Here is a 121882-nt window from a genome sequence, read left to right as displayed (position 1 = left end):
GCAGACGACACGTGGTCTTCCAGTGTCGTCTGCTCAGTGAGGATGCACAGAACAGCACTTTATTTTGATGATGACGAGCGGGGTGTTTGATCGTCATAGGGGATACAATACCCTGGCGATGAATTTGGCCTTTATACTGACGCGCGCAAACTACTACCTACACCAGAGAAAACAAAGCATTATCGTCATCACCTAGCAGACGATCTTTTGGCCACGACGTGTCGTCTGCAATGGATAGCTGGTTCACGGGGGCGTGTTATTTTCGAGCGGTGTGCTTGCCAGAAAGGGTAGCTGGTACACAGGTAAAGAACAACTCACTATCATCATCATCATTAGCATCATTAGCAGCATTGAACGGGCGAATATTCGTCTGCCTATTGGCCTTCGCTCGGAACACACACACACTCGAAAGAGAAAAAAAGAAAAAAGAAGGAAAAGCAAGCATTTCCAATATACTAGATGTATCAGTTCAAGAAGTACTTATAGCGTTCCACAGATACATAAACATCAAGTGCGGTTGCTGGAGGCGGCGAACAACGACAACAACCTCCGTGAACAATGTTCGGAATGTCACGGAGGAGAAATCGACGTGCGATAGATATTGCGTATATATACACGCGAGGCGCGCTTCGCAAACATGAGCAGGCTGTTCTCAATCCTGAAGTGCCGTGCGGGACGTCGTTGACCGCGGGCTTAACCTGCTGGAAACCTTCCAGACAATTTTCCGCCGAGAAAATCCCGCAAGACGAGCACCTTTCAGTGCTGGATACGACTTTCGACTCTGCACTCATTAGCGTATTGAAGTGCAAGGCTAGAAAAGGGCAATGTAGCATGTTATTCAATGTTATTCATATGTTATTCAACTACATGAACATCAACCAACTTGGCCGTCTTTCCGCACATAGGCTTGCTTTGCTGTTGAGTGTTTTCCATCGGTCTTCCTCTGACTCTCCTCGCAAATGTTGAAAGAGGAAATAGTAATACGTTTTTTTTTGTGTGTGTGTTAGCGCCGCGAAGCAACCGTGGCTATGAGAGGCGTAGAGATGGAGAGAGGATACAGACAGGAAGGAGTGGGGGAGTTAGTACGCGTCTCGGGCCGACTTCATGGGGAAGTGTGCCGACCTTCGTCATGAGAGTCTCCGGGAAAACCCAGGAAAAAGCCTCAGACAGAAGTCACAGAACAGGCGGTGCCGCGGGATTCAAACCCACGTCACCTGTCAGTGGCGGCGCGGAAAGTGATGAACTTAGTATCCAGGGTGGCGGAGTTCCCACTACGGGGTTGGAATGATTCCGGAATCATTCCAGATTTATCGGAGCCCGGAATGGAATTGGAATGGAATGGCGGAAACTGTCCTAGGAATGGAATGGAATTAGGCATTTTTTTCGCAGGCGGAATGGAATTGGAATGGAATGGCAGAATCTGTCCTTGGAATAGAATGGAATTAGGCATTTTTTTCGCAGGCGGAATGGCAGAATCTGTCCTAGGAATGGAATGGAATTAGGCATTTTTTTTCGCAGGCGGAATGGAATTGGAATGGAATGGCAGAATCTGTCCTAGGAATAGAATGGAATTAGGCATTTTTTCGCAGGCGGAATGGAATTGGAATGGAATGGCAGAATCTGTCCTAGGAATAGAATGGAATTAGGCATTTTTTCGCAGGCGGAATGGAATTGGAATGGAATGGCAGAATCTGTCCTAGGAATAGAATGGAATTAGGCATTTTTTCGCAGGCGGAATGGAATTGGAATGGAATGGCAGAAACTGTCCTAGGAATGGAATGGAATTAGGCATTTTTTTTTCGCAGGCGGAATGGAATTGGAATGGAATGGCAGAATCTGTTCTAGGAATAGAATGGAATTAGGCTTTTTTTTTTCGCAGGCAGAATGGAATTGGAATGGAATGGCAGAATCTGTTCTAGGAATGGAATGGAATTAGGCATTTTTTTTCGCAGGCGGAATGGAATTGGAATGGAATGGCAGAATCTGTTCTAGGAATGGAATGGAATTAGGCATTTTTTTTTCGCAGGCGGAATGAAATTGGAATGGAATGGCAGAATCTGTTCTAGGAATGGAATGGAATTAGGCATTTTTTTTTCGCAGGCGGAATGGAATTGGAATGGAATGGCAGAATCTGTCCTAGGAATAGAATGGAATTAGGCATTTTTTCGCAGGCGGAATGGAATTGGAATGGAATGGCAGAATCTGTCCTAGGAATAGAATGGAATTAGGCATTTTTTCGCAGGCGGAATGGAATTGGAATGGAATGGCAGAATCTGTCCTAGGAATAGAATGGAATTAGGCATTTTTTCGCAGGCGGAATGGAATTGGAATGGAATGGCAGAAACTGTCCTAGGAATGGAATGGAATTAGGCATTTTTTTTTCGCAGGCGGAATGGAATTGGAATGGAATGGCAGAATCTGTTCTAGGAATAGAATGGAATTAGGCTTTTTTTTTCGCAGGCGGAATGGAATTGGAATGGAATGGCAGAATCTGTTCTAGGAATGGAATGGAATTAGGCATTTTTTTTTCGCAGGCGGAATGGAATTGGAATGGAATGGCAGAATCTGTTCTAGGAATGGAATGGAATTAGGCATTTTTTTTTCGCAGGCGGAATGAAATTGGAATGGAATGGCGGAAACTGTCCTAGGAATAGAATGGAATTAGGCATTTTTTTTTTCGCAGGCGGAATGGAATTGGAATGGAATGGCAGAATCTGTCCTAGGAATGGAATGGAATTAGGCATTTTTTTTTCGCAGGCGGAATGGAATTGGAATGGACTGGTCTGGGTGCCACACGTCAATCTCCTCTATGTAGCTTTGCTGGGCTACCCAGCACGGTTACCGGTCCCTTTTCTTTTATTGATGGAATTAAAGGAATGGAATGGGGTTGCCAAGCCATTCCAGGAGTGGGAATTGGCCATATACCTTTTCATTCCGAGGAATTGAAAGGAATGGAGTTATCGCAAATCTCTATTCTTCGGAATGGAATTGGAATGGAATGGGAGATCCCATTTCGCAACCCTGTACTTAACCACTATGCCACGGTTAGAAGGCGAGATAGTACTACACTGTTCCCTAAGAATGTAGCACAAGGTCTGAGGGAAGCGACGGTGACCAGATACTCCGACCCTGCTGAGATTCCCGTCCTGGAACTTTATCGCATAAAGATAATCCCCGCCGCATATGGTAATACATCTTATTTGGAAGGATTAAAATTGTTATTTTTTCATTTTTTTTTTGCAGAGTGACGAAACCCTCGCGGCACAAGGCATCATTCCCATCCAACCTATCTTGAACCTCTCGACAGCATTACGTTGCATTTCTCGCTGTGTTTACCCACCGGAGTCACGAGCCCACGATGACGACGTAAACACGCTTCCGGTGTATCAATCGCTGTGAAGTACTTTCGCTCGGAACACCATCTGAGAACAATGTCGCCAACTGATAACGTGTTGCAGATACGTCGTCGGACACGGTGGAAATCCCCGCACCTTGTCAGTGGGAGAATTCCAGAGGGTCAAACGCGATCCGATTTCTGCTCCGACTTTTGATTGTGATTCCACGGAACGGGTGTTAGCTGCCGCTCGGAGCACGAAGGTGCGCATGAATTTCAGAGACAGCTTGGGAGAAAAATTCAGGGAACACTGAGATGTCGCATTTCTCCACTGGAGCGACACACTAGCAGCAAACAGGAGCAGATATGCATACTGAGAGATTGATAAAATATCATGTCACCCGTTTCTTCTTTGATTTCTTCCTGATATCTATAGCAGGGGCCCGCTCCCATGAAGAAATGCGCCAGCGTCGTGTTTCGTAAACTTTTGTCCCACGCCGTACGTGTCAGGGACCCTGCCAGGGGTAAGCAAACCCGGAAGAGCCCTGTTCGGTACTGCTGAGCGATATTTTTGAGAGCTGACGTCAAATGCTAGGAATTACGTAGTACTGCCTTCCATAATTTAGGCTTGTGCTGTCGTAGTCTCCTGCTAGCGTATTCTTCTTCGGACACTGCCTGGTCATGAAACCACGCTGTCGCTTACGAGTAACGGCTGGTACAAGCCATGGATACAAGCTGTACAAGACAAGGATACAAGCCATGCCCATTTGGCAATGCAGTTTTTATTTTTTAATTTTTACTTGATTGGCGTTGACGTGTGGCTGGCATGAACAGGCGTGTTATATCCAGAAAGGTTTTGGCTTTCGTAGATGACCGTTTTCTTGGTATGAGTTCGCTGCGAGATCGACCTAAAGGGGGCGACACCGTCAACTTTCTAGTGTGGATAACACGCCGGCCGATGTTCGGAGTTGATTATTCATGCGTATATTCACCGGAAGATCACCTGTGCCGCGATGGCACGATACTGTTTGGTTCCCCGATGCTCCACCTACAGCACTGAACGCGGAATAAACGTGTAAAAGCAGACGACGCGAGGAAGCTATCCACACTACGGTAGTTCAACGTTTCTCCGCAGCGCGCCGACATCGTTCGATCTCGGAGCGAATATGCACCACGCACGGCGTGAAGAGGGAGGTGCTTGTAGACCTGCGGTGGGGAAGCAGACGCCATCTAGTAGAGGGCTTACGTACTGTGAAACGTTCGACTAGATAAGGATCCCGCAAAGGACAGTGCAAAGCCGCTCTGATTCCTCCCAGTCCCAGATTTAGCGGGGTAGGGACCTGGCGCAGCGTACATGGTTGGGGCCCTTCTGCATGGTCAGTAATTTTCATGCTGGTTCATAAGGATAAATCATGAGTTATGACCAAGTCCATAAAGATACCTGACCTCGGTGCGACTATTCCGTGCGATATATACATGAAAAAGTTCAGTGTACAGTAGTTGGTTCGTCTGTTACCACCCAGTTTCCAAAAAGAGTGCGCCACCTTAGCTTTTTCAGTTTTTCTTCTAAGATCTTGCGTCAATTATCTTGCAAGCTGTTCGAGACTACATTACGCTGCTAGCGTAAATTGAAACCATCCCCGATTTTCTTACTAAAGAACCAGTAATGAGCTCTGCAAAATCAAGCTGTCTAAGAATGTCCCTTTCCACGCGTAAAAGTGAGATCATCTCCCGTGCGTCATGGTTGCACGATGACAGTACTCTGTGAGCTTTAATTTCAGAAATGAGATATATACGAGAGCAGAGCTATATCTGAGAGTTGTGGTAACCTTTACATTAAGGGAAGCTTTCTTCACTCCCTTTTTTATAATTAGCGTCTCGAGGGACTGTTCTCGTCTGCCGACCTCGTCTTGCAAAAATGCCTTGCCAAAGTGGCTGTCATGTGCTATCTCGTCAGGACATCCCAATTCAAATCCAAATCCAAATCTTTTGTAGACTTCTGCCAGGCATCCTGTCTTCTTCCTGATCTATTCGATGTCGAGGGGGCCGGTTTCTCCAGAGAGATCAAACCTGGACGACAGTTCTTCATGCGCGGCCAACCGTTGATCAAGAGAAACTAGAAACTGATCTTCAGCCGGGATAAAATTCTCTATAAATACTCCTAAATTCCCTCGTTCCAGTTGCACCTTCCCAAGCCATGCGGTAATGATCGAATCTTCGCGCTTTGCGGCGATCTCAATGAGGGAACTGCGCTGTTCCGGGCAATTTTTGGTCTTGGTCTTGTCTTGTCCGTTCTGTCTAAAACGTCGTCCCTAAACGCGACATAAGTTCCCGTTTCAAGTCTAGACACTGTGTCAATGAGACCGCCGGCTTTAAAGCGCACTTAAGCGATTTCATCTCGATCGTTAGCATGGACTTCCAGCGCTTTTAAGAAAAACAGTAGCCCCTGACTAAGGCTCCAACAGCATCCGCTCTACAAATGACTCTTTATGGTAAGCTTGGATCTTATAAAGAACGCGTAACCTGCATGAGGAAATCAAAAGGGCAACAACAACGGGGCCGCACCTGGCAGCTGAATTTGCAACCAGATTCAGTGCGCGCTGAACAAGGAACCCACGTGGCCAGAGGATTTTTCTGTCGTACAAGTGGTTGAAGACCTTTGTACTTTCAACTCATGGACGCAGCATCTTCGTATGACTGCCTGTGAAAGTCCTTGATGTTTACTCCATGTGCGTCGAGGAAACTCATTTTACAGCTTCGAACATGTCCTCAACCGTATGTCCCTGGACAGGCATGATCAGCATGAATACGTGTAGTATTTCTGAGGTACACGAGAGGCGAGAACCTAAAGCCGTATCGTTTACAGAAGAAACTGACACTTGTAGTAGTGGGGGGCCCCCTTGTGGTGAGGGCATCGGGGCATACGCCCCGTCCGCCCCTCCCTTAAATCCGGCACTGGTTCCCCCGGGTTATCTGGCCGAATTCTTTCAACTTTCTGAAGCATTCATAAGGTGCAGTTGCACTCCTGCCACTTTCGGGATTGAACATTGAACAGGTCGGTGTGAAATAGCGCCGATAATACAAATAGAAAAATACAAGAAGAAAGAAACACTGAAAAAGGGAAGACGTCCTACCAATTATAACTTTATCAATCGAAATATCCGAAATCGTCAACCTATACGGTCTCAACCATTCTTGCTGCACCACAGGCTTGTATATATAGATGTGTGCTCAACACGTACAATACATCTCCATGACCCTGTCACGCACACAAGTCCTGTCATACTTATCTATGCGGCTTACACCAATCAGATTCATCCCTTCCGTCCTGTTTGTTTGTATCGTTGCTTCAAACGTGGCGTCCTTGGGATTCGTTCTCACAGCAATAGTAAAATACTTATGACCTTCATCTTCACCTTCAAACCGCCTCTCCTCAACATTCAATATATCAGCCAATAAGAGCGGGTCACACGCTACTGGATGTGACTCCTTCAGCCAATCGTTGATCGTCTGCAACAAGAACTCCACCATTAAATGTGCATCGCGTTTTGTTGGCGAAGCACCACCTGGTGGATGACAGGCGCACCAATGCTGTGACACAAACGCGTCTTTGCATGTTCTGCTTTCTGGTATTTCATGCAGAAGGCTCAAACCGAACGTCGTCTGAAATGTCGTCCGCTTGGACTGCTGTTTACCCTGTCGTCTGCTACCGTCCGCATCTTGAAGACCTGACGTAAGGTCAGCCAGTTCCATCAGCGTCGCGTGAACATCAAACGGTGTAGTCAAGCGATGCTGGTTTCTTTCGAGGTTCTCCATAGCGTCAGCGTGGCTTGCTCTGAAAGCTGGCGGGAAAATCAGGAAACAAAATGGCAGACGATCTTCGTACCCTCCGGAACGGGTCCGTCTGATTGGTCCATACCTCATGCCATGGTCGCTGAGAAAGATGACGATCGTCTTGTGCAGCACTCCAGACTTTTGAAGTTCCTGAAAGAACTTCTTCAACATGGCGTCGATTTTGCTCGGGGCGTTGACGTCATGTTTCGTCACGGATGAGAGCCACGTGTAACCGAAGAGAGGATGTCCGTCCGGAAACTTGAGGAGTGACAAAGTGTAATTCAGCGAAAAGTCCGTTTCACTTTGGTTCGTCCCGTAGCACTTGTGCGAGTTCTTGGAAGGGAGTAACATCTCCATTGCGAGAAGAATGGATCTCGGATGGTAATCGGTAGGAGGTTCAGAAAATCCTTTCGCTCGATAGTGGAACAAGCCATAGACGGGGCTTTCTTCGAGAAAAAGAGTGCGGTACCCGAGTGCAGCGTACTTCTTCCAGACGAAGTCCAAGCTATCGAAAAAGGACCCTCCGGGAACGTCCTGTTCCCTCAGACCCGTCAAGATCGGGACTTGGTTCGAGAAGCCACCGTCACCGACTTTGTTGTAACCCAGGAGCTCGATAGACTTCAAGTCTTCCATGAGGTACCGCCTGGTCTTTACTAGATGCCTGTGGGAGTTGATGCGCGACACGGAACTCAGGCCGAGCACCAGGACATTGTGCCGCACCGCACTGGGCGGCAGCTGTTTCTCAGCTTCCGAGCAACGACTTTCGACATCGCGTTTCAATACTGGCATCATGAAGAATTCCTTGTGGAAGGTAGCACTATCTTTCTGACACGACAGGAGGAAGTAGTCATCCTGCAAAGGTATACCGAAATAAAGAGGGCTCTTAGCCTTGAGGAGCACGGACTTGTCCGGGGCGTCGTCTTTTTCGTGACGGGATATTTTGGAGTAGTAGCATATAATTTCTTCTGGCGTTAGATTGTAGACTCGAAACAGGATATCTTTGTCGACTTCGAGGACGTCGTCCCGGCGTTTGATGAAAGACGGTTTCCCGGTACAGACAGTGGCGGGTAAACGGCGGTATGACCTGTAAGTGGCTGAGGTGAAGATCGGGAAGTCTGGTATTCTGCATCCAGTGGTGCTGATGAGGGATGCGTTTGCGGAGGACTGTGTTTCGCTTTGTCCCGTGGTTCTGGCGTAGAGTGTTGTTGCTATGGCGGTCAGGGCTAGAAGCAAAGTGACGCCCAGCACGCTCTTGCAGCAGTTCTTGCGCATGGTGCGACAGCGGTACTGTCTATGGTGTGGGCAAAGAAGATCATCATGAGTATGGATCAGTAATTTGCGATTTGGAAAACATGTAGTGCATGTAGTGTGCGTGACAATATTAATATTTCGAGATACTTTAGCGATCATGAGATCGACATGAAACACGCGTTCCTCCGCGTTCCACAAGTGTGAGGTGAATATTGTGGTTTTAAAAAGTTATTGACAGATTGATTGATTGGGGTTATGAAGTCCTGGTCGGCGTCGGCAGATTCCGCTGAGCAACCCTGCTGGTTCCAGCTATGAGCACCGGTAGAAGCCCAAAAGAACTATTAAAATAAAGTTTCAATATTTTATCACATTCCACGATAACTTTAGCGTTCATCAGCGTCTAAATTTTCACTCCTTCCCCTAATACCGTTTTCGATTTTCTTTTCTTGAAGAACACAATCCCACACACAAGACTACGTTCCTTTTGTGTTTGCCCTCCAATGAGTAAGTTGTACAGGTCCCAAGAATAGCTTAAAGCGCACGCAACAGCTGCCGCACTCTAAAATGGACGAAACAGTCACTGAAACGGGTGTTACCTGCGCATGCAGCAAAATGTAATGAAGGCGACAGAAAGTCTCTTAGAAATGTTGGAAACCATTCCGCAACATGTTCCTGGACGTCGTCTTCTTCTTCTTCTTCTTCACCTTCTACCAATCGGTCAGCGAACGGTATACCACGTAGAGCGTCCTCTTCGTCGTTCACAATTCGTGGCTGACTGGACAACAGCACATGATCTCGGTAGCGATAACAACATCATCAACAGTATACCATGTCACGTCGAGACTGGGCGGTACCGGGGTTCGAATCCTGGTGCCGTCTGTGCTGTCTCGGGTTTTTCATGGGTTTCCCTCAGACGCTTTCAGACCTATGTGTCGGCACAGTTCCCTTAGAAGTTGGCCCAGGACGCATATTCCCCAGGGCGTCAGTCGTGACGTTGCCCACCTCTGTGAAGCCGACAACGGCGAGCCATTTCACCACCATCACCACCACCACCACCACCCTTGGCCTAGTGGCTACGATGATGGCATTCCACGCCCAGATTGGGAGGTGACCCGGGTTCGAAATCGGACGCCGGCTGTGCTGTCTGGGTGTTTTCCCTGGGTTTTTCCTCAGCCGATTTAAGACAAATGTCGACGCAGTTGCCTGTGAAGTCGGCCCAGGACGCACGATACCCCCCCCCCCCCCTTCCCCATGATAGTCGTGACGTTGCCCGCCTGAACGTGGCCGGTTACGGCGAGCAGTCCCACCACCACATCAACAGTAATAGATAGTCAGGGGCGCGGACAGTGTGACATGCACATGGCTACACTGCATGAGTAACACGCCATGTTTTTCTGTCTGCCAATATTAGGTTTAGACCCGAAAAGGAGGAAAAAGAAAGGAGGAGCGCCTTCGTTTTGAACACCGGTGGTGGTGAAGCACTTCTGACGTTTCCCAGCAGGCTGGGCTCTTGGTGGCATCTCGACGCAAGGTATCAGCCCTAACTCGGACTATCACTCACTATCATCATAATCAGGAGTTACTTTTAAAATTATCTTTATTTTACTTGAAGATCAGCATTTATAATTTGTGTTGTCTCTTGTTCAGAATGTACGAAGGTGGGGCACCTACTCATCTGCAAAGTAAAGTGCACTACGTACTTCTGTGAGATTTGGTTCCTCATTTTGGTGACGATGTCTTTTACCTGTTTTTGCTTCATTGAGTCGGCGCTGTAATTCTACGTTATAATGTTGTCTATTTAGAGACCAAAACTAAGAAATTTCAACTGATGCACTCCTGATTGAGGGGGAAGGGTTTTCGCTGCAGGACGTGACGAACGTGGGCTTCACTGATGACGTGACACCGTGACAGAAACTCTCTTTACTCCAATAGATTACCCGGTTCTGCTACGAGCGAAACTTCGTAAGATCGAGGTCATCAAATCTCAAACTTCAAGTCCTTCCACAGTTCCATCACGTCACTTCCAGCCGTCTTGATCGCAATCCTCTCTTTCAGCCTCCTGACCTGTTCAGACGAGAAGTGGCGCTTCCAGTCGCCAACCTCACCTTTCCTCACAAAGTCACCCGTCATCGGTTTCTTCAGATCGTCGTCGACTGCGCTGATGCCAGACACCAAAGACGGTGGCAACTGGTCCACTGGTCCACAATATATATTCATCCTGCCCTCGTTCACCACCTTCTTCATACTTTTGAGGCTAGAATTCTCCAGAACGTTCTCCAAGATGCCGGGATCACTGCGGAGTTTATCACCGTAACTGGGTCCGAGGAAGTCGGCCACCTTCTGTATCCAGGACCGGGGATCTTTCTTGAGGTCTTCGTACGTAAGGAAGAAGACGTTGGGGTCGTTCCTGTGAGGGTACCAGGACATCAAGTGGTCGAAGTAGTCTCCGAAGTCGACTTCCCCCTTCATAAACATTTCGAAGAATTCGTCAAAGGTTCCCGTCTCGAACAAGTAGGCCGGTATGTTCTTGGTATGGTAGTAGAAGGACACGCAGCAGTCGAATGGGTTTCTCGTGATGTAGATGTATTTCGCCTGGAAGGGAAGGAGTTTGTAGTCGTCTATATAGAGCCAGCCACAGTATAGCCAATTAGAACTACGCGGGAGTTGTTCATGTCGTAAAAAAAAACATACAAACAAGATTGAGTCGCAGAATATGTACAATAATTCGTTGTACGATATACAGCGTGGTAGTAACGAAAATCTTCTTGCCGGGGTTCGAATTTCGTGATTCGTCGGATTGCTTTTCAGTCACGTGACGGAGACCGCTGACGTGTACGCTAGGTAACGCTTCAACAGATCGATTTAGGTTTCCAGGTGTGAACTGTATATGCCGCGACTCTACAAACATTCTTTGAGACCGGCTCCGAAACGTCGGGTATTCCCTTCCTGTACCTTGGTTGGAGATTTTCGTTACTATCATTGTTTTTACTCATCCAGAAACAGTTGTGTCGAAGATGCTCACGTTCAAGATATACAGGGTGATTAATTTTATCGTTTACAGATTTTTTTAAATAAAAAAAGCTATGAGAACAGCATATATGTCGTTTCTGCAGTTGAGTTATACGGCCAGGCGGGCATCCACTCGAAGAAAGTATGCAACTACAAGATTACGTAAATTACCTAAAACTCATTAATTAACTCTTTAATTTGGATATTTAAAGCGAGATAGCAGAATGAGAGACTATCCTCGTTGAGAGCCATTATCACGTTTTAACATACTGAATCACGTGCGTTAAAAAATTCATAACCGAACTTCGATATGCAAGTGAGCCGAAACCGACACCCCTGCAACCGAAAATCAACGTTGTATGCGTTACCTAAATATGGTATCGCGATACTGATATTGATACTTCTTTTTTAAAGTAACGGAGTACCGTTACTAAAAAACGTAACGCGATACTTTGCCCGATACGTTTGTTGGAAATACGAAGATGATCCAACATAGAAATCACGCTTGCGTGAACAACAACAACTACCTTACAAAACAAACAAACAAACAAACAAACAAACAAACAAACAAACAAACAAACAAACAAACAAAACAAACAAAACAAACAAAACAAACAAAACAAACAAAACAAACAAAACAAAACAAAACAAAACAAAACAAAACAAAACAAAACAAAACAAAACAAAACAAAACAAACAAACAAACAAACAAACAAACAAACAAACAAACAAACAAACAAACAAACAAACAAACAACTGCATGAATGGCAATGGGATGAGGTGTTGCACTGCAATTGCGGTGCCATATCTCAGTGCATGTGGGATAATATATGAGCGGGATGACGATCAAAAAGATCAGGCAGACACGCACACACACATGACACACGGAAATGAGATATCACACACGCGGGTGCATCTAACTGATGGGGATAGTATTTCATCTGGTCTGCCACCGGAGATGTAGTGCTGTGAAGATCACATCTCCGCTTTCGTGCCAAAAGCGCTGAGGTCAGAGGAGTTGAAGCAAGCTGGCAGACGCCAAGAACAAATAGAATGAGTGCAGGAAATGACGAAATATCCTAATTAAGGAGTTAATTAATGGATTTTATGTAATTAATCATTTTGTTGTTGCACACTTTCTTCGAGAGGATGTCCGCCTGGCAGTAGAACTCAACTGCAAAAACGACATCTATGCTGTTGTCATAGCCTTTTTAATAAAAAAATCTGTAAAGGATAAAAATGAAAACCCTGTAGTGTGCATAGCCAACAGGTACTAATTCACGCAAAAGTCAGTGAGTGCCAGCGCCAGGGGGTGAAACTTGTCCCTCCTCATTACCTTTACACTCATTGGCTCTTTCGTGAATTCCTTGATGACTTTCTCCCTCAGGCTCTTGGAGGCTTGGTATGTTGTGTTTGTGCCTATAGATGGAGCTCGCCCTGGCTCGTTTGCCTATCAGTGCGCCAGTGGCGTAGCCACGGGGGGGGGGGGCTAGGGGGGCTCGAGCCCCCCCTACCTTTCCACGGACCGACCCACACAAATCGTGCAAATTCGAGAACATAATATATGGGGGGGGGGGGGACCAGTGTGACTATCGCGAAAGTTCTTGCAGTTCATGGCGTCTATCTAAGAAGCACTCTTGAATGGTTTTCAAAGTATGAGCTTTTCAAAATACTTCCAATCTCGTGACACCACTTCATTGGTCATGACAGCCTATACATGTAATCGTACTGTGAACGTCTAAATCAACTATTTTCGTTCCCTTTTTTAATCCTCAGTTTGCAGTGTGCACAAGTATGTGTGTGTTGTCGACACAGGATCAGCGGGCAACAGGAGCGGGGGGGGGGGGGCGAGGTTTCGTATCGAGCCCCCCCTACCTTTCAGGTCTGGCTACGCCACTGCAGTGCGCATTAGTATGCTGGAAGTGTTCTGGGGTTGATGTAGCCTGCGGCCATCCATGTTGATGCAGCCTACATGTCCAAGGTTTATTTATACATATATATATATATATTAAATTCAATTAAGTAGACAGCGTCAGTAGAGAGCGACAAGTATATACCATTTATGTTAGATGTGCTTTCTGGCTTCCCAGGTTTTTCTGTTCTGCTGTGGTTCAGCAGTACATTTGACGACAACTGTAAACAAATTACAATTTGGACTCGATAGCTCTTCCTGTAACGAAATTACTTTCATATTCGGGAACTATAACTCAACTACCTCTACCGAGTAGTTCATACATCTGTACTCGCTACTATCGTTTACGAACTGATCTCCTCAATTGAAAAGCATTCAGTGAACGGTTACTTGAGGACGCGAAAGCTCACCTGATCCGAATAAGGCTGCCTGTGGAACGGCTGGTGTGTCTTGATCGCTGCTGGTCTTGGCAGTTGAACCGCTGAATCTATCCCGTGCATTTCTAAAAACGGCGTCTTCGCCGCAAGCTCCAACCTGTCCTTTGCGGGAACTCCTCCGCTGTAGATGAGGTAGACGATGTGCTGCATCCACGTGGTGCCGCACTTGGGGTAGCTCACGATAAAGACGTCGTCCGGACGTGGTTGATAGGCCAACGCCGGACGGACGATGTCATCTTGGAAGCATCGACTGATGAAGAGGCCGTCCAGGTCACGATACACTTGCACAGACATGGATTGGCTTCTTTTCGGGTCTGGTGGCAGTTCGTGGTCTGGTCCGTGGTCTTTAGGTCCGCGGTCTGGTGGCAAGACGCTATCGTGGTACCTTCCACTGTACTTCCGGTATATCTAAAATCGAAAAGACGAATGGATGCAAGCACAGAGTAGGGTATGAGCTCGGGTATGCAACGGCTGAAGGCTAGTCTATACGAAAGAGAAGACGAGAAAGATATCGTGCCTCTGCGTGGACGCAGCTCGAAATGGAAGGGAAGAGATGGGACGAGAGCGTGGGATTGCATGGGTTCCATGCGGCTTCGTACGTTGGCGGAGCTTACGGAATACAGATTAAGTCATGACGTCACGAAGCTGCTAGCCTCCCAGGAATCTGTCACGGACGGGAGGCCGGATCAGATCAGACTTTGCAGCCTGTTAGTCTGTTTGACTGATGGCGAATTCGGGTGGTCATTTCATGGCAACAAGGCATAGCGCTCGGACGTTACCCGCGCTGGATCATGTGACCGTTGCCACCCGAACATGAGTGCCTAGCGTCTGTCTAGCGGTTTTAGCCGCTTGGATCACACTAGGGGCATCGCGGTCGCTCGTCTTCGGGTTTCGTCGTCTGCTAACCCACGTGAACTTTGATGTGGGGGTGGGGGGGGGGGCAGTGTGGGCCCTCACCACCCTTGCAGTGCGAATGTGGCGACACCGGATATAGTGGGGCAACACGCCGCCCGATCGTATCGTGGTTCAGGGGAAAAAAAAGTGCTAGCGGGCAAATTCCGGGAGCTCGGAAAGCGCCACGCGAACATATGCGAGAATTCTTTCACCATGCGAACATGACTGCTCGGAATTTGACAAAAAAAAAAAAAAAAAAGTCAAGATTCCTCTCAGTCATTCCTTATCTCTTGGAGACGTTTTGAAGCATTTGCGTGCATAACTCTGGGAGCTACTCTCTATGAGCTCGATCAACTTTGATGACATAGCAGCAGCGTAACGAGAAATAATTTTTCGGAGGGTACCAAAGGTACGATTTTTTTTTTTTGGGGGGGGGGGAGGGAGAAAGAGGGGTTGAACCCCAGAAGCAACCGCACGGGCTACGCCAATCCTACGTGTTCTTTCTTTCTTTGTCATTTCTTCTCCTGGGGTGGCCCACTTACACAGCTTCTCATTTGGTTCCGCACACATACAACTCAGAGGGACACAAAAAGTAATTCGTTAAGGGAACGGAATCTTTCTCTGTTGCATGGAACAAGCGCCTTAAATTTGCCATTCAAAATGGTGCGCAAAATATAGAGATGAGACGAATCCAGAAATATCCCAATCCGAATCCAAGGAAGGTTGTGCGAATCCACGAATCTCGAATCTTTCGAACCTTTTCTTAAAAAGAAAGAAAAAAGAAGGAAGAGTTGAAAAAACCAGGCGAAAAACACTTATAGTGAAAAATGTTTCGAAGCAGAGTTTGATACCTTTGTTTAATGAAAAGCAAATTACGTAATAGTTCACTTTAAGGAGGAAACATACCCGTATACTTCTTCCTAAATGTAATTTATTTAACTTGTCGTTCATCTACTACAGGAAGTACATAAACTCTCGAGTTCCAACTCTTCCCGTAAAACCAGGAAACAATCAAAAGCAAAACCCGGTTGTGGTAGGAAAATTTAATGCGGCGTGGAACGGTCAGTATACATGGTCAGCGCCTCGCGAACAATATTTACAATCTATGAGCTATGAGGCTACGAGGTGAGTGGGGAGAGGTTGCTTTTAAAGGTATGTTACTCTTAAACTTGTAATAAGAGCTCCTGCTTGAACTCTTTCAGTCCAGCACAATGTAAACAAACAAGAAAACTCCCGCCGGCCAATCAGGCTTTCGGTGGACTCCGGAGGCGCCAATTTTAAAAAGAAACAAACAAACGAGGTTTGTGGATTCGAAAGATTCGATTCCCGAATCTCGAATCCCTGCCTAGGATTGGCCGATTCGGTTGGCCCATCCCCAGTAAAGTACAAGGCTGTCGTTGAAAGCTGTGGACTCCCACTCAGACACTTCCTATATTCTATCCAATGTACCCTGGCCAGACAGCGCTGCGACTGTAATTGCGATGGTGCAGCAGTTTTGCCGCCACTCTTCTAGTTGAGAAGCTGCAGTAACTTTCCGCAACTACAGTGTGAAAAGTCCACTGTAAAATATGTGGCAGACAACATTACATCGATATTATACTGTGCCGCTACATCAATTCAGACATCGAACAAATCATGTAGTATACGAGCCTCCGAATTGTACAGCTGGCTAGATTGGATTTTAGGAGAAAAGGAAAGCCGGGAAAAAATTTGGGAACATTTTAAGTACACCGAATATTATGCCGATGACTCTACGGAGACACAATAAAATTGCTACGTCTTCAGGAACCGTTCTACAGAGTGTACGGTACATTGTTGACTGCACTACTGCGAGGGGGACCTACACTAACTATCGCAATTATCTGAGAACCCTGCATACTTTTCACTTGCCTCCATTCTTATAATAATCGCAGAAAAATATCATCGCAAACCACCCACCTTTGATGTAGCTGTTATAGAGCTCACATGTGCGGACGGTTTTCAGATCATCAGACACAGCTGGAACAGTTCCAAGGAAACCGGTAATAACGCTTGATCGGTGGCGGGGCGCCTCATTGTGGGGAATGATGTAAACTGGCTGGGAAGGGAAAGCTAACACGGAAGAAAAAGAAAGAAAGGAAAGGAGGCAGAGTAAATTGTGAGTGACAGCTGGAAGCGAAGCCCGTAGCATACGATATCCTGTGGTTGCACTAGTCAAATCGGAATGTCGCAGACGGAATGGTGCAGTTTCATTTGTCTTTTGTATGAGAAGAGGAGTATAATTTGGTGCAAACGTGTTGGCGAGTTATCCACTCAGATTATCGAGACAGAGATTATACGCGCAATTTATCTACGACTTTCCTGGAACGAAAAAGTAGATGGAATGGCATCTCGCCACGGGTTAGCAATTCTGTTTCATGGGATAATCCCGGCGGTTATCGACCGGGCGACGCGGCGCAGGTGCGCCCGTTTCCAGTCCTGGACGGATCATCGCCGGACAGCTTGAACACGGCCTTTGAAGGGGAAATATTCACATCCTCGTGGGACTTCCCTGGGACATCTGCCCAGGATGCGGACATGGATGATCGATTTGGGAATATTATGGGACACAGTGTTCTGTCTGGGCAGGGAGCATCCCAATGAGGACTACTGAGGGATGCTCGCATGTTTTCTGTAGTGGGTAGTCCTCCCTTGGACTACCCACAATCCCACAACAAGAGGGTTAGCACACCGCTCCCTCTCCTGTACCACCATCATCTCTCCTATCCCTCTTTCACCCTTCCCTATTGTCCCTCCCCTGGGTGCACCGAGCCGCCACTTATGAGCAGGCTGGCCGCACTTTCCCCCTACATCACTCCCCCCCCCCCAATTCTGTTTCACGAACGTGAAAGGGGAAGACAACTGCAAAGTACACTTTGAGAGACGCAGACGAAAAGTGTGTGAACGGAAAAATAAAATGCAGCAAGATAGAAAAGGTCAGCTGTAAAAAGAACTGTTTCGACCATCAGACATATTCATGGTTGCGAAGCTTCTACGCTGTCGGAGCAACAACAACAACAACAATATATGTTGACGATGAGATGGGGGTCGGAGCAACCCGAGCTGCACCAGGGATTAGGTCCGCATACTTTAAAAGATTTCCAATATAGGGGGGTCGGCCTGGTGAAGAGGCTGCAACATACAGAAGCTCATAACTTTTGCTTTTGTGTACCGGCCCCGGTAGCTCAGTCGGTAACGTGTTGGCTCGCCGAGCTCAAAATGGCGGGTTCGCGGTCACGGCCGAGGACGGTAGCAATGTAGGGGAGGTAAACATTGCTTTGAACACAGCGTGTCGGCTATTTCCGCCGCATGTCAAAAGAACCACGGATGGTCGAAATTATCCGGACTCCTACCCTGCGGCATGTGGGCGTACTCACTTTACGTATAAATCTACTCCCAATCATTAATTTTGCTTCTTCATCATCACGTGCTCGTAATAATAATAATAATAATAATAATAATAATAATAATAATAATAATAATAATAATAATAATAATAATAATAATAATAATAATAATAATAATAATAATAATAATAATAATAATAATAATAATAATAATAATAATAATAATAATAATAATAATAATAATAATAATAATAATAATAATAATTCGGAGTAGAATGACACGTAAGGCGAGTCCGCCCACACTTGCGTGTCTACATGCTGTACGTGCCGCACATGCACTCTAAGAAAAGAAGGAGTAAAATGGGGAGCCAAATGGCAGCTTCTAGCCCCCTAGACAGCAATTACTCCCTATATTTTAGTCCCCTAATCCCGGCATTTACTCCCCAGCACTGCAAATTGTCACTGAACTTGGAAAATGGCCTTCCGAATGCAACAAACTACGTAAATAAAAATATGAGCTCTCGGTCAATTCGATGGCATAACGCTGCATAACTCAGCCAACTTAGCAATTCTTCACCCACACAGAGAAAGAAACAGTGCTTCTTTCTTCGCAAATTGTGCCCTATGTATGTCGCAAGATTTTTTATCACTCGATATATCACGGTTGACGGTCTGATTCAAAGTATTTTCCTGCATGCACACGAATTATGTACCTGAGACTCTTAGAACAGAGCGTGAAATGTAGATTCCACTCTGTGACATTCATTTACTCCCGAAAGGGACTATGTTTTGTGGCATTGCATTTACTCCCCAAAGGGAGTAAAATTACTCCTTTTTTTCCCTTAGAGTGCAGGGTAGGAGTGCGAATAATTTCGACACGAGCTCTTCCTTTTTCGGCTGCAAGTACAGAATACCAGAGCCCCCTTCTGTTTCTCTATGTATTCACTGTTTTTGTTTTTTTCACGCCCTTTGCCAGTACTTCTTCCTACACCCAGAACCATTCAAGAACTTTGTACCGCACCTTAATACGTAGATAATTACGCGAAATGAGCGTATGAGGCGCAATTTCGCACGAGCCACATATATTTGCTCGGCTGCCAGAAAGCTCTCAATCACGCAATGCCTATGTAAACAGCCTTACGCGAAAACACCCGTACGAAGTCTGCACCTATGATGCGTACGTCATAGATATCCCCTCTTAACTCACGCGACCACATAATAGTCCCTCCTCCTTTCCTCATCTCATCGACTCCCGACACAAACAACACATTACGCAGGCCAGAACACGACAACCTGTCTTATCACCCACTCGGCAATATACAAACTCCCAACCCTCAATCCCAATTCCTTCATTCTGTCCACGATGCCAGCTCCTCCGGGCTTCCGCAGAGTCAACGGACTTCCTCTGGGGAAGCACTTTACGGACGAGACCATTTACTACGTCTTCGGTTACAGACCCACGGCAGACGACGTCTTCATCGTAACCTACCCAAAATGCGGCACGACCTGGATGCAGCACATCGTTTATTACATCTACAGCGACGGCGAACCTCGTCGGAGTCGCGAAGACTTCTCGGCGAGGACTCCCTTCTTCGAGGTGCTCGGAGCCGAAGCCATAGCCAACTTAATCCGACCGGCAGCCATCAAGACTCATCTGCCGTTCGAATACCAGCCGTACTCGGAGCAAGCTAAGTACATCTACGTGGCCAGAAACCCTTTCGACTGTTGCGTGTCGTTCTACAACCATTACAAAGTATTTCCAGAGTATGACTTTGCGGATGGAACGTTCGATAAATTCTTCGAGATGTTTCTGGAAGGGAACGTCGATTTTGGGGACTACTTTCACCACTTGCTCTCTTGGTACCCGCATAAGAATGATTCAAACGTCCTGTTCTTAACCTACGAGGACCTAAAGAAGGATGTTAGGGCCGGGGTACTGAAGGTCGCCGAGTTCTTGGGACCGAAGTACGGCAACAAGGTACGTCGTAGTAATGGCATTATCCTTGACAAGATCGTGCAGCTGACTGACTTTGAGTCAATGAAGAAGGTTGTTAACCACGAAATCAAAGAAGTGCGTTCGCTGCACAGTGAGAAGCCGATCGAGGATCTTCCGCGTTTCGCGCAGCTGATGAGACAGGCGTGCGGTGATGTGGTGAAGAAGCCGGTGACGAGAGATTTTGTTCGGAAGGGGCAGGTCGGTGATTGGAGGAATTACTTTACTGACGAACAAATCAGTAGGCTTCGGGAGAAGATTAAATTGGAGACGGCAGGAAGTGACGTCATGAACCTTTGGAAGGATCTGGACTTCATAGGACCTGTTTCGTGATGCGATGGCATGGAATATTCGCAACATCTCGATCGATTTTTTTTTTCGCTTTGAGATTATTGATTTCTCGTTGCGTGAATGATGTTTGAAGTGCGCAGTCTGTCACTAGGTTGGATTGGAGTTTGAGTTTGATTATAGAAAAAAAAAAGAAAAACGTGGGTTGGATTGGACTATCAATGTCTGCCGTTTCAACGTGAGAGTATGCTGCAGTCGGTCATATCTGCCTCACAACCTAAAACCACAAATTGTTTAATAATTCGGGGTTTTATGTCGCGAAACAACTGTAATCAAGAAATTCATCATCATCATCATTATCATGAATATAGTAATAATAATAATAAATCATCAAAAAATCATTACTATTATCGATCGCTGTAATATAATCGTAATAACATCTCCAATACGTCACAAGGCAATGAGACAGGGGTCATTCTCGATAACGGACAACAGTTCTACATCATTATTCTTTGTGTTTTCTTGTGTGTATTTTTCGGATGTACCAATTGCCTTGTATTGCAAATCGAATATATCGAATACACACAAATATCGAACACAATGTTTTCCCAGGTCGATGTCAAGAATCTGTGACTCCTACCCAGGCCTAGCTAAACTTTACATTCCAATGTGAAGCGGGTGTATTGTCAAGAAATTTACATGACACAGTTTCGGCTGGGGATCGGGGAATGTCGAAACTGATTCAAGTACAGTCAACACAAGTGATAAAAATGCGGTCCACTGCATGAAGGCTTGTATCATAATAAACACAGTAGTTGCAATATCTTATCTTTTTGTCATAGACTTTTTATCGTAGTCAGCATACGAAACGGCTAACCAGTGACGCGCGAATGCAATACAACGTTTTAAGGCGGGCTTCGCCGCAGAACACTACCGTCATGTGGAAAAGACACCTTGCAGTCTATGTGTCTCAAGTTCTTTATCAAGTCCGAGCTTACCCGTCACTGAGCTCACTTGAGACGGCGGGTCATGCGACACACCATTGATTGATTTTAAAAGAAAAAAAATGGAGATGGTAGTCTCGAGCCACTCGGGACTGGCTACTCCAGGACGCGTTATTAATAAACGAAAGGGAAACTACACTAACCTCGACGCTTTGAAAGTCATTCTTTTTGCTCTTAATAATGAGTTCTTGCGGACATGCAGTCATGGTAACTTTTCTCACTCGTCGCGACTGATGTTCACGTTTATGTCTTTTATGGTACGGATAAGTGATGGCCAGTAGTTAACTACAGGTAGTTAAACTACTATTTTGAGTGGTTAACTACAGTAGTTAGGTTACTGCAGGCGCCAACTACTTCCCATTTTGCCGCAAGCTTTACGGCACGATCGTGCTTCCGACTTTTACCTTGAGCTACTTGTTTGATGAGAACGGAGGTGCAGAGCCATTGTGCCGTGCACGTGTACTAAATCTTCACTTTTATTATTGCTTGTGATCCATATTTAGGTGTCCAAGAACACTATAGAATGGGATTGGTGGACAACGTTAAGTAGTTATTGATGTAGTTAAAATACATTGCAGTAGTTAAAGAAGTAGTTTGGAACTACCTCCCCTGAAAAGTAGTTGAACTACTAGCTAAGCTACTCCATCGCGAAGTAGTTAGTAGTTATAGTTATATAGCAGTTATAGTTAGTTATTAGATAGTTATAGTTAGTAGTTATAATATATATATAGTTATAACTACTGTGGAAGTAGTCAGTGGCCATCACTGGTACGGAGCACGGCTGATCCATATGCACCCGGACATTCCTTCAAGACATCCTTCACTGTTAAAGAAAAGATGCTGTACTATCACTTTTTAACAAACTAGCTTAAAACACTTCCATCTCCAATGAGTTATAAACAACTATTTGTATCCTGGCTGTCAGCCTGGCAGGCTGCGCCACCTTGGAAGAAACGCACGTACTTGCTGTCTATGTCGGTTGGCACACAGCCTTGGAAGGCAAGGCGCCCGTTGCCCTATCTAAACCAGTTTATAACAGGTTGGCGGCTGCCGATAACGCTCAAATGGGATGTATAGTGTTTCTCTTCAAGCCTCCACTCGCGCGTTTGCGCATGGGCTAGCCTGAACAATGCACACGTGATCGAGAAGGGTTCACCGAGGACAATTTCCTTCACTCAGCGGTACATGATGTGGAAGCCCCGTTGCAACTCGATCGACGGCATGCTCTTTTCCGCACACTTCTCCGAAGAAATAGTGCGGTCTGCTCTGTCTTACGAACCCCGTCCGGGCGACATTTTTCTGGTGAGTTACCCCAAATGTGGGACGACATGGATGCAGCACATTCTTTACGGCATCTTTAACGATGGCAAAGCCCCCTCTAGTTACTCGGAAGTGTCAGCCAAAATGCCCTTCCTGGAGAGTCAAGGAGCGGAGGTTGTGGCTAACCTCTCCGCTCCTCGAGTCATCAAGACGCACCTACCGTTTGGGAAGCAACCTTACTCTGCGAAGGCAAAGTATGTGTACATAACGCGGAATCCGTACGACTGTTGCGTGTCTTATTATTATCACATAAAGCACATGCCCGTTTATGCTTTCGGCGACGGAGCGTTCGACGTGTTCTTCGACGTGTTTGTGCAGGGACGCATCGGCTTCGGCGATTACTTCGATCACCTGCTGCCCTGGTACGCACATAGGGACGACCCTAATGTTTTCTTTCTAACGTACGAAGATTTGAAAGAAAATACGGCGTTATGGATACGGAAAGTGGCAGACTTTCTGGGGTCCGGCTACGGCGACATCCTCCGGGAGAATCCTGCTGTCGTCGAGAGTATCGTCGAAGCGACGACTGTTGCCAACATGAAGAAGCTGGTGAACCCATACATGAAAAACATCGGAGAAATATTTAGGTCGACGCCATTCGACGAGTTACCGCGATGGGCCAGGCTCAAGTTGGAGTGCGGGGGTGAGAGGATGAAGGAACCCATGACGGGCGATTTCATTCGAAAAGGCGAAGTGGGAGACTGGAAGAATCACTTCTCGGCGGAGCAAGTTAAAAGGATGAAAGAGAGGATTGCGTTCAAAACTGGAGGTAGTGACGTCATGACACTTTGGAGCAAACTTGACCTGTGACATGCGGTTGTTGTATCTTTCAGCAGGGCGCTACGCGATGACCTCAAAGAAGCTTTCACTGTCGAACGATAATTACACTGTCGATACCACGTTCACGACCGGTGCTCATTGAGACGCGCAATGAGACCCCTTTCGTAGTGTTGCAACACCCTAGCGGCCCGTGAGCGAACTGTTTTTGTCGCCCATCAAAACCTACCCAAACATAAAGTATCCAACCACGAAGCTGCGCAGGACTGGTTGCACTGAACCTCCCTGGCCTCCGTCGTGCTGGGATATATGTATTTTGCGTTAATTGACTGCGGAAAGGCGCCACCTATTGATTACGCACAAAATGTTCTTCGGCGCCTCTAAGGTCGAAGGTGCTGTTCACGTGGGCATCAGCAATTCAGAAAAAGGTTCACTGGGGATAAAGTTGAGTAAGCGAGAGTGCAAAGCTTAGGAAAGAAAGGTGCATGAATATTATTAGGAAATGCCGTTATATTTGTGTAATTTCAACACACATCGGCGCTCGGATAGGTCCAAAGAAGCGGCATGTATAGCAATGAGGACCAATCGAAATGCGTGTAAACTCTCAGTACCGTCATTTATGTGTAAGTCAGCTGTCTAAAAACGATTCAGACAATAATCGTTTATGCATGTTCACTTGGTCCGCGTTAGCTGTGCTGTATAGGAATAAATAAATAACACAGGGCTACAAGCTGTATTACAGTTACAGCTCCTACACCAGATTTAGGCGCCAGGCTGTCGCCATGAAACTGTTTAGTGCAGTGTGCCTACGTGCTTATGCATGCATGTTTGCGTCATATATGCGTATGTGAAATCTCACTCATTCCCGCCAAAAGATGGTCGACAGCATTGGCTAAATAACTGTAGCGAACTAGGACTATAGGTCAGGCGGTAGAAGAAGAAAAGGAGGAGGAGGTCTGGTGCAGGTTACTGGGGCTCTCGAAACCCGTGTTGACGTTACAATAAATAGCATAAATAATGTTAGAAACAATAAAGAAGCAGAGGTGCTCAGTTGTACGGTTGCAACAGAATTCGCTTTTGTGTGCACATTTTCTGGAACTTTTCGTATTCTTCTGCGCGAGCACCGTGAAGTAATAGACCTCTACCCGATAAACGTCATCATGACGTTGGTAGACAGACCGAAACCGAAACAAATCGGAAGGGGAGAGGAATGGGCACTTGTTCGCTGTCTCCTATTCAACCAAAAGTAGGACCGAAGGTCGCGTCCCTTCCAGGGACCATCGTAATCCTCTCAATACCGTGGCTTTCGGGCGCGAACTTGTTCGCCCCTGGCTTCGAGCGTAGTTCAACTCTACCAAATTGGTGGCGCTGTCGAACACTATGACGTCATTGGGTTACAAACGGGGAGAGGTTTGCTGTGGTAGTGATCGGCGCACATGCGCACACGGATGAAAAGAGGACACAAGGAATGTAATGGGAGGCACTGGGTTAGCAACCTTTCTGGGCAGGCCCTTGGGGAATCTGTGGCGGTATCAGTCTAGGATGTACCTCGGAACACTCAAGAAATACAACCGGTACTGGGACTCGTTCCCGCCACCTCTCAGTCCCAACGAGTGAATGCTCTATTCACTGACGTTGAAGTCTAAGTATAGATAAAGTGCATGTCATTCATAGACTCTACCAAACTAGGAGTGAAGCACGACGCCCTGTATGGTACGACTAGCATTTTATACTTTGTTGTGACCGGTAAAGCGCTCATCAACGAACACTTCACTCCATCCACTTGAGATTCTTCCAGAGCCCCATGACGTCGGTTCCTGCTGTCCTCTTTGCGATATACTCCTTCATCCTTTTCACCTGATCCTGCGTCAATTCAGTCTTGTAGTCTCCTACCTCGCCTTTACGTACGAATGTTCCCACCGACTGCTTCTGTAATAAATCTCCACAGCCACGCAGGAACCTTTGGGCCCAGCGCGGCCATTGGTCCCGTGGAAGTCCCTGAAACTTCTGGTCGAGGCGCGTCATTACCGGATTCACCGTCTTCTTCATGTACTCAACGGAAGTATACTGGAGAATCTTCTCCATCACTTCCGGTTCGTTGCGAAGTCTTTCGCCGTACTCCTTGCCTAGAAAGTCTGCAACCTTCTGGATCCAAGTTCTGGTGTCATTTTTGAGGTCTTCGAAAGTGAGGAACAGGACGTTAGGGTCGTGCCTGTGTGGGTACCAGGACAGCAGGTGGTCGAAGTAGTCTCCAAAGTCGACCTCGCCCCTGAGGAATTCTTCGAAGAACTCGTCAAATGTTCCGTCTTCGTAGTCGTACATTGGAAAGAACCGGACGTGATGGAAGAAAGAGATGCAGCAGTCAAACGGGTTCCTCGCCACATAGATGTACTTGGCGTCTTTCGAATACGGTTGTTTGTTGAAGGCTAGATGCGTCTTGATCGCAGCTGGGCGAGGTAGATTGTCAACGGCTTCTTGTCCCATGTACTCGAAGAAGGGCGTTTTGGAATCGAACTCGTCAGAATCTTTGGGCGGAGTCCCGTTGCTGAAGATGTAATAGACGATGTGCTGCATCCACGTCGTTCCACATTTCGGATACGTCACGACGAAGACGTCGTCTGGTCGTGGCTCGTAAGCTAGGACTTCTCGAACGCTTTCTTCAGAGAAGTGTTTGCCCAGGAAGATCCCGTCGACAATGTGGAATCTCTCACGAGGCATGGTGCCTGCATGTATACGGTACTCGGTTAGGGCGAAGTACGATTAAGAGGTCCTGCCTGCGTGCATTTAGGAGTGGCATGAACTGCCATAACAACGTAAGGCTCGAATCATCGCCAGTTAGTTTCGGTCACTGTAAGTAAGACACTCGTGTCTGGAGCGCAAGTAGCGTTACACATTTTTAGTGCACATCTTTTCGGAATCTATGGTGACGTCACCAGAGCCGTTCCAGCTATTGGCGCCGAGAAGTTTGGGAGTCGCCCCCTGGTGTTCACTGAACGAACCTTGTCCTGGGGATGTCCCCGGGCAGTATTCTCACATTGCATTGCGTATAAAGGCATTGCACGTGTTAGGGGCTGTCCAGCATTGATATTTCCTGGGGATTCATGAAGAAAACGACATATGCGTTCCAAGTAAATCGCATTTTTATTCCAATATGACAGTTTTTACTGTAAGTAACAGAAACGAAACCGAAACGGGGATCACCACCAAGAGACGGCGCAGTGGCGCCCCTAGTGAGGGTCTCGCCGCCAATAGAGACTACTCTCTCTTTACAAACATGTGACGTCACGAGAAGTCTGGTTCGAGGTTATATTTTGCTGTGGTGGGCAAGAAGCGAAAAAAAAAAAAAAAACGTTTCGGCTGATAGGCCGAAAAAACTGATAAGGTTGCTAGGTGCCAACCAGCATGCTTTGCGCGGCGGCGGAACGTAATCGATGACGTAGGGGAGCAGGTCGTCTATTCTCAATTTCTTTTTCGGAAGATAAACTTGATTCCTCTATTAATTTGGAGTGTTGAGATATTTGTTTCTGCATGCGAAAGGGACGGAACCGTCGAACTGTTGAAGGATATAAAGAAAGTAATGTTGGTAAGAAAGTAAAGTAGGAAATAAAAAAAATTGTTGGTAAAAAGATTTTCGATTACATTTCGATTGAATCTTTCGATTAGATCGAAACAGAACAGATTCGATTAGAAACAGAAAGAAAAAAAAAGCCTCGTAATCTGCACCGATTGCTTCACAATACACATAGCAGAGAGACACGTACAAATCACTGAAGTGTTTTTCTACGATGTTTGACGGAGACGTCCTATGCGATGTATTTCCTTTTAAAATCATGGAAACGCTCGACATACAACCACAAACGTTGCTTATCCATTCGAAATATGGGTGTTCAAGAACTTACTTGCAAAATAGACACAGACGTCTCCGTCCACTTATATGCTGCTAATGAGTCCATGCCCTCTTTCACGTGTATCCGTATCTTATCTCCTAGAGGGAGGTACACGTATGCTTAAGTGCCTGTCATTTTTTACCTTTGTCATTCTTATCTTGCGTCACATAAATGTTTTCCTTTCATTGCGGACGGACCAAGAGGCTGTTTGTGTGAAATTAACCTCCGAAACAAGGACATTATTCTTTGTTAACTAATGTGTCTTCGTTACAGGGAGGCCTATAAGGTACTCAGTGACGAGGTACAACAGACGAACAAGAGACAGGAGAGAACTGATGTTCTGAGGCTGGAACAACATAGAAGGGACAAATACATACAAAGCCTCAATTTGCCTAAGTGGTGAACTTAGGTGAAGGTGAACTTTTGTACCTCGTCGCTGAGATCGTCATAGTCATGTACCGACTTATTAGCCTATAATGAGCCAGTGTACCGTGGACGTAGTACCTCCATATACATTATTTGATAGTATTGCATTGGTACATTTCTTCACATCCCCAATTCCCGTCAGTAGTGTAAAAGAAGAGCAGCAACAACAACCACCACCACCACAGACGATGACGATGAGATGGGGTGTTTCACCGTCGTGGTGCGGTACCCTACCCCATTGCACTGGAACATTATGTGAAGATGATGAAGGAAGGATGAAAATACGTGAAAAAGAGCTTCGCCGCATAACACGCAAAACTACTACCAGAACAACCACGGCGTTAAATGGTGCGCGGTGATATCTTCGCCTGTCTTCAGACACCGCGTACAAAAAACAACAACAACTTTATCTTTAAGATGATGAATGGAGAGTTTCAGCGTCAGGGGCGACACTCTACCGCATTGACGGTGGTGATCCGCATACAATAATATACTACACGTATTTGAGATTCGCGATGAGTTGTTTTTATGCTCTGATGTACACAAGAACGCGCAAGTGACATCAGTAACGGCAGAACACCAGTACAGTCGAACTCCTTTACAACGAAACTCGGGGGACAACAACAACAAAAAAAAAAAAAAATTCAGTAAAGGTATTTTTGTTAAAAAGGATGTCCATTATTGGACCTATAGGGCTCCAGCGGGACCGCAAAAAAAATTGCTGTAGTGGTATTTTCGTTAAAAAGGTGTTCGCTATAAAAGAGTTTGACTGTATAAGTAAAATCAGACACTTGTGGAAACTCATATCCCCATTTTTTCTTTATGAAATCACCGTCAATGGCAACGTGCCCTTCCTATATTTTATTTTCCAACCTAATCACCTAGTCAATCCAATCGCCGGCAGCTAGTAAAATATAGTCTACGAGGTAGTTGAGCTGCCCCTGACTATTGTCAAGGGCTTATATATGCCTTATACTCAGGAGTGCAACATTTCTGCTTCCACTGTCATGTCACTCGTCGTTCATCCAAAAACCATGAACGTCCTTCCAGAGATCCATGACGTCACTTCCTGCAGTCCTCTTCTCGATCCAGTCATTCATTCGCTTCACCTGATCGGCATTAAAATGATTCTTCCAATCACCAATAATACCCTTGCGCACGAAGTCTCCATAAACAGGCTTTAAAATCACATCTCCGCACGTTTCTAGCGAACGCTGCGCCCATCCTGGCAAGGATTCCATCGGTATACTTGTGTACTTGTCGGCTAAGCCTCTCATCAAGGGGTTCATTATTCTTTGCATGTTTTCGAAGGACGTTACCTCAACTATTCGCTCCATCAGTCCTGGATCTTTTCGCAGTTGTGCACCGTAATCCTCACCAAGAAAATCTGCTACTTTCTGAATGGCTGCTCTGGTGTCCTTCTTCAGCCCTTCATAAGTCAAGAACAAGACGTTCGGGTCGTTCCGGTGTGGGTACCAGGACAACAAGTGGTCGAAGTAGTCTCCAAAATCGACCTTGCCATCGAGGAAATATTGGAAGAGTTCTTCGAATGTGCCATGTTCAAAATCGTACATTGGAAACAGTTTAACGTGGTGATAGTAAGCCACGCAGCAGTCGAAAGGATTCCGGGCTGTGTAGATGTATTTGGCGTGCTTCGAGTAAGGCATCTTGTGGAACGGCAAATGGTTCTTCACTGCAGCAGGACGAGGTAGGTTCTCGAAGGCTGCGTTCCCCATGAACTCGAGGAACGGAGTCTTAGCTATGAGCTCATCCTCGGATTCCGGTGGTACCCCGTTGCTGAAGATGTGGTAGACGATGTGCTGCGTCCATGTGGTGCCGCATTTCGGATAGGTCGTGATGAATACGTCATCTGGGCACGGCTTGTAGTTGAAGGCTTCGCGGACGCTTTGTTCGTGGAAGTGCTTTCCAAGAAACAGGCCATCCACGTTATGGTAGCGATGGCGTGACATAGTTTCCTGCAGAGCCCCACGACGGTCTCAGCCACTCTTTCCTGTCTGGTATGAAGACGCTTAGCACCTGTTGAAAGAAGAGCGGATGTTTCGTTATGCGTGGTTTATGTAGGGCAAGCATACTGAAAGCGCAGCGCCGTCTAGGCGGGGGAGCACGTTGAAAAACAACAACAAGTTTATTATGAACTGTTGAAAACAGTTTAACGCTCAAGCCAGATAGCAGCAGAGCACACGTGCCCTGTGTTCACTCCCCATGCAGCACAATGTACTGAAAGTCGGGTGCAATAGGGGTGGACGGCATGTATCTTATCAATGTTCTTTCAATTCACCAGTCTGTTCAACGCCTTCCACCCACCCGTCCACCCCTATTACACTCGACTTTCAGTACATTTTGCTGCTCGTGTCCATCAGATCGATTTCCTCCTTTCAGGCTTGTGCTAGCTGCAGAAGCGCTGAGTGTGAGGCTGGCTGGGGGGGAAAACGGTGTGGAATAGTCATGCTAAAAACACGTTGGCATGCAATCTGTACGAAGCAGCATTCTGCAACTTGTGCATATCAGTTATCAGGGAACCAAGTGATACAAACGATAAGTTAATGAAAAGAAGAAAAAAAAAAGAGAAACAAAAAATGAAAAATAAGGACGGCAACCCCTACTCCTCCCTTGTCTTGTGTTTCCCTTTTGTGTCTCCCTTGTCGTGTGTCCTTGTGGATCTATACCACCAGGGCCTCGCCTCCTATCATAACTATTCTTTCGAAATAATTCAGATTCAACTAGCCGGCTAGTGACACTGAATGTGAGACGTGCTTCGCTAGAATACGCAGACGACTGTCTGTTTGCAAACGGTCTACGTCACAACGCCAGATGTCACGACCCGCCGCTGGCAAAAGAATGCCACGTGCGCTGTCAGGCGCTGATCACATGAGCTGTTTTCACGGTTGTTTCCGATGATGGATGCCATTGCGCGAAGCAAACAAGAAGGAAACCTTCATGTGTGAGGCAGATACTACCCTGACCTCACCTCAAAAAATGCGAAAACCACAAAGTTTCACGACGGCAACACGAACGTGCACTAATTTTGCCAACGATGAACTCTTTCCCAATCTCATGATATCTGTATGTGACGTGCCGCGGCGGAGTGATCTATAAGGTTACATTTTAGAAGTCGCATCGCACAGGCGTATGGTGACTAACAATTTGCAGAGTACGAGCTATACGCATACATTGTTTCAAGTAAGGAATGTTGCGACCGATAGTACTTAGGTCTACTATACTTAGGCTGTGTTCGTTTATTGGACTGGAGCAACTCGAGAGCCGAGAGAGTCGAATCTTGCAGGGCGAAAATGGCCTGGTGAGGCCCTCGTGACGTCATCGCCCTAGCAGAGACTCCCGTTCAAAAATTCGAGGAATCAACACTACAAGATCTGGAGGGTCGACTCCCAGCGACTCTCTTCTCGATGCCAGTCGCTGGAGTCGGTGACGTACGATGACACTCACACGTCACGACTCTGACTCTCGGGTCGCGCGAGTTGAATAAACCAACACTTGTCTGGACAGTGAAATAATCGAAATTCTCATCCGGTTCTAGTGTTTGCCTTATGCGATACATATGCCTCGTCGATACCCTGTCCCATATCGTCCAACCCACAACTGTGCGCTTATACTTCCAGCCCCCCTGCCGGCCTATTAGGCTGACTGTTCTTAACGTCAACATGAAGGTATATGGTACTTACCAGAGCCAGACGCAGCGTTGTTCGATGATTGAGACGCTTGTCCCTCGGCAAAGACGTCCGTTCTCTTTCGAGTCGAGACAAACACTAGCTTTATTAACAACTAACATCTTTACAGCGAAAGAGAGAAAAGATCGATGCCCGTATTCACCAAGCGCATGGAGGAAGCGACTTAAAGCGAACCAGGCGACTTAAACGTTTAGTGACGTCGGGTTTAAATCGATCACCTGGTTGTTTCCGGCTGTGAAGAACGGTTGACCACAACGCATGCGTATTATTCGCATTGTCACGAGATGGTTGAGAAAGTAGCAGACGGCAGAAGGATTGCGAAGAGGACAGCTCCCGTCGTTTTTTGGCCATGAGCTCAGGCGGCGCGCTGGACGGTGTGTGGGTATACTCGGCGCTTAGGCCAGAGAAAGGCCTAACCGCCGACTACCCACCCCCCTGTCCCGCAACCACCTGTAGCAACGCCAGCGCCGCCGGAGCTTTTTCTTCCGTTAACAAATTAACGAACTCATAACCAAAAGACGACGGGAGCCTTCCTCTTCGCAATCCTTCTGCCGTCTGCTACTTTCTTCATCCCCTCAACCATCTCGTGTCAATGTGAATAATACGCATGCGTTGTGGTCAACCGTTCTTCACAGCCGGAAAGACCAGGTGATCGATTTAAACCCGACGTCATAAACAATGGTTTAAGTCGCTTGGTCGCCTTAAGTCGCTTCCTCCATGCGCTTGGTGAATACGGGCATAGATCTTTTCCGTCTTTCGCTGTAAAGATGCTAGTTGTTTCAGAATAAAGCTAGTGTTTGTTTCAACTCTAAAGAGAACGGACGTCTCTGCCAAGGGACAAGCGTCTGAATCATCGAAGAACGCTGCGTCCGGCTCTGGTAGGTACCATACCTTCATGTTGACGTTAAGAACAGTCAGCCTAATAAGCCAGCACGGGAGCTGGAAGTATAAGTACACTGTTGTGGGTTGGACGATATAAGACGGGGAATCGACGAGGCATACACAGGGTGGATGCAGATAAAATAGCCCCACATTTTTGCACGTATGGCGTTCCCTGCGTACCGCATGAACTTCCGGTGGCGCGGGATGACGCATTTATCCGGTAGCAAACGCACAAAAAATCGTAGTAACCCAACTCCACGTAACAAAGAAGTTATTCACGCGAACGTTGCTCTCCGTGCATCCCGATTTTCCTATGCAGAAGTCAATATGGCGGTCACAGCACAGCTGCGTCTAGCTGCCGCTAGGCGTACCAGATCTCGCTTTGTTTTGTGTAGGTGGCATCCCCAGCGGTAGGCCAATGCCACTGTGCTACACTGCAATGTCCCATTGGAAATTATTGCGCAGAGTTTGGTTACCACGATTTTGTTTCTCAATTTGCACTGCAAAAAAATGCACCATCGTGCGCCGCCGGAAGTTCGTATACGGTATATGCAGGGAACGCGCTATGTGCGAAAATGTGGGGCGACTTTATCTGCACCCACCCTGTATATCGTATAAGACAAACACTGGAGCTGGATGAGTATTTCGATTATCTCAATGTTCCAGACAAGTACCCTAAGTATAGTAGACCTAAATACTATCGGTCGCAATATTACTTACTTGAAACAATGTAGACGTAGCTCGTGCTCTTCAATTTGTTACTCACAATACGCCTGTGCGATGCGAGTCCTAAAATGTAACCTAATAGATCACCCTGCCGCGGCACATCACATACAGATATCGTGAGATTGGGAAAGAGTAGAACACACGTTTGTGCTGCCGTCGGGAAACTTTATGTGTTTCGCGTTTGTGAGGTGAGGACAGGACTTCAGTATAAAAGAAGAGCAACAACAACAACAACAACAACCACAGATGATGACGATGAGATCGGTTGTTTCACCGCGGTGGTGTGGTACATTACATGGAGATGGTGAAGGAAGGATGAAAATACGAGAAAGAGAGCTTCACCGCATAACATGCCCAGCTACTACCAGAACTGCCACGGCGTTAAATGGTGCACGGCGATATCTTCGCCTGTCTTCAGACACCGCGTTATAGCAACCAACAACTTTACTTTTAAGATGACGAATGGGGAGTTTCACCGCCAGGGGGCGGTACTATACCCCACTACTGGTGGCGATCCGCATACAATAATATACTACACGTATTTGAGATTCACGATGAGTTGTTTTTGTGCTCTGATGTACGCAAGAATGCGCAAGTGACAGCAGTAACGACAGAACACCAGTAAGTTAAATCAGACACTTGTGGAAACTCATATCCCCATTTTTTCTATATGAAATTACCATCAATGGCCACGTACCCTTCCTATATTTTATTTCCAACCCAATCACCTAGTCAATCCAATCGCCGGCAGCTAGTCAAATATAGTCTACGAGGTAGTTGAGCTGCACCTGACTATTGTCAAGGATTATATATACCTTATACTCGGGAGTGCAACATTTCTGGTTCCAATGTCATGTCACGCGCCGTTCATCCAAGAACCGTGAACGTCCTTCCAGAGATCCATGACGTCGCTTCCTGCAGTCCTCTTCTTGATCCAGTCATTCATTCGCTTCACCTGATCGGCATTAAAATGATTCTTCCAATCGCCAATAATACCCTTGCGCACGAAGTCTCCAAAAACAGGCTTTAAAATCACATCTCCGCACGTTTCTAGCGAACGCTGCGCCCATCCTGGCAAGGATTCCACCGGTATACTTGTGTACTTGTCGGCTAAGCCTCTCATCAAGGGGTTCATTATCCTTTGCATGTTTTCGAAGGACGTTACCTCAACTATTCGCTCCCTCAGTCCTGGATCTTTTCGCAGTTGTGCACCGTAATCCTCACCAAGAAAATCTGCTACTTTCTGAATGGCTGCTCTGATGTCCTTCTTCAGGCCTTCATAAGTCAAGAACAAGACGTTCGGGTCGTTCCGGTGTGGGTACCAGGACAACAAGTGGTCGAAGTAGTCTCCAAAATCGACTTTGCCATCGAGGAAATACTGGAAGAGCTCTTCGAATGTGCCATGTTCAAAATCGTACATTGGAAACAGTTTAACGTGGTGGTAGTAAGCCACGCAGCAGTCGAAAGGATTCCGGGCTGTGTAGATGTATTTGACGTGCTTTGAGTAAGGCATCTTGTGGAACGGCAAATGGTTCTTCACTGCAGCAGGACGAGGTAGGTTCTCGAAGGCTGCGTTCCCCATGAACTCGAGGAACGGAGTCTTAGCTATGAGCTCATCCTCGGATTCCGGTGGTACCCCGTTGCTGAAGATGTGGTAGACGATGTGCTGCGTCCATGTGGTGCCGCATTTCGGATAGGTCGTGATGAATACGTCATCTGGGCACGGCTTGTAGTTGAAGGCTTCCCGGACGCTTTGTTCGTGGAAGTGCTTTCCCAGAAACAGGCCATCCACGTTATGGTAGCGATGGCGTGACATAGTTACCTGCAGAGCCCCACGACGGTCTTAGACACTCTTTCCCGTCTGGTATGAGGACGCTTAGCACCTGTTGAAACAAGAGCCGATGTTTCGATACGTGTGGTTTATGTAGGGCAGGTACGGTGCTGGACAAAAGTTTACGGAACACGCTTCGGTGCATTCCATCCTCGGAGTGACATGCTAGCAGCGAATAGTACCGTACAGACTTACGAACCGGTGACCGGGTTATCTACCCGCATTTCTGCAAGCGTGTATTCACACGAGCGACATCCTCACGGAATATTCTAGTGGAAGAAAAAGCGAAAAGACTGCTCACAGAGCCGAAGTTCCGTCCCGTGTTATGTTGAGCATTCACAATGTGGGGAATATCGGGAGTGGCGTACTGCGCATTTAGCAGACGACACTTAGCAGACGACACCGTCAGCGTGTTTTGCTGTCGTCTGCTACGGAATACCTTGTGGCTGTGTAGCAAGATATTACCCACGGTTAGCAATGTACGGGAAGACAGGTCGTTGAGCGTTCGCGCTCACGTGACAGCAGAAAGCTATGACGCTTTTCGCATCTTCCGCTTCTTGGGGAATGTCGCTCGTGTGAATACGCAGTAAGCCTATACGGTCCCATTCGCTGCTAGCGTGTTACTCTGAAGAAGGAATTCGTTGGCGGTGCGTGTTCCGTAAACTTTTGTTCAGCACTGTACAAACAGGGTTTATGTGTGCTCATATTGGGGACTAGATTATATTAGACTTCAGGGAAGCTTGGACTAAATGCGCGTTTATGCGAAGCTTGGAGTCTGTTTGCGGTACTGTGGAGTAAATTTTACGGCCGGGGGACACTAAATAGGGACTAATTTCAATCTGAGGGCTTAGAAGCTGTAATGGCTCCCCAATGTATTCCCTTTTCCCTTAGAGTGTGGGGTATGATATAACAGTGAGTTTCAGTGCATCGTACGCGATGTTTGTAGATGAGAATCCAACAAAAGGAACGCAGAACTTTCTTCAAGTTGCTTTCACAAAGTTACCTATAGAAAATTAACGAGTTCCTCAAGAAGTTACCGGAGCTCAAAAGCAACGACTTAAGTTAACACTTACGAAAAAAAAAAAAAAAAAAACAGCGCAGAAACGGAATGTGAAGTATAGACAAACAAAGCAGTGACTAAGAACTGCGGTTTATTGGGCAGGAATGAAAGCATCAGGAACAAGTTAGCGGTTGACATACCGGCCCTCCTGGGAAAGGAAGTTAATAAGAAGCACGCTCACACTGTTATCACGTCTGTTATGAATCTGAACAGCTTCGATGATTGCCCTGGCCCCCTTTATCCCGATATCGTCCTAACACTCGTGTGCCTTTAAGCATAGGACGGCATCCGCGGTCACGGCAATTAATGGCTAGGTTGCTCCCCGCGTGTGCATAGTGAGTGACCTGGCGTGCTCCCGGAGTCCGTCATTTACACATCGTCCTGTTTGGCCCACATACGTCTTTTCCACAGGAAAGGCTTATCTCATATACAACATTACATCGGCACTGCGGTTGAATTGAGTTGATGAGAAAGAAGAAGAAGAAGAAAAAAAAAAGGAGAAATAGGCACTCATTACGAGAGCCGGCTACTCCAGATCATCACAGAAAAGATAAATGACTATCTACGATAAAACCAATGAGTGACAAAGACACTCAGTCAGTCACTCACACACACTGTCAGTCACACTGTCCACCAACTTGGAGTCTTCGCAAAATCGCACAAACGCCTGCATGGCATGGAACTGACGGTCGGGTGTCCAAGGGCCCAGAACCGTAACAATCGGCACTGGACATAAGGTTTTGCATGTTTCGTCCCGCAGACCGATAGAGAAGGTCCTTCCAGGTTTACTCGCAAGCACGGTCACAAGTTGGTATCTCAACCACTAACTTGTTCCTGATGTTTTCATTCCTTCCCAATAAACCGCAGCTGTTAGTCAGCGCTTCGTTGTCTACTTCACGTCCCGTTACTGCGCTGTTCTTTTTTTTTTTTTGTGTGTGTGTCAGTATGTATCATCTCGCCCACACCGTTGCTTTCATTACAGTACCGAGTTACCCCCCGCACTGGTATTTAGGTCTACACTACTTAGGGTACCTGTCCGGACAGCGAAATAATCGAAATACTCACCCAGCTCCAGCCCTTATTGTCTTGTCCGTTACGTCGTTTGCCCGTCTTATATCGTCCAGCCTGCAGCAGTGCACTTATACTTACACCACCCGTGCCGGCCTCTTAGGCTGACTGTTCTTAACGTCAACATGAAGGTATGGTACTTACCAGAACCAGCCGCAGCGTTGTTCGATGATTCTGACGCTTGTCCCTCGGCAAAGACGTCCGTCCTCGTTAGAGTCCAGACAAACACTACTTTATTCTAAAACAACCAACATGTTTACAGTAAAAGAGGGAAAAGATATCGAGCGTTCGCCCCCCCCAGAGGATCCGGGATCTTTACTCGCTTTCGGGTCCCCCACACCCTGCTGACAGACTTCACGCTGCGCTGTCCTCGGGGCCCCTATACTGAACATCACGGAGCTGGACCACTTCGTGGAACATTTCCACGGCAGATTGTAGATCGGTTGTTGTAGACGCTGTCCTCTGAGTACGACGTTGTTCAGCGGCTTCCTAAAGCCCCGTATTTATCGTGCGCCATCTATTCACAAGGGAAGTAAGTTTGAAGGAGCGCCGTTCATCTTCTGATGACGGACGTGAAATATATGAACCAGACGACCTGTCTATTTTTTACCGAATGAAAAATGTGGCGCCTATTTCAGCATATTCACTGGGCAGAGCAACACAGACGAGCGTCAACGATGATCAATTGCTAAGACTTAGTGACTACACATTGTGGGACGGGATAATGCATTTGGGTCACCAAAGACGGGCATGTTGTTTTGCATGTTCTTTGTCTGCATGTTGTTTGCGTGCCGAGGCGGCCATGACAATGTTACACTTTGTTGTTGTTAAGTACAGGTGTCGTTCACGTAACACAGTCAATCATTGTCATCATTATCAACATGGGAATGAATGTACGCGAATGAATGGAAATGAATGTCATCGCTTCTTCATCCGTGGCGGACACACCATTTGCCAAGGTTGGGAATTTAAATCTTACCGAGTACTGTGATAGTGCAGATATGGTTTTATGCTGCCTCGTCATGATAACTTTCTCGGGAGACCTCAAGCAATATATATGTGAGCACAGGTGTAACGTCCCTCGTCAGTGAAACATACATAATTAATTAATAGCGTCCCTAGGATTCCGTTAGTCGCGAAAAAACGCGAAGACTAACGCGGATTTTAATTTGGGTCACGGCAAAATGCGGATTGGGCATTTCGAAACGGAATAGCACACGCTGTTTTGGGGAGCTGAAAGACGTGAAGTTTCTTTCTCCTTGGGTACGAGAGTAGTACTGTCTACAGTGAACCCTCGTTAATATGACCCCCGATAATCTGACATACGCGGTTTACGACCATACTCCTACCTAGGGAACAATGCAGTGAAACCTCTGCAAATCCCCCCGTTAATATGACATTTCCGCATTATGACCAAAACTTTCGGGAACGAGCATGGTCATAATAACGAGGGTTCACTGTATACTCCGCCATTAATCTTAGAAAATTTGCCCGCTGTTGTTTCCGGTGAATCGTAGCAGCTAATATACCTTTTTTAGAAAGCAAGCGCCACCTGTAGCACGCAAGGGCTCATGGGAGGGCTCATGGGAACAAGGGCTCATGGGACGGGACGGCCAGAGGCGGAGGTAGAGGAAGAACAACATCACTCCCGGTTGTGCGCAGCAGCATCGTCAGCCCCGGGCAAGCCATAACCGTAGCAGACGGCAGAGCAGTGTCCCTGAAAATTCCCATGCTGCTTTGCGCCGCGCGCTTGGTGGCGCGCGCATCTTTTAAAAATCGTCTATTGTAAACTCGAAAGAGAACAACAGCGATGCCCATCTTTCAAGACCTAGCTCGCAGATTCCAGGCAAGTTTTATTGCGAGGAACGTCAATGTAACATTCCAGTGTGAGCAGTCGCGTGGAATGTTGCGACAGGCCAGGACCGGGGGCGCCACCATCACTGTGTTATTTTAGTCGCGGGTGTCACGGATGTACGTTTTGTCGCGGTGCAGTTCGGGCGTTTTTTACTACCGAGAGCTAGGAATCCCGATTTAGTTAATCTAGAAGGGGAGATACTACTAGAATGGGAGCATTAGTATATTCGTCGGATGACGATTACGTCTCCCTTTTTATTTTCCAATCCAATCCAATCCAATCCAATCCAAACCCAGACGCCTCCATGGTGGCGTCGATGAAAAGGCCCCTTTGCGAGGTACAGTAAGCATAGGTTGCGTTCGTAGGTCGTACGCCACCCCAATTGTACGAATAGGTTGCGTTCGAGTAGAAGTAGCTGCGTTTTGGAGCTTGGTGACCCCCGAATATAATCAGCACGAGCTAATCTGCTTCCACCTTCTTGCAGTGTTTTTATTGGAAGGACAGAGGGTCTCGGGCAGATACGCTATGTTAGCATACGTGAGGCCGACAACGGCAAGCCCTATCACCACCACCACCACCACCACCACCGCTATGTTAGACTGTGAAAAATCTTAACCGGAGGGGACTTCGGATGTGGAGGAATTCGAAACTCTCTTACAATCACAAGGGGGTCGTGGCTTAATAGTCAAAATTAATGTCCTTCCAGAGGTCCATGACGTCACTACCTGCAGTGTTCTTCTTGATCCACTCCTTCATCCTTTCGGCTTGCAGTGGCGTAAAATCGTCCCTCCAACGTCCGACCTCCCCCTTGCGCACGAAGTCGCCTTGCGACGGCTTCAGTATCTCTTCTCCACACGACCGGACCATACGTTGCATCCAGAGCGGCATCGCTTCCACGGGAATGCCACGGAACCTTCCCGCAAAATCTCGCATAATTGGATTGACCACTTTCTGCATGTTTTCAAACGATGTCAGATCAACTATCCTTTCCAACGCGGAAGGATCTCGACGTAGTACCTCGCCGTACTCATCTCCCAGGAAGTCAGCGATCTTCTGAATCGAAGACCTGATGTCCCACTTGAGTTCCTCGTACGTCAAGAACAAAACGTTAGGGTCGTCTCTATGAGGGTACCAGGACAGGAGATGGTCAAAGTAGTTTCCGAATGGTACTTCGCCTTTGAGGAAGTTCTCAAAGAAATCGTCAAAGGAACCGTTTTCGTAATGCAGAGTCGTGATCATGCGGACATGATAGAAGAAGGAAACGCAACAGTCGTAAGGGTTTCTGGTGATGTACACGTATTTAGCTTCAGCGGAGTACGGTTGCTTGTTGAAGGGGAGGTGTGTCTTTATGGCAGCTGGCCGTGGAAGGTTCTCCACGCCTTCTTGTCCTTTCATCTCGAAGAAGGGCGTCTTCGATTGGAACTCTTCAGGGTCTTCCGATGGAGTCCCCTTGCTGAAGATGTGGTACACGATGTGCTGCATCCAGGTTGTGCCGCATTTTGGGTAAGACACGATGAAGACGTCTTCCGGACGAGCTTCGTAAGCGAGGGCTTCACGAATGCTTTCGGCAGGGAACAGCTTTGGGACGAACAATCCGTCCACCGTGTGGTAACCATCACGTGACATTGGTTCTGGTGCTGCTGAAAAGTAACATATGTGTGGGCATTGGTGATGGAAAAATATCGATTTTTTTTCGATATCGTTAAATATCAACATCGTAAAAAAATAATCAATGAAATCGATTAAAATATCGATATTTATATCGACGAATTATCGATATATATATATATATATATATATGCTGAAGGAAATGGGTTCGGGCGACCGCCCAATGTAACACAGTGAACCCTCGTTAATATGACCCCCGATAATCTGACATACGCGCTTTACAACCACACTCTTGGGGAACAATGTTGTGCAAGCCCTGCAAATCTCCCCCGTTAATATGACAATTCCGCGTTATGACCAAAATTTTCGGGAACGACCATGGTCATAATAACGAGGGTTCACTAGGTACTAGAAAAAACGAAAGGCAGACAACGAAGGTATAGGAAGTAAGAAAATGGGGCGAAAAGTTATTTATTTACATGTGAAAATTTAACGGACACTTCGACGTTGCGGGGGAAGCTCCGCCTTCGTCAGGAATAAGTGGTGACAAGGTTACAGGATATAAATATCGTTGTTTGAAAAGCCGTCACTTCATTGTTTGAACAATTGAAAAAAGTTGCCCTCGTTCTATTACGTTTTATTATCTTCCATGTGTATTACCGCTGAGGCACGTGATGAAGATGGTGGTGGGTGGTGGTGGGTGGTGAAAGGGCTTGCCGTTGTCGGCCTCACAGAGGTGGGCAACATCACGACTGACGTGATGAAGACGGTGACGAACAACGTGCACGAGGAGGACCAATGAGGATACATCCTCAATTATCGTAATAGGAAGATTGGGGAATAAGTAGTGCAAGAAATTAGGTGAATGCAGAGGATGTCTCCCTCTTCCCGATCCGAACCACCTTGCCTGCCTCCTCCTCCTTTGTTCCTCGAAGAATGGATGTTTACGAATACAGGGCCATGCGAGCAACACAAAATCATCTGTTTCGACCGCCGTGTATACGTTGCGCGCTCGGTGAACGCGTTCTGCACACTCCAATGCGTCGTTCTGCATGAAATGCAGCCCTAGACGATCCACGAAGTTTTAGAAAGTAACAAAGTTTTCCTCTAACGTGCATCACATCTTTACAGGAAATATCGGCATCGTGTTGCAAAACCAAATCAAGAGGGAGAGAGGGAAAAACCAGTTAAGTTTGGTTAATAAACTCGTTGATCCGTTCCTTTCATATCTTGTCCACGTGCAGAAGCCGCCGAATTACTAATATTTCTATCAGCATGCATATCGATATCTATAACGATGTGATACGTAATAATATCTATATCGATGATATAGCAAAATGCAAAAATATCGACATTTTCGGTATCGTTATATATCAACATCGTAAAAAAAAATCGATTAAATCGATTAAAATATCGATATTTATATCGATAAATTATCGATATGTATATCTCGGATATAAAAGTATAATAATAAGACGTGGACGACAGATTACAGGAAAGTTAACAAAAACTATAACTTAAAAACCCGAGATTAGGGGAAAAAAAAAAGAAAAAAACGACAACACAGACCTAGTCTCGGGTTTTTAAGTTATGGATCTATACCACCAGCTCGCTTGCTACCTCTCTATCCTCTCATTATCCAATCGCAGGCTTAAAATATCGATAATATCGGTAGGAATATCGATAGCATTCCATCCCTAGTGAACATGCCCCCCCCCCCCCCCCCCATGTGCAAATGCATCGTTGTTTCAGTACATGACAAGATCTGAACTTATGTTATGGATGGTGATTGATCAGCGATACACTGCTCAAGGGAGAAGGCACACAGCGCTTTTTTCTATTTCGTGTTAGCGCCGCGAAGCAACTGTAGCTATGAGCGGCGTGCAGACGTCGACAGCTGGAGAGAGGACAGCAGGAAGGAGCGGGGGATAGGGGGGTTAGTATGCGTCCTAGGCCGACTTCAGGGGGAACTCTGCGGACATTCATATGGAAAGTCGCACACAGCGGTATAGTCCTGTGTGTTCTCTTTTTGGTCTGGGTCTCACTGAACAACCAATCGTGTTGCGTGACAAGTACTAGAAATCGCGACTGTCCCCGCAGTGTGGAGTTGGGGCTCAGATGTTATACATCGGAAAAAGAAATTAATGTATACGGTCCATGGACAATAGGATCACTCCGCTCACAGATGTGTGGAAGTCGCCATAGCAAAGAGAGAGATAGAGATAGATCTGATATAATAGAGGGTGCCTGAATCAACGACAAACAGTTTTTCAAGGCGGGATTGGTGGTCACCTTCGAGGTTACACGTCCTTTTTTTTTATCTCTTTTGACAATTATTCCTAGCACAACGTTGTAGAACGCGTTATTCTTTATTGATGCAGGCACTAAGGTGCAAAGGATGCCTTTTCTTTCGAGAGTTCTTCCTAGCACAATGTTGCAAAGCGCGTTATTCTTTAGTTAGACGGGCACTAAGGTGCAAAAGATCCTGTTTCTTTCGACACTTGTTCCTAGCGCAACGTTTTAGATTTAACTTTATCGAAATCTTTAATTAGGCCTGCACTACGGTGCAAAGGATGCCGTTTCTTTGGACAGTTCTTCCTAGAACAACGTTGTAAAGCGCGTTATTCTTTAATTAGACGGGCACTAAGGTGCAAAAGATCCTGTTTTTTTTCGCACTTGTTCCTAGCACAACGTTGTAAATTTTATTTTTATCGAAATCTTTAATTAGGCCTGCACTAAGGTGCAAAAGATGCCGTTTCTTTGGACTTTGGTTTCTTTCCTAGCAGAACGTTGTAAAGCGCATTATTCTTTAATTAGGCGAACACTAAGGTGCAAAAGATTGTTTCTTTTTCCAGTTCTTCCTAGAAGAACGTTGTAAAGCGCGTTATTCTTTAATTAGGCGGGCACTAAGGTGCAAAAGATTGTTTCTTTCTCCAGTTGTTCCTATCCCCACGTCGTAAAGCGCGTTATCCTTTAATTAGGCGGGCGCTAAGGTGCAAAAGATGCTGTTTCTTTCGACAGTTCTCCCTCAACGTTGTAAAGCGCGTTATCCTTTAATTAGGCGGGCACTAATGTGCGAAAGATTCTGTTTCTTTCGACAGTTGTTCCTAACACAATTTGTGTATCCTGCTCTATCCAATGTACCCCAGACTGCTGCGACTGTAATTGCAATGATGCAACGGTTTCGCTGCCACTCTTTTAGTTGAGAGGCTCCGGCCATTTTCTGTGACTACAATGCGAAAAGGCCACTGTAAAATATGTGGCAGTCAGCATTACATCAATATTACTGTGCCGCTACACTAATACGGGCTTCCGAATTGTATACAGCCAATTGTACAGATTAGATTATAGGAGAAAAGAAAGACGTAAAATTTGGGAATATTCTAAGCGCACCGAACATTACGCCAATGACTCTACAGAGAGCCCCCCCCCCCCCCCCAAAAAAAAGCGACGCCCTTAGAAACCGTTGTACAGAGTACGGTCTGTTGTTGACTGCCGTATGGGGGACCTGCAATAACTCTCGCAATTATCAGAGAACCCTGAATGCTTTTTCGTTGCCCCCATTGTTACAGTAATCCCAGAAAAATATCATGGCAAACCACCCACCTTTGATGTAGCGGTTATACAGCTCACGTGTACTGACGGTTTCCAGGTCATCAGACACAGCTGGAACAGTTCCAAGGAGGCCGATTATGACACCCACTCGATGGTGGAGCGCCTCATTGTGGGGAATGATGCAAGCTTTCCAACCAAACAACATAACAAGCAAAATAAAAGAAAGACACAAAACAGCAAAACAAAACTCAATCAATGTAAAGGTGATGTAAGAGGGCAAATGTAAATGGAGCTAAATGATTTGAAATTGAACTAGTCGAAGGTAATGAACGGTAAGAGGTAAGAGCAATTGAAAGTAATGAGAGGTAATTAAGGGCAATTAAAGTAAGAAAGCTCCGTTTAAACGTAATGAATGTATATGTGATGATCATGATCATTGATTTTTTTTGGCGCAAAAGGAATGTATTTGCAATGGAGATACATGAAATTAAAGATTACTGAAGGTAATTAAATGTAATTAAAGGTAATTCACGTCATTTAAAGGGGAATTTAGAGTAATTGAAGTAAACGTAATTAAAGTGGATTAAATGAAATTCAAGAGCACCTCCGGTATCCTGCGGTTACCACCGGTAATTAAAGGGTAATTGAAAGTAATTGAGGCTAATTAAAGGTTAAGTAAATGGACTTACATATAGTAATCGAAAGTGTCGAACCAGAGTCAAGTATAGACCGGAAGTGGAGAACGGGAAGTGGAGAACCGGAAGTTAGGTTTAGACCGGAAGTGCATACCCGTAAGTCAAGTATGGACTGGGAAAGGCGTTTAATGCCAATACATTTACCTCTAAATCGCCACTGTATTTTTTTAGTCGTGGGTGTCACGGATGTACGTTTGGTAACGGCGAAGTTCAGGGGCTCTTTACTACGGAAACCTAGGAATCCCGAGATGGTTTATCGAGAAGCGGAGCGACAAACGGTGTGTACTATAGTATATTCGTCGGATGACCGATTAGGTCTCCCTTTTTTATTTTCCAATCCAATCCAGTCCAATCCAAATGATGATAGGGATATAATGATGATAGATGATATAATCGATGAAAAGGCCCCTTCGCGAGGTACAGTAAGCATAGAGTAGAGTAGAAGTAGCTGCGATTCGGTGACGTCCGAATATAAGCAGCACGAGTTAATATGCTTCCACCTTCTCGCAGTGTTTTTTATTGGAAGGACAGGGGGTCTCGTGCAGAGGTGCTCTGTCACACTGTACAAAATCTTCGAAAGTCTCCGACAACCACAAGGAGGTCCCAGCTTAATAGTCAAAATTAATGTCCTTCCAGAGGTCCATGACGTCACTACCTGCGGTGCTCTTCTTGATCCACTCCTTCATCCTTTCGGCTTGTACTGGCGTAAAGTGATCCCTCCAACCTCCGACCTTCCCCTTGCGTACAAAGTCGCCTTGCGACGGCTTCAGTATCTCTTCTCCACACGATCGGATCATACGTTGCGTCCAGAGCGGCATCGCTTCCACGGGAATGCCACGGAACCTTCTCCCGAAATCTCGCATAATTGGATTGACCACTTTTTGCATGTTTTCAAACGATGTCAGATCAACTATCCTTTCCAACGCGGAAGGATCTCGACGTAGTACCTCGCCGTACTCATCTCCCAGGAAGTCGGCGATCTTCTGAATCGAGGACCTGACGTCCCTCTTGAGTTCCTCGTACGTCAAGAACAAAACGTTAGGGTCGTCTCGATGAGGGTACCAGGACAGGAGATAGTCAAAGTAGTTTCCGAATGGTACTTCGCCTTTGAGGAACTTCTCAAAGAAATCGTCAAAGGAACCGTTTTCGTAATGGAGAGTCAGGATCATGCGGACATGATAGAAGAAGGAAACGCAACAGTCGTAAGGGTTTCTGGTGATGTACACGTATTTAGCCTCGGCGGAGTATGGTTGCTTGTTGAAGGGGAGATGTGTCTTTATGGCAGCTGGCCGTGGAAGATTCTCCACGCCTTCTTGTCCTTTCATCTCGAAGAAGGGCGTCTTAGATTGGAACTCTTCAGGATCTTCCGACGGAGTCCCCTTGCTGAAGATGTGGTACACGATGTGCTGCATCCAGGTCGTGCCGCATTTTGGGTAAGCCACGATGAAGACGTCGTCCGGACGAGGTTCGTAAGCGAGTGCTTCACGAATGCTTTCGGCAGGGAACAGCTTTGGGACGAATAATCCGTCCACCGTGTGGTAATGATCACGTGACATTGGTCCTGGGGGCTGCTGAAAAGCAATGCATACATGTGTGGACATTCAAATGCGTCGTTCTTTCAATACGTGACAAGATCTAAGCAGTGTTATGGATGGCTGATTGATCAGCGACACCCAGATCAAGGGAGAGAGCATACAGGCGGTGTAGTCCTGTGTACTCTCTCTCTCTTTCTTTACCCTGGGTGTCACTGATCAACCAATCGAGTTGCGTAACAAGTACTAGAAATTGCGACTATCCCCGTAGTGTGCAGTTTGAGCCTCAGGTGGAATAGCTAAAAAAAAAGCTAATCGTAGACTCACTTCACTACGTGACGTCATAACGATGCGGCGGCGCTACTGTCCGGTTTGGTACAAAGCCGTATATTAAAAGGGAGTCTGGCCATTGGGAGGAGTCACAAAAAGAGGCTCGACCTGTCAATCACAGTTTCGCTCCTCTGATTGGTTTGCTTTTTACCAAGGGGGTCGCCATGACACCATACTGCCACCCAAAATGGCGACGAAAACAAGCACAGTGAAGCGGGGATTTCGTGACAAAAAATTTTCACAGACTAACCTGATTTTACGCTGCAAATGTACATCCTAATATAAATTTCTCGGAAATCAGTTTCAACTTATGCTCATCCATTGCTATCTAACTGAAAATAATACGTTTTGTCGCCGGTGTTAGGCCTCGTGAACACGGCGATCACGACGAAATCATAACAAAAACGGCGCTGTGCTGTACAATCTTATTTTTAACAGCTGGATTTCATGGATATAAACATTCTTGCCCCTTATATTCCAACTATTCATGTACATTTGTTTAAAAATCATACCGGCAACAGAATGTGTCCCAATAGGTGGTTCTGCCGGCAGCGGTACAACGACGGAAGCAGACGACAATTCCCGACGTGCCTTACGCTCCCTAGGTGGCGCTTATCAAATTTGCGACCAACAATCAACTACTTTTGCAGATTGCGAGAGGTATCCATTTCAATCCCATCCAATCCACTTGCCACCCAAAATGGCGCCGCCCATGTTGGATATGGGGGCAATAGTGAGGATAGGCTGAGTGATAGCGCCCCATATTTGAAGACTTCATTGGTCGGAAAGCTGAAAAAGTGGGTGGAGCTTCAGGTATAGGCATGACCCATTAATGGCCAGACTCCCTTTTAATATACGGCTCTGGTTTGGTAGGCAAAAAGCACGCGATCACCGAGTCACTGGGTGTTTTCGGTCGTTATTAAAGGTATGCCACAAAGCCTATTGGTTGTGCTACGCGGTACAAAAAGGCCAATGCGCCGTACACGCCATGCGGTTTCCTCCCCCCTTTTGCCCCCCCAGCGAACCCTGCTCTACGCGCATGCGCAGATGCGCCCGAGACCGAAACTATGGTGCAAAAGGTGCTGTTTCTCTGGACAATTCTTCCTCGCACAATGTTGTAAAGCGCGTTATGCTTTAATTAAGCGAGCACTATAGGTGCGATGTTGTTACCTTGACACCAACGCAAAAGGAACGACATCTGTCCGTGACATCATTCGTCATTTATGAGCTAAAGAAAACCGCTTTCTCTCTGTCTCCCTTTGAGAAGGTCCACAGTGCGGAGTGGCCTCCCATTGGTTCCCTCAAACGATTTGTCCAATAATCGCGTCCAAATCTAAAATCCCGTTCCTTTTGTGTAGGTGTAGAGGTTACGCCATCTTTCATTCCGCAAGGACAAATTTTTTAATGGCATCTGGCATTGGTTCCACTCCTACAGTGGAAATTCTCCACACTTCAGCATCAAAATATAAGCCAATCCGAGACAAGCCGAGGAGCTGTGGCTACATTGGCAGATACATAAACGTTCTTCGTTGTGCATTTCAACACAGAGGACTTATAATACTTTGACTTGCGAAGCCTAAGGTCTGACTGTATCGAGGTGCTCTGGACCATAGGGTACAGAGAGTACCAAACGAGGTTTTGCAATATTGCTGAAAGATGTAGCTACCTTGCTGTGATGCTTCACATTGAACGACCAGTGATTTTTTTTTTTTCAACTTAAAGACAAGATAACACTTACCAGGTAAACACAGTTACCAGAACACAGAAGCAGCGAGAGCAGGCGGACGCGCTGATATTCCTCGTTAGTGTGATCTGAACACTTCGAGCCTGAGTTGAGAGCGAAATGGTCTTCCGCCTTTGTGCGTCCGTGTGTGACTGCAGATAAGAAGACCAAAAGACAATGGCCGCTTCTATTTATCGCCCTACGTCTGACCTGGAGGGTTCATCGTACACTTACAAACTCACACAATAGCCCATGGAGACAAATATCTCAAGCAAATACTGCTGGACGACTTAAGCCCCACAGGGAACTTCGCCCACAAACCTGACAACGTCCATGATTGGCTGGAGCGGACTCAGGACTCCTCCGACTCACAACGTAGTGCGCTCGTGTGACCCAAACTGTACGTTGCTTGCAGACTGGTCATGTTGCACTCTTCAGAGACGACGTACTTGCAGCAGATTGACGTGCTTTTAAAGCAAACACATAAGATATATTCGCGTTAATAAAACGTGTGAATCGGCGTCTTCGTCCGCCTGGTTCACTCCCAATGTGCGAACTACATTATGCGTTGGCGGAGGTATATCTCTGTTCTGTGACTGTAGCTCTTACGTTGTCTCTGAGTGCAGTAGCAACATCTGGCGTTAGTATGCCTGTATCCTTGTAAAGCCTCTTACTGCCACGAAGTCTATATGATAGATATATTTTTTTGCGATCTCAACCTTTGCGCCTTTCGTCATTAAACAGTCTCGAAAATAATGCAAGGCATATTGTTTCTACATTATCAAATTATTAGCTAACTATCATAAGCCCTAGTTTGTGTTGCACGATTAAAATGTCGTTAATATGTCACGTAAATTAAGTTTCGCGCCGCAACATCGCTCGTAGAAAAGCACGGCGATCGCTGTGCGGTATCCTAGGGAGGCAGCGCTCCTTGCGGAGGGCGCCAGAAACAGAGTGGTCATGCGGCTCTCTTTGATCTCGGCGTCGCGAAGTTGTCACAGGCTGTTAACGAGAGTAATGACATGTTTTTTGGCACCATCTCACACTGTACCCAAATAAAATAGAAACACTGTTGAAAATACCTCTTCAAAAATATTGTGGTGTCGGGACCCCTCGCTTCTTCTCCATATATTTTACCTGTGCCACAAATCCTGCCATCGAGGCTACACGCTTTCCCCGCTGAAGAGAAGTGAGGTGTGAGTTTGTGAGGTGAGTTTGAGTTTGGAGAACTCACTAAATCGTTAGTGCACTTTCTGCCGAGTGTCACTAAAAGATGTCGTGTGGCAGCACACCGATGACACTAGGTGCAAGTGTCACAGTGACAGGGGTATTACTTTACTCTGTCACGACCTTATCGGTTGGTATCAGGGACCGTGCAGTAAAGTTTCGGAGCGGAGACAGAAGGCGCTAAGCGGTCGTCTATTATAGAGTCACTAAATAGGGGTACAGAGTATCGCATTCCTTTTCCGCGCCGGAGCCGCCGTTCGGCGTCCGAGATTGGACCGATCGTGTCACGTGGTTTCTCCTTCCAAGAACGGGACATCCATGTTGAGTCCCCTCCATCCGCAACCGGTTTCCTCGGTTGCGAGCTGGCCCGACTGCGCGCATTTCTCCGGCGGAGAAGGTGGAGATTGGCGTCCCATTGCTAGGTGACGTAGCCGCGCCGAACCCAAAATGGCGGTCTCGTTCGCCGGCGTGGCTCAGTGTTGCTAATCTGCTCCCTATTTAGTGACTCTAGTCGTGTTGTATAACTCCCGCAAACGAACGCGCACGAACGTGCAGCGGCCGTGTTCTGTTCGCAAGACATTTCGTTTACTTCCCTTATCTATTTTTTTTTTTGAATGGCATTGTAGTCGGTAGGGATGAAAAGGCTATGCAGGGAGCGACCAGAGGTCATTTCTGCCACTTCGGCGCTGCCGCCATACTGTTCGGCGCGCCACCTGGAGAAGCGCCCGTCCCCTATAGTGCTTTCGGTACTGAGGCTGCACCAGTTTAGGCAGCAGGAACACGAAATTGCGCGTGAGTGTCACAATAAGAAGTACAGGTAAGGGGAAAAGGAGGCGTGACGTAGCTAAGGCGTTAATGCAGGGGTTATTGCGGGGTGGGGTTGGGGGGAGGAGGATATGTTTAATAGGAAGAAAAGAAAAGAGGAAAGATCAGCATGGCTCATGCAGGCTTGATATTCAAGAGAGAGAGAGAGAGAAAGAAAGAAAGGAAACTGTCAGAGCAGCACAGGCACGACATAGCACGAGGAAGCCTGGTCAGGGGGTGGCCTGAAGGTCCGAATCTTGCAGGATCGGGAGCAGGGCTGTGGTGACGGCCCACTAGGTGTGCGGGTTAATGCAACGTAAGACGAAATATTTTGTATGCTCGCCTGTACATTATAAAAGGGTACGTGTTTCTATTCATAGGACACAAAGAGACAGTTATATACTTTGGTAAAAAAAGCAATTTTTCGAGCGTAGTAGGGTACATGTATATATAATATATATCTATTGGAGTAAAACATATCACCAGTATTTGTGTGGGGATTAGAAAGTGTAGTTCCCAAAAGTGAAAGTGCATACGCGGCAACCGGCACTGAGTTGAGTTAGGTGACTAACGAAGATACGAAGTACTTTTTCACGTTTCAGTGCTCGCAGATGCTCGCACAAGAGCGGATGGAGTGGCCATTCATATCCAACCCTACCTGTAACAAAGCATACTTGTGAAACTGGGCTCTTCAACCGGAAGTAGGCTAGGTATCATAGCAACAGCAGTGCGAGCCGTTGTCTGTCTCATTTCTTCCGGTGACATGGTCGCTAGATGCCACTAGGACGGCATCCGATCTTTAGAATGGGGATGCGCGCAGTCGATAGCCGGGTAAAATGAGGTCGTCATCGCACAAGGCTTCGCTCCGTTTGTTAGTTCAATCCGTGAACTTCATGTCCTTCCAGAGATCCATAACGTCACTTCCTGCAGACCTCTCGGCGATCCACTCCTTCATCCTCTCTACTTGGTCCGCTGTAAAGTAGCTTCGCCATCCCCCAACCTGACCTTTACGCACAAAATCCCCAGTCACGGGTTTCTTCAACAGATCTCCACAGTCCTCTACCAGACGCTGAGCCCAAGGTGGCAGGAACTGGACCGGCACACCAGTGAACTTTTGACCTATCTCTCGCATCGCTGGGTTCACCACCTTCCGCATAGCTTCCAGGGATGTACACTGCACGATTCTTTCGAGCAAAGCGGGATCTTCCCGAAGCTCCTTCCCGTACTCTTCTCCCAAAAAATCTGCCATCTTCTGAATCCACCCCCTGACGTCCTTCTTGAGGTCTTCGTACGTGAAGAACAAGACGTTCGGGTCGTTTCTGTGCGGGTACCAGGACAACAGGTGGTCGAAGTAGTCGCCAAAGTCGACTTCGCCGCTGAGGAAGCTCTCAAAGAACTCGTCGAACGTTCCGTTTTCGAAGTCGTACATTGGCATCAACTTCACGTGATGATAGAACGACACGCAGCAATCGAATGGGTTTCTAGCGATGTAGATGTACTTAGCGTCCTTGGAATAAGGTTGCCTGTCGAATGGTAGATGAGTCTTGATCGCGGCAGGTCTAACTAAGTTTTCGACAGCAGCTTGTCCTTTGAGTTCGAAGAATGGCGTTTTCGACTCGAACTCTTCGTGGTCCTGCGGTGGAACGCCGTGGTTCAAGACGTAGAATACGATGTGCTGGACCCATGTGGTGCCACATTTCGGGTAAGTGACGATGAAGATGTCGTCAGGACGTGGCTTGTAGGCGAACACCTCCCGCACGGTTGGTGCGGTGAAGTGTTTACCGAGGTGGAATCCGTCAACGCGGTGGTACCGGTGGCGTGACATGGCCTCCTGAAAATGTAAGCGAAATGCCTCATCAAACTTGCCCCGGTTAAAATGAACGCTATAGTTTCAGTTCGCGAGGCAAGGCTATGGTGGGGAATGTAGCGTACCCTGGTACACTCTTAAAAAAAGGGTACTTTAACTCATTTTTCTTGCCACATATATAACTTCCTTTTGGAGAGTACAATTACTCTCAAAGAAGGAGTCTTCCCACTCCCTCAAGGGAGTAGCATAACTCCCTTTCTCCCTCCCGGAGAGTAACATTACTCTCCAGTAAGGAGGAGAGCATAACCCCACTCCCTCAAGGGAGTAGCATAACTCCCTTTCTCCCTCCCGGAGAGTAACATTACTCTCCAGTAAGGAGGAGAGCGTAACCCCACTCCCTAAAGGGAGTGGAGGGACTCCTTTTTTTTAGAGTAATTGTACTCTCCGAAAGGGAGTTATATATGTGGCAAGGAAAGGAGCTAAAGCACACCCTTTGTTTAAGAGTGTAGGCTGGTGCTATGCCGCCAAGCAAATGGCTTTCAGTATACGCTATGCAACTATAGGTTGTAGGTCAGAGCAGACCTCTAGCTTGCTCCTTTCCCTGTTTTTAAGGTCACCTCCTCATTGGTTGGGCCTCAAAACGAGGGGGAATGAAGTTTTGAGGCAAGTTTGAGTTTCAGGCGATCAAGTTTGAGGAGTTTTGAGGAGATAAGGTTTGAGCGGGCCATATGTGCGTTCTAGCATGGCCTCAGCGTCAGAGACGAAAAGATCTAGCTAAACAGACAAAGCCATATACCCTGACAATGGTCAGATGTTTGACGTTACCAACCCCAGTATTTGGCCAGTCACGTGACATCCCCTCTGTTCACCTCCTGTCATGCGCAGAGACACACTGCCACGTAAGATGTAACGCATTCTAAACATCACCGTCATATTCGCTTCCCAGCATTGCAACGGCCGCCTTTCGCACTTATAAGAGCCAACTTGTACATTTTTGCACCTTGTTCACTCTCATTTCAATTTCATCTTACCTTCTTTCCGAGAATAAAAAAGTAAGTAACAGCCTTGTGAGTGTGCTTGAGCAATGTAGTCTGCTGCGATTGTAGGATACCATATGGCATGGAAAAACAATGAAGGAAAACGAAACTCCTTCTAACGCTGTCCTTGTAACTACTTCTCTCGATGTAGAGGTCAACACGTGCTATTGGGATTCAAAAATTCCGCTTCGTTGCTCGTCTAACAGGTCATAGCTCGTCTAACAGGACTGTTAGACGAGCTATATTGTTGTTGTTGTTGAATCGAAACGTGTTTGTTCTTCTCTTATCATCTTGATGATGATGATGATGACAGATAGAATAAAAAATATTGGGAGCTGCGTCGTGAATACGTCAGGCTGATAATGATTGATTTTTTTTTGGCACAATAACATCATGACTATAAGTCGGACTGGCTACCCCAGTACACCTACGTAGAACAAAAAAGAGAAAGGGGAAAGGCGGTAAGAAGAAGAGATCCGTCGGTGAAAGAAGACGAAAATCCACAGTCAGAGCGCCAAACACTGTGTTGTGTTGTGTGAGTCACAACATACTGTCACGGTTCTCGGTCACGATCACGAGATAACTATAGCGTACGGACACAATAGTGCAATATAGTCCTAATGTATAGAAGTCACATGTTACCAAGCACGGATCAAGTTGGTTGACTTAAGAAACCGCAGCAGAGCCTGCAATGCAACCGCTTTGGTGCGTGCGTTGGCCAAGGACCTGGCTAACCTTTCCTTTCTTTTTTTCTTAATAAACATATACCCCCCCCCCCAAGGGGGCCAAGCTCACTTCTAGGCAGACTTGTACGTATTTGGAGTATTGTATTTAAAATACTGTATTTTAAATACAGTTTGCGGTATTTTGGTACTCTACTCAATACTTTTTGTTTTGTGTATTTGTACTCTATTTAAAATACATTTTATGGTATTTTCTACTCAATACTCTAATTACATATTTTGGATCTCCCTCTCAGACTTTCCGTGTCTCTTCTTTCTATTATCTTGCTTGTTCAGTGGAAATTTCCTGAGTCCCTCGGACTTGACCCGGACATTGGCCCTTCTTGGAAGTCCCCATTTAGAGATCTTGCCCCGCGTGTACTAATCCTTGGCCAGTCAGGGTTCTATTATGTGTACCCTGACATGGTGATGCCGAATTCTGACCTCGCCGAGCAGGGACATGCTAGAAGTTTGCTTTGTTCTGGGTCACATATACTTAGTGGAGTTATATGGTATCTCTTTGTCATCTTACTGGGACTTGTGTTTAGATGACTCCTATCACACAGCGGCGGTTAGCGTAGTGCGCGGGGTTTGGGTGATTCATGTCACGTCGCGCCGACTTGCCGCATTGACCAGTGACTGGTAACTTTTTGCGTTCAAGGATAAATAGTAAAAAGATTAATTTATATCAAATACTTTTTGAAGTATTTTGTACTCTATCTTAATTACATTAATTTTCACGTATTTATACTCTATCTTAATTACATTCTAACGTTAGTATTTATTATCTTATCTTAAATACATTTTCGAGTATCTTGTACATGTCTGCTTCTAGGGCCCTCATGCGACTGCCGGCGTATTTCGAACAATCGAGGAGTATATGTTTTATGAGTTTGTGTTTGTGCGCTACTCGGAACGTTCAGTCGAATCCTATATGCGCAAGGGACGCAGCAGGGCGAGGGAGGGATGGAGGCACTTGGAATCCGAGCTCAGGGTCAACCCTGTATATTTTTTTATTTATTTCGTGTTAGCACCGCGAAGCAACTGTGGCTACGTGCGGCGTACAGATATGGACAGGTGGAGAGAGGACAGCAGGAAGGAGTGATAGCGACAGGGGGATGGGGTGGGGTTAGTATGCGTCCTGGGCAGACTTCGGGGGGAACTCTGCCAACATTTGTCCGGAAAGTTTTCGGAAAACCCAGAGAAAATCTCAGGCAGCCCATTCAGTGGTGGGATTCGTGAATAACACTGCACTGTCTTCTTTTTTTTTTTTTTTTATACGATGCTTGTAATTCGAATTCGTTCAGCCAAAGCGCGCAACGGTCCTGTAACCGATGGCACGTGTTCAGAGGAGAGGGTCGTTTTAAGGGAGAGAAAACGCACAAATCGTAGCCTGCAAGGTATGCAATCATGGCATGCTTCCGCAACAATTACGTGAATGACTTTTAACGAGAGAAGGAAAAGAAGAGAAACGAAAAAGTACGTAAAAATCGGCGCGAATCGCAGTCTCATATATACATGCAACATGCAAGCAGGAAATGCACACGTTGCCCCGTAGGAATTCAATATCGCTTTGCTCGACCGAGTTGGCAGTCGCGAGAAGAGGAAACACGGAGGCATGATCAGGAAAACGAGTAGCACACACGAATAGCTAGCACAACAAACGAGTAGCTAGCGAGCAGTAGCAAACGAGTAGCTAGCACAACTAAATCGTGCACCCATATCCACTGCGCACATGTTTGGTTAATGTTTGGTTAATGCAGACCATCCCACCATGGGCAAATACGGGACTAGAATGGTAGAATAGAATAGAAGTAGAAAACAAAAAATGGAAACGTAATTCGCACTCGTGTGACCAGCTGTTCTATGACGCTTAATGTGTGAAAGCACTGAATGATTTAAATGATTACGGGACTACGGGACTATGCAACACTAAAAGATTCAACAGGTGTCAGAAGTAGATAACAATCCCGCGTATATGCTGTTACGCTGATCATTCTACATTACACAGAACACAAACCCACCTGTGTATCTCAGCACCTCTTCCGAACACACCTAAAAAAACACCTAACTGGATAGTGGATACTCCACGAGTGTCGCCGTTGTCCCTTGCTCCAGCGGCCGGCATGCAAGCGCGTATTCTCCTGTGCGGCTGATGAAACATCCAAACAACGGGACAGGTTTTTCCGCGTACTCTCTCCCTCTCCTCTAACTTCCTTCCCGTATTTCCACGGCTGAGTGGTGCATGATTTCGTCTGCGATTTGCAACGGGGCATTGCGTCACTTTTGAGGCGAACACGCAACGTGACAGCGGGGTTTCACGTGTCTGTCATTACGCTCGGAAACGATGCGTTTGTGTGCAAGTTCAGTCGGAATAATTAATGCGCATGATATGATGCGTAAGAATGTGTGTCATGTTTATGGAATACTTACAAGGTGATCCTAACAGAGTTATCTGAAAACACTGAACATCTTGCTTCGACGTTCTCGATACAGATCACATCGACGTGGTTGAAGGCACAACCGGAAGCTGTCTAGGGTTCCCAGCGTCAGTAACTGCACGTGGCGCCACGCCGCGACACTGAATATCAGTTACTAAAGCCTTTCACTGTTTACAAATAGTGCAAGGGTTTAACTCAAATGACTAACACGGCGTGGCGCCAAATCCCAAGCACGGAGGAGTGTTGGAAAAAATTGAAGGGGTAATTATTATAGCTATACGTCATTACACCTTAACATATCATTACCGACATGTGTCTAAAGCCGAAATCGCAGGGCCCCCCCCCTGTAGTGGGTACACAGCTGAAAAAGTTAGAGGGATGTCACCGAACATTTGGGGGGTGTAAGAGGGGTCTGGATAAATCACTGGCCACATGGAGCCGCTGACGTTGCGAACCCTACACAACTTCCTGTTGTGCCTTCTGTTTGTGAGCAGTTAAAGGTTGAAGGGTGACTTGCATAAAGAACGCTATTGGAAACGAGGACTATCGTATAAAACGTTGCTGGCCGTACGCGTATCTCTTTTTGCCACGGAAGTCGGTGTCGTTCTGTGGGGGGTTCATGGCGTCACTTCCGGCAGTCACCATTCCATGTCCGCTCCTTCAATATAATACGAACAACATGCAATATTCAGTATCATGCACGCGGGTACCACAGCTGCCCTTCTGTCCTTTTGTGCGCTCCACGCCTCAACCATCTTGCTCAATCCGCAAGTCTGATGTCTCTCCACAGTTCCATGACGTCACTTCCGGCAGACCTCTTTGCGATCCAATCTTTCATCCTCTTCACTTGCTCAGCCGTAAAGAGATTCCTCCAATCTCCAACTTGTCCTTTCCGTACGAAGTCTCCAGTGATGGGCTTCTTCAACAGCTCTCCGCCACTTTCCACCACACGCTGCGCCCAGGGCGGCAACTTCTCCGCGGGCACGTCCGTAAACCTGCGAAATTGTTTTTGCATCGCTGGGTTCACTTCTTTCCGCATGGCGTCGAGAGATGTACGTTCTACGATCCTTTCGAGCAACAGAGGATCTTCCCGCAGTTCTTCTCCGTACTCTTTCCCAAGAAAATCTGCCATCTTCAGAATCCAGCTCCTGACATCCTTCTTCAGGTCTTCGTACGTGAAGAACAGGACGTTAGGGTCGTTTCTGTGCGAGTACCAGGACAACAAGTGGTCGAAGTACTCTCCGTAGTCAACGTCGCCATTGAGGAAGTCCTCGAAGAATTCATCGAACGTTCCGTTAAACTCGTAGATCGGAAAAAGCTTGACGTGATGGTAAAAGGAGACGCAGCAATCAAAGGGGTTTCTGGCGATGTAGATGTACTTGGCGTCCTTAGAGTAAGGTTGTCTGTCGAACGGTAGATGGGTCTTGATGGCGGCAGGTCTGACCAAGTCGTCGACAGCAGCTCGGCCCCTGAGTTCGAAGAAGGGCGTCCTTTTTAAGAACTCCTCCGTGCTTTGAGGGGCGACACCGTGGTTCAAGATGTAATACACAATGTGCTGAGTCCACGTCGTGCCGCACTTTGGGTACGTGACGATGAAGATGTCGTCCGGTCGTGGCTTGTAGGCGAAGACTTCTCTCACATGGGTGGCCGGGAAGGACTTTACGATGCGCAGTCCATCGACGAAATGGCAGCGGTCACGTGACATGGGTGCTGCGAAAGAAAACGAGAAAAAGCAGGAGGAAAAAGAAAATTATTGCAGGAGCCTGACTTGTGGCGAGGTCTGGCGATGCTAGCAGTCACTCCTCATGAGGTTCGCAGTGCCCTTGTGTTGAGCATATATATATTATTCAAGTGCCACCGGACAAGATGCAAAGTGCGGTAGTATCGCTAATTGTTGGCTATACAGGGTGTTTATTTCTAGCCTTTACAGAATTTTTATTTAAAAAATATGAGAGCAGCACAGATGTTGTTTTTGCAGTTGAGCTCTACGGCCAAGCCTCTGGAAGAGGGCTTGTACCTACAAGGTGACTAATTACCTAAAATTCATTAATTAACCCTTTAATTAGGGGATTTCGGGCAAAAGCGAGATTGAAGGTTGAAAGTTTATATGCTCGTTGAACGCCATTCCACGTTTAAAAAATCCTGAAACACGCACGTGCGTTAAAATATTCATCCCCCAAATTTTGATGCGCAAATGAGCCGAAACCGAAAAACGCGTGCCCGAGGAGCACCTCACCCTTGCTGACGGAGGCTTATCTGGGTCGGAAAGCGGTTTATCTGGCCAGCTGAGCGGCACCAACTCCAAGCATGTCCATTTCTCCGAAGCACGTAACCCTCTGACGTGAAGCGAGCGCTGTACTCCCCGCGTTCCCAGAGCCGTATAGAGAGAGACTTTCGTCATCTTGCACCGCCCAAAAAGCCTGAATCCAAGCAGAATCCGCTTATCAGCCAGTATAGGTTGGCGCCATTGTGATGCAGTCCGCCAGCTGGTCGACACGCGCTTTGTCGCGCCCAATATAATCTACCAGAATCGCAGGCTTATGACCCACAGCCTCCTGTGACATTGGGGCCTTGTTGACAAACTAAATGAATTCAAGGGCGAAGGGCTCTCCAAGGACGCAATACGCACGTGTCTTTCCCCTTGTTCCATGATGTACTTGCACCGTAAACAGCGATCTGCATCAACGTGGCGTCGGCGACCAACTGACGACGGGATAACAATACAGCGCGGCGGAGGAGGTCATTCAGCGGTTCAGCCGTGTCGTCGCATGACGCTCTTCAAGTTAGGCTCCTCCTAATGACCAAGCTCTCTCTGTATACGGCTCTGTCCCGTCTCGTTCCCTGTCGCCGCGGTTTCTGTTCATTTACATCTGAAAATTCGGGGATGGATATTTTAACGCACGTGCGCGTTTCAGGATTTGTTAAACGCGGAATGGCTCGCGACTAGGATAGTCTCCCAATCTGCCATCTCGCTTTTTGCCCGAAATCCCCTAATTGAAAAGTTAATTAATGAATTTAAGGTAATGAGTCACTTTGTAGTTACACTTTCTTCGAGAGGACGTCCGCCTGGCCGCCGAACTCAACTGATAAAAACGACATCTGTGCTGTTCTCATAGTTTCCTTAAATAAAAATTCTGTACAGGCTAAATATACAAATACCCTGCATATACGTGTCATCCTAAGAACGTCGCCATTAAGTACACCCGCGCACGCCACTAGCCATAACCAAACAACGCCGCACTCTCACCTGCTTTCCTCAACGCTCCGTGTACAGATAGAACCCTGCTTGCAGAGGTTCCGTATGGTTGCACATCAGAAGTAAGTGCTTGGTACTCCACGACTAGTGGTCACTGTCGTCTACTTCCTTCTCCGGTTGGCAAAACAGAGAAGTGAGTTTTCACTCAGGTCTCTCTCTGCCGCGTTCGCTCTTTTTGTGCTGTCACAGCTGGAGTGCCCTTCATACGGTGGGGAACCCCTGTCGGCGATGAACTATACGAAGGAACTATACCAATACACTGCCCGAGGGGAGGCCGCGCTGAACCGCTCACCCTAGCAGACGACGCTGAGAATGCGATGGTACTCTCTCTCGACAGGTGGCGCTGCGTGGCCTTGGCCTTACCTCGGAGACTGTAATAGTATAGTGTATAGTTCCTTCGTGCGCGACGTCGCCGACAGGGGACTGCTCGGCCACGGGCTGGAGATTTTCGACAAGCGTGTCCCCAACAGTACAGGCGCTGGCTGCCAAAGAAGAGTGCTTGCGATTCGCGCGCAAATTCTAACTACCGTCACAACACGAGACATGGTTTATTCTCGTTTCACGACTACCGTTTTCGAGAATTTGGGTCTTTGCAGCCGTGTTTTGCTGGAGAAAGGAAATGAGAAAAAGCACCCAGGCTCAAAAAGAATTGGCCACTTCTGTAAGAACGAAGCGCACACACTGCATCCCATATAGTCTGATTTCTACTGGCTTGTGCTTTTCGTATAGTTGTCAGGTTTGCTGTAAATATCTGGTTGTATGTTTTGCTGTTGTACTTCGCCGGGGGAGAGGTTACATATCAGAAATAGTCTTATTCACACTGAACTGTTTTGTGTTCTCGTTGGTACCCACTGATCTCTATGTATAAAGGCTGGATCGCGTATGGGAGAGGGGCTCGTGGGAGAGAGGTACGCATTCGGGCCGCCATGTTGGTGGGCCCTAAAACGCTGTGTGTGCCCATTGGAAACAATGGGAGGCAACAGAGATTGTGAGTATTTATTGCGCTACAGGCGCTGATCATTGTCGTCACGCGATTTTGTAAGGTGCCAGTATACTGATGTATCCTAACAGTGTTTCGCAGGTGCCCTGCTTTTCGATTTTTAATAACGTTATGTTTTGCATTCCGAAACTAGACTGTCACTGCAGTGCAGCGCTGGGAATTGTACTACAGCACGTTTCCCAGCCAATATTTCAATGAGAAACGATGTGAGGTTAACAACAACCATGTATATAATATCCTGTGCTGCGTTCTGGACAAAAAATTTTCCGTCACGAACGGTCCGGGAAAAGATATACTCGCATGACAGAAACATATCGTTCTGTAGACTCTCAGCCGTTGTTTTAGCCGTGTATGCGCTTAGTATGATTTATATCAAGCATCGCCGCAGAAAGAGTCTTTTAGTGAACGACATGGGTGCCATGCCTCGCACATATGGACACACCGCCAAGCAGCTCAAATAATTACTACACGCAATTCGTTCGCGCTCGTTAGAACAGTTAGTCAGGTAGTGATGTAAGCTTAATCAATTAACTTACTTAGGAAGTGGTGACACCTGCTTTAAACACAGGACTTATCTCTTTTTGAAGTACAGCCCTTCTATTATAGCCTTCTATTACAGCCCTTCTATTATATATATATTCTATATATATAGGTATTATATACTTCTATGTTTGTTTGTTGCTTCCTTCATTTGTTCTGCGTATTTGCAGGCGCGGTTGTGCCAAACTGAATGTCCATCCAGCATTGGCTTTGTCATGCTTGTTATGTGGAGCACGTTACAAAAAATGCAGCTCCACATCTGAAACATCAATCAGTATCATCGTCATCTAAAAGGGGCACCGTTGTGAGACCAGACACGCTTTCTGGAGATCTTCTATGGCACTTTCCGCAGTTTGCACAATTTTCTTCAGCATCGAAGTCTCTCATAGGAACCACTTTCATTAACGACTCCCATCTTACCCTTTGATGTGCAGGGGCCCTCTTGCACTACACACGTATGGTCTGCAAATTGCAACAGAACGATTTGGAGCTTAAAACAGTTGTGCTTTTGTCATTTTGGACCTCGTGTATCCTGTCTGTGAAGCGTAAACAAAAAAGTCTAACACGATATGCTTTTGTAAACAAGATCACTGATGATGAGTAAAGAGAGTATACATTTTTCAAGTTCAACATTTATTTCTTGCACTTATGCATTTCAGGATACAATGAACGTGCAGGAAGGTCGCAAAAGACTACATTTACTGTTTTGTGACCTTCCTACAATGACAATATATATTTTAGGGATGACAATGGACAAGTACACTCTCTAAATTTGTAGCACTCAATTTTAGGTTGGAATGAGCAAAGAATAGCAACTTCCCTCCTGATATTTTCTCATATACGCTGAATTTTAAATTTAATGTGATCAACGGTAGATGTAAACATCATCAGTACCAGAGAAATGCATCCTCAATAAATAAGTTTCTTCTTATAGCATATATGTGCATGCCTATTAACTGAAACGATTATCACAGTTCCCTGACATGTTTTAATTTCTGAGAGTGTACTGTAGAGGCTGCTTAGATCTACAACAGTTCACACAAGGTATTATATACTGTGAATGCCTTTAAAAATCCCATGTGACACATATGCTTTTACTTTCTGGAGGTGCTGTGGTAGTCAAAGTTTGTGGGCATTACGCAGGTTAAGCACCCATTTCTTGAGTATGTCGAGGCAGCTGTGAAGTAACCTGTATTGATGATTATTCCAATTTTTATGGTGCATCGACAACAAAGGCAATAATACATCAGAACATTGGTTTGGGTGCAACCAGTTAAAAATGAATGTTGTTTAATAAATGCATTGGACAAATGTTAAAACATCAGTTTAAAACATGGCTTACAATCCCTGTATCTTCTAAAAATTGAAAAGATTAAAACCTATTCTAAAAAGAATATGGGGAACTCTTCTAAAAAGAATTATAATTATTATATTGCTGGGTGAAGGAGCCTAAGGTGTGTTTCTGATGTCAACATGTATGAAAATGTGCAAATTTGAGAGAGGCTAACCACAGTGCGTGCACTGAGGTGGTTCCTTCCTGTAAAGTAGAAACCAGTGGATGAGGAACTTGATACTTATCTGTACACCCAGTCGTATCACACTGCACAGATTATTCACTGGGTAGTCCACATGACGAAACCTGTATTGACGAGACACCACTTTTGCCTTAAAAACTGCTACAAATAGCACGGCACGCTACAAATTATTATTATCGTAACAAGCTGACGATAAAGGTGAGACACAAGGTGTTATCCAAGTCGCGCCACACCACCGTCACGTAGCATTCTGTGTCACAAATCAAACCAAGGCAGAAAACAATACCAATACATGAAAAAATGTGACAATCTTGGTCTAATCACGACGTAATACCGAACTTGTGCGCGAAGGTAATTCAAAGAAATGAATGTGGCACTTGCTTCCGCAGAGAACACGGTGTACCATGCTAGCAATGCATGCAAAAAAGCGCTCGAGTGCTCGCACATATATTGATGACAACACTACCAGTGTACTATAACATGTTCTTTCAAGCACATTATGCACTCAAACTGTATTTGCCACCAGGTAACATGCAAGTGTGCTCGATTGAACCTCGGAAGAGCGATCAAGCAACCTGCATCCAGTGCTCGTTCTGAACAAAAAAACACTTCATAATGGTCAACTAAATATACAGAATGGACGCCTATTTATTCCTTGATAAAGAATTACTCACCTGTAGAAATTTAGGCCCTGTATCCTTGCCAGTACGGTTGGTACGACCGTAATTGCAAGAAGTTGCCATGATCGCTGCGGCGACTGTTGTGGGTACAGTAAGATGGCGGCCGGTTTCCTCACGCTCGCGCTCCCCATCCGCGATCCAGCCTTTTACAATCGAGATCAGTGTTGGTACCCTTGCGTGCATGCTAATACCACGTCAAATTAAGTTTTCCTCAAACACACAAGAAAGAAAGAAAGAAGGGACTAATAAAGAAGGTGAAATGGAATAAAAGAACATGGACATCGTGTGAGAGAGAGCTCACGAGAAGCTCATGTGGGTGTCAGGGAGTTTTGCAGCAATTCGTCAGGGAAGGAACGAGGAGTATGGGGGTGGGGGGTGGGGAGGGATATGTTTAATGCTGATAGAAAAAGAAGAAGGGAGAGGCTAGCCATGATGTAGGCTTGCTATTCTCAAAAGCAAACACAGCCAACACCACCACTACCACTGGCCGAGGGTGTTTGGGTGTCAGTAAGGTGTTGCATCTCACACACACCATAGTTTTTTTTTCATTACGTGTTAGCGCCGCGAAGCAACTGTTGCTAAGAGCGGCGTACAGATGTGGACAAATGGAGAGAGGACTGCAGGAAGGGGTGGGGGACAAGGGGGTTAGTATGCGTCTTGGGCCGACTTCAGGGGGAACTGTACCGACATTCGTCTAGAAAGTCTCCGAAAAACCCAGGGAAAACCTCGGACAGCACAGCCGGTGGTAGGATTCGAACCCACCACCTCCCCAGTCTTCGGAACGAGAGGGACGCCGTAACCCGCTCGGCCATGCCGCTGGTCACACGTACCATAGTGTGAACAGAAGAAGAAGCGGGGCCGCTTTGTGCCTATTCTGGGGCTTATCTTGGACAGTGCTGTGGAGGTGCTATAACCAAACATTTATTGCTATTTATTCTGTCTAGTTCAGCGGTGTGCTCGTGCGCGATTGTTTACTAGAGCTTTGAAGAGAACACTATCAGCAAACATCAAACGTCAAAACCTAAACACACGGCTTGCTTTCATGAGTTTCGTTGGTTGGGAAGTTTTGCGTGGTTTGCAATGTTAAATACGGGGCTGTCAGAGCTCTCGTCCCTGAATAAGCAGAACATTGCCGTTGACCGACAAGATTAAGCGTTCGGCGCCATTTTGGTTCCACACTTGCTAAGCTAGGCTAGGCTAGAAAGACTAGCAGTGCTATCTGTCGGACAGAGTGCGAAGCTCTGTCGGCAGCAGCTGTACACCAGCCTAGAAATGACTGACTTGCCCAGCAGCGTCGCAGGTGGCGTCGTTGACGTACAAGATTAGCGTTCGGCGCCATTTTGTTTCCACACTTGCTAGAAAGACTAGCAGAGCTATCTGTCGGACAGAGTGCGAAGCTCTGTCGGCAGCAGCTGTGCACCAACCAAGAAATGACTGACTTGCCCAGCAGCGTCGCAGGTGGCGCTGTTTGACGCAGACACAATATGGCGACTGCCTTCCTTGCCCGCCGCTTGGAGGTGTTGCAAGATCTTTGGGGCGCTTTGGGTGCGTGAGGTGCGCTGCGAGAACCCCTGGTGATTATATCCAGCTTATTTGGTGACGAGTCAGTCCATGTGGTCTCCGTTTTATGTGCGTACTATATGATGGAAATTTGCACTCGCCGAGATGCGTGCAAGCTTAACAGACACCCCTATATATAAAGACGAAAGAGATATCAGAGGAAGATAAATGACTTTTATTCAACCACTAAAACATGGCATAAAAACACAACGTATGCTTACACATATATACAGCACATCACATCTCACATTGCAAATTCGTTATAGCTAGAAGTGTTTATACATAATTTCACGCACGATTGTGCTTTGCAAACAAGGTCTCCAAGAGGAAACTTTTTATAATGAAATGCGTTAATTATTAGCTAGGTTGGTAATACTGTAGTTGTCAACCGTAAACATTACTATGTCTAGCAAGTTACCAATGATACGCAAGCAAAACAATACAATTACTTCTAAGCCTACTGTTTCGCTAATTTTTTAAATACGTAAAATTACCGCGAAAATCACGGAGGCTTCTCCTCACAGAGTAACTTATATTAATTAATAAAAAAATATATTAAGCTCTAATAACCCTTTGTACTTGAAACGCACCAAACACAGTTACACTTACACATTTAAATGTAAACAAACTCGAGCAAACGATGACAAGTGTAAAATGCAAGATGCGGTGGCCCCCCGGTAAGGTTACAACAAAATCCTCAGCTCGGGAGCCGCCAATATTTCGAACAGAGGCTGTTCTTCCACTGTCCTTCTATCCAGTAGAGGAACAGCCTCTGTTCGAAATATCGGCGGCTGCCAACCTGAGCTTCTTGCTTCAATCAAATAATATAAGACCACCAATTTTTTTCACTTTTTTTTCCTAACAACAGGGTATGTCTTCAACAAAGCTCCGACTACATCAGCTTCTAACAACACACTTTTGCAAAAGCACATTTCTCGCAACTTTGTTACGAGCATTATATCACAATACATTACAAACACTGAAAACGGGTCAGGTTGAGTTTGCTTTCGCAGTTGTACTGAAAGCCCTCGTTATCCCAGGGTCCTGAGGATGGCCGCAAGTGGTGGGAGGAGAGACTGGGACCTGGCCTTCTTGGGCGGGTGCAGGGCTGGAAGGGAAGAACATGCTGGGCTACCAGACTTGTAACGGACGCAGACTGTGTCCAGGAGGTCGCCGGCGTAGCTCTGGATGATTTCACCGGCGTACGCGGTATGGCTCTCTGTGCAGGTGCTCCGGGAAGCGTTCAAGATGCATTGCTGGTAGTCGGAGAAAGAACTGGAAAAAACAGAAAAGAAGGCGATATGACGAAGCGGTTATGATGGAGGAAGCAAATGGGGCCAGAGGGTTTTGGAAAATGTAATGGAGGTGAAATTTGTAAAATGGATGCCTGACAATGTGACGTCATACACCGTTTATCCAGCGACTTCTAAATACGCTTTCTGTTTCGCTCCTCCTTGTAGAAATATAAGGTTCGTAATACATTCTGGAGAACAGGCTATACACTTAAGGCTGTCACAAACACCAAAATTGATCTTTTTGGAGTACGTGGAACGGCTGACATCATAGTGCAATTTTTCTAGAAGGAACGTTAATTCTCGATGACAATGGCGGTGGCGATGAATGGATTTACGTGCACAAGGGCGACACAGGACACTGCACGCGTGCTTCAGGTTGGGTCAGACTTGGGCAGCATATGTAGATTTCTACAGAGCACGACTACATTAAGAGCATAAACGTTGAGATGCGGCAAATGCAGCTACGTCGCAGAATAACTTTTCAGACGAAGAAGTGTAATAAAGTAACACCATAGAGTATGTGCGCGAGGAGTGAATAGTTTAGCGGTAAAGTACATTTAAGCAGTCTGTAATGGAGCGACGTTATCGTAGCAATAACTGTGAAACGAATACAAAAGGGCAGAGGGGTGGCGGAAGTGACGTCATGAGACTTACCAGCAGGCAAGGCCAACCTTGTGCTTTCCCTCTGGATGCTCGGAACTAGCCTCGAGGACGGCGCTCAGCTGGTTCATGCAGGGATGGATCTTGTCGCCGGCCTTGTTCAGACAGTCCACGTTGTCGAGGTACTCTACGCAGTCAGATATACCATAGTGATGTGTAACTTACGGGCTCTTTTTTTTTTTCGGATGTTCTTCCATAGTTTGTAGTAGTCCATAGTGTTCGTCTTGGGGTTGCATTCACCCCCCATTTCAAGCATCTGATCGGCCGCTCTGACTCGATGCTCTGCTCTCGCTGTGCTGTTTTGGCGGACACCAAGCATGTGCTCCTCGACTGTCATCTATACACCTCCCAAAGAGCAGCTCTACAGTGTCGCCTGCAGTCGATCACGGCCGCACCACTCACATTGGCAACCATTCTCGGCCCTGGGTCTAATCAGACTGACCATCGTCAAGTTCTTGAGTATTTCAAGATGTTTCTCCGGGACACTGGTCTCCTCTCTACCCTATAATCTGCCTGCGTACCTGTGTGCTGTGTGTGTATTTTTGTGTGCTGTGGTTTTCCCTACCGTTGTGATGTCATACTGTCTCCACTGACTATCCCTATTTAGCATCGTTCATCACCTCATCATCAGGACACATCACATCCTGCCCCATTGTGCCTTGGGGTAGTGGGCCGCACCTTAAGTGGCGAATTTCCCCATTCATTATCATTAACTTATTTGTTGTTGTTTGTTGTAGTAGTGAGACCCACTGTGCACTTACGAGCGTGCTTTGGAGATCCTGGTACACATTTCTCGCTGATGACTTTGCTGCAACCGTCCAGAAGAAGTTGCACCATGCCACGAGCTAATCCGGTCAGACAGGCGTTGGCGTAGTTCTGGACGCAGTCCAGGTCCTTCATTTCATCCCTGTGTTTCACAGTGAAAGCATGTCATTGTCTAGGGTACACTCTCAGCACGGTGCGCTCGTTCCTTAGGGCGCAGCCTCTCACGAATATGTTGCTATATGATCACTGTGCGTTTTCCAGGGAACGTGCTAACCCAGGGTTTTCGTGCGGTTTTCTTAAAGAGGAAAGTTAAGAGGGCGATTTTGTGAGGTTGACTTTCAAACTCATGAGGCTACTTTCACGGAGAAAAACACGACAGAATCAAGGCGGCTTCTGTCCTGAGGCAACACACTTCCTACTACAGAATCAAGGAATACAAGTGCAAGTTGATTAAAAGGTTACCGACACCAACTCCTGTAAACGCGACCCAACGATCTCAGCTTGGACAGAGCCTCACAGAGCCGAAAAACTGCACGAATGCGGAAATACGGGTACAAATATAGAAAACGGCTTCCTCTAACAGAAAAAAGGTGCTTTTCATTCACAAATTTCACTCGTCTTGTTTTGACAGACTTTTTCTGCGATCTATTTCTTTTTTTTTTTTCAGGACTACGAATCCCAAAAGATCGACATTCCCGCCCCTAAGACTGACAGAGACATGTCCAACTTCCCAATGGGCCATCGTGTCTTGCTGTGTAGCAGCGCCGAAATTCCTTCGAGTTCAACTGCGTTCGACAACCTCGAAGGTCTTCGAAGGTCGACCGCCATTTCAGAATGTCCGTGCAGACATCGGTGTAACTACTCACTTGCACGCCTTGGCGAGTTCCTCAGCATTTCCTGCAACCTTGGTGCTCTTGGCGAAGAAAAACAGGCCTGTTCCGCATTGGTCCAGAATGCTCTCATCGCAGTCTGGTTTGCCCGTGGAAGCGGCGTAGGTGCTGCTCAAGCCCACAGCTGCGTTGAACACGAAGATACGTTTTATTGCTTTCGTCTGTAGTTTATTGATGCTTCTAGGAATGCTAGAGTTCATCCAGTAGGACTGTGGCTAATAGACCTTCGTGTGCATGTAATGCTAAATGATCAATGCAATCTAAGAACCTCATGGACATCGTCAGTCATAATGTCACTGTTGCTAGGACGCTAGCCACACGTATTACCACGCCGAAAAGATGCCAGAAATGCAAGAGGAAAATAATTTATTTTTTTTTACATAAAAGAAAAAGTGAATTTTAGGTGACAACAAAACGCAATGCTAGAAAATAATTTCGATGTTCATAATCCAATCATCTCCCTAATGTTACACTTGCACCGTCGAAATGTGATCATTGTGGTTTATCATATAGTTTAAACTAAAGTATGAATTGTGAAGTTAAGTTGAATTAAATAATTTTTAAAAGTCTTAGATGGACACGAAAGAAAACCCCCTACAACGAGAAACACACAGAGTTCCCGACCTCTTCCTTCTGTAAGAAAGTTTTGCAAAAACTATTGCTGAAACGATTCAAACACATGTCAGTGCAGTATAACCTCTACTGCACTAGCTGCTTCGCTACAATGACAAATACTAAGCTGACTATAACTGCCCGTGTCTCAACATAGAATAACTTGGAGAGAGACTCCAGCTCAATCGTGCTAGGTCCCGAACCACAATTTGAGCTCACCCAGGACGGTAAGGTATACGAGGAACAGCTTCATCTTGTTAAATAAAGTCCTACTTGACGGAGTCTCAAACTGATTCTGTGTTGTCCGTCTCTTCCGCATCCCCGTTTATATATGATTTTCCAGACAACCACCTTGGAAGCGTTCACTCTCCCTTTCGTTTATCTCGCCTTGATTCTTAATCTCTGATCAACCTCGTCGGGCCAGCAAGACAATATGACCTTTGAGGGTGGACGCCAGACTGCGCGCTTGGTTATCTATCCTTGAATCGGAGACGCAGACGACGGTTTCTATTGTGCGAATGTAAATATTATTCCTTTTTCCTCTAATTCGACAGCGAGGTTTGTTAACCTTTCAGTAATCGCTGAAATCGCAAGTAAGCGCGAAGGTTTGTTTGAAGCCAAAACGAAGAGACAGCCTCGCTGTCGAAGCAGACGACAGATGCGTTCGTTCGCAGATGGGCTCGGCGCATGCGCGAAAGTGGTGAGGGCAAGGCTGAAGAGCGTATCTGTGAATCGGAGCGAAGACTCATGGCAGTATCTGAAATATGCGCACCTAGATAATGAGGCGCGATCGCAGTTATGAAGATAATGTTTTAGATTAGCGGGCGGTGTTGTGACTTTAGAACATGTGTGCGATTATTTGACTTATGAATGGGTGCCAGGAAAATGTCTACACGAAATTATGTGCGTGATGGCAGCTTTGACATAATAGCGCCAGCTACTAAACGCCGTGTTTGTGTTTCGACACTTGTGCTTCGATAGTTTTTCGGTGTACTGCAGCGAAAATGATGCCGCTATGTCTGGGAAAGCATGAATAATAAATAAAATGCGCTGATGCCGGTTGTGGGTAGGCAGAATGTGTTCGTAACACCCTAACCCCAGACCCGGATTGTGTTCAGGGGTCGCCATGACGTGCAAAAAACGAGATAATGACGTTAATCAGGTTAAAAGGGACAAGCAGAGGAGAGCGTGAGGACTATATATACACTAATTCAAACCCGACCGAGAACGACAGCAGCTTGGTGGCATTGTACGAAGTGCTTAGACACATTACACACGTTAATCAAGGTGTGCCATGGGCTGAGGTTTGAATATACATTGAAGATCCCTCATGTGGACGAAATTAATCCGCATTAATCAACCTCATTTCACTCGTGATCAGCTCAGCGACGTAAAACCATTTTCCGTTGACAATATTAGGACACTTTTATTCCAGCCGTAATTTATCTCGACGTGTGTCGCCGTTAGCTAGCTGTCTTCTACGAAGTTAAATAAAATTTTAATGACACCTCAGTTGGCAACCCTGGTTGAGCGCACCATCGAGCCTGGTAGTACACTTATGTCCTGCACTTGCGAAAACAGGGGTGGTGCGTGCGCTACGTAAGATAGCATTGAACCCATTGCGCATGCGTGGTGGTAGCGAACGTGAGGACAGCTTGCGAACGCACGCTATTTTACGGATCAGCGTGCGTACGCTAGAAGCTTTTGCGGGAGCATGTCGCAGTATATAGCGTCGGCTGCTCTTTGACTTTAGCGTTCCTTTCGTTATGATAGGAAAACAAAGTTATGTATACTGAAAGTACAGTCAAATATTACAAAAGTAGATTCGTTCATTTCGTTTAATAGCGTCATGTCATTTCAGCTATGGAAGTCGTCCGACTCAGCTGCAGATGACCGCTTGGCTACTCTTTGGGAAAGAGCTTGCGAACGGCATCCCGGACCCGGAATGCTAAACGTATTTTCGCTCCTTCCGCCGTTGATCGCGTAGCGTCTTCTCGTAGCATATACGCAGAACGATAGGGTTCCATCCAACAAAACTCTCTATCATGATCATATCAAAGATAATACATGATAGGCGTCCCATGCCCCAGAATCGCATGTACCATTACGTCGTGGCTTCACTACACTTCGATATCAGCGTCCGTTCAGTCTTAATCTACATTACAAACACAACCTCATCTGCAAGTATGAAGCAACCTGCGCCCATGATATCAGCCTTATCATACGCGAGTGATATCTCTTCAGTTGACGAGGGTGGGATGTCCGGGTGTTGTTTCCCGCTCAAGTTGTTTCATCTTGCAAGTCATCCTTCTAATCTTGCTTTCTGGCCGAGAAACGTGATGCTTCCCCGCAACTGCTGGCTGTGGCGTTCAAGATCGGCATCGTTGCCCAGAAAAGGTGTGCGTGGTGGATCGGAGCGGTAATGCGAAGCTGAATGCTTCAACTATTCCATTGCCTTACAAGTAAGTGCGAATGTGGACGTGTCGTCGCTGCATTATTCTCCCTACAACTGCTCTCTTGGGATATATTGTCACATGTGTTACTACTATATTCCCAAGAAGAAGCTGTGCCAAACTCAGCGTAACTTACCTGTTAACGGTTACCTGTTACTTGTTAACGATTAAAGTGTGCTTCCCTCCTCGGTAATTGGGAGCTGCAGCTTTCTCTAATGTGGTTTCAGACGTCCCGTGCACCACCCGTATGTAATTCGTTGCCGCTTTGTCTTCGAGTAAGCATTATATTGAACTTTGACGTAGACGACGTTAACATTTGTCATGACACTTCTTCTATTTTGTGCGTGTTGAAAATTCACATACGTTCCAGTCAATTCTAAATTGGATTCATAAAAGAAAACGTATACTGTACTGCTTCCCATTATTCTTAGACATATCAACAGGCTACATCCAAAGACATCGCCACCGGTCTGGGTCATGCAGCGAGGGCCATTGCGTTAAGTTCTGCAAAACCTTTTAATGGAAGACTCCCGCTGTATGTCTGATCCCTGCAGGCCCATAGACCGACACATGTAGGCCTAGCAATAACAAAGTACCTGCGTATACTCTATAGAGTCTGAAACCCTAGCGGCACGCGCGAGTGACACGAGAATTATGATGACCACCATATACCGTTATATGTTGACGGACAGACAAAGATGATCGGCATTGTGCCACCCATTGACACTTGTCTCGAATTATCGAATCGACGTCTATAGTACGGGGCCGTGCAGGTTCACAAAATGAGGGAATAGGTCGGGTTTCCCAAATTCCATCTTGCATTTTGCCTTGCCTTGCACATGCCTTGTGCGGAAGCCATGCACTGTTTCCGAGCGCAATGCGTTGCATTCATTTTAACCCGGTTGCTAGCTCACATCCGTATGTCTGAGCTACCTGCTGCAGCTCTTCCTCTTTTTTTTGCTTGGTTTCTAGTTTATAAAATTCTGGGGCAAACGCCAAGTAAAGGCAAACGGGGAGATACCGAAACACATTGAAGCAAGCTGACAACACACTGCTGCCGTCGTGCCACGGCAAGACGGGAAGCTCCTTCAACGCTCATAAAGATGCCATTTTCTGGTCTGATAGCAAGTTGTGTAGGGATAGACTAGGCACTGGCGTAATATTCGCAACAGCGTACGGACCAGGCTCCTGCGTTCGAATTTGGAAAGCTTCTTCGCCTTTTGCATTTCCAGCTCACACACATCAGTTTCCTTCCTTGAAGTTACTGCGAGGCAAACCTCGCAGAGTGAAGCCATAAGTACATATCGGTGTTCGTACTGCTATGGAGCACCAACAGTTCAGTGACCTGCAAACTCAAAGAACATCGACCTTGTTCTCGGAAAGCGCGAGTCCATGCTGCGAACAGTGGGACGTGGAAACAGAGTCCTGGGACTTACTCGACGGACCACCACCAGGTGGAAACTTTGAAGACCGACGTCCAACAGCTCAACATCAGAATACGTGCGCGATGACGCAGCAGAAATCTTCAGGGTAAAGTATGCCGCACTTCTGATGATGCTACTGTCATGTATGTAACTGAGACGCGATCATGCAGCGGAACCTTATCGAGGGCTGTTCCGCTGTGTCACCAAGCGTTGTGTTGGCTCCGCCTGTTGTAGTCACGATGGGAAAAGCCTCCTGTAGGTGAAACACAGCGTGCGAGTTTGCCCAGCTGAGGGTTCTCTAGCACGAAAGCACGGTGCAGGCAGGCTCCTTTGAACGCGTATTGCGCGACATGGTATCTTGTACACTTGCCTTTCTCTTGCCTTTCAGTAGAAAGGCAAGAGATTGCCCCAAGGCAAGGCATTGTCCCATCCTCCAGTCTTCTATGGAAGCTTACCACGAATAACGCACGTTCACATCATGCATGAGATGTAAATATATTTTCTGTGCATGTGAATAACACTGCAATGCGTGTAGTAGTAGTTGTCCTATACTTGATGGCTGTACGCACCTCCCATGGTAGTTCTTCTTGATGACAGTACACACACGTACCGGTATGTACGACAGAGCTGCTGTTTGTGTGAGGGGCCAACCTCTAGTGATTGACTACTATAAGTGAGTAATGTATATGCTAAAATCTGTCAGTTTGTGATAATGATCCAATAAATATCCCGTTCAATGATAAATAGGGCGAATAGGGTTAGTTCGACTTCGTCCTAACTCACATCTACATTTTTTTTTCTCTTTATTACATCACCGTCACTATCGGGGCGAAAGAAGAGAATGGTTCTTGCAGCCCTCGTCGTCAGACATTGCATCCCACCCACACAGTTTTTACCTTTACGGAGTAATACCTCGGATGTCTTGGTCGTTTAACGAACGCATTTCATCACTGGTGCATGCAGATCGGCATGAACCTCTGTAAATACGCACTGTATTTCTCTTGCGACAGGCTAGCGTCGTCGACTGATCGTTCGTTACCGGACGCCTTCGATCCGTCGTCCTACTGCCCAGATTTCTCTCAGATCTTCGACGATTCTTTCCTCTTCTGGGACCCTCCGGACAGCTGCGATGACTCGAACAGGGATGGCTTGCAGACTCCAGCCCCGGAATGGGTTGACGTCATGTGTCCTCCCCAACACCTCTCTGACGTATGCGTGTCATCAACCTTTCTGGGCAGCGTGCAACATTACATCCCACATCTTTGCATTCTTGCCACAGGGTCCGAGCGCCAGTAACCAGTGCAGAGGGGGAGACCGTCTGGACGTCTTCGATGCTCCTTCCCCACCCTCCTTCCACCAGTTCCAGCCACCCAGTTCTCCGTGTCTGAATGACATGTCCGCCAGCTGGACGGTACGTTGGCTGCTGCACCACGATATCTGTTAGGCCATCTCGGCCGTTCTACAACAACTTGCGGTGCAGTGGACTGCAGTTGACGCGATAGTTGTAGCCAACCAAAAATTGCATGTAGACAGACATAGGAAAGTGTAGGATTCAGTGGTCCGGCGAACGTTCCTTGCAAGAAAAGCGGAATTGCAGCAGTTTTCCCTCGTCGCCAAATTGTTCTGTGGTGTCGTATTATTAGGAGGGTGTCCAGATCGTACACGCCAGCCACTGTTCCATTCTCGTATCTCCTTTATTCGACCTCTTCTTCTACACATCGCACTTTCGCCACTATTTCGAACAGAGACTGTTCTTCTAAGGTATAGGAGTAAGACAGTATAGGAGAACAGTCTCTGTACGAAGTATGGACAGCCCCCACAGCTTCCCGACCTGAAGGTTTTGCGTCAACGTATAGGGGGGACAGGTAGACGAGGGTAATGGTTTGCCCTATGAATATGTCGATTTCATTACCCAAGGAGTACGCATATACTCAGTTTATTTCTCACTGTGGTTCAGCTGGACTTTTCGGTTCGTGTGGGGAGCTCACCCCAGGGCGTTGCCACGGCAACACGAAAGATGCAGATGCACACCGATGTCACTACACGAAGTCAAACCATCATGGCTCCTCCAGCAACACCGACCGCGGTGTCGAGGAACCTCAACATCCAGTTCACCTCTTCCCTGGCGCAAGGGACCTCATTGCCAGAGTACCAGGCCAGGCAGAACACGTCATTTAGAAGGCTTCACTCCGTGTCGTCTACGGCCTCACCCGCTGTTCAGTGCTCTGCTACCCAGGCAAGTCACGTGCAGGTAAATGGGTCCCTATAACTGGGACGAGAGGACTAGTGTTTCGTTACTTTTATTCCTGTGATGCGTGTTCGCGTATTTTCTTTTTTGATTTTTAATTTTATTTATATAACGTGCTTAGACGAATTTTCGAAAGAACAGCCGAAGACTCATAGTTTCGGATCCTCCGAGAGTACGTGACGTCACCGGGGGCTCTGGCGTGTGTCTCCTAGCAACAACGCGTGTCTCCGTTCTCCCCCTCACGTTGCAAGGCTGCCAGCAGCTGCAGTGAGGAGATGGAAATCAGTCTTCCAGGAGCGATTTTTCCAGTCGCCCTGCAGATTCGGCACCTTATGACGTCATGCATTCCAAAGCTGAAAATTAATTTTAGTATAATTCCGCCTGATATAGAGAAACTATATTTTTTTAGAGAAAACAGCGGGAGAGACTGATATCGCAATGACATATGTTCGGTAGCATTCTGAAGATATGAGTTTTAATTTAATTTAATTTACAATTGACTCCTATGTTTACCCATGTAAGTGGACTAAAGCAACCTAGGGGACCTTACTACAGTGAACTAGAGGAGTACAATGGAACAACAGCTCTATCCGTGTGGTTATCGGCGGTGCTGCAATCGACGACTACGAAGACGCCATAGAGTTCCTGTAATGCCCTTTGCATCATATCTGATACGCGTTGTTCTGTAAGGCGCACTTCCGTCCCAACTCACTCCTCTCCAGTAGGAATGCCCGATGGAGGAGACGCGAAATAAAAATGCAATTCTAATTGCAGTTAGAGTTAATTACAATTAATTGTTCTCAACAGAACCGAAGAGAACAAAAAGCTCGATTCGTTAACTTGCTGAGACGCAGACGACACGCTTTGCGAAGCATGTCCGCGCATTGTAGCTAGCGATAGCAGTGCCGCCGCTACATTTTCGCCACTTGCTCTGACACCCGTGCCGCAGATCTCTCCGTTCGTTCCACTGCCCTCTTCTATTTCACTGTAACCATACGGAATAGCCGATCGCAAGTCATAGACACAGGGGAGATGTTAACTCCTGCTCTTATGGTTGTGCATCAAGGTGTAAAGAAACCTTTGTCTTAATATTCCGAATACACGCAAGAAAGGCGACGCTCGCAGCTTCGCAGGAATGTATGTACGTCGCCCGTATGTGGCACCCGACTAATAGACCTCTACCCGAGAAACGTCATCATGACGTTGGTAGACAAACTGAAACCGAAACAAATCGGAAGGGGAGGGCTGGGTTCCACGAATGGGCACTTGGGCCTCCTATATTGAAAGAAAAGTAGGACCGAAGGTCGCGTCCCGTTCAGGGACCATGGTAATCCCCTCAAGACTGTGGCTTTCGGGCGCGACCTTGTTCGCCCCCCCTAGCTTCCAGCATAGTTCAACTCTACCAAATTGGTGGCGCTGTCGAACACTATGACGTCATTTGTTTACAAACAGAGAGAGGTCTATGAGAACACCAGCGGCGCACGGCGGTCTTAAATTTGTATTTATAAAAATGTGTTTAATAGATTACTACAAACGATGATCGCCCCTCACTTCTGTCGTGTCGTTACCTCGCCGGACGAACCATTAAGCACGCAAGTCTTTGCGTAAAAAGACAACTCCGGTCTGCGTGCTACACCTAGCACCATTCAGGAGAAGATCTCAGAGTAGACACCCAAGGTATGGCATTCCCGAGTTGGCTTCGGAAAGGTTTAGAGGAAGCTTCAGGGAACCATTCAATGCTAGCCCCCCCCCCCCCCCCCTCTTTCCCGTTCTTCACTGATGAAAACGCTGTCGAGGCGTGAGTGGCCCTCATCCTACGTGCTAGACTTTTTCTTTTATCTTTCCTTTGCGGTGGGAAAAATTTAGTCTTTGGCTGGGAGTTGCTTTTTCCAAATTCTTTCTTCCAGTCCAAGTTCATCTGTCCTGTGGGTAGTCATTGCCGCCAGTTTCAGAAAAATAATATGGTGCCTGATGCATCTATCTTCGGCCTCGTATTTGGTGCGGACGGTCACAGGGGCAGTTCCCGGACAGTTTGTGAGAACATACGACGAAAACGCTTCTACGGCGTTTCCTCAAAGACGAAACCCATGAAAACGACGAAGACGATGTGAAGGAAGCGGAAGCCGTGATATGGTGAACTAGGACCATCTTCCTGTCGAGGTCAGATAAGGTAGAGTTCAGCAGAAGCTCACCGGATGCGAGCCTTATTGGCCACACGGCAGTCATAGATAACATGCTCATTTGGCTCCAGGTCATTTGGTAGGGCCCGGTTAGTTGTTCACACGTCGGCGGAGTCGCTCAGGCAAATGTCTACAGGTTATGCTGCAGTGCTCCGGGAAGCCACGACGGGACGAAAGCATCCAACCTTATCGGCTCACCTTGGGAGCCACAGTACGCGCGGGTCTATTCATGCATGTCACAAGGGTTGCGAGCCGCAACGCTGGTGCTACCGCAGGGTCTGTGGCTGGTGTATCTGGATCTCACTATGGCAGCTTGACATCTCTGAAACAAAGGAAACTAACACCTTATAATGTGGTGGGAAAGAACTATTCCGGGTGCACCGAAATAACCCTTAAATTTTCACCAAGTACCTGTAGTCTGAATGGCTTGTGTGTGCCTTGTCATAAAAAAGGTAGCCTACCTATAGATATAGGCCCCTTTACACCTATTCTAGCTCTAGCCTACGTATTGGAGAGTAAGTCCAGGGGGGTTTCTGTGCGTACCCGTCAGAACATGCGAACAGTCCAGAACTCAGGAAGAGTTGCTTCGGAGGCGCATCTTCCCTTTGTTCACAATGTGAGAGGGTGAAGGAGCACAGTGCCGCCTCATGCGTCGAAGATGAGCTTTAACTTGCGGAAACAAAACAAAAACAGACGTATCGGGTGACGCTATCGGAACTGCCCTTATCTTGGGTTGCATTGTTTGTTTTCTTTTAATCTTTTTCCGGGGCGCAAGGGGCGATAGTGTGCTCTTTCACCCTCTCACATTGGCGGTGAAGGAAGGACGCTTCCCCGAAGATGCGCAATAAACAAAATAAAGGGAGAAAAGGGTGTTTTTTTTTTTTTCGGACGATCTATCGCACGGATTTTTGTTCTGATAGCGGAAGCGATATCAGGGGAACGAAGGGGGGGGGGGTGACTAGATGTTCTTATTGAGACGACTTCGTAGCTTTTATAGTTATGAAGGTAATTATTAAAAGTTAGTTAGGACATTCCCTTTGGAGTTTGCTGGAGCCCACCTAAGGAGTACTCACTGTTGCCCCCGTCCACCGCGAAAGATTAATACGCAGATTTGACGGGAGACCGTATGAAGGAGAGAGTGTATCGGCAACAAAAAAGGAAGGCCAACTTCAGAGGCCGGCTTCCCGTAGCATCTCAAACAGGCTTCAAATACATTCTGAATACCAACTCTCGCCCAGCGACTAAGGCTGTTCAGAGGTTGCTATACGTGTCAGTTTCGGCATGCAAGAGTCCATGACACTGGAAAGCTGTAAGTGGAATAACACAAGGACGCCTCTGAATACGCGACGAATGCGAGTGCTAGGGTCGCCGATAAAGCGCAAGACGTGTCACGTAAAGGCGCCGCACAGGCCATGATGTCGTATCATCATCCGAGAAATAAACTCGCCGGCTGCGCATTGCCACAACGTATGCCTTCAAGTGGGGTGCCACGCACTCTGAACGCGAGCGTGTGTGTGTGTGTGTCAACACAGAAAAGAAACGAATGTCATGCCCTAACAGGAAAGTTATAAGGCCGCGAGCAGGATGATTCTGCTCTTGGAGACCCTGAAAGATCACGTGCAGGCCTGTGTGTATTATCATCAAGCCAAAAGGACTACACATGGAGGTAGCCCCTTTTACACAAACTCTATCTTACGTACCAGATAACAGCGCTCCAAAGAGAGATTGCTTTTTGTACACAGACTGGAGATCGTATTGCCAACTGTAGAATGGGACAAGCGAAGGCTTGCCCGCATCACATATATCAAAAATAGACTTGATATCTAAGAAAAGGCCTTCCCGGAACAGCACCGCAAGCGGTACTGCCCCGGCGGCCTTTTTATCGGCCGTGCATTTAAAGATACAGCCCACCCGGGGGCGGACCGCGTTATCAAGGGGTAGTATATGAGGGACCGGCTCCCCTTCGCCTCCCTTCACCGCTTACGCGGGTTTGAAAGGTTACCAGAGCATAGACTGGACTGGGCTATTGCCAACTGTAGGATGGGACCAGCGAAAACTTGCCCACATCACACTTCAAATATAGTACTGTTCTCGCCTTAAAAACTGGACTGGACTGGGAGACTGGAGATCTAAGGAAAGACTTTTCAGGAGTGTATTGGCATCAAATGGAAGGCCGGCCACAGGGGCCGGCTTCCTGTAGCAACTCGACTCGACTCGACTCGAACAACATTCTGGACACCAACTCTCGCCCAGCGACTGAGGCTGTTTAGAGATTCCTATACGTGTCCGTTTCGCCATACGATAGTCCATGACACTGGAAAGCCGCAAGTGGGAGAAAAACACGGGGACGTGGACACCTCATAGGTTGACATAGAACTTGCCATTGTCCACCAGGAAGAACGTATTGCCAACTGTAGGAGCGATGCATACCTGTGTATTGGCATCGAGGCGGAAGACCAGTCACAAGGACTGGCTCCCATATAACTATCTGAACAAGCGATGCATACCGAAGCGTATGTATATATATATACATAACAAAACAAAGCGCAACCAACCAGCGAGCTGACCTGCCGATATCATCAGCGATTACTTTCGACAGTGTGCAGTATAAGCCTTGTGCACGCGCCTTCCTTGTCATTGCACTTCGACATCTGCATTCAAGCGCATGCACCATGTCCGCACACAAAAGCGGGCTGACTCAGTAGTGGTACCGTGATGCGACACGTAAGGTTTGTTTCCCCAGCGTGGCGGCATATTGCACGTGCCGCAGGCATATAGCTGGGCGTCCTCACTCATGAGGACCCTCATGAAGACGCCTCACCCTCACGACGATGAGGTGAGGGTGAGTGAGGCCAGACCACGCTGAACGTTATTCACGAGGACAGTCGTGAGGCACTGTCCCTCATGAGGCCCACCGTGAGGGCCCTCATGAGGTCAGTCGTCGTGAGGGCATTAATACGTGAGGGTACAACGTATTCCGTGAGGAGCCTCACTGATGAGGCCATGAGGCCCTTTGTGAGGAACCTCACAGATAAGGCCGTGAGACCCTTTGTGAGGAACCTCACGGATGAGGCTGTGAGGCCTTTCGTGAGGGACCTCAGGGATGAGGCCGTGACGCCTTTCGTGAGGGATCTCAGGGTTGAGACCATGAGGCCTTTCATTAGGGTCTCACGGATTAGGTGATGGGTTCGGGCTCCTCTTTGCTGATGCCAGACACTAACGTTACACCTCAGTGTGACAGCAACAACTGTTACCAAATTTATCCAATCACAGCACGAAACTCTATGAACAGTTTAATGCCGCGTAGTATCATTAGTACAAACTACCGGCACAGTAGTTCAACGCCGACGTGTCATGTGAACATGACGGAACGTTCTTTTAAGGCCAATGTGCCTCCTAGTGACTTGAAGACACGTCAGGCCATGAGGGTATTCACGAGGCGACCGCTCGTGAGGATGAGGGGTCGTGAGGCCATGAGGGTCCTCATGAGAAGAAGGTACGTGAGGCCATGAGGGCGAGGTGAGGGCATGTGAGGATGGGGACTCGTGAGGCCGTGTGAGTCCTCACTATGCGAAAGTACTTGAGGCGCCGTGAGGACATGAGGGCCCTCATGAGGTGAGAACACGTGAGGATGATGACCCTCATGAAGTGAAGTTACATGAGGCCATAAGGGTTGTGAATAGCCTCATGAAGTGAAGGCATGTGAGGATGAGGATGGTGAGGCCTTTCGGGATCACGATGCCCTGAGGTGAGGTTTGTGAGGGCAAAATTTAAAATGGAATGTGAGGGTGAGGGGGACTGAGGTTTAGTTACTGGTGAGGAAAATTTGGTGAGGGTGAGTGAGGCCGATGAAGTCTGTGCTTCGTGAAGTGAGGATGAGTGAGGCCCCAGGAAAATGCCCACCTATGGCCGCAGGGTAGGTGTGCGGATAATTTGGACCACCTGGGGTTCTTTCACCACGTGCCCCGAAAATCTCCGACACACGGTGCTCGAAGCAATGTTTACCTTCTTCACAATGCTACCGCCCTGGCCGATCTTGAGCTCAGCAAGCCAGCACGTTATCGACTGAGCTACCGAGGACGGCGGGCTTATATATAAATCTAGTCCCGGTTGTTATTACTATTATCCTTATTATCATTGTTGTTGTTTTTTGTTGTTTGTTTGTTGGTGGTGTTGTTGTTGTTAGCTCCGAACCCTAGCAATACGCACATTTTGTAGCAAAGACAACACTCCTACGCCCCCTTCTACACAGTGTCCCGCGCGAGATACCAGGCCCTCTTACGTGCGAGTTGGGAAGTATGCCATACCCTACGTCCCGACGTCTCACTACTCAGTCACGGAAGACAACCAATCAGGGCATTCCTCTGGACCTCAGCTGGCGTCATTTCCGGTTCGTCAATTTCCACTTAGTTTGCCGAACGCTGTGCCCTGCAGGCTGTACGTCCCAAATGGTAAGTCGGAGTACAGTATGAAAGCCCATCTATTTGCAACCCACTGCGCCACTTTAGATTTGCAGTCCGCTGATGGAGCGCTGGATCTTAGCAAGAACCGTCTGGGAGGCGTGCGCTCTGCGAACGCCAGGGAACTCCTTTCTGCCCGGAGGGCAATGCAGCAATGTCACGTGGGACACAGGGTTATCCCTATTCGTCAGCCCAGACGAGTTGCTGTCCCTGTGGTGGACATCTCGCAGGTAGACCCTGACGACAGAGCATCGTCACACGTCCTTCCAGAGGCAAACCTTCAACGCTTAGTATCAGGAGGGATAAGTGATGTTGAGCTTAAGGAGAAACGTAGCCCAGTTGGTACGCTTTATGGTGCTTTGTTTACGAGTTGAAGCAACGCCACCTAGATAAACAAAGCCTGATCAAGCCTAGATAAACAAAGCCTAGATAACAACAAAGCCAAAGTTGAACGAAGCGACTAGGTCATTAGTGAGTTTTAGTACACCGTTGGTAAAGTTATCGTCTCTATCGGAAGCAATCGCACTCGTGCGTGACTCAGGATCTTATCCACTGATTGGTTCCGGTTGATACGGTGAGACGCTAGCCCCGTTATCAACGCTCTGCTAAAACTCTCTATTAAGACCCGTGCTCTTCGGCGGCCATAGCTCTGGAGATGAACCGCCATCAGCCATATATCGGCAGCCATCTGGTGGCTTCAGAAAGCCTGTGTTTTAAATAGTCTGCGGTGATTTGCTGAAACAGGTGACTGAGTGAGAGGAGGCAGGCCTTCTATATCTGTAGGTGGCGTTGGTTGTAGACTCCTGCCTCTCTCTTCTGCTATCGAGGTTCAAACTGTAAGGGGGGCGTCATCGATGATTGGTTTTCGATGGAACAATGTAAAGGTTACAGGTACAAAGATCACACCATGCGAATAATGCCAAGAGGCCTGTGCCTGTTTATTGATGATCTCTGGAGATATCTCCAGCACTCCCAGCTATTCAAAGTCGAGCTCTTTACAGTGCACTTTGATTTCTCTGATGTCAATACTGCAGTACTGCAGCTAGACGTGCGCAATGCATATATTGTTTCGTAGAGTGGGTAGCTTAGTACTTAGTCGCCGTTAGCTTACCAATCCCTGCATTAGGTCTTATTCAAGAGTACAACGCTGATTCATAGAACTTACCATTAACTTCAGAGAGTCGATGTTATGCAGCGGAGTACAAGATGATGACTCTGAAGATCGGACCTTTCACTGTATGCTGCGTAAGTTCCATTACGAGTGCCACGCAAGCACTACGTTTGATCAATATGCGTTGTGAAGGACTATCTTAACGGTAAGTGTCACCCGCTTTCTAGCTGGATGATGAAACGTCTTCGCGACTTAGCTGCAAGTTCAAGATCATCTTCAGCAAGCGGTGCTTAATAATTTATTAGGATATCTGGACACAAATGCATGCTACAAACGTTTTACAGGAGGTTTATCTACGAGTTTGATACCTACACCGCTGTGAACGAAGCTGAGATGCGGACGTCTTGCATTATCGTTCCGTTTCAATCCCTCAGCGCCTTCAGATGCGAGGATACCTGGTTGACAATACAGGTAAAGCTAAAGGATACTCGTTCACTTGTGTCTTCGCTTGTACCGAGTACCCTTGAATGCTACACCAGGTCCAAGCAAGACCGTTAATCTTCTATGGCCGTCGAACAGAGAAGTCGCCAGCCGACGTGGCCGATGCATCGCGCTTGATCCGCGCAGCCCACTTGGAGTACTTTCCCATTCATAAGGTACGCACTGAAGACTACAACTGAGGACAGCGACTCGAATCTCTTTTCTCAGATCCAACTCCATCCGCTCGACGCATCGCAAGCGCGACAGAAGCTGTGGCAGTACAGCCCAAAGTTCCATGAGCTGATGCTGCGGCACATCTGCGTACCAGAAACGAGATTGCGGCATCCATTACCACCACATCCTTCCAGAGGGCGGTGGTGTCAACCAAGACCTCGCGCTCGACCATCCAGTGAGTATCTATAGACACCAACTGTATGTTCCTTTTGGACTTTTGCAAAAACCCACGCGATATTTGCTTGAGTTCGAAAAAGTCTTGTTGTGGATGCCCTCCTCCATTCCTCGAAGGCATGGAAGTGTGCATATATTGCAGAGTCGGAACGAAAAATTAAAGCAAATATAACATAGTTATAAGCATCATCGTTGCCCAAGCAATGATCTGAAAGACGTCCTTCATATCATTGATTCGACTTCTTGCTCCGCAGTTGTCAACTATAGTGTGGCAGAAGGTGTCTCAAAAATCATTTTGGCGCGAAAACAAGTTCCCTTGAATATTATAGGGAGCCACTGCCTTAGAGCGTTATGGCAACACAGCTTGGACTTCGGCCTGTCTTAAGCATGACTTCTGCTCTCCACTTGCTTGCAGGAATAAACCAAAGCAGGCAACCAGCGTCAGTAGCAGCACGCCCCCTCCTGGCGCGAACCGCAGGAAGTGTGGCAAGTTCAGCATGCTCATGTCACGTCAACTGTCGTTCCAGCGACACATGTTCATGCGCAAGAGCTCGCGCACCGTGCGACAGTCAACGATGTTCCTGCGCAGGATGCGACAACCCCCTCAATCACTTGCTCACTGTCGGGGTCAGCCTGCAAGAAGCGCGTGCTGATCTGTGTCTCATGGAAGGAATTTATCGAGTAGGCTTACAATCTCTGGTGGTGTCTCAGCAACCTATAATGTCACTCGTGTGCTCGTAGGTCCGCGACCTGTCGTGGTACCTGTACCAGGCGGTTAGACTTCACTGCAGTCCAGAGAGCGCTACAGTTCGAGAGTGCATTCCTGGACTGAAGCCATGTCCGCGGTGTGGGGTACCGGCACAATTCTCGTGGTGCACAAACGCGCTTTTCCATGACGCCACGGTGTACCATTGTCCGAACTGTGCCCGGTGTAACTATGGAGTGGGAAGACATTGTCTGGTGAGCACCCGTTGACTCGTTCTGCAAACTATGTCTTTTGTCTCGTTCAAACCAGGCTTACTATTCTCGTGAGTGTCCCCCGTAGCTTCCACGAGACCACTTGCCAAAGGCGACTAACTACATCTTTATATAGACCATTTCACTGTTTGCAAACAAACGGCGCGAACCGGAAGACAGACGGGGAACAAAACAGGTTAACGTGCGCTGGCGCTACCTGGCGGCCCTGACCTGTCAAGAGGGTCTTTGCAAACAATAGCTGTAACCGGAAGACCAATGGGACGCACGTCCAGGTGTCGCGCGTTGGCGCACCCTGGTGTCGCCAAAGGGTCTATAGGGGTAGTCTGTAGCAGAACTGGTTTCGGTGTCTTCTGCAAGCTTCTGCGAAGGCGACGTCCGATTGCAGACGACACATGGCGTGCAGCTGGCTTATTCCTGGCTACTTAGTACACACTAAACTGCACTTACCTTTTACAGAAATGCAACGCGTGCTTCCACCTCGATATCGGCAACCAGCATTGCCCCAGGTGCCGACTAAATCAAGTACAGTCCCAGGAGGCCCCCGATTCCACCACACCTGTACTTGGTTGAACAGAGAAAAGCATCCGAAGAAAGGAACTCTCACGGCGAGCCTGTCATCGACCTAATGAGTCAATAGCCCAGACGTATCATATGTTTTCGGTGGAGGTGCAGCTCATGCTTTTGTCACTGCTAGTCGCAAGGTTGCATGCTTTTTTTTCGTTATAGGACTACATAGTTGTGTCCTACCTCTTTTGTTACTAGACAAGTTTTGTCGTGCAGCTGTTGGGTTTTGTTTGCTGGGCTCTAAAGATGGTGACTTATTTTATTTAAATCTATGTAAATGGTGTTACATTGTTCAGCTTGCGAGAAGCATACGTTTTCGTTTTCTTTCTTTGTGACATATAACAATAAATAGAGTTCGTTGAGTTGAGTGTACAGTAGCAGGAGTTGAGAGAGTATCGTTTGTGGCACTTTTCTTCGAGGCATTGTGACCCGTTTCGTACAGCATTCATAAAATCATGACTACAAACACTACTTTTATAACATAAAACAAGAAAACAAAGTTATATCTCCAACGTTAGCAAATGGTGTCCATGGTCTTTTGATCCAGTGGTGGCTACAACAAGAAAAAGAAAAGAAAACTGGAGCAGTAGTGGTGCCTTGCCGTTGTTGGCCTCTGAGCTGTGGGCAGCGTCAAAAAGGAAACTGTGTATTCGCACAACCAGTCGCCAATCTGTTTGCCTGGAACTGCGCAATAATGGTGGATATCCTCGTTGGACAGGATCTACCAGCAAGACGTCGTTAAGATACAACGCTTAAGGCGTTCGGCCATACAAACAGCGATAAAGCGGCAAGCACTGAATGGAAATATCAGCCATATCACGTGACGCCCGTAGTCGGAATGGCGTCGGAGGCATAATCTCCTAAGCTCTACTCACAGTACGCAATATTTCTTGCGTCCCTGCAGACGCTGAACCCTTGAGCACGACCTGTACAAATTGCACTCTGCAAAGAAATTGCTATACCCTCAAAGTCCCCCATAATCATTCGTCCAGTTCAGCAATTTATGGTAAACACTGGTGGACGTGAGTTCTATGGGTCGAAGCTATTGTTGGAGGCAGGCGCGTCTCCCAGGGGCTTATTCTCGATTTCAGCACCCGTTGCAGCAGGAGATCCTGTCGTTCCTGGACACTTGCAAATGGGACAACCGTTCGTAGACTTCGTTTTAACGCACGGGGCGTGGCAAGGTGTGGCACCCAGGTCTGGACACTTGGTGCATCGGCAAGAGAAGCATCCTGTACTGTCTTGTTCAAAGACGCAGCCGTAGCCTTTTTCAGGGGAGCACGGCTTGTTTTCACAAGGAACTGTAAGGCAACGGTCATATTTCAGAATCACTGAATAATTTTTATTCGAGGCGATCAGTCAAGAAATCACGGGATCTACAGAGTGGAGGTGGGAGCGACGGCATAAGTCGAGGCTACAAGGAAGGTGCTGTACGGAAGGAGGCGTCCTTACGGACCACGGCATTGGGCGGCCGCTTGAGATAGTGTGTGTAGTGCGCTATGCTGTGGTTGAGAGAGGATGGCATAGGTGTACTGAGAGCACATGTACAGCTACGGTCAACCTTAACAATAACACTGGAAAAAATTCGGTCTCATTTCCGAGCGCGATAACAGCAACCCTTGGGGGCACTGGGGGAATGTTAAGTGAACAAAATACTTGCGTTAAACTAACAGAATAATTTTGTTCAATTACGATGTCCTCACGGCCCCAAGGGTTGCCCTAATCGCGTTCGGGAACGAGACCGCATTTTTTTCCAGTGTTATTACTAAGAGTGACCGGAGCTGTACATGGTGTTTCTACCATGGGACAGCAGGTTAACAGCGATGACATTATTGGACTTGAGATATAGCCTTGCATGTACTTGAGTCCACGTAGTGGAACTATATAGGATTGATAAAGATTGATATTGCATCACGTCTAAGGTGGTGCAGCTGCGCTTGTACTGCAAGAATCGTTTCATAAACGCGCAAGGCAAAACGCCGAGTCAGATTTTACAGGAAAGCGATATGGTTTTGTATGATATCGAGCGGATTCTCGTTGTTGTCGTTGCTGGACTCTCGCCCTTTCTCCCTATCGAAATTGCTTGGTCCCTGGCCCAATCCAGCCCAGCAACGCTCTGCGCTCAAAGCTCTTCTGACATTTCTGGACACCATCGGACTTCGATCGTTATTGTGAAGGGGCTCGTTATTTTATTCCCCCAATTCCATCCAGCAATGGGGTAGAGTATCGCCTGTGGCGATGAAACTCCCCACTCTCCAAGGTCGCAAATAAAGTTGTTGTTGTTTCGTTGTTGTAGACTAAGGAATTAATATGAACGCACGCTCTCTATGGGAATTATAAATGCTTTGTGCCTTTCTGTACGGGTACCATTGCTTGGTTACAAAACGTCTTATAATGAGGAAGCTTCGTATTTACTATGGAACACGACACTTCTATGCAGACCGCCCTGTACACAGGAGATAACGTAATCTGGCACGCTGCCACAAATGCCGTCTCTTTGTTAACAAACGTCTCCAAACCGAACGACGTGACGTGGTTTGTTTACCATATAAATACGTTAGCCATGTCCCGTCAAAGAATGACTCACCGCATTTGCACATGGGGCAGTTATCCGGATGTGGTAGGATTTCCTTGCACGTGTAGCCCCGGTCACAGTTTGGAATCGGCGGGCACTCCGTGCTCTCCGTTTGGGCCTCGCTCACTGGCGTCTGTGTCGTGACTTGTGCTTCTGTCTTTGCTTCGATTGTCGTCTGTTTAGGTGCTTCCGTCGTCTGTGTTTCGGTTTCTAAGAAAAGAAATATGCATCGAATTATATGTCAACCGTAGGACGTAAAACATGTACGTCAAAAGGCATGGTTTGTTCCCGAAAGGTCCAATTTGTAAGAGTTTTGCTTCCGCACGGGTGGACATTCCCTGATTCAGCGATGCCGTTGTCTTGGAAACCATTTAGTTTCTTCACCGTAAGGGGGTGCCAGCAATGCGCTAACGGTTCCGTCACCCGGTAGGAGGTACGGTTATAAGAGGCATTGACCGGGAACAGTTGATCTGTACAGCTATTGGCAGAAGTTCGAGGATTTTTATTTTCTTTTCATGATGCCATTACAATATTGTGACGTACTCATGACGTAATCAACAGGAGGCAGCAAGTGCGGAATCCCTATAGCTGTTAGCTTGCTCGACACCCAAAAGAGCCTTCGTGACAGCTCTTTTATTTGCACCTGTCTGCCTAGCCGTTATATGCAGGGTATGTTGGCTACCTCTTCCCCTAATTGAATAGAATCATTGGAAACGAAAATTCTACAACGCTCTGGACGATTCTAAAACGACACGCAAACCAAACGGCTTCGGAGAGTGCCAATATTACTACGCATGCTACGTATTGCATATCAGAAATTCAGAGAAAGAAGACAGAATGAAGCAATGGCTAACGGTGCGCGCTTATGTGTCACTTGGCTTGGCTTCGTTTCGAAAAAAACACACAACGACCATTGAATTAACGTCACGCGATGGCAACGCATTTCGCTCAAGGCTCTTCGGGGTAATTTCCACGAAACAACTTTCCTTCGTAAACACAACACACTTGCTACAGTGCCATGTACTCGATGAAGTTATATACTGTCATCTGTGTCTATTTCTGTAGACTTCTACTTCCCCCCTTGTGTAATCCGTTTGGGTCGAGAATAAAACGTGCTTCGAGTAACATTTGCATTCTGAAATGCCAGCAATGCTCCCCACGAGTCTTCAGGGTACTATTGTTCTTGTAATGGGTAATATAGTATCGATATGGATAGCATAACGAACAAAGTATCCAAAATATATGTATACTAAAGAGGTTGTAACACTGTGAAAGTGGTTCGGTATATGTGTGGTTCATTGCATTATGTACGCATTGTACGTGACATATTCTATACATTGTACACCGTACACATTTACGTTGTACTTGTAAGAATTACTTCTATACGTGTCATATTAGCCTGATACAAACCCTCGAACGCACGTACGCGTCGAGCTCTGACGTCGGGGTAGTGAGATCTACGGCCATTACCGTTGGTTCTTGTATGCACGTGACCTCTCTCACGATGCCTTACTGGCAATGACGTCACAGTCGAGGGAGTTTCTGTATTCGCAGTGCCAATGTTCCCTTCCCTTTAGCACTTGACCCTTCATTTCTATGTGAAATGAAAATAAATACAATACAATGTTCGTATATTTCCTGTTCCTTAGGCTTGGAAGGTTCATCGGTAATTTAAATGTATTTAGCGTTACTTAGGAAGAAGTGCCACAAGTCCTACATTATAGTTGAGAACCGATGAGTTGAGCGACAACGCGACCTGCCGAGATGGTTGGTAACCCGACAGATGCTGTTTCTGCAGCATCTGTCGGGTTACCAACCACGACGCTTGGCTTTCTACATTGAATCCGGAGCGTCCCTTCAGTTTACGGCAAGTATCACTTCTTCCCAATAGTGACCAACATCCTATGGGTCCTGGGTCGAGGTAACATCTTCATCTTCTAATGGACCACAAGGCACTGCGGTGGTGGTGGTGTTAGGTCTCGCCGTTGTCGGTCTCACAGAGGTGAACAACGTCACGGTTAACGCCCTGGGGAATGTGCTTCCTGGGCCGACTTCTAAGGGAACTGTACCGACGTATGTCTGAAAGCGTCTGAGGAAAACCCAGGAAGAACCCCCCAGACACTGCGCTGGTAATCGGCAACAACGACCCCGAGGCCTATGCTGTGGCAGCACTTCTCCGTGTGCCTTGGTATTCTTATTTGGCCGCCCAACAGTGAAGACCCGACATCGCAGTCCCACCTACATTTTGTGCATCCGACTGTATCGTGCCGTCTGCTCACAAATCTCCATCGCCTCGCGAAGTCGCCAAATAGGCTGTAACACCTGCCCATTCTTCTGTCGATCTGTCTTGTCTGTCGCCGGAACACAAGTGAGCGACACCGCCATCCTCGGTCCTTGGAACGACGTGGCCAAAAACTTAGACAAGACCTGCGCTCTGTTGTCAACTCTTTGCAATCGACTGCCCTGCTCGATTCTTCGACACTGCATGGATGTCTTCTCTTCTTTATTTCTCTGCATTCCTTTATCATCGTTATCGTCATATCATACCCTCACACTATAGACTCAACGGGGTAGTGTCCCGCTCGTGGAGCTGAGAATCTCCCCACATCATTACCATCATCGGCAGCATGATTTTAAGCGGTATTGCTGAGTTACAATGCTGTGCTCTATAAACAGCACCGTAGTAACGTGGTAAAAAAAAAAGGAATCGCGATTATTGCAAAAATAATAATATTTGCAGGTAATTCAACTATCCGGAAACCGCATTCGAACTCGCACCTGCACTTTGGAACTTACCCCCAGGTAGCCTTTACTATACCCGTGTTCAACGTAAGAGCGGCAGGTAATGTAGTCCGTCGACACTAACAGAGTTACTCCGCGGGAGAAATTATAGTACAGCGCCACCAGATGTCAGTTGTAAGGCTTTATAGTTTCGGTGCCTGCACAGTACTTGTCGCGACATAGAGTGACAAACTATTGCAGCCAATGGGAACAAGCATAAAGACAACATATAATGATAAGAATTACAGTCAGCTGTACTCCGCATACAGAGAGAGGCGCATACGAGAAGATGGCGGACGTCACGAAGATTAATCGATTGATTGATTGACATATAAAAATATGGAGATGTGAGACCCGAAGCTGATTTACATGTTTTGTTATCGCGCATATGTCGCGTTTCCGCAACGTCATCAATCTACAAGCAACGGCTTGAAGCGCGTAGGAGCACTAGGCTGTGACGTCACGCAAACGCCTAAGCCCATCCCAGAAGACGTCTTTAGATGCGTGGGCGGTGTTCAACTGTAAGAGCTGACTCGTCCCGAAGTACACGGTTGAACGCAGTTTAGAACCCTTTTACGAACTTGGACGTGACTAAGAGCATCTATATAAGAAGTGAGGAGACCTCTTCAACCCACGTCCACCCATTCGTTGTTACTATTATCAAATGCCCGCAAATGGTGTTGACATTTTGCGCACGGTTCTCACGAAGTTTCGCCATTCTGAATGATTCATTGCGGAACACCCGTTCAAGGTCTCCCATATTGAGGCCACTCTTACAAGAACTTGTCGCGACTCGCGAACGAACGTAAATATGGGAAGGTATAATTTCCCAATCTCTAATCCGCTCTGCGTGTCAGCTAGACTCGCGTGTTTTACCGGGGATTTCCGACCGTTTCTTCGCGAGAGAAAATAAAAAATAAAAAATAAAAATAAAAGTAAAGCGATTTAGATTCCCATGTCTGCGGCACGTGCACGATTTACATGCGCGTGTGGAAGATGTGTGAAAGAGTAAGACGGAATGCGGTAGCCTGGAATGTTGTCTGGAAAAATGCCTCGTCATGGGCGCGGTGTGTTACATGGGAGGTTGAATTTTAATGTTGGAGCTTTTTCCGTGACTGCGAGGTTAAGGTGACCTATACGAATCGTAGACGGTTAGAAATCCAGCGAACCGGTAGAGATGTAGGAAGGGAGTTGCCTCGGGACAGAAGCTGCCGATGTTTCGAACAGAGACTGTTCTTCTTCTCTCTGAACAGTCTCTGTTAAGACAGTTAAGAACAGCCTCTGTTCGAAATTGACTAGAGTAGCTTGATGGGCTTGTTTTAAGTATCAGTAAAAACTTGTTGATAGTGGAGCCTCTGTTTGTGTGTCTTCTTGTGTCTTTGTCCCTGTTTTGACTGCTCCTTGTTCTCTGAGTCTGTTCGAAATATCGGCGGCTTCTGTCCCGAGGCGACTCCCTTCCTATACGAATCGTAGAATTTTATGGAAGGTCCGTCATGCTGCGTGGCATCGCTTGTAATGAATTTTAAGAAAGCTCCGTATTTCGCTGGCTGAAGATCGGAATCAACCATAGAACGAGCAGGATATATGGCGTGTAATAATTGAAGATGGTACTATCCTGCGAGGCTGACTCGGAGCCTGACCACCTCCAAATACTGTAATTCGTAGCAAACTGTTGCGTGTGAATGCAGCCGCATCGTCATCGGAATAAGGGATGCAAGGTACATATTACAAGGTATATTGTGGAAGGTAAATTTGCCTTGAAAGATGACTGGAACTGGCACAGAGGATGTGTGCTTGGTGTTCAACTCTGGAGTTCGGAGAGAACTGAACCTCCACGACAGACGCCACACAAGCACCCTACGACCTACGGGATTAAAAAGTTATAACGTAAGGATATCAAGTTACGTGAAATGGCTCTGAGCCCTGCGTTCCATATAACTAACGAATAATTGAAAAATTAATGTTTGGAAATCAATTTTGATGCATTGGGTTTTGTTTTTCTTGTTTCGCTTTCATTTACGTGTTCTGCAGTACCCTGTCCTGACTTTGTCAGAACTCACATCTCCATATTCAATCAATCAATAAATAAAAAGAAGCAGGAACATTTTTGGGAACATTTTGGAACATTCACGGGGAATCGGGTGCGAGAATCGTTTTTACGAATACCAGATTTCGTTCCATATGCTGCACGATGAGACCAGAGGAACAAATCGGTTAATTGGCAGTCATTTTTGCCTAGTATTTCTGAGGTCATAAATAGTCAGTGCTGACACGCAGCAATAGATTATCAAGTCTTCTTCGAGATGATGCTTAACCTTTTGATCTTTTCTTCTATCTGTAATTTAATTTCGTTAAGTAATTGATAACATGAACGTTAAGGCGATAACTCAACAGAGTCAACCACCACGTGAAAGCCCTGTGGTCAAAGCTCAAGCCATTTCTTTTTTCTCATGTGGAGTATGGGGCGACAGCACTGAAACAAGTTTGAATCCAGTACATCTGCACCTACTTGAAGTGCTGTATTATTAACGTCACATTTCCTTCTTATCACTCCAATTTCACTTTCAGCAATATTAGGTAACCAGTCACGTTTTTAGTGTAGACAAAATGCTAAAGTCACTATACGAGCTCTAAACTATATAACCCGTACATTAAAAGTAACTTCCCATATAATAAAGACGCAACGTCCTTATCAAATGATATAATTGCAAGGAAACAGGTTCGTATCCTTATAGTGTCGGAACAGCCCGAGCGAGGATCTATTTTTACGGAGAAATAATTCCCTCTATTGGATATTCCCGCTACTGGGCTTGAATATAAATGCACTCATCGCAAAGGAAGTCCAAGGTTAAGTGCAAGCTAAGGATTTCCCCCTACTTTCGTAATGTCCTGTTCCAGAATGCGCGTATGAGTTCACGCGAGTGACATTTAAACCAATTTTCGACACACCGTGTGCTGACAATCCGGAGATCGTGAAAATCCCAGCTCGCCGGATGTCCGTTTCCTCGTTCAGAACCTGGGTTCATCCGCACGCGGTTGCCAGACGGAAATAAACATTTCCCCCGGTGGTGGTTTGAGTGGGCTATCGGTAGAATTGACATTAAAAGTTGAGAACGTCCCAAATACAACAGCTCTTTCCGTTGATGGTCAATGACGTTTTCTGTGTGTTTTACCTGCGTTAATAAATCGACACTACAGACAGGGACATGTAATAAAACGTGTCTTCCGGTTTCCCACGGGTCTGTGGTGACGGTGGTAATTTGATGGCGGACACTCAGCTTGAGAGTGACGTAAAATTTGAATTCGTCGGAATACAAAGAGAGCTATAACGCGCTCAAAACAACATACCCTGTCGATTGAAATAATATTTCGTTCCAAAGAAGTTTCTCGACGATGACGTTAACAGTGCTTTGAGTTTGAGGTAGAACACAGGACGGGAAGAACACACGATAGACTCATCAAGTTTCTCTACGTTTGTTGTGTTGCATGGGTCACATTGCAATTGCGATTTCTAATACATCGGGTACACTAGCCGCGTAGTTGACACGCAGTGTTTGGTTCATCGATCAGCAGAACGGTTCAGCTACCGTTACGCGAGTCTCTGCTCCTGCTGTAAGCCAAAAATAACCAACGTCTATCGACCATTGTTGAAAAGTACTTTTACAACCCTTGAAAAGCAGTCCAACGGCGAAGCAGACGACAGCACATCGACTGTCGTCTGCGATAGGCGTGAACATTTTCCGCACGTCTCATCACGAACACCACGCCATATCATACGCGGTCATACGACAAGTTGAAATAGAATAACATCACCGTCACGATTCAGTTGTCGCAAACAAGAGACAGCGCAACTTTGAGGCTCACCGTTGGCACTAGCATCTTGCGCAGACGACAACGTTGCGACGCAGAAGGCCGCAAACAGGAACGTCACGGTAAACCGGATCACCATGATTCCAGTCTACTCGTAGCAGAAGTTAGCAAAGCGACTTTCTCAGTGAGCAAATGCTTGTCTTTTCGGCCTTACCTCTGCGGAGAGGATGGAGAGAAAGGGAAAGCAACTCGTTCCTCTGAATCATCACGACGTCATCGGAAGAGGTCAACACACGAAGCAGACGACAGGAAGAAGGCGTCCGCCAGGGCGAGGCTTTCCGCCAACAGGACCTTGTTCTTTCGTAGAAGACCGAAACGGGGGAGGAATTTTATGAACTGAATAAAGTTATTTTTATTTATAAAGGAGAAACTCCTTTTACGCTTGCAGCACAGGATGTAGGGACCAAAAATAAAGAAGGTATATTGTAAAGCGTAATGTTTCTCCTCGTGTCGGTCACAAAGAACGCATTATACGCAAGCCCAGAGCTGTCGATTTTGAAATGTTGTGAGACTTTATCTTATTAGATTTTCTTACAAATTGTAGAACAGCAGATACGACCGCGTTCAACGCCTTTGAGAAACGGATATTTCTAGGATACTGTGAACCGTATCTTACCGTATGAGCCCGTAAAACTCGGGACCGCAGCTTGATCACAAGGAGAAGTGCTTTTTGGTTCATACCGCATGCTCTTGAAGTAAGCTAAAATATACCATTTGATAAGACATGCGAGAAATGTGCTAACACTTCTGGCGTCAATTGCTGAAATCCTAATATGTGATTATGATTTGCTAATTGGTTTACCTGTTCGTCAGTACGACTTGCAATTTTTCAGGGAAGGGTTTTCCCTGCCCGCCGATGCTACAATTCTTCCCACTCTAAGAGCTCTTAACTGCTTCTTCCATTGATTTACCAAAGCCAGAGGTCGTGGGTTCGATCCCTACCACTGACTTGTTGTCTGAAGCCTCCTCTGGGTTTTTCCGCTGTCCTCTCTCCATCTGTCCACGTCTGTACGACACTAACGTTCCCTGCACAGTATAAAAGATGATCGACTGGACAGTTAATCGTTTAATTATTTTGTCTAGTGCTACCCTCTCCCGGTACATGTTGTCGTCCAGCCGCACAACAGTGTGCGTAGAGAGGCAGTTTATTGGTTCATTCCGGCTGGTGTGTCGTGGTTCACGACATTTATTTTATAGTTGATTCAGGGTGTGTTTCTTGGTGCATTCTACCTTAAAATTACGAACACATTTTATTTTCGACGTTACCGGCATTGTCATTTGCTATTAAACACTCAAATTTTTCTATCTTTTTATCTTTTTTTTTTGTCTTCCTGGGGTGCAGTACGCACTCACGCATTCATTTTGCACGTCCTTAGTTTCGGTTTCTGTTTGAGACCTCGCGCCACCTGGAGGTGCGTCAAAAAGGTGTGTCCACTACAATGCGCTACAATGCACCTTATAATCTTTTAAACTATACATAATTTCATGGAAAGAGCAACCAAATAAATATACATCAGCTAGGTAAACGATCATTAAGCTTCGTGCATATTTCGTCTGCTGCTTTTTCCCTACGACAACAGCGAGCAAGCGGACGACCACGGGTTAACGAAGCAAAACTGGATTTAATGTAATCGCCAGACGTGTTTTATTACCGCAAGTGTATGCAAACAAAGCACAGTTTCTCTAGGAACCGTCCCAGCGATTGTTGCGTCTTTTCGCCACGTCGCGTGTGGTGACGTCATTCATCAATTCTACAGCCAGAGAGATTTCGTCGACCAGAGGGTGGAGGCAGCCATATTGTTAACTTCCGGAATCGTCAGGTCTGACGAAAAACGCAGATAGGCACACATTTATAGCTACAACTCGTCAGGGAACGTCCATCATACAGATTCACAATGTCCACAATGAATCCTGAATAGTAAGTACCAATCCATATGGCTATTAACATGTCTTGGCAACTGTCAGGAGTGGTTAGGCGAGCTAGGCCTATTTGCACGAAAAAACTTTCGTGACGCACCAGTTTCATTGTCTTGCATAAGGTTGCATATTTCGACTGTGCCATCGCAGCTGTCTCTTGTTGCATTTGCAAACGTGTCTATCTCTCTAGATGATGTGTTGTGTCATATCTCATTGATATTGAAGTAGTCCTATGCTTTTCGCTGCGAGGGGTGTTACAGATGGATCACAAAAAGTGGCGTGCACTGTTCAATATCGTACGCTTTTAACCCATAAATGTTTATTAAATAGCGCATTACTGGCCTGGGGAAATGAAAGGCGTGTTGCGTTGTCCTTATCTTCGTGCGCTCAAATTTCATTGACTGTAAACACAGTGTGCTGATAATTACACATGTTCCAGTTTAACCTTCAGAAATAAACACTCAAATATTTCGTACACACAGTCCTTGGGAGCGTTGCAAAAGCCAGCAAGCGTGTAAAGCATCTTTTTTTGTTTTTATTCCCGAAATTTCTACCTGGATTGGGTAAGCCTAAACTTAGGGGTGGTTCACAGCGCTTTGTGACGGGCACTTGAGATACAAACGCGTACGCAACTTTTTGCCGTACACGATTAAAGTCTTCGTGTCGTTGCGTTGATGTAGCCAGCCGTCGGCAAGTTGAAGGGCAACTTGTTGATAGGCAGGCGAGAGGACGTATCATCTGATGTGAACACGTAGCAGCAGCGTAGCATTAATGTGTTGCGTCATTGGTTAAGCATGTGATTCGTCATTGATGATAGTGCGGTTCTGTTTTGCCCTATGTGACTGTGTTGATCGGTGTGCTGATAACGGACAAGGTTTTTTTTTCTTTTTCTCAGTGATTATTTATTCAAGCTCCTACTCATTGGCGACTCCGGCGTAGGAAAGTCTTGCTTGCTCCTACGATTCGCGGTAAGACTTTTTTTTTGTTGCTGTTTCTGTTTGTGTCTATATTGGTTCCCCTGTTTCTTGTGAATCACACCCCTCTTTACATATTACAGGATGACACTTATACAGAAAGCTATATCAGCACCATTGGCGTTGATTTTGTAAGTTCAAATTCTTGTACTAAACTCTCAATGCTCCGAGCATTGTTCATTGTAGCAAGTGACCTATTGCCACTATCTTCAGTGATAACGCCTCATTTGTGCCGACAGGACATAGATGGTGTTACAGTGACGTGCAGACTCGCCTTAAACTGCGGAGCGCGTGTCATCGGGCGCTGATAGACAGCTGGAAATGAGTTCGGGATGATCCACTATCCCGTTGAAGGGCAGGTCGTCAGATAAACTGTGTGAAGCTCAGGAGAAGCCAGAATGCGAACGCATCCGTTATGTGTACCGAACCTCCCTTCAAGGGGATAGTGGATCATCCCAGTCTCATTTCCAGCTGTCTATTAGTGCCCGATGACACGCGCTCCGCTGTTTAAGGTGAGTCTGCGGGCCGCTGTATGTGAAGCAGCTTATGACAGGGAGTCTCGTGTTTATCGCAAATATGATTGTCTCCTTTCGCATGTTTGATGTCAAATTGAAGAAAGCTGAATCTTGCATCCTGTCATTGCATGTTTCGCGTACAGTACACGAAAGTGGAATGGTCGTAGAATCACATGCCCAAGCGTGATGAGAATGCCTTTTTTCGCACTGATGCCACCGTGATTGTTTTCAATTGTTCCCATGGCTGTCTGACGGGCATGTCTGCAGTTGATTGCAGTCTGGTTGCGTCATTCAACATCTGAGGGTAACGTCTGCTCGCTTGTATTTCAGAAAATACGGACGATAGAATTAGGCGACAAGACTATCAAGTTGCAGATTGTAAGTACGTTTTATGACTCGCGTTGAACCGATTTTGGCACCTCGTCACATGTGCTCGTTTGAGAATGCGTGTCACTTGCCGCGGTGTTGTAGGGGGTTGTACTGATGTGTTTTTTGTGCTGGTTCGATCCGACACAGTGGGACACTGCTGGCCAGGAAAGGTTCCGCACCATCACATCGAGTTACTACAGGGGGGCACATGGAATCATCGTCGCGTACGACGTCACAGATCAGGTTAGTGCCGGCCGGTTTTCTTGCTCTACTAAGTCACCCATTGTGTTGGAATTTTGTGCTGGTCAGTGACAGTACGTGTAGATCCTGAAGTCTTCGGGAAATATTTTTTTTCTAATTTTGGGAGGAGGGGGTAAAAATCTGGTAAATAAACATGTGCTCTAAATTCACGCGAATTGGGGTTTAAAAAAAACTCCAGTATGCTAAATTCGGGGAGAAAGCGCGCTCAGTTACTCAAATTAACTGTAATGGTTTGGTACAAATGGTGATGTAACTGCATTTGCTGCCAAACAGGTTAGTGTGCATTCCTACAGACATCTCAGTGAGGACAATTTGATGGGTAAAAATCGGGTTTTACCCTAAAGAGGCAACCTTCAATTCGGGGTGCAAATTCGGGGAAGAATAGGGTTAAACCCTAAAGTTTCAGGCTCTAAGTATGTGCTGTAGTGCTGTCAACAGGTATGGAGGTGTGGAGATCCAAGATTCCTGTCGTAAGATAGCTGGCGAAATTAATTACAATAGATGTTCTGAAATTGTATGTCAGCAAGCTTATCCTTTAAGACAAGTTCATTCCTATAGGTAAACTCTGCCCAGTCATTTGTGATTGGCTGAGATGGATGAAGGGTGTCTTCGAGTAACAATGTGATATTACCACATGCCTCAAACTGTTGCTTGTGCACTGACCATGTTGTGAAAACTTCTCAGAGGCAACATAAAAATATTAATATTAAATAAAACAGTTGACTTCCCCTTCTGAATGATATCTGCTATCTTTCCGCATGCCCCACTCCTGACTTGCAAACTACATTCTCTGCTGGCTGGGGTATTCCTCTGTGCCTGTCTCTCTTACGTTGTCTCAGGGTATAGTGAGTTTCCAGTCAGACTAAAGCAAGCATGCTGAGTTGCTCGTGTCTACTATGGTTGATCCCAATTTTAAGCTCTAACAGACTTTGGCACAACATATTCAGTGGTTTACGAGTGGGTACAATAAGTACAAGCATGAATGCTCTTTCACGTTTTGTTCCAATGACTATTTCAGGAGTCCTTCAACAACGTGAAACAATGGCTGCAAGAAATTGACCGTTATGCCTGCGAAAATGTCAACAAATTGCTTGTGGGCAACAAGAGTGACCTGACGACGAAAAAGGTGGTAGACTACACCACGGCTAAGGTGAGGACTCTGACGTGTTCGCGCAGTTCACAAGTTTGCTGAAGTAGGGGAACAATACTTTGATGCTACTAGGTTGCAAATTTTTAGTTTAGATGTTAAAGTATTGTAGGTCACAGCAGAGCTTTTATTGTGGCCTATACATAACCTGGCATAAAGTGCAGCAAAAATTGTAGTGCAGTGAAGCCTCGTTAATTCCAAATTCCGGATAATTAGAACTTCTGTGGTCCCTCTTTTGTCCATTGCGATATGACCACTGAATTCAAAGTATGTGCGTGCTGCGGCTTAGCTTAATTTGAAATGTTTCCCGTGCGGTTCCTTCAATGTCCTTCAGCGCGGTGCATCGGTGAGTCAGCTTTGCAGCGCCCTCGAAACCACGTGCCCAGTGACTTGCCAATCATGCTGCACATGCACATGCTCCTCTCCACTGCCATTGCTCTCACCCTCTCTCTCTCTCGTTGCCGCTTCTGTTCTTCGTGTTCTCGCGCGTTTGGGAACGCAACACTCAAGCTGTGATTGACTGCTGCGTGCAGGAACCATATTGAAGTACAAAACACTGATCAAAGACAAAGTGGCGGTTATCAAGGCCACAAAAGCTGGAGCGTGTTCGAAAAACCTACCTGACGTACCAAGGAGGGCATGTTTGTTCAGTTTTGATATATTTGATGTGTCTGGAAAAGTAATCAGAAAGTGCTGCTGGACAGCAGGAGGCACAGTGCTCCCTACTGCCCAATGAGGGCATTCCGTTTGTTTTCTTATAGCATGAAGTATCTCGACACTGAACAAACATGGCCTCCCAACTTGATGAAAAAAAAGTAAAGTGAGAAAAGAAAAGTACGCTGAAGGTGCGAAGTGGCCAGGGGGGAGCACCGTGGTGCCGGCTGTCCAATAGTTGCATTCTGCCCGCTTTCCTTGATGCATGAAATTATCTCGATCAGCGAACATAGCCTTCCTGGTCGGTGTCCCGCTTTCGACTATCTCGAAGAACAGTGACAAGATCATGAGCGGGAATCGTCACGATTGATGAGGGTATCGTTCTTGACAGAACTGCTGATGATCAGATCGCCGAGGTTGACAATGAGCCACTGTCTGTGCCATCATTTACCGAGGTGCTGGCTTACGTTCGTGTGGTGCGGTACTTGGTAGAGGCAAGCGGCGTGTGCACCAATCTCATTGATTTAACGTCCCATCTTCAAAAAGTACTAGGTTGTGAAGTAAATTGCTGCATGTGCCGAACAAAAATAGTTTTTTCCGTTCTGAGCATCAGTGAACACATCTTCGTGTCAGTAAATGTATAAAAGTCAACCGTGTCACATAGTTCCAAGCCCTGCTTAATTCAGAGTTTTTTTTATATATATATATTTTTTTTTGATTGAGCGACTTTGATTTAACGAGGCTTTACTGTATATAGTTATGCACGTGGATCTCATCTTGCCCGATACACGACGTTTGAGACAGGGAATGTCTGCCATGCTATTGTTCATGTGTTGGTTTTGCTGGTTCACATTGCACAGTATGCGGCGATACCTTGCGCATGATATCGCCACATGCTGTGCAATGGCTGAAGTGAACCAGCAAAACCAACACATGAACAATAGGACACAAGGAATCTGCATGCAGATTCCTTTGGTTCTTTCATGTCCATTGTGTGGTTCCATCTTCCTCATTTTCTCCATACTCCACGTTATCTTGCCATGTGACATCTGTTTTCTTTGTTAATGTCATATTGTGCGACTCCAGCACTTATCTTTATTTGCGCTGTGCATGCATGTTTATCATGCAGAGATATTACAGATTAGATAGTGTGGCTATTACACTGCTATCACATGACGAGGCCAATTCTGAGCATTCTTGTGTAGTCCATGAGTAATTGTACTGTACTTACTCTCCTAATGGGAGCACCGTTTTTGCTCAAACATAACTGACGTGGAAGAGTGGATTAATTGTACGAGGAAAAAGTCTCGAAATCCAATACGATATCAGACTCCATTTTTTATTCCAAAACATCCTGGTTTGCATTGCTGTAACTGTCAAGCTCTATCTTATCGTCGTTTGGGTTGCAACCTACCCGTTATCAACTTCCATTCTTTCAAAAGCTCCGTAAATTCTGGTCGTAGAGGCTTACACAGTGTTGTTGGGAGATGCATCCTACGCCAGACTGGTCTGTTTGGGAGAATGCTCACAAATGGTCTGCAGTGACGGCTGCATCAGATTTCTAGTTCTCGCGGGATCATGTTCAGTGCATTTCTCTGCCGTGTCAGCAATCCGTAATTTTCTTTTGTCCCGATATTCAATATTTGCACCATATTGGTTGGTCTCCTCCAGTACGAGACTCACATGGCCCCAGTTGTGCTGCGTTGGCCAGCATCGTTCAGCGCGCGCACTGCACGCTGGTAGCTGTGGCATGTTATGTATGCAAAAGAAAAGAGAGCGCTGACATTTCTGCACCCAAGTTTGCAGTGTGTCATTATACGAGTAAATACGGTGGTGTTGGAGGAACACTGATAGCGGACTCGGGCAGTTCACCACGGTAAACGCCGTGCATGTATTACGTGCATCTATGCTGCTTACACGCTCCCTAAAGGGCGAAACACATGTACGACAAAATGCACGCCCCGTCGTGCGACGAGTCGCACAGTTTCGTGTCACGAGTTGTCGCGTGCTGCATCAGCAGACACATGGGCGGCGACATCCTTACGACATGTCGCTCTGAACCGCCGTGTTGCTGGTGGTGCTAGAACAGCGCGGCAGGAGGTACACTCGCTTACACTTTATTTAACATAACGAAATGTGCTCACAGTAAACGAGAACAATTCATTCCTTATTTCACGTGTCTTTCAAGGCACAACACGACGAAATCTGCCGCTGTTTGCATTCAGAACACACACTGTCCGCCATTTTTTCTCGGATCCATCGCATCTACCAGAGAGGCAGCATCATTGGCTGCTTGGCTCATGACGTCACTACATCCACACGACAACCCGCCGACGGGAGCGGAGATATCTGAGCAGTTTTGTCGCGCTGCGACGACCTATTTCTCCAGAATCAGTCCCAGGATGCTTTGCGCTGCGACGGGTCGCACATTTCGTCGTACATGTGTCTCAGCCTTAAGGTTTTCCCGACTCAGTTTTGCAGTCTTTGTTAAGGCCTGAGGTTAAGGTTTGTTGCGAGCGCAAAAGCATTTTATCTAGCTCTAAGTTGACGCAGTTTTATGTCGAAAGTCTTTCCAAGGACAACGTACCCACCAATACCATGTGGGGCTCTACACCTTTTGAGATCGACGACTCGATCTATTGTTAGTCATCCAGTGCCATAGTCACACTCCATTCTAACTATCTATTCTCCCCATTCCATCCGGTGCCATTCTCACTATCGGAACTACATTATCCATCAGAACTCGCCTCGTGCATGGGTAGTTAATCGATGTGTGTTTAGGTGGCAACACACAACCGTCTGCCAAACCATGTTTTGGAAACTGCTGTACTTTGCGACCAGCACAAAAGTTTGATCGCAATATCAGAGTTATCATTATTTTGAAGATAGTAATAAACGGGCTCGAATGTCTCTGAAGTGACAGATGTTGCCAGCACGTCTTGCAGTAAGCTACGCAACTCTTACTAGTTCATTTCACAACACTGATGCATTGGTTCGAGAGAGAGCATTAATGCATTATTAACGACTGAGATTTGAATGGGATTCTGGATGAGTGGGTCGTCCGAAGAAACCATCCCTCAAGTTCTGTTCTGTTTTGGTCTCGGAATTTGCTCGAACTGGTCAGTAAAAACCTGGAAAAAATTTGAGGAGAAATGAATTTAAAGGCTACTCTTTTGGTAGACGCCCTGAGATACAAACTTGTCTTCACCTACATTCAGTTCTGTGACAATCTAAGCATTAATTGGCGCACATTTGCAGACACAATGCAGGTGTGAGCAGGAGCTCTCTTGAGACTCGCTCAAAACCAGTCTGCAATCTGAATCTCGCATAATTTCACTACATGCTCGGAGAAGAACCAACCCACTGCCCACAAAGGAATTATTTATGAAGGAATAGCAAGCTGTCCTTACTGGCTGACTTTTCCTGCCAAAATAAGTAGGTCCCCCACCCCTTCAGAAAAGAGTCTCTGCACCGGAGTGACGTCTCTGTAGACGCTTGCCTTTGTGTGCCACTTTGTATGCGTATAAATTGCCAGAGAAAGGGGTATACACTCCTTGCTGTGTTGTGAATAGCTTCTAATGTGCCGTGATTCCTTTCTGAGGCTGTGGATTGCAAGCTGCAGCTGCTTGTGTTGTTGTGAGCGCAAGGCTGTCAAATTTAGTTAGAAGGATTCAAAAGCAAGTTTTATTGAAAGACTTAGCATGGTAGTAATGAACTATTGCGGCACCGAATTTTCTGGGTCATGTTGGAAGTTGAATTTGCCTTCTCTTCGATGTTGATGTCACCTTGCTTTCTCCAGCCATCGATGGTTGCCGAGTTGCCAGACGGATACATCGTTGTAGTAGCGGATAACGACCTTTGATTTAGTGAATTCATTAGTCGGTTATTTTTATTAATGAGGGGTAGGCTACTTTCTAGCCGATGTCTGGGTCATTGCGTATTGACATGATACCATGATGACAGCAACACTTGGCGTGATTCACAGTGATCTTTCGCTATCTTCCTTGGATGTCTGATTGCACGTGACCTCGTTTCAAGCCAGTGTTTCCCTTTGGGAGAGCTCACGTGTGCTGTTCCCCCCCCCCCCTCTCGCTTTTACAGGAGTTTGCCGACCAGTTGGGCATACCCTTCCTGGAAACTAGCGCCAAGAACGCCACCAACGTGGAGCAGGCCTTCATGACCATGGCAGCGGAGATCAAGAACCGCATGGGACCCCCGACCACGGAAGCTGGACTGCGCTCTGAGGGCAAGATCAACCCCGGAACCCCCGTCAAGCCCCAGGGTGCTGGCTGCTGCTGAATGGAAGAGGAAGAGGGGGGGAACGCCCCTCCTTCTTTTCCCTTCCTCCTTCCACCCCTTTCTTCCCCCGCATCCTTCGTTCCTCCCCTGCCCCCTCACAGCACGCGAAGCGGGGAAAGAGAACGGAAAGGAAAGAGAGGAGGTGTCCACTGTGGGGACCGGGAGGGTTGGGGATGCGGGATTTTTGGGAGAGGGGTGCCACATCGTCCTCTTTTTTTTTTTTTTCCCTCCAGGTTATGCCAAGTGCAACTGTGTAAATGAAGGATGTACACATGTGCTTCATCATTTGTTGTTTTTTAAGAAAAAAAAGTGAGACGGAAGTAACTGTAGAAAGAAACTTTTTCGAAGTGTGTCTTTCTTTTTTTTTTTCTTTCTTTCTTTTACTATACATAAAGGCTTTTTGCAGCGTGGATAGGGGCTGCAGGTTTTTTGAGGGAGGGGGATAGACTCGTGTCGTGTACGTATTTAAGAGAGGCGGGCGTGTGTATGTAAAAAAAAAAAAGAGCCTGGATAACCCTCTTAGCATTCCACCTTGCGTGTGCTGAAAAATTCTACGTTGCGCATTTTTTTAAAGAAACAGTTAGCACTACCGTTTGACATGCGTTGCTTCTCGACGCGTTTCTTTCGAGATGCAAACTCTTAACAAAGAAAAAAAAAGGCAGGTGGAGCTTGGCTTCGTGATTGTGTGCTTCGAGGATTACCTGTACATAAAGTCCCGGAACTCAGCTAATAGTGCAGCGAGAGGGGAACCATCTCCGCCGCGGAAGTGGGCGGTGGTCCGAGCGGGGATAGCCAGCCATGGATAGCCAGTTTGTCTCGAAGCTTTGACTTTTTAAAAGCGAGGATGGCGGCGTACGACGCCGTCTTTCAGTTTTCTTTTTTTTTCTTTTTTTTCGAAGTAATATTCACCGCAACGTTTTTGTATTTATATAGTCCCAGGCTCCATTATCCACTGCAGCAGTTTTGCGAGGAGTCCACACTCCCTTGAAGCCCTTCATTACGAGCGTATGATTTAGTGTATATTGAAGCATATTAAAAGCAATCTTTTGTTGGGCATATCTCGCGTGCTTGGCTTTCGTGTTGGGTGTCTGTGGCGGTGACTGGTGGTCGCAGATGCCTAGGGCCCCCGGCTTTCTTGCTGTGGGAAGTAAAACGTGTCTGCGAAGTGGGACATATACAAACCTGCGGGCAAATGATTACAAGCAAAAAATGTTGCAGGTTGACTGAGATACTTCGATAGTTGTGTATTATGTGGAATATTCAGCAAAAAACATACTATTCTTGGGGAAACAGCAGGTCCTGTGAGGCATGCGATTTCACGAAAAAAGGGGGGGGGGGGCGGATCATGTCAAATTTCGTGCTGTGTAAGCCAACAACCGCTTACTTTGTACCGTGTAGCTATAAGTAGTGTTGATTTTGGAGAGCGATGTACAGCAGTTGCAGAATGTGTACAAAATGGAAAAGATGACTGTACAGCGTGCTGTCAGCCAACGTATGGGAGCGCGCTGCAGACTTTGTCGGCAGATGTGTGGGCATCTGAAGAGTCTCCACAAAATTGCAGCTGTGCACTCTTACCTGGGTATTGCAGCAGGTGCATGACAAATGAGGCTGGCCCACTCTGCATACTCTTGTCTTCAAGCTGCTGTGTCATTCTGACTAAAGCAACAGTTCAGGCGGTTCAGCTTGCGATTTTCACAACTGCTCCAAAATATAGTCCGTGAATTTGATATAACCTGATGAGTTAATGTAACACAGGAGCATGCTTTCATCGAGTAATGACATTATCCAGGAAAGGAACAAAAGGCAAGCCAGTTGGTGTGTGTCCCGGAGTTTCGAGAAATAAATTAATCTCTGCTTGGAGCAGAGAAGCGAAGAGAGCGTTCATTGGAGGAACGCAACGGCCAGGACGCAAAAATGTGAACTGGGCCGTGTGCGCGAAAGCGTCACCCGGTTCTGTGAGGAAACGCGCGTTGAGGGAAACTGCTGCACTCAAGCACAGACTCTGCCTTTATTCATGAAAAATTTGGGCACAAATGTGAAGGGTTTTACAGTAGCCTTACTGCAGACAAGGAGTTACGTGTGGCATGGATTTTATCAGAATCAACACGCGCGCGTTATAGCACATGAAGTGGCGCATATCGCATCCGTAACGCTTCGTTGTGGCTCTACAATGTCATTCAATACTGATGAACATGAAAGAACTGATGTTCTGAGGCTGGAACAACATAGAAGGGACAAATACATACATCTTTTATCATCCAATACTCCTCGACATGTGCCATACGTATAGATTGCCTCGTGCCTGTAGCGACAAAAGGGGCTTAGTGAGTGCGTCTGAGAAAACTTTATTTAATGATGGTGAAGGGGTAGCTTCATCGCCAGGGGCGATACTCTACCCCATTGCTGTTGGTGATGTGGGGAATGAAATAATGAGCCCCTTCACAGTACGGATCGAAGTCCTATGGTGTCCAAAACGTTCAGAAGAGCTTTGAGGACAGAGCGCTGGATTTGGCGATGGACATTTTGATATGGATATTTGAGATATGGATTTGATATGGATATTTGATGATTTTGGGCTGGATTTGGACATGGATATTTTGATAGAGAGCGGGGGCGAGAGTCCAGCTGATTAAAGCGCCACTACGGACTAAATCTCGTGTCTTCAGAATCCTAGCAAAGTTAGAAATTACTGAAACCTTCTCGTCTCATTTTACATTCCTGCAAAATATTTTTGCCCTACGTGATGCGAAAGCTGGAGAAAATATTTATTTTTGAGAACTATGACGTCATGTTAGGCTCCGACGGAGCGCCTGGCTCTCATCTGGCAACGTTGTTGCCCTTCGCGTCTTCTGGGAGGGGGGCGCACTTTTTGCACTTCGTTAGCGGAGCCCCACGTGACATATCATCCGACCGCCCCGACCTTCGAGAAAACACAAAGGAGGGAGAAGACATCTCTCCCATTTTCCGATCTTTGGAGCAGCCTCACTAGGAGACGAGTGCCCTCTCCAGAACATGACGTCATTGCAGTTTGTGGGCTAATGATTACGTCACTCGCTCCTCCCATCATCGAAACTTGTGGAGGCTCAGCAGACCTTCAAAAATTGACAGGAATGCACAGCGTTCGTAAACAGCATTGAAATTTCGCGCATAGAGTCCTTGAGGCACCTTCTTTTCATGGACTAAATAAAATAAACGCTGTTTTCTGAGTGCGGAGTGGCACTTTAAAGAGACCCGGTAAATGCGGTTCGGGAAGGTTGGTAGTGTGGGCAATGAAGAAGAATGTGCTTCAGATCCTTTCAGAGCACCGCAGTGACAGCAAGTCAGTGGTTTAGACAAGTTGAGTCTAAAGTTCAAAAGTAGCCGACGAAGCCAGGTAACTTCTTGGGAAGCGACTGCAGCGGAGACGTATTCCGGTTCTGTGGAGCAGAGGGCCACAGAAGACAGCTTGTGACAGGACGAAGAGTTCGGGTTTTTGGCCTAGTTGGGTGAAATATCGACTTGTCGATTTTGGTCAGATAGGTCTCGGGCCCAGTCAGCGCAGCGTGCACATAACACACAAGCTCGAGAGATGATTGTGCGGACAACTTAAAGTAGCACAGAAGTCATTTTTAACATCCTGTTTTCTTCCCACAAAACTGTCTAGTAGGCCAGTAAGATGCATAATGCGAAGTAATTCACACCACAGAGTCGTAATTATCGCGGAAATTGAATTTAAAGTACGCCGCAAAAAGCGGCCGTGCGCAACGCCCGTACCAGTGATCAGTACCAGTGGCAGTACCAGTGATCTGTCTGGGACCTCGCGCAAATGCTACAGGGGACATGCTCGCTGATTGGTCGAGAGAAATGTCTGCTACTCCGCTGTCGCCTGCTACTCGGCTGTTCGGGGTTCTGAAAAAGCATTGCTTCTAGCTCGGTCATGATTCGGCCGCTCCTTCTATCCCCAATTCTCCTAGGGAACTGGCAAAACTGGTTTACGGCGGCGAAGGGACAAGGCGCTGACCCCCACTGACCGGCAAATGAGAACGATTTCCCCCCTGCAACGTCATCGGTGACGTGGCATCAAACCTTCTCCTCCTCGTTATACCCGGAGTGGCGAGTTAAGGGTGAGCACGCGGAGCTATGTTTATGTGAGTTTTTTTTTTTCCTGGGAAACAAATTGCACACATCAAAACCTCTCGCGCTATTCGGTAAAATGACACGCACACTTTCATCAGACTTCTTAATCTGGATTTTTTCTTTTTTTGATGGCCCTCTGTACTCCTTTAAAGGGGCACTGAACAGCTCGACGACCATCCTCCAATTATTACGCTCCATGAAAGAACGTGGCTCACTATATCCAAATATGAAATTCATTTAACAATGGGATTCAAACAGCATAATTCACGTGAGTCTCTCCTTCATCCTTGGAACGAGGTCACGTCACAACGTGTCAACGTATAGCAGCATCGTACTCCATAGGTTCTGGGGGTGGGGGAGATTTCGCTCTCCCAGCCAGTGACTGGTCCCACTGTGGCAAGCTGAAGCTGGAATCGGTTGCGGGAACGTCGCTGCGACCTCGCGGAGCAATACAGTGACTGGAAACATAGTGCGCACATGAAATGAAACATTGCGGGTTTTTGGTATCGTTTGATCTGGCTACCTCGGGATTGACACTCCCGATAGTACAACAAAATCAATGTAAGCACACCGCATTTTGAATGGTTGATGGTGCTCGACGTCAAAATAACGTGTGACTGTAGGGTGTATTCACATGACGTCAGACGAACGCGTTTGGCCGCCATGGTGGTGGTCACTTGTTCGGTGCAGCTGCCGAGATTATCTGCATTTACTCGAAGGCGGAGCCGTAGAATGTGGTGTTTTGCGATTGAAATCAGGTCGCGTCCATTCCCTTCGTTTATGCAGAACATATGATGCAGAAGGCACTTCTTCATTGTCGTTGCAGAACATATGATGCAGAAGGCACTTCTTCATTGTCGTTGCAGAACATATGATGCAGAAGGCACTTCTTCATTGTCGTTCTCACGTTTCCTTTTACGAAAACTATAGTGGTCGCCACATCGAAAAATCGCGCAGTTTGTCATATTTCAATGCCGCTACTACGAAAAGTGACTAGTACTAGTGGGAGGAGCTTACGCGCATGCCACGTCACAAACTGACGTGGATGAATACACTGTAATAGAGGGTGGGGCGTGAGCACGAAAGTGTGCAGTGAGTTTGGAGCCATTATTTACTTTTTTTTCCACAACTGTTTTTGGAAAACGTTCATCATAGCAACGAATCACACTGCATTAGAAAAAAATGCACCTTGTATACCTGTTTACCGCCCTTTTAAGTTGAGGTTTGGTGGTTGTGGTAGGGCTGAAAGCGCTGTTGTTGTCGGCCTTACAGATGTGGGCAACGTCACGACTGACGCCCTAGGGGAATATGCGTCCTGGGCCGGCTTCTAAGGGAACTGTGCCGACATATGTCTGAAAGCGTCTGTTTGAGGTAGCGAGTATCTTTTTGAGAGCACACCAATCACATTCGCGCGGGTTGCTGACATGTCGACATAGTATGACGGTGGCGTAAGAGATGTCCTGGCGTGTCGTAGTGTTGAGGTAAAGCAACTCTCCTGCTGCTTGGCGATAAAATTCATTATTTAGTTTGAGGTCGTGATCACAATCCGCGTCCATGAGGACGTGACTTCCCTTCGCATCGAGGAGATTGTGTTTCTCAACAAGACTGTCAATCTTGTTTCTCTGGTGAAGAAGAAAGGAACCATCTGGGGACTTGTCTAGTTGGATTGGATAGTAGCCAAGATAGCGGCTCGCAGGCCCCAGATCCTTGACTTCGAAGTACTGAGTCAGTTCTTCGCCAACGCCCACATGGATGAGAGACTCTTCAACCAAGGAGTCCATTCGTAAAAAGTCTCCTTTGTCGTGTGGCGGCGTTTTGCCGTCAAGTCCTTGCATGAAAAAATCTCGTCCAGGACCACGCTTCTAGTAGTTACCTTCACATTGTTGCCATCTTTCAAGAGAATTCGGTCGCCTTCTTCTGCACGTGCATCCTATTTGTCGCGATGTTCATTAGGTACGTGCATACAGAGCCGTTCCGATGGGGGTGGAGAGAGGGGCGCCTTCGCCAGAGGGTGCGCCGGAGAGCAGGTTCTGGGAGCTAGGTTGGACAATAAAACGAGAATCAAGATAGTTTTGATATAGTTCACCACAATTTGAAGCTCGGAACTGCATATGAGCTTTTCACTCTTTTTTCTTTACACAGCGTCCAGTGCGGGAGAGGGGGTGCCTGGTGGGGAGGCTTGACGTAATCGTGCCCCAGGCTGAGGCTTGCTTTGGGAATGCTCTGCGTGCATGTAAGCTCTGCTTCCGAACATCTTAACATGCTCCAAATGGGGTTTCCGTTTCTGCTACCACACGTAAGGTGTAGTATCGTCAGCACTAGAGTCACTAAATAGCGTAGCCAAGTATAGTGCTGACTAGAGTCACTAAATAGCGTAGCCAAGTATAGTGACTCTAGTCAGCACTATACTTGGTAACCGGCTGTGAATATAACATGCCGTGAGGATTGCATCGCCCCAGTGTACGTTTTGGGTAAAGTTGCGCCGAACAGCATGCTCCTCGCACTGTCACACATGGTCCTGTTTGTCCTTTCTGCCACCCCATTTTGTTGTGAGCTGTAAGGCACAGCAGTCTGGAGCTTGATGGCACGGTGCCGCAGCATTTCCAAGGTCTTGCCGGACGTGTACTCGGTGTCATTATCGGTACGAACAACCTGCGGGTATTTACCAAACTTATTCGAGACGTACGTCAGATATTCTTCGAATTTGGCAGATACCAGGTCTTTGAACTGCAGCAAGTACACAACTGTATACGTTGAAAAGTCGTCTATAAACGTTAAGAAATACTTGTTCTTGCTGGAAGATAAAGTCCTCCTTGGCCCGCAGACATCCGTGTCTGCGTGTATGAGATCTAGTGTACCCGTGTGTTTGAGGTCTAGCACGCACATGCACCGTCCGTGCCCCATGAAGGGACGGGGCCCCATGAAGGGAAGCGATGGGGCCATGGAGGATGGTCTAAAAGCGATAAAACCCCAGTGCAGGGGACACAAAGAGACAACACAGACGAAGCACTGTTTTTTTTTATTTTTTAGCAGCTTGGCGATGAACTTTGTGTCCCCTGCACTGGGGTTTTATCGCTTTTAGATGTACCACCAAACAGCCCGGTTTTTATCGCTTTTTAACATGGAGGATGGGGCAGCTTTCAAACAAGCCTTTAGCAGGGATGGAAGAGCTGACATTAAACCCGAGCTGAGAGGACCCGTTTCACGAGCACCTGGCCATGGACTGCCGTAAGACCATCAAGGGGTTGGGAACGGACGAAGATTCCCTCGTCCCCGAAGATGGACGCTTGCCTTCCTATTGGCACGAAGACTACTGAAAGGAACAGGCTTATGGCATTTCTGCATATATTTACACAGTGCGCGTTATCACGCCATTTTTGGCGCTAAGAATACGGGTGAACACCCTCTTATTCGAGCACTTAACACCTGCACGTGACGCTCTTTGACGTCAGAGATTGACGCGCTCCTACGCTCGAGGGCTCATATTATGCCAAACACGGCACGTAGTTAAAAATAAACGTTTTCGAGAACACTTTTGCGTGCAGTACAACGCCCGTGGGATGTAATGAACTACATTATCGAAGCGCCAACACCCCTTTGTCAAACAATAGGCGATGAAGCGTCCCACGGAAGGCTCAGGCACTTCCTGTCGGACCTCTGGATGACTCAACCGAGCTCGGATGAACAAAATAAAGCTGCCCTCTCTCAGCTGATGGAAACTTGTTCCGACGAAAAGAATGCGAACCGCTATTCTCGGGGGAAAAACTTGGTCGGTCGGCCATCACTTTTCACTGGTGCTCCGGGCGGTCGTTCCACTTCCAAGTTGTCTTCCTGGCGAGTGTGTATTTTTGAAAAGGGGGTCTGCCTGCGTCAAGGGCGACGCATTTCCAGGTTATAAAAGAGATGCCCGTCCAGGGGGCGAGCTCATTGAGGGCTCCATCGGGTTGACTAACCGCCATGAAGGTTGCCGGACTTGTTTCCTCTATTGCCATCATCGGTGAGTGACAATTGGTGTTCGCTTTGCGCAGTGTCGCCCTTCTGTATTTGAACCCATGCTACTCTCGAAGCCTCATACTGTCGATAAGTACGAACGTACTTTGTAGATCATGGCAGCAGAATGCAAGCAAGCTGGTATTGGCTAGTGGTTGGTAACGCTCTTCTGAGCACGCGGCGTAAGGACAGACAAGACCAGCGAATGAGCGTTAGTACAGCACGCACAACCTTGTGCATATGTATCCACACCCAGGGAAGTGTTGCCAGCATCTACGTAGTTTCCGGTGGCAGTCCGTGGGGGACGCACGGCAGCGGCGAAAGCGACAAAACCGTGTTTCGTGGGTTACTCGCGTTATAGCGAATCCCGTTGCAGAGAGGGTTCGTCTTACGGAACCCCCTTATAACGAATTAATGTGCGAGTTTTAGCTTAGTTCGTGAATTCAAGGCGTGGTTTCTGGGAAAGGTAACTACGGGACGTTCAAATCAGGACATGTGATCGTTGGTCGGCAAGCAATTGATTTGTCCTTCAAATTGCGCCGATTATTTGAACATTATACGAAGCGATAGGATAAAAGCTACATTCCATTGAAAGCTTCTTGAAAGCACGGTTCAAGTCACCTTTCTTCTGCGTTTCCTACAGATGGCATCGCTTTTACACTCCAAGCGAGCATTTTTTTAAACTGCCACACTGAACATAACTGACCTAGTTTCACTTTCTTTAAAGAACCTTAGCAGTTAACGTCCAGCGCATTAGCCTGCAACTTACAAAAGGCTCTAATGTCTGTTCTTATAATGACCTAAGCCATTAACCAGCTACTAACTAACCAGCGAGGCAGCAACAACTGGAGAGGTCTCGCGGAACAGTTGTACACGCGAATCATCTTCTAGGTGTGCTATTTTAGACAGATGCACGTTCTTTTGGTGCACGCATTTTCCCCTTTCTATATGGGTATATTTGTACTAATCATGAATAATCATCAATCCATACTAATCATACTGGCGCGGAGTAATACGCGGCGCGATATTTCATCTCACGTTTATCGTGTACCGATGGTTTTAGCGCGTCCCACTAACTAAAAGCGGAAGCTGGGCGAATGCCGTCTCTGATGAGCTTCTGTTACCCACCGGTAGAGGCCGCTAGTAAGCACGTTTTGAATGTCAACGTGATAACTCCATAACGGCAAAGCTGACCGGGCCAAAAACACATAGACGACACAACAGAGCGGTGTATGTATTTTGGCCCCGCCCACACTCTTAAAAATGAACTTCACCGCATAGCACGCTCCTAGCCAACCATTATCTCGAATGATATCGTTATCTGCCCTGATTTGTTGAAAACACGGGGCGTACGCATTTTCTGTGACAATTATGAACAGCATAAGTGTCACAGAAATGGCGTACGCCCCCCGTTTTCAACAAATCAGGGCAGATAACCATATCATTCGAGATAATGGTTGGCTAGGAGCGTGCTATGAGGTGAAGTTCATTTTTAAGAGTACAGGTTTGCCGTTACGGAGTCCATCCACTAGCTTGCCTGTGTCAACCAGAGTTCGAGATAACGCGTTACTGTAACTAAGATCCTTTTTTTTTTGGTAACTTGAAACTTAACTCGGTACTTTTGCGCCGTGGTAACTTTCAGAGGAACTCGTTTCTTTTCCAGGTCACTTTTTGAAAGTAACTTGAGCTAAGTTCCAAGTTAATTTTATTTCGCTTTTCACTCGCGTCCACTTATTTTCTTGCTTTCTCTCCGGTTCTTTCATGGCATTTTGTGCCATAAAACGTGATATTCAATCAATGACAGTATTTTATTCAGGAAGTAAGGAGCGCTGCCATTGAAATGAAACTGAACAATTGTGCGCCAACAGGGAGTAAGATGCAAAGCGTTCGCATTGTTGGACATAAACGAAAACTATCTAAGCGCGTTGCACTCCATCGCAGACAACTCAAGGTAGAACTCAACTGTTCACGCGCGCTGCATCTGTGTAGTGCTATTTTGCTTCCGACGTAACTTGGAAGTAACTCGTTCTTTTTTTAGGTAACTCCGTAACTGCAAGTTACATTTCAGGCTGAAGAACTTCGTTATTAATTTAGTTAAATTTTTCACACGGTAACTTAACTCGTAACCAGCTTTTTTTTTTTTTTTTTTTCGAGTAACTTCTCGATCTATGGTGTCTACGCAATTTTATCTGTCGCCAATATGATAACATCTGTAGCTTTGCATACTGTGGTGAAGTGAGTACACGCATCTAGACCGCTAAGAACGTTCGTGAAACCCTCCTTGATGCCAAAAGTGATTGGTCAGGCGGGAACTGTGACGTCACTGACACCGCTTCACGAGCGTTTTCCCTGCATGGAAACAGCACGGCGTCAAAACAACTTTTCTTCATCCATGCGTATAGTATAATGGAAACGAAACCAAAACTATTTTTGGTGCGCGCATCGTAGCAGTCGAGCGCTGTTTGAGAAGCAAAGCAGGCGACCAGTGATCCGTTTTCGAAAGCTTTCGGGGCACGCATCTTGGTGACCAATAGCTGCGCGCGGTAGCAAGTAGGCTATCGCTTCATCAGTCACAACGAAGGAAAGAGGGAAAGCGAGCCTCAGGCGCCATTGTGACAGCGAAGAAAAGTTTTCCGCATAGATATGGCCCTCCCTTTCCCGTCATTACGTTTTCGTTTAATTGAAATCGAAACAGGAAACCGGAATTGAAAACGCATCTCTTTCCGCCAGTTGGGTGAGGGCACGCCCTGTGACATGTTTTGCGCTTTCTTCTTGAGAGCTTTATTTCTGTTTCGGACTCTTTTCGTTACAGTGTTTAGTATTCTGCAGTATTTTTTCGTTGTGTTAGCGCCGCGAAGCAACTGTGGCTATGCGCGGCGTACAGATGTGGACAGATGGAGAGAGGACAGCAGGAAGGAGAGGGGGACAGGGGGGTTAGTATTCCTCCAGTGCCGACTGTGGGGGTCTGGAAAGTCTTCGGAAAACTCAGGGAAAACCTCAGACAGCACAGCCTCGTACCAGTAGCCAGTAGGACTCGAACACACTACCTCCCAGTCTTCAGCACGACCTTGGCTACTACGAACGAGCGGTCTCTGGTCTCTGCAGGCGTTTGTCAAGCCTCGTTCTCGGTTAAGTTCTACTTGGTCGTGCCGTTTCACTGCCGAGTGGTTTGCAGCATGGTGCTTACGCGGGGGAGCCCGTGCGTTCCGAATCTACTTTTATCGGGATTTGTTCCGATATATGAGTGAAAGGTTCTGAAGAAATCACTGATGGTGCCGGAATTTAGCGTGCTGGCATATACTGAGCTCAAGATCGCGGGTTTGAACCCCTTCCAAGGATGGCAACAATGGGGGGGGGGAGGTAAACATGCCTTCCAGCACCGTGCGTTGGAGATTTCTGGCGCGTGTTAAAGAACCGTAGGTGATCGAAATGGTCCACATTCCTACCCTGGAATCAAGGCATCTTTATTCTACACACAGCCGCGGCGTTGATTACGGAATCGGGACTGCTAGGGTTAAACCTGTTATACAGTCCCTATAATATACAAGAACACTGTCTTAGTAAAAAGCCCTGTGGCACGCGCAGCATGTTGACACAAAAGAAAAAAGAAAAGCCAACTGACCTTACGTTTAAATCTGCTCTCAATATTGTTGGCACCAGGATTCTAGAGGTCACCTCCTGGTCACTTGGTGGTTATCCATACAGGTGTGCTAATGGCTTAGGGTCTCAGTCCAGTGGCCCTGTCGGGGGCTTGTAGTGGCGTGTGCCGCACTCAGAGCTGTACCGCAATCCAGTGAACGGAGTGTTCACAAACAGCAAACATGCAGACGCAAAAAAATGCTGTCTTTCCCTGCATGCGGCAGTCACAGAGACGTCGTAGACGTCGCGGGAACTGGAAACATGTTTCTTTGTTTCTGCCTCCCGTACGATACAAGCCAGGACAAAACAACCAGCATCGAAGCCATCGAAGCCCATTGTTGTCTGTTTTCGCGTGAAACAAGAAGCATTATCGTAATCATGCATAAAGTGAGAATGATCACAGTGGTCTTGTTACCTGACGTCAACGTCGTCTTCTGCAGGTGTTCTCGTAGGCGTCCAGGCAGGTCCGACGTCGAAGCCCGCAGGGTGTGGTACCGAGAGCTTCGAGAAGTGCGGCACTGATCTCATCATTTTCGCCGGGGGTCCTGTCATTGCTAAGTCAAAGGAAGAAGTAGGAACATCGTGTCCGTGAGTGAAACCGACCTATCCTCTCCTGTCCTATCCTATCCTATCCTTACGTGTTTACATGTCTGGCTACTACAAGACCACGCAGTGCGTAAGACTGCGACAAAGTGTGGGCATATTAGCACACATGTGATCATGCACTGCTTTTGTGTGCAGACGTATGCAAACCACGCTGAACAGTAGTTCTTTACGTGCAGCAAAGAAAAGGCATCGGAAAAGTGTGCCAGGACCTACGCTCAGAAATGCCTGGCCAGGTTTCCTCGGGGCATGGTCATGCTCCTTCTGGACGGCATTAAAACGGAAGTCAATGGCAAATGCAACGTCACGAGCAATGCTGGAAAAGGTATTGTACAGTGCAGTATTTGTGAACGTGCACCGCCAAACCTTGAGTGTGTTCACGTCTGTGCTGTCTTGTCCGAGACAGACCCGTTATGAACCTGATACCAACTGAGGCTTCTATGTCCTTAGACGGACTTGGACGTGTCTGATGCATGATTGCTTTTCAGAGTACCTAAAGCACGCCACATGCATGAACAACCAGGGCGAAAAGCTTCATCAATGCATGAGAGATTTAACTCACGTTCTGGACTACAGTGTTGACGCTCCTTCAAAGAGCAGACTGGCGCTGTCATGTTGGTGGGTTGCCTTGTCAAGACTAAAACGTACGGCATAGTGACTAACATAAAAAATATGTTACCCCCAGTTCCTTTGCCACATATAAGGCATGCATGACAGAGTCCGTCAAGAAGCCCTGCGGAGGCGATACCAGTTCTTACGTGGATAAGCTTATCAACGGTTATGCAGGTAAGATATCTCAGAGCTATATCCAGTGTATTGCTCTTAGCACACGTTCCTGTCATCGGTTTCGATATTGCATTGGAAAATGTTTCATTTTCGTAGCCAGTTATCTGTAATCGAATGCCGCAGCGAGTCGTTTGTGTATAGTCTAACGTAATCACTACCAGCCCTCGCTATCTGCTGTGAGGAACATCGAATCCAACGAATATGCAGACAAAATTTGCGGATCCTCTAAGATCACATACCTCTGTGACGTGGACACGACACTGGTGCGCCTGCTTATGTGTACGTTACCGTAAACAGCCGATGCTGACACGTGATTTGTTTTTCTTGTGGCTCGAGGTTCCGTTGAAGGACATGTTGCATGCAATACCTGTACACGTAATTCATGATCGATACATTGCTGAAAACCAGTAAACGTCCTCAGACTGTCGCCTTAGGCACCTGGCAAGATTTACATATGGGACTGCATCTCATTGATCTCATCCTTCAGCAGCTCACGCGCTTGATTTTCCGCAGGTGACCTCTTGGATACCGTCTGCGCAAACTTCAAACCAGGCGCCGATTCCTGCAAGAACCTTCCCGAGGTGCCCGCACCCCAAACCAAGTCCGGGCGTTCCATGTCTCTCCTCTCTCCGCTGGCACGGATTGTTACCAGTCTTAACGGCTGATTTTCTATAAGCGTCACACCAAATAAGCGTCACGACCGTTGTCCACGTCCAGTCAGAGTCAGTCGGTGTAAAGCATTTCAGCTCGGACGCCATTACGTTCGGCGGAAAATGTCTTACGCGAATGGAGAGATGGTATGCCTTCTTCCGAAGGGATGCAGGTGTCCAGTCACAACGCTCGTCACAAATCAATGGTGACTGTGACGAATTTTTCTTCGCTTTCATTATGTATTCCTCATGAACACGCGCCATTGTGTCATCACCAGTTGTCATAATTCATCCTCCACGTCATTTTTCGCCAATAAACAGGCTGGTAGCCTCGCTCACAGTGTCATTGTTCATTTTGTCTCTTCCCATTGGGATGTGTGAATTTACGCAAGAGGGAAAATATCATTGAACACTTTTTACTAGCCCTGGTACTACCTTGCCAACAGTGGCGTATCTAGGGTGTGGCAGGTGTGGACAGGTGCCATGGGCGCCAAGTGAACAGGGGCGCCATTATGTGGTCGGGTGTGAATGTGCCAGGTCGGGCACTCAACCTGGCACATTCATAAATAGTTTAAAGCACCCGCCATTAGAGAGGTTGTAGCGCGAAACCTAGTGCGGACCACACGAAACCGCATCCCCAAGGACATCATGTTAACCATGTTGCCATGGGCGCAGGTAGCTCTAGATACGCCACTGCTTGCCAACTAGCCTTGCTGCATTGCACTATGAAGGGTACAAGTGAACTGGTGTAGATTCGATGAGGGAAGCATATACTTCCTAAAGCTGAGTGTCTGAGGGAAACTTGCAACAGGACGACACTGGACTCAAAGTCACGAGTCGGGACTCAAAGTCACAAGTCCCGTGTCGTCTCGTCCAGTTTGTCTTTGTCTCTTGAGCAAGTTTCCCTCAGACTCAAGGAATTATGCTTACCTCATAGCATCATATTCAACATTTTCAACGTAGGTAACGCTATATACAGATGATGCCTCGTCACTCAGCTTTCGTGCGACTCCACAAAGAGTCCTTATCGAAGCTCCATATCACATGCGTTTGGCTAGCTTTGGCTGACAGCCACGGCATTTAATAATGCGACGTAATATTATATTTCCTCGTCCCAACGAATTATTCACCCGGGGAGCGATCGCATCGTCCGTGTGAGCACTATGCGGAAACGGAGTAAAGAGGGAAACTAAAAGGTAGTTTTGCGAGACTTCGTACACCATTCCAAACCAGACGACAGAATCAGTGCTTGCATCCGTCCAGGAAAATAGCAGCGTAAAGGGAAAGTTAAAAACGCACTGTCATCATTCATCGTTAACGTAACGATCATTACCAGAGTTGCCACACAAAAATATGCGAGGAAAATTCGCGGATAAATGTTCACACTCTAAGAAATAAGGGTGTCATTGGGGTGTAACCTCCAGCACATACACCCCAGAACACCTATGTACACCCCAGCCTGAGTGAGCGGTGTTACAGAACGCCCTTACACACCCCGCGACTGCCCTGTACACCCCATCTTGAGTGAGCGGTGTTACAGAGCGCCCTTGTACACCTCGCTACCGCAATGTACACCCCAGCTCGAGTGAACGGTGTTACAGAACACCCTTGTACACCTCGCCACAACAATGTACAACATAGCTCGAGTGAGCGGTGTTACAGAACGCCTTTTTTTTTTTCGAAGTCACCTGAAGTTAATCAAAGTGATGTTTTATTGTAATTATACCACGCAGAATAACTGCTTATGAAACATTTTATTATGCATGTGATAACAAATTACGAAGGGTGCATTACCATCCATTGACAAACCTGGCGCAGCGCGAGAAGTTATGTAATTTCACAGCGAGGCATCACCTCGCACCCACAAGTCCAGTCGTTGTTTGGAGGCCTCCTGGCCAGGGTGGCTTGCCCAAAATTTATCAGTTTTCGATAACTCTGTATGAATGTCTGTGCCTCCGAAATTAATCAACACAAAGATCACATAAAAGCAGGAAGAGTTTGCCGGGTTCTGATGTACAAAGCCACCACTTGGGAGAACTCTGGACTTTCTCCTTTCTTCATGATCAGAATGTCATCCATATAATATGCTATGTTTCCTACACTTGCCTCCAATACTGGGCACTCCTCCGTTAACAGCACACATGGCTTAAGTGTGGACAGGACTGCTTGCTAAGCGCCTGTGGTAGTAAGGTTATGGTCGGCGGAGTGCGCGTGAAAACTATAGCTTTGCAACAGCTGGTGCATGGATACAAATATCGTACATATGTTCTTGTAGTTCTTTGCCCTTGAGGCAATCCTCTTGAAGTATTGGTGTTTTGCCTCAAACCGCATGCACCAGTATTGTCGCAAGGGTCCCAGTGTCGATAATGAACCCTCAGCTATCGCTGCGCCATTAAACTCACAATCAAATCAAATCAAACCGATAATGAACCTTTGGTAATGTATAAGATAGTTCAACTTGGAGTAAACCGCGCTGAAGGATGCATTTCCTGAAACGAACACAGAAATCCCTGGATTTTGACGTCTACATGCGGAGAGCTCCTCAGCGAGCACAACATCCACTATCTCGCGAAATGCTCACATGCAGCACATGTACGCCATCACGAACGGTCATAACCGGGAACGTCACCTCGCCAAGGCAAGCAATAGGCACTCAAAAGCCGTGCTAAAAACGCGCGCTTCTCGGAAAAACTCCCGACCGCAGACCACGCATGCGCAGAAGCTAGTTTCTGCTGTCGCTCAGTGCTGTATACCTCGGTCCATCGGCTTCGTGCGTGGGCGCAAAGTTTGAAACTTGGATAACAAAGCACCCGCTACTTTCTATCGGACCTTCTATTACGCTGGGCTCATCACGTTCTTCTTATGGCAGGTGAGTCCACTGACGTTTGCAACTTGATTGTAACTACAGTATCACAATATATGATGAAAACCCGTTGTCCGTTTAACTGAGCTGTTAACGCTGCTTGCGACTGTAATGCTTGTCGTTACATAAAGTGTTTCTGTTTGTAGATATTTCAGGCGTTGTTGCAGTGGGCACTGTTTATCTCGCAACACATGGCACGTCAAGAAAGAAAATTACTGTTCGTGGTGAACGCAAGCTGGCGACGTGCTGCTGGCACTTAGGGAATCTCCCTTTCGGGACTTGGTGAACGAGAGCCTTCTTGTGCAGGTATTGTAAAGAATTCGTTACGGTATACGGTCCGCAATGCGGACAGCATAACACGTCTCACGAGGGAAGCTGGCGCATATATCACGGTGAAAAAAAATGATTTGTGCGATGCCTCTGCAGAATATGT

General features: G+C 46.8%; 16 protein-coding genes and 1 long non-coding RNA gene across 23 annotated transcripts; 5 read left to right on the top strand and 12 right to left on the bottom strand.

Annotated features, from left to right (window-relative positions):
• Positions 1–6565: 6565 nt before the first annotated feature.
• LOC135398708 (uncharacterized) lies at positions 6566–9111 on the bottom strand. Its single transcript, XM_064630093.1, has 3 exons — positions 9016–9111; positions 7254–8459; positions 6566–7169 (listed from the first exon to the last, which is right to left on the bottom strand). The coding sequence occupies exons 1-3, from the start codon at positions 9075–9077 to the stop codon at positions 6566–6568; spliced, it is 1872 nt and encodes a 623-aa protein (XP_064486163.1). The 5' UTR covers positions 9078–9111.
• Positions 9112–9998: 887 nt separating this feature from the next.
• Positions 9999–16722, bottom strand: LOC135397161 (sulfotransferase ssu-1-like). Of its 2 annotated transcripts, none has more exons than XM_064628531.1 (3): positions 16610–16722; positions 13751–14185; positions 9999–11011 (listed from the first exon to the last, which is right to left on the bottom strand). In XM_064628531.1, exons 2-3 carry the CDS (start codon positions 14069–14071, stop codon positions 10397–10399), a joined length of 936 nt encoding a protein of 311 aa, XP_064484601.1. In that variant the 5' UTR covers positions 14072–14185; positions 16610–16722; the 3' UTR covers positions 9999–10396. The 2 variants fall into 2 exon arrangements, with proteins under 2 accessions (XP_064484601.1, XP_064484602.1); XM_064628532.1 differs by lacking the exon at positions 16610–16722 and adding an exon at positions 14295–14323.
• Positions 16723–19301: 2579 nt separating this feature from the next.
• LOC135398257 (sulfotransferase ssu-1-like) lies at positions 19302–21145 on the top strand. The gene has a single exon (XM_064629680.1). The coding sequence runs from the start codon at positions 19400–19402 to the stop codon at positions 20360–20362; it is 963 nt and encodes a 320-aa protein (XP_064485750.1). The 5' UTR covers positions 19302–19399; the 3' UTR covers positions 20363–21145.
• A 1134-nt stretch (positions 21146–22279) lies between these two features.
• LOC135398256 (sulfotransferase ssu-1-like) lies at positions 22280–24452 on the top strand. The gene has a single exon (XM_064629679.1). The coding sequence runs from the start codon at positions 22507–22509 to the stop codon at positions 23449–23451; it is 945 nt and encodes a 314-aa protein (XP_064485749.1). The 5' UTR covers positions 22280–22506; the 3' UTR covers positions 23452–24452.
• Positions 24453–25127: 675 nt separating this feature from the next.
• LOC135398255 (sulfotransferase ssu-1-like) lies at positions 25128–27380 on the bottom strand. Its single transcript, XM_064629678.1, has 2 exons — positions 27318–27380; positions 25128–26141 (listed from the first exon to the last, which is right to left on the bottom strand). The coding sequence occupies exon 2, from the start codon at positions 26134–26136 to the stop codon at positions 25189–25191; it is 948 nt and encodes a 315-aa protein (XP_064485748.1). The 5' UTR covers positions 26137–26141; positions 27318–27380; the 3' UTR covers positions 25128–25188.
• Positions 27381–28577: 1197 nt separating this feature from the next.
• On the bottom strand, positions 28578–29837 carry LOC135398254 (sulfotransferase 1C2A-like). Its single transcript, XM_064629677.1, has one exon. The coding sequence runs from the start codon at positions 29699–29701 to the stop codon at positions 28742–28744; it is 960 nt and encodes a 319-aa protein (XP_064485747.1). The 5' UTR covers positions 29702–29837; the 3' UTR covers positions 28578–28741.
• Positions 29838–33902: 4065 nt separating this feature from the next.
• LOC135398707 (sulfotransferase 1C2-like) lies at positions 33903–34991 on the bottom strand. Its single transcript, XM_064630092.1, has one exon. The coding sequence runs from the start codon at positions 34860–34862 to the stop codon at positions 33903–33905; it is 960 nt and encodes a 319-aa protein (XP_064486162.1). The 5' UTR covers positions 34863–34991.
• A 4337-nt stretch (positions 34992–39328) lies between these two features.
• On the bottom strand, positions 39329–44144 carry LOC135398253 (sulfotransferase 1E1-like). Of its 2 annotated transcripts, none has more exons than XM_064629675.1 (2): positions 44075–44144; positions 39329–40497 (listed from the first exon to the last, which is right to left on the bottom strand). In XM_064629675.1, exon 2 carries the CDS (start codon positions 40484–40486, stop codon positions 39539–39541), a length of 948 nt encoding a protein of 315 aa, XP_064485745.1. In that variant the 5' UTR covers positions 40487–40497; positions 44075–44144; the 3' UTR covers positions 39329–39538. The 2 variants fall into 2 exon arrangements, with proteins under 2 accessions (XP_064485745.1, XP_064485746.1); XM_064629676.1 differs by having other exon boundaries at positions 39329–40500; positions 44075–44135.
• Positions 44145–45219: 1075 nt separating this feature from the next.
• On the bottom strand, positions 45220–48455 carry LOC135397158 (sulfotransferase 1E1-like). 2 transcript variants are annotated; one of them, XM_064628525.1, is made up of 2 exons: positions 48319–48455; positions 45220–46289 (listed from the first exon to the last, which is right to left on the bottom strand). In XM_064628525.1, the coding sequence occupies exon 2, from the start codon at positions 46272–46274 to the stop codon at positions 45327–45329; it is 948 nt and encodes a 315-aa protein (XP_064484595.1). In that variant the 5' UTR covers positions 46275–46289; positions 48319–48455; the 3' UTR covers positions 45220–45326. The 2 variants fall into 2 exon arrangements, with proteins under 2 accessions (XP_064484595.1, XP_064484596.1); XM_064628526.1 differs by having other exon boundaries at positions 45220–46286.
• A 2313-nt stretch (positions 48456–50768) lies between these two features.
• Positions 50769–56417, bottom strand: LOC135397159 (sulfotransferase ssu-1-like). Of its 2 annotated transcripts, none has more exons than XM_064628528.1 (2): positions 56334–56417; positions 50769–52165 (listed from the first exon to the last, which is right to left on the bottom strand). In XM_064628528.1, the coding sequence occupies exon 2, from the start codon at positions 52157–52159 to the stop codon at positions 51212–51214; it is 948 nt and encodes a 315-aa protein (XP_064484598.1). In that variant the 5' UTR covers positions 52160–52165; positions 56334–56417; the 3' UTR covers positions 50769–51211. The 2 variants fall into 2 exon arrangements, with proteins under 2 accessions (XP_064484598.1, XP_064484597.1); XM_064628527.1 differs by lacking the exon at positions 56334–56417 and adding an exon at positions 55925–56200.
• On the bottom strand, positions 56294–59869 carry LOC135397160 (sulfotransferase ssu-1-like). Of its 2 annotated transcripts, none has more exons than XM_064628529.1 (2): positions 59589–59869; positions 56294–58051 (listed from the first exon to the last, which is right to left on the bottom strand). In XM_064628529.1, exon 2 carries the CDS (start codon positions 58044–58046, stop codon positions 57102–57104), a length of 945 nt encoding a protein of 314 aa, XP_064484599.1. In that variant the 5' UTR covers positions 58047–58051; positions 59589–59869; the 3' UTR covers positions 56294–57101. The 2 variants fall into 2 exon arrangements, with proteins under 2 accessions (XP_064484599.1, XP_064484600.1); XM_064628530.1 differs by lacking the exon at positions 59589–59869 and adding an exon at positions 58971–59006.
• A 2233-nt stretch (positions 59870–62102) lies between these two features.
• Positions 62103–63503, bottom strand: LOC135398252 (uncharacterized). The gene is made up of 2 exons (XR_010424051.1): positions 63347–63503; positions 62103–62776 (listed from the first exon to the last, which is right to left on the bottom strand). It is a non-coding gene; the product is annotated as an uncharacterized LOC135398252 (long non-coding RNA).
• Positions 63504–65066: 1563 nt separating this feature from the next.
• Positions 65067–69476, bottom strand: LOC135398251 (uncharacterized). Its single transcript, XM_064629674.1, has 5 exons — positions 69354–69476; positions 68499–68646; positions 67629–67774; positions 66862–66994; positions 65067–66187 (listed from the first exon to the last, which is right to left on the bottom strand). Exons 1-5 carry the CDS (start codon positions 69451–69453, stop codon positions 65944–65946), a joined length of 771 nt encoding a protein of 256 aa, XP_064485744.1. The 5' UTR covers positions 69454–69476; the 3' UTR covers positions 65067–65943.
• Positions 69477–71384: 1908 nt separating this feature from the next.
• Positions 71385–85814, top strand: LOC135397154 (uncharacterized). The gene is made up of 15 exons (XM_064628520.1): positions 71385–71596; positions 72820–73117; positions 74022–74220; positions 74291–74422; positions 74969–75262; positions 81692–81890; positions 81948–82241; positions 83077–83144; positions 83238–83296; positions 83355–83481; positions 83550–83666; positions 83719–83899; positions 84314–84579; positions 84640–84858; positions 85333–85814. Exons 2-15 carry the CDS (start codon positions 72909–72911, stop codon positions 85444–85446), a joined length of 2478 nt encoding a protein of 825 aa, XP_064484590.1. The 5' UTR covers positions 71385–71596; positions 72820–72908; the 3' UTR covers positions 85447–85814.
• On the bottom strand, positions 85682–94844 carry LOC135397156 (uncharacterized). Of its 2 annotated transcripts, XM_064628521.1 has the most exons (4): positions 94661–94844; positions 92553–92660; positions 88028–88225; positions 85682–86741 (listed from the first exon to the last, which is right to left on the bottom strand). In XM_064628521.1, the coding sequence occupies exons 1-4, from the start codon at positions 94743–94745 to the stop codon at positions 86470–86472; spliced, it is 663 nt and encodes a 220-aa protein (XP_064484591.1). In that variant the 5' UTR covers positions 94746–94844; the 3' UTR covers positions 85682–86469. The 2 variants fall into 2 exon arrangements, with proteins under 2 accessions (XP_064484591.1, XP_064484592.1); XM_064628522.1 differs by lacking the exon at positions 92553–92660 and having other exon boundaries at positions 94661–94841.
• Positions 94845–96335: 1491 nt separating this feature from the next.
• Positions 96336–105858, top strand: LOC135397157 (ras-related protein Rab-1A). The gene is made up of 7 exons (XM_064628523.1): positions 96336–96584; positions 97479–97551; positions 97641–97688; positions 98403–98450; positions 98589–98684; positions 99721–99852; positions 104605–105858. Exons 1-7 carry the CDS (start codon positions 96562–96564, stop codon positions 104800–104802), a joined length of 618 nt encoding a protein of 205 aa, XP_064484593.1. The 5' UTR covers positions 96336–96561; the 3' UTR covers positions 104803–105858.
• Positions 105859–112683: 6825 nt separating this feature from the next.
• LOC135398250 (uncharacterized) lies at positions 112684–118890 on the top strand. Its single transcript, XM_064629673.1, has 6 exons — positions 112684–112915; positions 116988–117135; positions 117330–117475; positions 117639–117768; positions 117836–117936; positions 118450–118890. The coding sequence occupies exons 1-6, from the start codon at positions 112876–112878 to the stop codon at positions 118599–118601; spliced, it is 717 nt and encodes a 238-aa protein (XP_064485743.1). The 5' UTR covers positions 112684–112875; the 3' UTR covers positions 118602–118890.
• Positions 118891–121882: the final 2992 nt, after the last annotated feature.

The sequence above is a fragment of the Ornithodoros turicata genome, chromosome 6 (assembly GCF_037126465.1).
Source record: "Ornithodoros turicata isolate Travis chromosome 6, ASM3712646v1, whole genome shotgun sequence".
In the NCBI taxonomy this organism is placed as follows: Eukaryota; Metazoa; Arthropoda; class Arachnida; order Ixodida; family Argasidae; genus Ornithodoros; species Ornithodoros turicata.
This window is presented reverse-complemented; position numbering and strand designations above follow the sequence as displayed.

Coding starts and splice junctions, on each gene's coding strand:
- LOC135397161 (XM_064628531.1), bottom strand. CDS start 14,071: ATGTCTGTGCAAGTGTATCGTGACCTGGACGGCCTCTTCATCAGTCGA. Junction 11,012..13,750: donor GGCAGCCTTATTCGGATCAG/GTGAGCTTTCGC, acceptor CTTCCCTTCCAG/GCGAAATACATCTACATCAC.
- LOC135398256 (XM_064629679.1), top strand. CDS start 22,507: ATGATGTGGAAGCCCCGTTGCAACTCGATCGACGGCATGCTCTTTTCC.
- LOC135398707 (XM_064630092.1), bottom strand. CDS start 34,862: ATGTCACGCCATCGCTACCATAACGTGGATGGCCTGTTTCTGGGAAAG.
- LOC135398250 (XM_064629673.1), top strand. CDS start 112,876: ATGAAGGTTGCCGGACTTGTTTCCTCTATTGCCATCATCG. Junction 117,769..117,835: donor AGACTGGCGCTGTCATGTTG/GTGGGTTGCCTT, acceptor TGTTACCCCCAG/TTCCTTTGCCACATATAAGG. Junction 117,937..118,449: donor GCTTATCAACGGTTATGCAG/GTAAGATATCTC, acceptor GATTTTCCGCAG/GTGACCTCTTGGATACCGTC.
- LOC135397158 (XM_064628525.1), bottom strand. CDS start 46,274: ATGTCACGTGATCATTACCACACGGTGGACGGATTATTCGTCCCAAAG.
- LOC135398254 (XM_064629677.1), bottom strand. CDS start 29,701: ATGTCACGCCATCGCTACCATAACGTGGATGGCCTGTTTCTTGGAAAG.
- LOC135397156 (XM_064628521.1), bottom strand. CDS start 94,745: ATGGTGATCCGGTTTACCGTGACGTTCCTGTTTGCGGCCTTCTGCGTC. Junction 92,661..94,660: donor GCAAGATGCTAGTGCCAACG/GTGAGCCTCAAA, acceptor TTAATCCCGTAG/GTCGTAGGGTGCTTGTGTGG. Junction 88,226..92,552: donor AGTTCCAGTCATCTTTCAAG/GCAAATTTACCT, acceptor TTCTTTTCTTAG/AAACCGAAACACAGACGACG.
- LOC135398257 (XM_064629680.1), top strand. CDS start 19,400: ATGCCAGCTCCTCCGGGCTTCCGCAGAGTCAACGGACTTCCTCTGGGG.
- LOC135397160 (XM_064628529.1), bottom strand. CDS start 58,046: ATGTCACGTGACCGCTGCCATTTCGTCGATGGACTGCGCATCGTAAAG.
- LOC135398255 (XM_064629678.1), bottom strand. CDS start 26,136: ATGCCTCGTGAGAGATTCCACATTGTCGACGGGATCTTCCTGGGCAAA.
- LOC135397157 (XM_064628523.1), top strand. CDS start 96,562: ATGTCCACAATGAATCCTGAATA. Junction 98,451..98,588: donor AGACTATCAAGTTGCAGATT/GTAAGTACGTTT, acceptor GATCCGACACAG/TGGGACACTGCTGGCCAGGA. Junction 98,685..99,720: donor CGTACGACGTCACAGATCAG/GTTAGTGCCGGC, acceptor TGACTATTTCAG/GAGTCCTTCAACAACGTGAA.
- LOC135397159 (XM_064628528.1), bottom strand. CDS start 52,159: ATGTCACGCCACCGGTACCACCGCGTTGACGGATTCCACCTCGGTAAA.
- LOC135398708 (XM_064630093.1), bottom strand. CDS start 9,077: ATGGTTTCCAACATTTCTAAGAGACTTTCTGTCGCCTTCATTACATTT. Junction 8,460..9,015: donor ACATTTTGCTGCATGCGCAG/GTAACACCCGTT, acceptor CCCACACCATAG/ACAGTACCGCTGTCGCACCA. Junction 7,170..7,253: donor CTCAGCGACCATGGCATGAG/GTATGGACCAAT, acceptor GCCAGCTTTCAG/AGCAAGCCACGCTGACGCTA.
- LOC135398253 (XM_064629675.1), bottom strand. CDS start 40,486: ATGTCACGTGATGGTTACCACACGGTGGACGGATTGTTCGTCCCAAAG.
- LOC135398251 (XM_064629674.1), bottom strand. CDS start 69,453: ATGCGGAAGAGACGGACAACACAGAATCAGTTTGAGACTCCGTCAAGT. Junction 68,647..69,353: donor CGTATACCTTACCGTCCTGG/GTGAGCTCAAAT, acceptor TGTTCAACGCAG/CTGTGGGCTTGAGCAGCACC. Junction 66,995..67,628: donor AGGATCTCCAAAGCACGCTC/GTAAGTGCACAG, acceptor CTGACTGCGTAG/AGTACCTCGACAACGTGGAC.
- LOC135397154 (XM_064628520.1), top strand. CDS start 72,909: ATGGAGCACCAACAGTTCAGTGACCTGCAAACTCAAAGAACATCGACC. Junction 74,423..74,968: donor ACATGTCCGCCAGCTGGACG/GTACGTTGGCTG, acceptor ACTGTGGTTCAG/CTGGACTTTTCGGTTCGTGT. Junction 81,891..81,947: donor CAGGCTGTACGTCCCAAATG/GTAAGTCGGAGT, acceptor GCGCCACTTTAG/ATTTGCAGTCCGCTGATGGA.